This window comes from Hyla sarda, chromosome 10 (assembly GCF_029499605.1).
Source record: "Hyla sarda isolate aHylSar1 chromosome 10, aHylSar1.hap1, whole genome shotgun sequence".
Taxonomy (NCBI): Eukaryota; Metazoa; Chordata; class Amphibia; order Anura; family Hylidae; genus Hyla; species Hyla sarda.
The window spans coordinates 93,240,199-93,384,377 of record NC_079198.1 but is presented as its reverse complement, the minus strand read 5'-3'; the positions used below and the strand labels follow the sequence as shown (position 1 = coordinate 93,384,377).

General features: G+C 44.6%; 1 long non-coding RNA gene across 2 annotated transcripts; it reads left to right on the top strand.

The window, feature by feature from the left end:
• Positions 1-42,878: 42,878 nt before the first annotated feature.
• LOC130293754 (uncharacterized) lies at positions 42,879-129,902 on the top strand. Of its 2 annotated transcripts, none has more exons than XR_008848284.1 (3): positions 42,879-42,989; positions 128,268-128,391; positions 129,780-129,902. It is a non-coding gene; the product is annotated as an uncharacterized LOC130293754 (long non-coding RNA). The 2 variants fall into 2 exon arrangements; XR_008848283.1 differs by lacking the exon at positions 42,879-42,989 and adding an exon at positions 126,778-126,862.
• Positions 129,903-144,179: the final 14,277 nt, after the last annotated feature.

Here is a 144,179-nt window from a genome sequence, read left to right as displayed (position 1 = left end):
CTGCGTAGGCAACCCGTGAAGACGAAAAATGTGTACAAAAAATTGTTTAGCCAACTGAGGCGCTGAAGGAAGACCAGGAAGAGGGATGAAATGTGCCATTTTGGAGAATCGATCAACGACCACCCAAATAACAGTGTTGCCACGGGAAGGGGGTAAATCAGTAATAAAATCCATACCAATCAGAGACCAAGGCTGTTCGGGGACAGGCAGGGGATGAAGAAAACCAGCGGGCTTCTGGCGAGGAGTCTTATCCCGGGCACAGATAGTGCAGGCTCGCACAAAGTCCACAACATCCGTCTCCAGAGTCGGCCACCAATAGAAGCGGGAGATGAGTTGCACAGATTTCTTGATGCCCCCATGACCAGCGAGATGGGAGGAGTGACCCCATTTGAGGATTCCGAGGCGTTGGCGTGGAGAAACAAAGGTCTTTCCTGGAGGAGTTTGCCTGATGGAGGCTGGAGAAGTGGAGATCAGGCAGTCAGGTGGAATGATGTGTTGCGGAGAGAGTTCAACTTCTGAGGCATCCGAGGAACGAGAGAGAGCATCGGCCCTAATGTTCTTATCGGCAGGACGAAAGTGAATCTCAAAATTAAATCGGGCAAAGAACAGAGACCACCGGGCCTGGCGAGGATTCAGCCGTTGGGCAGACTGGAGGTAGGAGAGGTTCTTGTGGTCGGTGTAAATAATAACTGGAAATCTTGATCCCTCCAGCAGATGCCTCCATTCCTCAAGTGCTAATTTAATGGCTAGAAGCTCTCGATCCCCGATGGAGTAGTTCCTCTCCGCCGGAGAGAAGGTCCTAGAAAAAAAACCACAAGTGACAGCATGCCCGGAAGAATTTTTTTGTAAAAGAACAGCTCCAGCTCCCACTGAGGAGGCATCAACCTCCAATAGGAAGGGTTTGGAAGGGTCAGGTCTGGAGAGCACGGGAGCCGAAGAAAAGGCAGACTTGAGTCGTTTAAAGGCGTCTTCCGCTTGAGGAGGCCACGACTTGGGATCGGCATTTTTTTTGGTTAAAGCCACGATAGGAGCCACAACGGTAGAAAAATGTGGAATAAATTGCCTGTAATAATTGGCGAACCCCAAAAAGCGTTGGATAGCACGGAGTCCGGAGGGGCGTGGCCAATCTAAGACGGCAGAGAGTTTGTCTGGATCCATTTGTAGTCCCTGGCCAGAGACCAAATATCCTAGAAAAGGAAGAGATTGGCATTCAAACAGACATTTCTCAATTTTGGCATAGAGTTGATTGTCACGAAGTCTCTGAAGAACCATACGGACATGCTGGCGGTGTTCTTCTAGATTGGCAGAAAAAATTAGGATATCGTCCAGATATACAACAACACAGGAGTATAACAGATCACGAAAAATGTCATTGACAAAGTCTTGGAAGACAGCAGGGGCGTTGCACAGGCCAAAGGGCATGACCAGATACTCAAAGTGTCCATCTCTGGTGTTAAACGCCGTTTTCCACTCATCCCCCTCTCTGATGCGGATGAGGTTATAGGCGCCTCTTAAGTCCAATTTAGTAAAGATGTGGGCACCTTGGAGGCGATCAAAGAGTTCAGAGATGAGGGGTAGGGGGTAGCGGTTCTTAACCGTGATTTTATTAAGACCGCGGTAGTCAATGCAAGGACGTAGGGAGCCATCTTTTTTGGACACAAAGAAAAATCCAGCTCCGGCAGGAGAGGAGGATTTACGGATAAAGCCCTTTTTTAAATTTTCCTGGACATACTCAGACATGGCAAGAGTCTCTGGGGCAGAGAGAGGATAAATTCTGCCCCGGGGTGGAGTAGTACCCGGGAGGAGGTCGATAGGGCAATCATAAGGCCTGTGAGGAGGTAGAGTCTCAGCTTGTTTTTTGCAGAAAACATCCGCGAAGTCCATATAGGCCTTAGGGAGACCGGTTACTGAGGGAACCACAGAGTCACGGCAAGGGTTACTGGGAACCGGTCTTAGACAGTCCTTGGAACAAGAGGGCCCCCAACTCTTGATCTCCCCAGTGGACCAATCCAGGGTTGGGGAATGAAGTTGAAGCCAGGGAAGTCCAAGGAGAATTTCCGAGGTGCAATTGGGGAGGACCAAAAGTTCAATCCTCTCGTGATGAGATCCGATGCTCATTAGAAGGGGCTCCGTGCGGAAGCGTATGGTACAGTCCAATCTTTCATTGTTTACACAATTGATGTAAAGGGGTCTGGCGAGACTGGTCACTGGGATGTTGAACCTGTTGACGAGAGAGGCCAAAATAAAATTTCCTGCAGATCCAGAGTCCAAGAAGGCCACGGTAGAGAAGGAGAAGGCAGAGGCAGACATCCGCACAGGCACAGTAAGATGTGGAGAAGCAGAGTAGACATCAAGGACTGTCTCTCCTTTGTGCGGAGTCAGCGGACGTCTTTCCAGGCGGGGAGGACGGATAGGACAATCCCTCAGGAAGTGTTCGGTACTAGCACAGTACAGGCAGAGGTTCTCCATGCGGCGTCGTGTCCTCTCTTGAGGTGTCAGGCGAGACCGGTCGACCTGCATAGCCTCCACGGCGGGAGGCACAGGAACAGATTGCAGGGGACCAGAGGAGAGAGGAGCCGAGGAGAAGAAACGCCTCGTGCGAACAGAGTCCATATCTTGGCGGAGCTCCTGACGCCTTTCGGAAAAACGCATGTCAATGCGAGTGGCTAGGTGAATAAGTTCATGTAGATTAGCAGGAATTTCTCGTGCGGCCAGAACATCTTTAATGTTGCTGGATAGGCCTTTTTTAAAGGTCGCGCAGAGGGCCTCATTATTCCAGGACAATTCTGAAGCAAGAGTACGGAATTGTACGGCATACTCGCCAACGGAAGAATTACCCTGGACCAGGTTCAACAGGGCAGTCTCAGCAGAAGAGGCTCGGGCAGGTTCCTCAAAGACACTTCGGACTTCCGAGAAGAAGGAGTGTACAGAGGCAGTGACAGGATCATTGCGGTCCCAGAGCGGTGTGGCCCATGACAGGGCTTTTCCGGACAGAAGGCTGACTACGAAAGCCACCTTAGACCTTTCAGTGGGAAACAGGTCCGACATCATCTCCAGATGCAGGGAACATTGGGAAAGAAAGCCACGGCAAAACTTAGAGTCCCCATCAAATTTATCCGGCAAGGATAGGCGTAGCCCAGGAGCGGCCACTCGCTGCGGAGGAGGTGCAGGAGCTGGCGGAGGAGATGACTGCTGAAGCTGTGGTAGTAACTGTTGTAGCATAACGGTCAGTTGAGACAGCTGTTGGCCTTGTTGCGCTATCTGTTGTGACTGCTGGGCGACCACCGTGGTGAGGTCAGCGACAACTGGCAGAGGAACTTCAGCGGGATCCATGGCCGGATCTACTGTCACGATGCCGGCTGGCAGGTAGTGGATCCTCTGTGCCAGAGAGGGATTGGCGTGGACCGTGCTAGTGGATCGGTTCTAAGTCACTACTGGTTTTCACCAGAGCCCGCCGCAAAGCGGGATGGTCTTGCTGCGGCGGTAGTGACCAGGTCGCATCCACCAGCAACGGCTCAACCTCTCTGGCTGCTGAAGATAGGCGCGGTACAAGGGAGTAGACAGAAGCAAGGTCGGACGTAGCAGAAGGTCGGGGCAGGCAGCAAGGATCGTAGTCAGGGGCAACGGCAGGAGGTCTGGAACACAGGCTAGGAACATACAAGGAACGCTTTCACTGGCACAATGGCAACAAGATCCGGCAGGGAAGTGCAGGGGAAGTGAGGTGATATAGGGAAGTGCACAGGTGAAGACACTAATTGGAATCACTGCGCCAATCAGCGGCGCAGTGGCCCTTTAAATCGCAAAGACCCGGCGCGCGCGCGCCCTAGGGAGCGGGGCCGCGCGCGCCGGGACAGGACCGAGGGAGAGCGAGTCAGGTACGGGAGCCGGGGTGCGCATCGCGAGCGGGCGCTACCCGCATCGCGAATCGCATCCCGGCTGGCAGCAGAATCGCAGCGCCCCGGGTCAGTGGATCTGACCGGAGCGCTGCAGCGGAGAGAGTGTAGCGAGCGCTCCGGGGAGGAGCGGGGACCCGGAGCGCTCGGCGTAACAATAAGTACTGGAAGGATTAAGATTTTTAAATAGAAGTAATTTACAAATCTGTTTAACATTCTGGCACGAGTTGATTAAAAAAAAAAGTATTCCAATGGAGTACCCCCTTAACCCCTTAAGGACTCAGCCCATTTTGGCCTTAAGGACTCAGACAATTTAATTTTTACGTTTTCATTTTTTCCTCCTCGCCTTCTAAAAATCATAACTCTTTTATATTTTCATCCACAGACTAGTATGAGGGCTTGTTTTTTGCGCGACCAGTTGTCCTTTGTAATGACATCACTCATTATATCATAAAATGTATGGCGCAACCAAAAAACACTATTTTTGTGGGGAAATTAAAACGAAAAACGCAATTTTGCTAATTTTGGAAGGTTTTGTTTTCACGCCGTACAATTTCTGGTAAAAATGACATGTGTTCTTTATTCTGAGGGTCAATACGATTAAAATGATACCCATTATTATATACTTTTATATTATTGTTGTGCTTAAAAAAAATCACAAACTTTTTAACCAAATTAGTACGTTTATAATCCCTTTATTTTGATGACCTATAACTTTTTTATTTTTCCGTATAAGCGGCGGTATGGGGGCTCATTTTTTGCGCCATGATCTGTACTTTTTTTTGATATCACATTTGTATATAAAAAACTTTTAATACATTTTTTATAATTTTTTTTTTAATAAAATGTATTAAAAAAGTAGGAATTTTGGACTTTTTTAATTTTTTTTCGTTCACGCCGTTCACCGTACGGGATCATTAACATTTTATTTTAATAGTTCGGACATTTACGCACGCGGCGATACCAAATATGTCTATAAAAATGTTTTTTACGCTTTTTGGGGGTAAAATAGGAAAAAACGGACGTTTTACTTTTTTATTGGGGGAGGGGATTTTTCACTTTTTTTTTACTTTTACTTTTACATTTTTTTAAATTTTTTTTTACACTTGAATAGTCCCCATAGGGGACTATTCATAGCAATACCATGATTGCTAATACTGATCTGTTCTATGTATAGGACATAGAACAGATCAGTATTATCGGTCATCTCCTGCTCTGGTCTGCTCGATCACAGACCAGAGCAGGAGACGCCGGGAGCCGCACGGAGGAAGGTGAGGGGACCTCCGTGCGGCATTATGAATGATCGGATCCCTGCAGCAGCGCTGCGGGCGATCCGATCGTTCATTTTAATCGCGAACTGCCGCAGATGCCGGGATCTGTATTGATCCCGGCACCTGAGGGGTTAATGGCGGACGCCCGCGAGATCGCGGGCGTCGGCCATTGCCGGCGGGTCCCTGGCTGCGATCAGCAGCCGGGATCAGCCGCGCATGACACGGGCATCGCTCCGATGCCCGCGGTTATGCTTAGGACGTAAATGTACGTCCTGGTGCGTTAAGTACCACCTCACCAGGACGTACATTTACGTCCTGCGTCCTTAAGGGGTTAAGGACCAAGCCCATTTTGACCTTAAGGACCAGGCCAATTTATTTTTGCAATTCCGTTTTTTCCTCCTTGTCTTCTAAAAGGTAACTCTTTCATATTTTCATCCACAGACCAGTATGAGGGCTTGCTTTTTGTGTGACCAGTTGTCCTGCCTAATGACATCATTCATTTTACCATAAAATGTATGGCACAACCAAAAAAATGACTATTTGTGTGGGGAAATGAAAAATAAATTTTTTTTTTGGAAGGTTTTGTTTTTACATCATACAATTTACGGTAAAAAAGACATGTGTTCTTTATTCTGTGGGTCAATATGATTAAAATGTTACCCATGATTATATACTTTTCTATTATTGTTGCGCTTAAAAAATATTGCAAACTTTTTAACCAAATTAGTATGTTTAAAATCCTTCTATTTTGACGACCCATACATTTTTCATTTTCCTGTATAAGCAGCAGTATGAGGGCTAATTTTTTGCACCATGATCTGTACTTTTTATTGATACCACATTTGTGTATTTAAAACTTTTATAATTTTTTTTATAATTTTTTAAAATAAAATGTGACAAAAAAGCAGCAATGTTGTGCTTTTTTTTTTTCCTTTACGCTCACTGTACAGGATCAATAACATTATATTTTAATAGTTTGGACATTTACACAAGTGGCAATACCAAATATGTGTATTCATTTTTTTTTTTACACTTTATGGGGGTAAAATGGGAAAAAAGGACATTTTTCATTTTTATTGGGGGAGGGGATTTTTCACATTTTTTTAAACTTAAAAAAAAAACTTTTTTTAATTTTAACTTTACTCTTTAATAGTCCCCATAGGGGACTATTTATAGCAATCCTTTGATTGCTAATACTGTTCAGTGCAATGCATATGGCATGGCACTGATCAGTGTTATCGGTCATCTTCTGCTCTGGTCTGCTCGATCTCAGACCAGAGCAGAAGACCCATGGAAGGCGCCGGTGGCAGGTGTGGGGATCTCCGTGCGCCTTTCTGGATGATCGGATCATCACGGCAGCGCTGCGGGCAATCCGATCATCCATATTTCTGACTGCACTGCCACAGATGCCGTGATCTGTATTGCTCACAGTATCTGAGGGGTTAATTGAAGACATCCTTGCTATTACGGATGTCAGCCACTACCGGCGCGTCCCTGGCTGCGATCAGCAGCCGGGACCAGCCGCGCATGATCCGAGCATCGCTCTGATGCTCGCGGCCATGTACAGGACGTAAATATACGTCCTTGTGGGCTAAGTACCGCAGCACCAGGACGTAAATTTATGTCCTTGGTCGTTAAGGGGTTAAAGTTTGAAATCCTATAGCCCCTTGGGATCTTACCATGATTATTCAATATCCCTGCCAGAAGCCTTTACACCCCTGAAAAAAATGTTCCTTAGAAAACTTTACAAAAAAAAACAAAACAAAAACTTTCCTTCTGTTGCTACTTTGGCAAAGAGAGTTAGTGAAATGCAGTTCTTTGGCTCTGTTGAGTATTATATCGGTTTTCTGTTTCTATACAGAAAGTCATTATTTCTTCCTTACTTAAGATTGAAAGTTATTTCTACTTAGAACATCAGTCAAGTGATATGTCTTTCAATTTTGCAGGACGATATCATGACACTTAGTGAAGCTGTATAGATCTTGTGTATTCTACATCAATATAAAGTTAGAATGTCCACATTCAGGAAATGTGATTATCTCCTCCTCACTATATCTGGACCTAATAGAGGAAAGAATGAATCAAAGATTTCCATTGCATGTTCGGTCACAGAGACTATATTCTGCTTGTAGTCAGCCACTACCTAAGGGTATTAGAGTTCATTCTACTAGTTTCTACTGCTGTAACAGAAAGATCATCTCTTTCCATAGAACAGATCTATAGAGCGATCTCATGGGCCTCTCCTAATATTTAAATATTTTATTGCAGACTTTTCAAAAGATCTTTAAAGGAGGTGGCCCTTGGGTAGTTTATTTTAAGACTGGAGGTAAATGTCCCTTGTGCTGTTGAATAGACTAAGGGAACAAGGTTGGCTACAAAACTAACACAAATAGCCACAAGTTATTTTCTTTTTTTTTAACACTTTATTTAAAGTTTGTAATATATAACAAGCAGTCTCCAGTCAGGAGGACATAGTAAAATAACAAAAACACTGGTAAAAGAAAACAAAAGGTAGAAACTGTCAATAACAGTATTCCGTATGGTATAATAATATCACACATGAGAGCCAATATATGCAATCAGTAGAAGGTCAAAGTAGAAAAATCCTAAAGAGCCTTTGCCCACTCAAACCATTGATCAATACGGTGTTTAGGCAGTCCTTTCCTCTTGGCAATAAGTCCTTCCATAGTAAAGTTATGCCGAAGTGCTGCCTTAAGGGCAGCAATACTTGGAAGCTCAGGTGACTTCCAATGTTGAGCAATAGCCGTTCTAGTGACAGTAAGTACATGAAAAATAACAGTAACACAGGTGGTAGGTAGTAGTTCCGTATGTAAGGTGAGCAGAGCCATCTCAGGTCCCCATATAAACGGTACATTGACATAATTCTGCAGGACGCGGTGAATATCTGACCACAGAGGCCGGATGTGTGGACACGTCCACCATATATGCATTAAAGTACCGATCTCCCTCCTACACCTCCAGCACAGTGGTGACACAGATGCATACAATTTGGCCAAACGGGCGGGAGTGTAATACCACCTATAAAGTAGCTTACGGGAGGCTTCAAGATGATTAACACAACGGGAGAACTTTTTGAGTAAAATGAACACATGTTCCCACTGGTCAGAGGTAAAGGTACAGGATAAATCCCCTTCCCATCTCTCTTGAAATGAAAAACGTACATTATTTACGGATTTCAGGATTTCTGTGTACCCAACTGTTATACCCCTCCTAAAACAGCTACTATTATAAAAGTGTTTTTCAAATCTTGGAGGGCACATCAGTCCAGTGTAGTGAGTCTAGAAAGTGTCGTAGTCTTAAATACTTATAAAAGTCTTTATAGGGGATATCATATGTAGCGACTAATGTAGAGAAGGGAACAAAACCACCCTCGCCTAATACACTCTGCACATGTGTAAGCCCCTTCACGGTCCAAGTACGAAAGTCAATGTCAGCTAAGTAGGTCCCTATAGCGTCTAGAGGGATATCATTACGCCTAGGCGGGATCAGGGACAAGCAAAGATCAGTTTTGCTCCACAATATAACCGCTGCTGCCACATTAGAGTAAGTAGAGGAGGGAGCGAAGGTAGGGTTAAATCGTAAAGACCATAGAAAGTGACACAAGGAAGGGGAGGTTAGGAGCTCTGCTTCAATGTCAACCCAGTGAGGTGGGTCCAATTGCCACCACCACTTCTTAAGCTGGTCTAAAATCACGGCCTGGTAATAGGCTCGCAAGTTGGGGACCCCCATGCCACCCTGGTCAATGGGCTGGTACATCAGAGCAGCCCCAACCCTAGAACGCTTGTTTGCCCAAATGAAACCTAATAGTAACTTTTGGAGTTGGGTTATATATGTTGCAGGAATGATTACTGGGAGATTCCTAAAAAAATAGAGTATCTTGGGCAACAGCATAATTTTAGTCGCAGCTATTCGCCCTGCCCACGAGATAGGCAACTTAGAGTAATTTTCCACTTCCTTGCAAAGCTGAGTTCTGAGCATGGTAAAATTTACCCCTACCAAACGGTCAGGTTGTGAGGTCAGGACAACGCCAAGGTACGGGATCTGTCCCTCTGCTCACGTAAAGGGAAATCTATGCTTGAGGGCGCATTCCATCGCCTTCGGGACATTCAGGGTCAAAACGCTAGATTTAGAGGTATTAATCTTGTAGTAGCTCACTGCACTGAATTCTTTTATTATAGCCATTACTTCTGAAAGGGATGTCTGAGGGATGGGAGAGACATATAATGACGTAGTCGGCAAACAACCCAATACTGTGGTCAACACCACCTATTCGTATACCTTCTACCACCGACGACATCCTTATACGCTGAGCAAAGGGTTCCATCACCAAGGTAAATATGACAGGGGAAAGGGGGCAGCCCTGTCTGGTCCCATTACTCAAAAGGAAGGCCTCTGAAAGGGCTCCAGAGATAAATACTCTGGCTGAGAGATCAGATTAAAGGGCCATAATAGCATCCCTAAAGTGAGAGGGAATTTGAAATTTGCAGAGTACCGCTCTAAGATACTCCCAATGAACCCGATCGAATGCCTTCTCCGCATCCAACGATAGGAGCAGAGAAGGCGTCCGGTCGGAGTGGGCTCTGGCAATCAGGTCCAGGAGGCGTCTAGTGCCGTCCAGGGCCTGGCGACCCCGTACAAAGCCCAATTGGTCCTTCGCAACTAGTGTTGGTAAAAAGAGATTAAGCCGTGAGGCCAACAGCATAGCATACAATTTAATGTCACTATTTAACAAAGAAATAGGCCGATAGCTGGTAGTATCATCGATAGGTTTGCCAGTCTTGGGTATAGTAACCACCAGCGCCTCCAACATCTCTCTAGGGGGCCGGCCAAGGTCCGCTATAGAGTTAAAAGTCTGCACTAGGAATGGAGCAACTAAGGGTCCCCATTTTTTATAAAAATCGTTGGAAATACCGTCGGGCCCCGAAGATTTGTGTAATTTAAGGGCACGGATACAGGTAAGCACCTCCTCCCCAGTAAAAGCCCTATCTAACTCCTTCGCCTGTTCTAGAGTTAAAGAAGGGAGAGACAGAAGAAAGAAAGGAAGAGATAGCGGCAGCAGATGGCTGATGCGTAGCAGTATCCTTATTCAGATTATAAAGGTGCTCGTAATATCTAGCAAAACAGTTGGCTATACCCTGGGGGTCTGACACCTTCGCACCAGAGCTATCAGTCATGTATGGTATCCTAGCCTTCGCAGTCCGTCTCTTAAGTTGTTTAGCAAGGAGTGCACTAGACTTATTGCCCTGCCAATAGTTGGACATTTTTAATCTGCGAAGGGCAAGTTCATAGGTATGGAGTGAAAGGGAGTGAAGCTGAGCATTCAACTGCGAAAGCTCATCTGCACTATCCCTAGAGTATGAAGCTTTGTTTAGACGATGAAGCTCAGCTATCCTCTGTTGTAAATCTAGCGTCTGTGACAACCGCTGTTTTCTCTCGTGAGCTGTCTGGCTGATGAAATGTCCCCTAATCGTGGCCTTAAAGGCACACCACAGCATTGGATCACTAACGTCCCCAGTATCATTCACCTGGAAGTACGCCGAGACCATGGAAGATGTGGCATCCGCATACTCCGGGTGGTTCAGGATCATGGCATTGAGCCTCCACACAGATATTGGGTGTTGAAGATATCTCTCCCTGATAGTAATGCTTAAGGGTGAATGGTCAGACCATTCAATTGGTAGAATTTTGGCGTGATCTATCAGGGGCAAAAGAGACCTGGAGGTGAGGGCATAATCGATGCGGGAGTATGTGTGATGGGCTTTAGAATAAAAGGTAAAATCTCTTTCAGTGGGGTGAAGCACCCTCCACGCATCATGTAGATCATACTGAAATGCAAGAGAGAAGAAGCCTGTGGGCTCCCGTCTCAGGATGGGGGAGGTAGAGTCAACATGAGGCCACATAGCTAGATTAAAATCCCCCATGAAAATTATGTGTCCCAAAGCTAGACCCTCTACTTTCCTAAACAGTGATTTAAGAAACACACATTGTCGACTATTGGGAGCGTACAGAGCCACTAACGTGTACTGGACGTTATTAAGCAGACACATCAGAATAAGGTACCGTCCACCCCCTGTCTACCTCCACCCTTTGTACAGAGAACGCAACCGTATCCCTGATGGCTCCAGAAACCCCCTTTTTCTTATGTAAAGCATGGGAGTGAAATATGTGAGGATAATTCTTGTTCTTCAGTCTCCCCGCATCACTCTCATTTAAATGTGTCTCCTGCACACACATCACATCTGCATGCAGACGCCTAGCCTCTTTCCAGAGAAGTGATCGCTTGAAGGGGGAATTAAGACCATTAGCATTTAGGGACACTATATTAATAACCGTAATAAGATAACAGTATATGCATTAGACCACCTCTCGCAAAGGCACGTTACACAAAGGAAGGCTGCAATAGCGCACATATTAACAGGTGTAAACACGCAATGTATACCAGACAAGACAGGACAACAAAAACAATAACACACATTAAACAAGACAAACCAGAAACAAGAAATAGTTAAGAGCATAAAGGCCATGTGGCAAGCCTAAGATGGGGACAAATAGGTGGAGAAAGTCCGCAGCCAGGCCTATACAGTTAGTTACTAAACATAGTACCCTAGTAGTGAAAGAAAAACATAATGGGCACAAGTAAGACTACCGTCTCAGTCCAGCAAAACCAGTTGAATCTCTAATGACTTTTTCGCTTCCTGTTGGTGACCAAGTGCCATTCCTCTGTAACTCCCTGGAGAGGAGACGGAGCGTGGAACGGGGTGAGGAGGTCAGAGTAAGTAAGTTCCATTCCGCGCATAAGCGGTTAAGTTCCTCCGGCAAAGAGACCACCATCTTACCCCCGTTGCGTGTGACGATCATTTTAACAGGATATCCCCATTTGTAGGGGATGCCATTATCACGTAGAACTTTAGCTCCTGCACCAAACTCGCGTCTTCTGGCTAAGGTAGCCGCTGACAAATCAGTATACAGTTGCAACTCCGCAAATCGGTCAGGCAGGGAGGAGGCCACTCGAGCCTGATGCAGCAGTTTCTCTTTAATGTGAAAGAAATGCATCCTGAGGATCACATCTCTAGGGACCGCAGCCGGGAGCGCCTTAGGCTTGGGCAGTCTATGAACCCTATCCATCAGCAAATCCATAGAGGAAGCTTGGGGCAGAAGAAGGGCAAAGAAGTCTGTAAGGTAAGCATTAAGATCCTCAGTTTTGACTGATTCGGGTACGCCGCGCACCCGCAAATTATTGCGGCGAGACCGGTCCTCCATATCCGCAATCTTGAGTTTCAACGCCGCGACCTCATCTTCGAGAGAGTTAGCCACATCTACCACCGCGTTGTGGGACAAGGTGAGCTCAGTCATCTTGTTCTCTATATGTGAAGTGAGAGTTCCCAGCGAGGACATCACAGACTGAATACTAGAGACCACACTTTGGATATCTGCGTGCAGAGAACTTCGCAGCTCAGCTAGCAGTCCCCTCATTATTGACTCAGTGAGTGGTGATTGGGAGGAGAGTCCAGTCTCCGTCTCATGGCGGGCTCCAGAGCACTGAGGTGCAGGGGTAGCTGGAGGATAGCGTACCTGAGAGGACCCAGATGTAACCGAGGGTCTGCCAGAGCCGGTCAGTAGCTTCTGAGTCGGCGAGCCGCTCTTCTCGCTGTCTGCTCTGGGTGAGGAGGATGCCGGAGAAGCGCTGCCTGTAGCCGGGGATGCAGAGCCGTTGGAGGAAGGCCCCGGACAGCTGCACAGGAGATGCAGCCGTGCCATCTTGAGCGGCCTCCGCCGCCGGGAAGAACGCAGTTTCATAGGGCTCTTCTTCTTTCCCCTGTTGTGGGTCATCACCATGTAGGCAGTATGCTCCCCGATCGGAACCAGCGGTTTCTAAGGCAAGAACCAGGGAACTAGTGTTGAGCGGCATAGGCCATATTCGAATTCGCGAATATTCGCGAATATATGGATGAATATTCGTCATATTCGCGAATATTCGCATATTCGTAATGTTCTCGTTTTATTTTCGCGAATGTGAATTTTCGCATGTGCGAAAATTAACATATGCGAATATTTATATACACAAAATTAACATGAACTAAAATTCGCATATGCGAAAATTATCATACCTGAATTTTCGCATATGCGAAAATTCGCACGCCAGTCTCACACAGTAGTATTACAGCCTTCTTACACCACATAAGCTGGAGGCAGAGAGGGATGATCACTGTGATGTGTACTGTGAAAAAATAAAAATAAAAAAAATAAATAAAATACGAATATTCGTCATTACGAATATATAGCGCTATATTCGCGAATATTCGCGAATTCGCGAATATGCGATATTCCCGAATAAAATTCGAATTGCGAATATTCGCGAGCAACACTACAGGGTACCAATGCTATCAGGCCCAGTGGTTAGCGGAGCACACAAACGATGCGACCGCCGCCATGCGCTGCTAGACACGCCCCCGTCACAAGTTATTTTCATTGTTCTATGGTGTGTAGACAATTCTCCTTGTCTGGCCTTTCCAATTTCTAACACAGTTCATTGCAGTCTGTAGGTAAACTACCTCCGGTACATAGGTACCAGCATACAGCATATTGCTATAAATATACTGTACAATAAACAAACTACCCCCTAAACACAGGATTATTGTTTCTAATGGTCATTGGTTTTCAGAGTCGTACTCTGGCTTTAATCCATCCTGCTTCCTAACATATGCAGCCTCATCTCCTCAGACTGGAGCAATCTCTATTCAGTTTAATTAGCAGTGTCGCATTATACACAAATTATGCGGTAAGACAGCAGTGTTTCGGCACAATAATTGTCATGAAGAGTTTATGCAATTCTAGAACTAAAGCAAGCAGTTCACATCCCGGTACATAATTCTCCATAGATAATGATCCCTCTGTGCTTCTCATATTGTCAATATTATAATGAAGACAAATTGACACAGAAAGGAGGACATTCATACCCTGCTATAATGGTGTAATCATGATAATTGCTAACACTAAGGTGGAAGGTTCATGCAAGTTATGCCAGTGCAGGCCCATAAATAACCACCAGCTCAATGATCGTCTGTGCCCATCTCAACATGATCATTATTAATCAGGGCAGACAGATGTTCTGTGTAACACATTCTTCGATGTAGCAATGTCAACAAGTAACCTCTGACTCCATAAATATGCTAAAAACCTTCTGTTCTGAAATAAAAGTAGTCATAAGAATACAAAGAGATGAAGAAGACCAAAGTTTACCATTGGCACCTCATGATAATATGTAGAATTAAACCTCTTACAACCTTCTGTCATGAAAGACTGAATAGATTTTTATTGCTTTGGTGCTTCCACGTGTATAAGATGTTATTCTGTGTTGTGTGTAAATGTGTATGTAATGTATGTAATCCAATGTATGTGTGCTTAAAGGGGTACTCGGTGGAAACCCTTTTTTAACCCCTTAAGGACCCAGGGTTTTTCCGTTTTTGCATTTTCGTTTTTTCCTCCTTACCTTTAAAAAATCATAACTCTTTCAATTTTGCACCTAAAAATCCATATGATGGCTTATTTTTTGCGTCACCAATTCTACTTTGTAATGACATCAGTCATTTTACCCAAAAATCAACGGCAAAACGGAAAAAAAAATCATTGTGAGAAAAAATTGAAAAAAAAACGCTATTTTGTAAATTTTGGGGGCTTCCGTTTCTACACAGTATATTTTTCGTAAAAAATTACACCTTCTCTTTATTTTGTAGGTCCATACGATTAAAAAGATACCCTACTTATGTAGGTTTGATTTTGTCGTACTTCTGGAAAAAATCATAACTACATGTAGGAAAATGTATATGTTTAAAATTGTCCTCTTCTGACCCCTATAACTTTTTTATTTTTACGCGTATGGGGCGGTATGAGAGCTAATTTTTGTGCTGTGATCTGAATTTTATAGCGGTACCATTTTTGCATAAGGACTTATTGATCGCTTTTTATGAATTTTTTCATGATATAAAATGTGACCAAAAATGCACTATTTTGGACTTTCTTGCGCGTACGCCATTGACCGTGCGGTTTAATTAACAATATATTTTTATAATTCGGACGATACCACATATGTTTATTTTTATTTTTATTTAAACAGTTTTTTTTTTTTTATGGGAAAAGGGGGGTGATTCAAACTTTTATTAGGGGATGGGTTAAATGATCTTTATTCACTTTTTTTTTTCACTTTTTTTGCAGTGTTATAGCTCCCATAGGGACCTATAACACTGCACACACTGATCTTTTACATTGATCAGCGGTTTCTCATAGGAAATCAGTGATCAATGATTCTGCCGCTTGACTGCTCATGCCTGGATCTCAGGCACTGAGCAGTCATTCGGCGATCAGACAGCATGGAGGCAGTTAGGGATCCTCCGGCTGTCTTGTAAGATCCCGAACAGCTCCCTGAGCTAACCAGCATAGTTTTACTTTCACTTTAGATGCGGCGTTCAACTTTGAACGTCGTGTCTAAATGGTTAATAGCGCGCGGCATCGCGAACAGTGCTGCGCGCTTTTAGCCACGGGTCCCGGCCCTTGTTAGAGGCCGGGCCCGACTCGCTATAGAAAGGGAAAGGACTCAGGACGTACCGGTACATCCTTGGTCCTTAAGAGGTTAAATGGACTGGTGCCAGAAAGTTAAACAGATTTGTAAATTACTTCTATTAAAAAATATTAATCCTTTTAGTACTTTTTAGCAGTTGTATACTACAGAAGAAATTCTTTACTTTTTTAATTTCTTTTTTGTGTTGTCCACAGTGCTCTCTGCTGACACCTCTGTCCGTGTCAGGAACTGTCAAGAGTAACATAGGTTTGCTATGGGGATTTTCTCCCGCTCTGGACAGTTCCTGATACGGGCATCAGGTGTCAGCAGAGAGCACTGTGGACAACACAAAAAAGAAATTAAAAAAATAAAGATTTTCCTCTGTAGCAAACAGCTGCTAAAAAGTACTGAAAGGATTAGGATTTTTAATAGAAGTAATTTACAAATCTATGTAATTTTCTGGCACCGGTTCATTTGAAAAAAAAAAAAAAAAAAAAAAGGTTTCCACCTGAGAACCCCTTTAACCCCTTAAGGACGCAGGACGTAAATGTACGTCCTGGTGAGGTGGTACTTAACGCACCAGGACGTACATTTACGTCCTAAGCATAACCGCGGGCATCATGCGCGGCTGATCCCGGCTGCTGATCGCAGCCAGGGACCCGCCGGCAATGGCCGACGCCCGCGATCTCGCGGGCGTCTGCCATTAACCCCTCAGGTGCCGGGATCAATACAGATCCCGGCATCTGCGGCGGTTCGCGATTTAAATGAACGATCGGATCGCCCGCAGCGCTGCTGCGGGGATCCGATCATTCATAACGCCGCACGGAGGTCCCCTCTCCTTCCTCCGTGCGGCTCCCGGCATCTCCTGCTCTGGTCTGTGATCGAGCAGACCAGAGCAGAAGATGACCGAAAACACTGATCTGTTCTATGTCCTATTCATAGAACAGATCAGTATTAGCAATCATGGTATTGCTATGAATAGTCCCCTATGGGGACTATTCAAGTGTAAAAAAAAAATGTAAAAAAATGTAAAAGTAAAAGTAAAAAAAAAGTGAAAAATCCCCTCCCCCAATAAAAAAGTAAAACGTTCGTTTTTTCCTATTTTACCCCCAAAAAGCGTATTTGATATCGCCGCGTGCGTAAATGTCCGAAATATTAAAATAAAATGTTAATGATCCCGTACGTTGAACGGTGTGAACGAAAAAAAATAAAAAAAAGTCCAAAAGTTTTTTATATGCAAATGTGGTTTTAAAAAAAAGTACAGATCATGGCGCAAAAAATGAGCCCCCATACCGCCACTTATACGGAAAAATAAAAAAGTTAGAGGTCATCAAAATAAAGGGATTATAAACGTACTAATTTGGTTAAAAAGTTTGTGATTTTTTTTAAGCGCAACAATAATATAAAAGTATATAATAATGGGTATCATTTTAATCGTATTGACCCTCAGAATAAAGAACACATGTCACTTTTACCATAAATTGTACGGCGTGAAAACAAAACCTTCCAAAATTAGCAAAATTGCGTTTTTTGTTTTAATTTCCCCACAAAAATAGTGTTTTTTGGTTGCGCCATACATTTTATGATATAATGAGTGATGTCATTACAAAGGACAACTGGTCGCGCAAAAAACAAGCCCTCATACTAGTCTGTGGATGAAAATATAAAAGAGTTATGATTTTTAGAAGGCGAGGAGGAAAAAATGAAAACGTAAAAATTTAATTGTCTGAGTCCTTAAGGCCAAAATGGGCTGAGTCCTTAAGGGGTTAAAGGGGTATTCCAGCCATAGACACCTTATCCCCTATCCAAAGGATAGGGGATAAGATGTCTGATCATGGGGAGCCTGCCGCTGAGACAAGATGTCTGATCGAAGGGGGTCCACCGCTGGGATAGCCGTGATGTAGTCACCACTAACACAACAAACAGTATGCTACTCTTTCTATGGCATGCTATACTGTTGGCATAGTGCTCCACAGAATGTGTGTGTCAGACTTCTGACTCCTGTACAGTAGTAAACTGTGATGCATGCAGGATATGTATTGCTTTTCAATTTACATTTGTCTGAATTGCACATTTAACATGCTGGCATACTGCAGTGCCATGAGGTAGAGCTCATGATGGTGGTCACTACATTTGTGCTGCATTGTTTTTAGGGGGCAAATAGGAGTGCAGTCAAATACCTTGAGAACCTGTTGTTTTTCTTTTTTTTTTTCTTTTTTTTGATAAATATTAGACTTGAATCTTGCCCATAAGAAGAGGACTTTTGTACTAAAAACAGGGAAGGCCTATTTATTGGAGAAAGGCACATTAGACTGAAGGTTGGAGCAGTTTACACATTACAAAATGAGTAAACTAGAGGCTAAGAAGTATTGGTGAGGTTCACACGTCCCATCCTTCTGCCTTCTGCATGATGACTGACTCGTGCTTCCAGCATGTCCGTCTCACGAGGTCCCACCTGTATTCCCTGCCCGCTGAGGTACGTACATTCTTCTCTTCTACTCCTCTGTTCTCCCTGTCCTCCCTGCCTTCTTTTCCTTCTCGTCCCTTTGTTGTCTTTTCTATTTTCTCTCTGTCTTCTGCCTCCCTTCTGACTTTGCTCTCCTACCATCGGTTATATATTTGCACCTCTACTTCTCTTTTGTAGCCCTCATTATGTATTAGTTATTACTACTTGATGCTCTTGATGTTGGGTGATAAGTGCCCGCTTCCTATTTGGGTGTCTTGCCTCATATTTATGAGTGGTCTCATGTCCCTGGTTGATTATTTGATGTCTTCTTGCCTTTGACTACTGTTTTTTTTCCCCCCTGTTATGTTGTTATAAAAACTTTTAATAAACTTATACTGCTAAAATAAAAAAAAAGTGTATTAGGTACGCTAGTGTGCTTTAGAAGACCAATAGGTGTTCCCGTGAGGTATCATCTTCCAAAGTCCTGGAGAAGAAAATGGTTAGGTGACCGTGAAATCATTGCCATCCTAAAGTATAGGGTGAGATAGTCTAAGATGGCCCGAGATGTGCTGTATAGGAGCGCCAAGCTCAATGATTGGCACTCATTTACAGAAATTATTACAAGACTAAACCAACAAACACAGGGTGGACTGGATTGTTGGTGTGGCTCTTTGTTGCCACCACTCATCACATGTTCACAATTACACAGGCTGGCAAGTGATGAATTTTTGACTAGAAATTGCTTCTTTTTCGGCTGATCGCTAGTCCCGTTCTGCAATAATTGCCTTGTGTAATAGGGTTTTAGACAAGGGAAGGGGCAACTTGTCAAACTTACCCTTAGGATATGTAGATTTTATATTACATGTTCATTATATAAAAAACAGACTTATTGTTACCATTTATGATGCTATTTTTTCTGTTAGTGTACACTGCTAATAGAGATGAGTGAATTGAAGATGACAAACCCGATTTTGGTACGAATTTCAGGAAATATTTGATTCGCGACAAATGCGAATATCACCACAATTCTAATCGCTTCATTAAACTCCATTTTGCAGCGTTCCAGGCTCCAGGGCATCTAAAATGGCAGATTTACATATCAGTACATGGGGCAAGGGACACTGGGAAGGGAAGGCGGGAAGGGAAGTAGGCGGTATGACCCTGAATCACATGCAGGATGCAGCCTATCAGCAGCCAGCCACCCCTGTGATGTCACAGCCCTATATAATCGGCAGCCATATTGCAGCCAGCCACTTCATTCATTACACTGCAGAGGGATAGGGTGGACACCCTGTGTGTGTGTTATAGCAGAGTAAAGCCCATTCCAGCAGCGTTTAACGTCCTCCTAGTCACATCAACGTTCTCGTGGACGGAGAGTATTTTTTTTTCACTGAATAGGATTTTTACCGCAGCTGAGACCATAAACCTCCCAGTCACTTTCTTCAGCATAGTATTACAGAGAGGGGCAGATAGCTGTGTGTTGCCTCATACATTTCAACAAGCTGCATCAACTTCATAAACCTTAGCAGATGAGGCAGGAATAATCTTTCAGTGCAAATCTGTGTCTTTGTTCCACAAAAAATCATCTACTGGTTATACTAGTCTGTAGATGGTATAATACCCAGCAGTCCATTCCTAATAGTGTGTGACAGAGTGCAATTTTGTGCTTAGTACACAGCTTTTTTTGGCTGCAGCACTGTTGTGTACTGCTGGTGTTTTACAAAAGGGTACTGTTGTGCACTTTTCTGCCCTCATCAGTGTGTGGTGTACCGGTGCCGTATTGCATACCGTACCTTGTATGGTGGTCCCCAAAGTTAGAGTTACTACGTTCAGGTAGGGTCCCCCAGGTTGGACAGCCCCTAGTTGCCTCCTCCTTCTCTAATTTTATAATGTTTATGTGTACATATTTAATAATGTATATATTTAATATAATGCATATTAGTCTACTTACTGTCACGATGCCGGCTGGCAGGAGGTGGATCCTCTGTGCCAGAGAGGGATAGCGAGGACCGTGCTAGTGGACCGGTTCTATGACACTACTGGTTTTCACCAGAGCCCGCCGCAAAGCGGGATGGTCTTGCTGCGGCGGTAGTGACCAGGTCGTATCCACTAGCAACGGCTCACCTCTCTGGCTGCTGAAGATAGGCGAGGTACAAGGGAGTAGGCAGAAGCAAAGTCGGACGTAGCAGAAGGTCGGGGGCAGGCGGCAAGGTTCGTAGTCAGGGGAGATAGCAGAAGTTCTGGTACACAGGCTTTAAACACACAAAACGCTTTCACTAGGCACAAGGGCAACAAGATCCGGCAAGGAAGTGCATGGGAGGAGGATAGATATAGTCAGGGACCAGGTGGAAGCCAATTAAGCTAATTGGGCCAGGCACCAATCATTGGTGCACTGGCCCTTTAAGTCTCAGGGAGCTGGCGCGCGCGCGCCCTAGAGAGCGGAGCCGCGCGCGCCAGCACATGACAGCAGGGGACGGGAACGGGTAAGTGACCTGGGATGCGATTCGCGAGCGGGCGCGTCCCGCTGTGCGAATCGCATCCCCAACGGCCATGACAGAGCAGCGCTCCCGGTCAGCGGGACTGACCGGGGAGCTGCAGGGAGAAAGACGCCGTGAGCGCTCCGGGGAGGAGCGGGGACCCGGAGCGCTAGGCGTAACAGTACCCCCCCCCCCCTTAGGTCTCCCCTTCTCTTTATCCGGTAACTGCCTCCCCTGGGATGAGGACACCGGGAAAGGATGGGGGGATTCCTCAACGGCAGGCAGAACAGCAGAAGTAGGAATGGGGAGAGAGGGCAGAGGGCGAGACCTGGCACGGGGCAGTGTGACACCAGGACGAGGGCCATGCGGGGACACAGGGGCTTGCCTGATGGGACTGGGAGGGGGGGAGAGGCATTTCCTGTGGCAGGCAGAGTCCTTAATGACCTTAGGGGGACCGGATACAGGAGGAACCACAGGGTCACGGCAGGGAGTACTGGGAACCGGTTGAAGGCAGTCCTTGGAACAAGAGGGGCCCCAACTCTTGATCTCCCCAGTGGACCAATCCAGGGTTGGGGAATGGTGTTGAAGCCAGGGTAGTCCAAGGAGAACTTCAGAAGTGCAATTAGGAAGGACCAAAAATACAATTTCCTCGTGATGAGGTCCGATGCACATTAGGAGGGGCTCCGTGCGGAAACGCACGGTGCAATCCAACCTGGCTCCGTTGACCGCGGAAACGTGGAGTGGCTTGACAAGACGGGTCACCGGAATGCGGAATTTATTCACTAAGGACTCCCGAATAAAATTCCCAGAAGCTCCAGAGTCCAGGCAGGCCACGGCTGAGAGGGAAGAGCTGGCTGAAGTAGAAATCCGAACAGGCACCGTGAGACGTGGAGAAGCCGACTTAGCATCAAGAGACGCCACACCCACGAGAGCTGGGTGCGAGCGTGCGTTTCCCAGACGTGGAGGACGGATTGGGCAATCCACCAAAAAATGTTCAGTACTGGCACAGTACAGACAAAGATTCTCTTCCTTACGGCGATTCCTCTCTTCCAGGGTCAGGCGAGACCGATCCACTTGCATGGTCTCCTCGGCGGGAGGCCTAGGCGCAGATTGCAGTGGAGACTGTGGGAGAGGTGTCCAGAGATCTAAGTCTTTTTCCTGGCGGAGCTCTTGATGCCTCTCAGAAAAACGCATGTCAATGCGAGTGGCTAGATGAATGAGTTCATGCAGGTTAGCAGGAGTCTCTCGTGCGGCCAGAACATCTTTAATGTTGCTGGATAGGCCTTTTTTAAAGGTCGCGCAGAGAGCCTCATTATTCCAGGATAGTTCAGAGGCAAGAGTACGGAATTGTATGGCGTACTCGCCAACGGAGGAATTACCCTGGACCAGGTTCAGCAGGGCAGTCTCAGCAGAAGAGGCTCGGGCAGGTTCCTCAAAGACACTTCGAATTTCCGAGAAGAAGGAGTGTACAGAGGCAGTGACGGGGTCATTGCGGTCCCAGAGCGGTGTGGCCCATGACAGAGCTTTTCCAGACAGAAGGCTGACTACGAAAGCCACCTTAGACCTTTCAGTAGGAAACTGGTCCGACATCATCTCCATGTGCAGGGAACATTGCGAAAGAAAGCCACGGCAAAACTTAGAGTCCCCATTAAATTTGTCCGGCAAGGACAGGCGGAGGCTAGGAGTGGCCACTCGCTGCGGAAGGGGTGCAGGAGCTGGCGGAGGAGATGGTTGTTGCTGCTGTAGCTGTGACTGTACTTGCTGTAGTTGTGACTGGAGTTGCTGTGTCATGGTGGTCAAGTACGACAGCTGGTGATCTTGTTGGGCGATCTGACGAGCTTGCTGGGCGACCAGCGTAGGGAGGTCAGCGACAACTGGCAGAGGAACTTCAGCGGGATCCATGGCCGGATCTACTGTCACGATGCCGGCTGGCAGGAGGTGGATCCTCTGTGCCAGAGAGGGATAGCGAGGACCGTGCTAGTGGACCGGTTCTAAGACACTACTGGTTTTCACCAGAGCCCGCCGCAAAGCGGGATGGTCTTGCTGCGGCGGTAGTGACCAGGTCGTATCCACTAGCAACGACTCACCTCTCTGGCTGCTGAAGATAGGCGAGGTACAAGGGAGTAGGCAGAAGCAAAGTCGGACGTAGCAGAAGGTCGGGGGCAGGCGGCAAGGTTCGTAGTCAGGGGAGATAGCAGAAGTTCTGGTACACAGGCTTTAAACACACAAAACGCTTTCACTAGGCACAAGGGCAACAAGATCCGGCAAGGAAGTGCATGGGAGGAGGATAGATATAGTCAGGGACCAGGTGGAAGCCAATTAAGCTAATTGGGCCAGGCACCAATCATTGGTGCACTGGCCCTTTAAGTCTCAGGGAGCTGGCGCGCGCGCGCCCTAGAGAGCGGAGCCGCGCGCGCCAGCACATGACAGCAGGGGACGGGAACGGGTAAGTGACCTGGGATGCGATTCGCGAGCGGGCGCGTCCCGCTGTGCGAATCGCATCCCCAACGGCCATGACAGAGCAGTTCTCCCGGTCAGCGGGACTGACCGGGGAGCTGCAGGGAGAAAGACGCCGTGAGCGCTCCGGGGAGGAGCGGGGACCCGGAGCGCTAGGCGTAACACTTACCTTAGTAGCGTCACAGGACCTTCGATCATGTGACTATGTTGATTCCTCTATGGTATGTTGGAGGACCTTTGGAGGTCCTTGGGTACCATGTTTACCCATAACCCTTTGTAAATATGATTGACAGAAGTATGGACCAGTGAGCTTTAGTCCAACCCCTGCCCATATAAGGGAGCTGTAGCCAATGATCGCTCTCTTGGGTTGCTGCTCTCATGGATGCCGGACTAGCAGGACAGAACTGCGCAACTTTCAAAGACAAGCTAGGCCAGAAACCTGCCGGCCTCAGACTAAACTAAACCGTGAGTTAAAATCTCAATCCCCGCTAAAGCTAGCGTGACTACTGGACTGAATCTAAACCCCTAAATCCAGTGGATCACCGCAACAATTATCTTCCTAAGCTCTATAGACTCACGAGGTCCCAACCACTGTCAATCTCTGAGGGATTTTGCCTGTATAGAGACTGTTCCGGTCAGGGGCGGATCCAGAGTCGAGTCTCTGTATTTTGTATATTTATTAGAAAATAAGATTACGGAACTTACAATATTATTAAATGTATCATACAGTCCTAACCTACCAATTGCCACAGGATGGGAAAATGCTAAAGAAGTTTTTACCATTTAAAACTACAGCTCCCAGTATGACCTAAGCAGTGGTGAGGAGATGCTGGGAGTTGTTGTTTCACCCATCATAACTGCAGAACTTCTTCAGTGACTACAGCTCTGATGGGAAATAGTGAGGAGGATACAGAATGATATCAGCGTCTACAGGTGACGTCTTCTCTATAGTGAGGAGAATACACAATAATATCAGTGATTACAGGTGGTCTTTTCTATAGTCTTTTCTTATCTAATTCAGATGGTACATACCACCGGGACTTGTTCCAGCTAAATCTTCTCTCTGCAGAACTTGATACCCAGATGGCTCCTCACTATGTCAGCAGATTCTGATCCTCTATATGAAAACTATAATTATTATAATACTGCCAAACACTGTATTCTTCGAATATAATACTGGCACACACCCTTCGAATATCACTCTGACACACTGTACCCCCTGAATATACAACACATTATACCTTATGAATATAATACCCCCACACACCGTACCCTCTGAATATAATACTACCACACATTGCGCCCTCTAAATATAATACTATCACACACTGTGCACTCTGAATATAATACGACCACACACTGTGCCCTCTAAATATAATACTATCACACATTGAACTCTCTGAATATTATACTACCACACACTGCACTCTCTAAATATAATACTATCACACACTGCACTCTCTGAATATAATACTACCACACACTGTGCCCTCTAAATATAATACTATCACACACTGCACCCTCTGAATATTATACTACCACACACTGCACTCTCTAAATATAATACTATCACACACTGCACTCTCTGAATATAATACTACCACACTGTGCCCTCTAAATTTTATATTATCACACACTGCACTCTCTGAATATAATACTACCACACTGTGCCCTCTAAATTTAATACTATCACACACTGCACTCTCTGAATAATAATACGACCACACACTGCGCTCTCTGAATATAATACTATCACACACTGCACTCTTTGAATATAATACGACCACACACTTCGCCCTCTAAATTGAATGCTACCAAACACTGCACTCTCTGAATATAATACTATCACACACTGCACTCTCTGAATATAATACGACCACACACTGCGCCCTCTAAATTGAATTCTACCAAACACTGCACTCTCTGAATATAACTTGCTGTGCAGTGCACCTTCTGAATAAAATACCCAAATGTATTGAGGCCCATAAAAAAACGCACCACCCCAGAAATTCCTCACAATATACACTATACTTCTGAAATGCAGAACACTCTGTGCCTTCACATATAGTAATAATGCCCCATCTTGTGCCTACATATAATAATTATGACTCGTCCTGTCCCCCCAACATAATAATAATGCCCTCTGTCCTGTGCCGCTAACATATATTGCCCCCTGTGCTTTGCCCTTCACGTATAGTGCCCCTGTTCTTTGCCCCTCACATATAATGCCCCCATCATGCGTCCCTCACATATAATGCCCCCTGTGCTGTGCCCCTCGCATATAATTCCCCCTGTGCTGTGCCCCTCACATGTAATGCAACCTGTCCTGTGCCCCTCACATATAATGCCCCCTGTCCTGTGCCCTTCACATATAATGCCCCTGTTCTTTGCCCCTCATATATAATGCCCCCATCATGCGCCCCTCACATATAATGCCCTGTCCTGTGCCCTTCACATATAATGCCCCCGTTCTTTGCCACTCACATATAATGCCCCCATCATGTGTCCCTCACATATAATGCCCCCTGTGCTGTGCCCCACACATATAATGCCCCCCGTGCTGTGCCCCACACGTATAATGCCCCCTGTGCTGTGCCCTTCACATATAATGCCCCTGTTCTTTGCCACTCACATATAATTCCCCCATCATACACCCCTCACATATAATGCCCCCTGTGCTGTGCCCCTCACATATAATGCCCCCTGTCCTGTCTCCTGTATGTTTGGGGCACATGACAGGAGCATTATATCTGAGGGGAACAGCACAGGGGGCATTATATGTGAGGGGTGCATGATGGGGGCATTATACATGAGGGGTGCATGATGGGGGCATTATATATGAGGGGCGCATGATGGGGGCATTATATATGAGGGGTGCATGATGGGGGCATTATATGTGAGGGGCACAGCACAGGGGGCATTGCATGTGAGGGCACAGTACAGGGGGGGTTATATGTGTGGGGCACAGCACAGGGGGCATTATATCATATAATTCCCCCTGTGCTGTGCCCACAGATATAATACCCCCTCTGCTGTGCCCCTGACATATAATGCCCCCTGTGCTGTGCCCCACACATATAATTTATATGTGTGGGGCACAGCATGGGGGGCATTATATGTCAGGGGCACAGCACAGGGGGCATTATATGTCAGGGGCACAGCACAGGGGGCCCCCCTGTCATGTGCTCTTCACATATAATGCCCCCTGTGCTTTGCCCTGCAGACCCTCACAGCCCTGTGTCCCTTGCCCCCCCCCCCTGGATCCGCCACTGGTTCCGGTTATGAAGCTTGCATAAAATCTTCAATAAAAGTTTTGACTGTTTTAAGCAAACTCTCCGGTTGTGGACATTCAATTATTCCATACTTCCCTATTGCTCTTGGGAAGGGTGGCGGTAGGACAAGCATTGCAGAGGAGCCCTCACCCTGGCATCACAAATAGAAAGGGTTAATCAGACACCCTTTAATTACCGCACAGCTACACCCCATATACCCTACACCCCCAGGCTATCACAAGTGCATACTGCATACGTACATCTAAGTAGTGTACTATTTTGTACCTGTTAATACTGTGAAAGGACAGCCAATAACACACACTTGCTGCTTTTCTAGACAAATACATTTTTAAGCTTAGTGAAGCGCATTGTACTCCAATCATATACGCAAAAAGGATGTCAGGCAGAGTAGTGCCAGGACGTGCACAGAGGAGTGGCAGAGGCCTAAATTCATCAGACGCAGGCAGAGGTCGCAGCAGAGTAGGGGTGTGTGGCAGCCGGAGTCGCAGCTAGAGGTCTGAGCACCCGGTGTCAGCTAGCAATCGTGTCGCGACCAGCAACCATGATTGATCGGTTCTTTTGGTCATCCACTTCATCCCAAGTGAGGTTCACTCGGTCATCCACTTCATCCCAAGTGACATCCGACACCCCCAGTCAACAGTCGGTGGGTTCCACAGACTCAACCCTCAGTTGGCAAGGTCCTCATGCTGCTGCTGCCACCTCCAAGCTCTGTCATTGTGCTGCTCTATGGTCTCCTCATGCTAATGCTACCACCTCCATGATCTGTCATTGTGCCACCATATGGTCTCCTCATGCTAATGCTACCACCTCCAGGCTCTGTCATTGTGCGGCCATATGGTCTCCTCATGCTGATGCTGCCACTTCCAGGCTCTCTAATTGTGCTGCTCTATGGTATCCTCATGTTGATGCTACCACCTCCAGGCTCTCTCATTGTGCTGTTATGGATACTGCAAAATATAATTAAGGTCCTGATTTCAGAAATTTCTTGTGTGGTGACTGGATTGTGTGGCAAGCCTTGTGGGGGTGTAGGGTAGTTAGGGTGTTGCTGTTCGGGATAATAAAGGGTGCAGTTAACCCTTGTCACTCGTGAGGTGGGTGAGGGTTAAATGCTATAATCTTGATAGGCTTATTGCCACCCTTCCCAAGAGCAATAGGTGATGCAGAAATAAAGGATTGTCCACAACCACTGTTAAATGAAAACTTGCAGGAACTTTTACTGAAGAATTTCTGTACATGCAGCAATAGTAACAGTCCAGATAACAGAGTCTCTATAGATATAGCTGAGCAGAGATTGACAGTTGGTTGGGATTAGATAAGCTCAATTTAGCTTCTTAGGGATTTTGTAGCATAGATCCGCTGGATTTAAGGGTACGTTTAGGTCCAGTGATCTTGCGTTGAGTAGCGGGGAATTGCTTAGTATATCTGCTATGTTAGAGGCCGAGGTCGCAAGACTTTGGCCTAGCAAATCGTCTTATAAGCTGCGGAGGTCCTACTTCTTCCAGAATCAGCAAGCCAAGAGAGAGGTCAAGATGGCGCAGGTCCCTTATATGGGCAGGGGCTGGCCATTTTGGATTGGTCCATAACAACTGTCACTCACCGTTACATTGCATTGTGGGTGAACGCGTCATGGGAACCTCCAAAGGTCCTATAGCAAAACCATAGAGTTCTAACCTAATCACGTGACCCGAAGGTCCTGCTACGCTTGAACAGGTAGGCAATTAAACATGTACATATATTTATACTTATATTTATAAAACTTCTATACTGATATAGACTAACGGAGGGGTGACAAGGGGATAACTATAGGAGAGGGACCCCGACGTTCCTAGGGACTCTGACTATGGGGACCTCTACAAAGGTATCGTATGAAATACGGTACCGGGACACCACACTTGCATTAGGGTCACTGTCAGGACTCCTGATGCCCCCTTGAGGCTGTGCCATTCAGCCACTATATGGTATCCTCATGCTTCAGCCACCTCCAGGCTGTGCCATTCAGCCACTATATGGTCTCTCTATGCTGCCACAAACTCCAGGCAGTCATTCAGCCACTATATGGTCTACTCATACTGATGCCACCTCCATGCTCTGTCATTGTGCTGCCATGTGACATGTGACTCCTTGTTAGATTTGGTCCTTTGTACCCACATGCCGGAGTCCCAGACACTAAAGCTTGGGAGTTAAAAGTTCAATAAAAAAATCCTCAATTTAAATTTAAAAATATTAGATTTCTATTTAAAATTCTTAAATTTCAATGGTCTCCTCATGCTTTTGCCAACTCCAGGCTGTGCCATTCACATACTATACGGTCTCCTCATGCTTCAGCCATGTCCAGGCTGTGTCATTCAGCCACTATATGGTCGGTCTCCATATATTGACTGTGTATTGTAGGAAACATGTGGCTATCCTTGAGTTACTCTCCCAGCATTATTGCCATGTGGATACCAGACCAGTAATAAAAGGAATATTGCCAAGGACTACCAGAAACAGGGAACTGTGTATACTGAATACCAGCTGTTGGAACTGACTATCCCAGCTGGTAGATTTACCATTTTGAAGTTCATCAGTTCCAGAAGGCTTTAAGTTGTTCATTCTTTGGTGTGATTCTTCAGTTGTAGAATTAAGTTGCATCATGTTTTCCTGTTCCTCTGATGAGCTAATGTCATTGGAACACACAATACTCATATTGTCATCTAATGAAGGATCCTTTTCTTCAGAGAATGTGTATAACGTATGTAAGCATTTATGTAAACATAAGTATTTTTAAGCTTACTGTAGCACATTTTTCTGCCCTCATAAAAAGTGCATACCACATACCTACATCTAAGTAGTGTACTATTTTGTACTTGTTAATCTGCCAAGGGTCTATATACTGTGAAAGGACATCCAATAGTGCACACCTGCTGCTGTTCTAGACAAATAATGTTTTAAGCGAAGTGAAGCATATTGTACTCCCCTCCTAAATGTAATAAGTATTAAAGGCAGAGTAGTGAAATTCCAATTACAAAATCTTAAATTTAAATTGAAAAATCATAAATTTCAATCATCACATCATGCTGCTGCCAACTCCAGGCTGTGCCATCCAGCCACTATATGGTCTCCTCATGCTTCAGTCACCTCCAGGCTGTACCATTCAGACACTTTATGGGCTCCTTATGCTTTCTCCGCTTCCAGTCTATGTCATTCAGCCAATATATTGTTTTCTGATGCTCCTTTGATGTTAGCACTAGCTAACATACATCTTCTATACAGAGTTCAACATTAACATTTTAATGTTAGGGGTTCTAAAGCCCTTTTTTAAACTCATGCTGATGCCTGCTCCAGGCTGTGTGTTTCAGGAACTACTGTGCTTAGTGATGCTGCTTGGCTTGGGCCTTAAATTCTTTGATCATAGCACAAGGTAACATACCTCTTCAAAAGAGATTTCAAAGTTGATCTTTCAATCTTAGGGGTTATGAAACCCTCTTGAACACTGCTGCTGCCTGCTCCTGACTGTGTCTTTCAGGAACTACTTGGCTTACGTATACTGCTGGGCTCGGTCCTTACATTTTTGGATGTTTGCACTAGCTTACATACATGCCTAATTGAGATTTCAACATTGATATTTCAATTTAAGGGGTTATGAAACCCTCTTGTGTACTGCTGATGCCTGCTCCTGACTGTGTGTTTCAGGAACTACTTGGCTTACTGATGTTACTGGGCTTGGGCCTTACATTTTTGGATGTTAGCACTAGCTTACATACAAGCTTAATTGAGATTTCAACAATGATCTTTCAATGTAAGGGGTTATGAAACGCTCTTGTGTTCTACTGCTACTGACTGCTCCTGTCTGTGTCATTCAGCCACTACATGGTTTAGTGAGGCTGCTGGGCCTAGGACATTACCTATATATGTTTATGGTAGCACTAGGTACCACACATCTTCAATGGAAATTTCAAAATTACTCTTTTATTCTTAGAGATTGTGAGGCTATATTGTCTCCTCATCTGCCGCCAACTCCAGGCTGTGCCATTGAGACACTATATGGTCTCCTCATGCTTCAGCCATCTCCAGGCTGTGCCATTCAGCCACTATATGGTCTCCTCCTACTGATGCCACCTCCAGGCTCTGTCATTGTACTGCCATGTGACTCCTTGTTAGATTTGGTCCTTTGTACCCACACGCCGGGGCCCAGGACACTAAAACTTGGGAGTTAAAAGTTCCATTTCAAAATCCTCAATTTCAATATCAAAATCTTAGATTTCTGTTTAAAATGTGTATATTTCAATGGTCTCCTCATGCTTTTGCCAACTCCAGGCTGTGTCATTCAGGCAATATATGGTTTACTGATGCTGCTGGTCCTGGGTCCGGGAATAACAATGTTTTTATGGTAGCACTAGCTACCCAAAATCTTTGGTTTAAATTTCAGAATTCATTTTATAATCTTAGACCAACTCCTCCACACTGTGTCATTCAGCCACTTTATGGTCTCCTCATGCTGCCAACACCTCCACACTGTGTCATTCAGCCACTATATGGTCTCCTTATGCTTCAGCCTCATCCAAGCTGTATCATTCAGCCATTACATGGTCTCCTCATGCTGCCAACACCTCCACGCTGTGTCATTCAGCCACTAAATGGTCTCCTGATGCTGCCAACACCTCCACACTGTCATTCAGCCACTATATGGTCTCCTCATGCTGCCAACACCTCCACGCTATGTCATTCAGCCACTATATGGTCTCCTCATGCTGCCAAAACCTCCACGCTGTGTCATTCAGCCACTATATTGTCTCCTCATACTGATGCCACCTCTAGGCTCTGTCATTGTGCCACTCTGCGGCAGTGATTCTTAAAGTGATTCTTCATGTCATTCTGAATAACAGTATTATTTCACTACCCCAGCACACTACATATGCGTGTTAGAACACAGCAAAGTATTTTACTCCCCTATTGAGGGTCTCTGTAGGCCAGAAATAGCCATTTTAAATATAGATTCCCCGCGAATAAATTCGGATCAAATCAAATTTTTTAGAAAAATTTGGCGAATCGGCCGAATCAAATTTTTCTAAAGTTCGCTCATCTCTAACTGCTAATATCAATCATAATAGCAATGTATATTTGTACTGAAGAATCCAAAACATCACAAGAAAGAGTCGCTTTTAGGATGTATTGATTACTTTGAAGGCTCCCATTAGGTTTATCTTGAAATGTCCATCTGTAAATTTTACAGTGGATCGATCTACAGACAAGCTAGTGATTAAAGCTTCTGCTTACAGGTTTCTAACCTAAAGGAAATGCTAATGGAAAATTCAGTGCAATAAAAGGCTTTTCTGAACAGCATCACTCGTACCACCTTTTAGCAATATGATGTGTTACATAATTGCTTGTCCACCATTACCATAACAATGAGTGGGGTTAGGTTTGTAGCCTATAATTTTATAATGATCTAAACAAGGGGGTACAAAGTGAAGTTGTGGCGGGGGAGGGGGGTAGGACATCAGAACAACATATGAAAAAAATATTTTACTGAAAGAGCAGAGATTACCATACTGCTGAGACTATCTTCTCAGCTATCTGGCTATTTCCTGTTGGATAGCCTTAAAGGATAACTCCGGGATGTACAACTTATAAGAGTTAGATTGCAGGGGGGCTCCGGCCACTGACCACCACCCACCCCCCCCCCCCCCCCCCGCAATCTAACACTTATCCCCTATCCTTAGGATATGGAATAAGTTGTACATCCCAGAGGTATGCTTTAAACTAAAAGTCCCATGATTCTTTGCTTGTAAGTGTAAAGTCACTTTTCTCCCTCCCACACATCAGCCACCTCACCCATTGAAACAGACCTGTGATTGCAGAATGATCTTCCTCCCACCCAGCGGTTTCTCCACCCATAGAACAAAGACAGTCTCCCTCTAAACACCTGGAAAAACGGAAATGTCACTAAGTTGATCAATAAACATTGGGGCTAAAATAACAGAAGAATTGTGAAACCACCATGAAACACAAGTACAGACACTATAATATGAACTGCACTAACTTTACATGCCCTGTAGCATAATCAAATAATAAAAAATAAAAAAAATCCTGCACTTCAGAAACAATGTAAATTGAAATTTTCCCTGATTCCAAGGTGAAAATAAAATAAACTAATTCAGTTTTAAACTGAAAAGCAATTTAGAGACTGACAGAATGTTGTGTTTTACAGCCTTGAAAAAAAAAAGGAAAATATATTAGGGATTGGAGAGAATTTATAAAAATAAACAAATTAATGATCATAGACTGAATTACATGCTTTATATTCTGCAAATTGATAATATAAATCCCCACAGAGTGAACAGAAAATATCTAAATAGTTTAAAAATATTCTATTCTGCTATGGGTAAAGGGGAGCCGGTCTGAATGCAGAATATAGATTCCAATATTTCAACCAGGAGAATTTAGAATATAGATGTTAATGTGTCCTGTGGCCCCTGAATCTTGAGTCCCATAACAGATAAGAATTCCTGGCACTTTCATGGAATTCCCTACTACTTATGCCCTGATAAGACATCAGTCATGGACCACATATGCACAAATTATTTCTTATTAGGTAGAAGGACCATAGAGGCCATAATAGTGATTCATTTACATTTAAGTTTTGAGAGGTCAGAGACAAATCTCTCTCTCTCTCTCTCTCTCTCTCTCTCTCTCTCTCTCTCCCTCTCTCTCCCTCTCTCTCCCTCTCTCTCCCTCTCTCTCTCTCTCTCTCTCTCTCTCTCTCTCTCTTTCCCATTCACAAAATGAATTCCTACTGGACCTAGAAACTTCCAAACAGTATTCTTCCAGGTGTATTTACCATTAAACACATCATGCACCATGGTTAAAACACATGACAACATGTTTAAAATCCCACAGGACTCTTATTCATGCATCAATGGATGGATGTTACATTGATGACTGTTACAGCTCGCGCTGTGGCCAGTCTTGCCGGCCGTCACCTACCTTCTCTGCTCTTTGTCCCCTCCGCTGTTCCTCTCTCTCGGCGCGTGCGCATCTGCCCCTGAGAGCACGTGGGCTGACTCTTTCAGATTTAAAGGGCCAGCGCACCAATGATTGGTGCTTGTCTGCTCCTGAACCTTTTTAGCCCCGGAATTCCTCTTGACCCCTGCCAGATCTTTGTGCCTTGGAGAAAGCGTTACCTGAATTGTCTTGTCTTACTGTGTACAAGTTTTGCCTGCCTCGTTCCCTGACCACGCTTCCTTTCCACCTTCCTCTGATCTCCTTGCTACATATTCTGACCTGGTTGCTGTGCCACCTGCCCTGACCTTCTGCCTGCCCCAGACTATGAGTTAAGTGTCATCCACTCTGTGCTATGCATCCCCTTGGCTGCCTTAGTGGACAAGTCATATCAGGGGTAGCGACCTGGGAGCCGCCTGCCACGGCAAGTCCATCCTGCTTTGTGGCGGGCTCTGGTGAACACCAGTGGCTAGTTAGACTCCGCTCCCTGGTATGGCTCAAGCCAACATCCACACAAGGTACAGCGGATCCACATCTCCAGTCGTTACAGTATGATCCGGCCATGGATCCCACTGAGGTGCCTCTGCCTGATGTTAAGGATCTTTCCACTATTGTGGCTCATCAGGCACAGCAGCTGAATCAGTTATTTGCTATGATTAAACAGCTCCTTTCTGTCCAGCAGCGGCAACAACAACAAACAGCAGCAGCTGCCCCAACCAGCTCCAGTGGCTCCTCCAGTGCCAGCACTTTCTTCTGGACCCAAGCTTCGTTTATCCTTGCCTACGAAGTATGAAGGAGATCCAAAATTATCAGGGGATTCGTTACTCAATGCTCTATGCAAGTGGAACTGATGGCCGATCAGCTCTCATTTGAGGGTGCCAAAGCTGCTTTTGTGGTCAGTCTTCTCTCGGGACAGAAGCGATCCGGTGACTACTAGTTTGCAAGCCTTCCTTACAGAATTCCGGAGTGTCTTTGAAGAGCCTGCACTAGCTTCCTCTGCTGAAATTGCGCTTCTGTATCTTCGGTAAGGGGATATTTCTGTTGGCGAGTACGCAATCCAATTTCGTACCCTGGCCTCTGAGCTAGACTGGAATGATGCAGCCCTGTGTGCCACCTTCAAAGAAGGTCTCTCCAGCCACGTCAAGGATGCTTTAGCAGCCCAGGATCTGCCTTCTTCCCTAAGTGAGCTTATTCTTCTGGCTACCCACATAGATGTTCGTTTAGCCGAGAGACAGGAGGAACTCCGCCAAGAACACGAACCAGTCCATTCACGTCGTCTTCCCTGCCTGGCTCTGGTGTTTCAGCGGCCACCACTTCCTCCTCCTTTATCTTCAACCGAAGAACATATGCAGGTGGTTTGTGCTCATCTGACCCCATAGGAGAGGTCACGTCATCGTGAAGAGAATTTGTGCCTATATTGTGCCAGTACGGAGCACTTCCGTAGCAATTGCCCTCTTCGTCCCCAGCGTCCGGGAAACGCACACACCTAGGGCACATGGGAAAGGCTTCTCTAGGTGTGAATACATCCTCTCCTCGGCTATCCTTGCTGGTTCAACTGACCACCTCTTCAGGAGTCTCGTTTCTTGCTTCTTCCTTTGTGGACTCGGGCTCTGCAGGGAATTTTATTAATGCCTCTGGCTCACAAGTACCATCTTTCAGTTACCCAGATCGTCAAGCCTTTGTATATCTCTACAATCAATTGGGAGTGTCTGAATTACGCAGTGCAATTCCTCACTGATCCTCTGTTGTTACAAGTGGGTGCCTTGCACAAGGAGAGAATCAGGTTTTATGTACTACCCCATTGTTCTTCTGTGGTTCTTCTCGGACTGCCTTGGCTGCAACTTCACACCCTGATTCTTGATTGGCATCTCCCGCTGGGGACATGACTGTCTGACTCACTGTCTGAGGTCTCTACAACTGAGGCATTCCTTTCCTCCTCCTTCTCTGTCTGGCCTGTCTCCTCCATACCAATACTTTGCTGACGTCTTTTGTGAAAAGCAAGCTGATAGTCTACCTCCTCATTGGCAATATCATTGTCCAATTGACCTTCTGCCTGTAACTTCGCCCCCCGCGGGGAAGAATTTACCGTCTGTTGACACCGGAAATGCAAGCTATGAAGGAGTATATAAAGGAGAATCTCCAGAAGTCCTTCTCTCCTGCTGGAGCCAGATTTTTCTTTGTGGAAAAGAAGGATGGGTCTCTTGGTCCATGCATAGATTATTGAGGACTTAACAAAATCACCATCAAGAATCAATACACCTTACCCTTGATCTCAGAACTCGATGACCATCTGCAGGGTGCCAAGGTCTTGACTAAATTGGATCTGTGAGGAGCATATCATTTAATTATAATCCGGCAAGGAGACTAATGGAAGACAGCTTTCAATACTCGTGATGTACATTTTGAGTATTTAGTGATGCTGACTGGACTCTGTAATGCCTCGGCTGTTCAGAAATTTGTTAATGACATTTCCAGGGACCTCCTTTACACCTGTGTTGTGGTCTATCTGATTGACATCTTGATCTTCTCACCCAACCTGGACCTACATCACTCTCATATGCTCCAGGTTTTCATCGCCTACGGAAGAACCATCTTGATGCCAAACCTGAGAAATGCCTCTTTGAGAAGATGAATCTTTGTCTCCAGTCAAGGTCTCCAGATGGATCCTGACAATTTGTCTTCTGTTCTAAACTGGCCACGCCCTTCTGGCCTGTGGGCTAAACAATGTTTTCTTGGATTTGCCAATTATTATAGACAGTTCATACCACACTTTTCTTCGTTGGTAGTGACTTGTTACCTTGGGCAGAGTTTTCTTACAACCATCTGGACTCTGAAGCCACAAGAACCTCTACCTTTGCTTTCCTCTTCTGAGGTTCCTGCTGTGGATGACCAGTTACGAGATCTTATGACTATCTGGCAAGAAACCAGGTGCATCTTACTACTCACTTCCTCTCGTGTGAAGTCTCAAGCCGACAAGAAGAGAATGCCTCCTCCAACCTACCTTCCTGTTGACAAGGTCTGGCTTTCAGCCAAATATATACATTTTAAGGTTTCCAGTTATAAATTGGGTCCTTTCAAGGTTATGCACCGCATAAACCCTGTGTATTATAATCTCCATCTGCCATCTACTCTTCGCATTCCAAATTCCTTCCATGTTTCTCTCCTCAAGCCTTACATTTTCAATAATTTCTCTCAAAAATATGTCTCTCATTCTCCTTTGTACAGTCCCTCAGATATCTTCGAGGTTAAAGGGGGTATTCCAGGCAAAACCTTTATATATATATATATATATATATATATATATATATATATATATATATATCAACTGGCTCCGGAAAGTTAGACAGATTTGTAAATTACTTCTATTAAAAAATCTTAATACTTCCAATAGTTATTAGCTTCTGAAGTTTTCTGTCTAACTGCTCAATGATGATGTCACGTCCCGGGAGCTGTGCTGTGATGTGAGCCCATAACCTGTTGCAGATTTCAGCTTTGCGATATCAGCACAGAGAAGATACAGAAATAATAAAAATAAATTAACGACAACATAAAGACTAGAGGTCCTACACATCAACAAGCACTAATAGTCAACACAGCGCAATCTGTTGTCCATTTAACATTCTCCAGCATACACTGCAGCTGTTGCCATACTTCAACAAAAATCTCAAGTCAATAATCATCATATACACAATGGAAAAACATGTACAGCACTAATGGTTATATACACTATGATATTATCTGCAGTCACTAATCTTTATATACACTAGAAGGAAACTTATAGTCAATAATTGACACGATGCCGGCTGGCGGGTAGTGGATCCTCTGTGCCAGAGAGGGATGGCGAGGACCGCGCTAGTGGACCGGTTCTAAGCCACTACAGGTTTTCACCAGAGCCCGCCGCAAAGCGGGATGGTCTTGCTGCGGCGGTAGTGACCAGGTCGTATCCACTAGCAACGGCTCACCTCTCTGACTGCTGATGATAGGCGAGGTACAAGGGAGTAGGCAGTAGCAAGGTCGGACGTAGCAGAAGGTCGGGGGCAGGCGGCAAGGTTCGTAGTCAAGGGAGATAGCAAAGGTACTGGTACACAGGGTATAAACACACAAAGAACGCTTTCACTGGCACTAAGGCAACAAGATCCGGCAAGGGAGTGCAAGGGAGGAGACTAGATATAAGCAGGGAACAGGTGGGAACCAATTAAGCTAATTGGGCCAGGCACCAATCATTGGTGCACTGGCCCTTTAAGTCTCAGGGAGCTGGCGCGCGCGCGCCCTAGAGAGCGGAGCCGCGCGCGCCAGCACATGACCGCAGGAGACGGGAACGGGTAAGTGACCTGGGATGCGATTCGCGAGCGGGCGCGTCCCGCTGTGCGAATCGCATCCCCAACGGCCATGAGAGAGCAGCGCTCCCGGTCAGCGGGACTGACCGGGGAGCTGCAGGGAAAGAGACGCCGTGAGCGCTCCGGGGAGGAGCGGGGACCCGGAGCGCTAGGCGTAACAGTACCCCCCCCCCTTAGGTCTCCCCTTCTCTTTATCGGGTAACTGCCTCCCCTGGGATGAGGACACCGGGAAAGGATGGAGGGATTCCTCAACGGCAGGCAGAACCGCAGGAGTAGGAATGGGGAGAGAGGGCAGAGGGCGGGACCTGGCACGGGGCAGTGTGACACCAGGACGAGGGCCATGAGGGGACACAGAAGCTTGCCTGATGGAACTGGGAGGGGGGGAGGGGCATTTCCTGTGGCAGGCAGAGTCCTTAATGACCTTAGGGGGACCAGATACAGGAGGAACCACAGAGTTACGGCAAGGGTTACTGGGAACCGGTTTTAGACAGTTCTTGGAACAAGAGGACCCCCAACTCTTGATCTCCCCAGTGGACCAATCCAGGGTTGGGGAATGAAGTTGAAGCCAGGGAAGTCCAAGGAGAATTTCCGAGGTGCAATTGGGGAGGACCAAAAGTTCAATCCTCTCGTGGTGAGATCCGATGCTCATAAGAAGGGGCTCCGTGCGGAAACGTATGGTACAGTCCAACCTGGCTCCGTTGACCGCGGAAATGTGGAGTGGCTTGACAAGACGGGTCACCGGAATACGGAATTTATTCACAAAGGAGTCCCGAATAAAATTCCCAGAAGCTCCAGAGTCCAGGCAGGCCACGGCTGAGAGGGGAGAGCTGGCTGAAGTGGAAATCCGAACAGGTACCGTGAGACGTGGAGAAGCCGACTTGGCATCAAGAGACGCCACACCCACGAGAGCTGAGTGCGAGCGTGCGTTTCCCAGACGTGGAGGACGGATTGGGCAATCCACCAGAAAATGTTCAGTACTGGCACAGTACAAACAAAGATTCTCTTCCTTACGGCGATTCCTCTCTTCCAGGGTCAGGCGAGACCGATCCACTTGCATGGCCTCCTCGGCGGGAGGCCTAGGCGCAGATTGCAGTGGAGACTGTGGGAGAGGTGGCCAGAGATCTAAGTCTTTTTCCTGGCGGAGCTCTTGATGCCTCTCAGAAAAACGCATGTCAATGCGAGTGGCTAGATGAATGAGTTCATGCAGGCTAGCAGGAGTCTCTCGTGCGGCCAGAACATCTTTAATGTTGCTGGATAGGCCTTTTTTAAAGGTCGCGCAGAGAGCCTCATTATTCCAGGAAAGTTCAGAAGCAAGAGTACGGAATTGTATGGCGTACTCGCCAACGGAGGAATTACCCTGGACCAGGTTCAGCAGGGCAGTCTCAGCAGAAGAGGCTCGGGCAGGTTCCTCAAAGACACTTCGAATTTCCGAGAAGAAGGAGTGAACAGAGGCAGTGACGGGGTCATTGCGGTCCCAGAGCGGTGTGGCCCATGACAGGGCTTTTCCAGACAGAAGGCTGACTACGAAAGCCACCTTAGACCTTTCAGTAGGAAACAGGTCCGACATCATCTCCAAGTGCAGAGAACATTGCGAAAGGAAGCCACGACAAAACTTAGAGTCCCCATTAAATTTGTCCGGCAAAGACAGGCGGAGGCTAGGAGTGGCCACTCGCTGCGGAAGGGGTGCAGGAGCTGGCGGAGGAGATGATTGCTGGTGAAGTTGCGACTGAAGTTGGTGCACAATGGTGGACATTTCTGACATCTGGTGGGTTAGATGGGCGATCTGTCGGGCTTGCTGGGCGACCACCGTGGTGATATCAGAGGCAACTGGCAGGGGAACCTCAGCGGGATCCATGGCCGGATCTACTGACACGATGCCGGCTGGCGGGTAGTGGATCCTCTGTGCCAGAGAGGGATGGCGAGGACCGCGCTAGTGGACCGGTTCTAAGCCACTACAGGTTTTCACCAGAGCCCGCCGCAAAGCGGGATGGTCTTGCTGCGGCGGTAGTGACCAGGTCGTATCCACTAGCAACGGCTCACCTCTCTGACTGCTGATGATAGGCGAGGTACAAGGGAGTAGGCAGTAGCAAGGTCGGACGTAGCAGAAGGTCGGGGGCAGGCGGCAAGGTTCGTAGTCAAGGGAGATAGCAAAGGTACTGGTACACAGGGTATAAACACACAAAGAACGCTTTCACTGGCACTAAGGCAACAAGATCCGGCAAGGGAGTGCAAGGGAGGAGACTAGATATAAGCAGGGAACAGGTGGGAACCAATTAAGCTAATTGGGCCAGGCACCAATCATTGGTGCACTGGCCCTTTAAGTCTCAGGGAGCTGGCGCGCGCGCGCCCTAGAGAGCGGAGCCGCGCGCGCCAGCACATGACCGCAGGAGACGGGAACGGGTAAGTGACCTGGGATGCGATTCGCGAGCGGGCGCGTCCCGCTGTGCGAATCGCATCCCCAACGGCCATGAGAGAGCAGCGCTCCCGGTCAGCGGGACTGACCGGGGAGCTGCAGGGAAAGAGACGCCGTGAGCGCTCCGGGGAGGAGCGGGGACCCGGAGCGCTAGGCGTAACAATAATCATTAAAGTAAACAATATTGGGTAACACAGAAAGGCATTAACACAGAACACAGAAATCCATTGCTGATTCATTATTTGTCCTGCTAATGCTCTTTCTATGCCAAACTCCAGCTAAGACTACTATCCGCCGAGGATTAAATGATGCTTCGGTAACCACGGCAACCCTTATATCTATGTGATTGTCAGCAGGCCGCTGCTTCTCACCGCTATTTGTTATGTGAATTTAATCAGACTGATTCTTTCCAGTACACTGAGCAACTATATGCAAATAGTCTATGCTGAAGTATGATAACTCACTAGACCCACTGGCCCTTGGTGATAGGAGCAGGGAAAAAATATTATAAACTCTTAACCAGTTGTAAACCAGATAGAAAATAATATCAGATTTTACTGTGTATTCTTCACAATTCTGTATTCAGAAGAGATTTTGTCATCACCTTGTGGAAGGTATTTGTACCCTTCGGCAGGTTAATACAGAAGCAAACTGACTCCCAGTCATTGTGCAATGTAATTTCTCCTGATACAATTTGTTACAACTACTATTGTTAAGAACAACATGTTTTCAAAATATTTTTCTAGGTATAAAAACCTGAATATCCCAAGTTTGGCATTTCCTTGTTTGTCTTTTGCATAAATGTGCTCTTTCTTTTTTTTTTTTTTTTTTTATCTCAGAGCATTTCTGGTTTCATGTCTGGGAATTTTGACAGAAACTTGGAAGCTCAAATATATAACTGTAGGTCTGTTTTACATGGATCAAAACTATAATAATAAGTCTGCTAGAGAGGTGCCTGAGTCCTCTACACAGGGGTGGGATGACAGATGGGGGCTGCACAGCCTGATAAGGGGGGGGGGGGGGGATTGGTGGTGGCTGAAAGTGTCAGGGAATCTTGGGCACTTTCCCCTGTACCCAGATTCTCATATGAGCAAGGGCCACTTTCAACTATATGGATATCTTCGGAACCCACATGCAGTTGCAAAGTACTTTGGTAGAACAGATGGCCATTGGCTCCCTGTCCATCAACTACTCCTATAAGCCACAGGCTGCTTTAGGAATGTGATCTATAAGTGGGTCTCTTAGCTACATTGTCTTAGAGATATGCTAGTGCCCCATCTGTTTTGAGTACAGCTCTCAATTAAATTATATGTTATACTGATAAGATATCTTGGGTGCATCTCTTATTGTAACCCCTCCTCTGCTATAAAGGAAAGATCTCTCTAGCTAGTGCAGGCTACTGTCATACCCGTATAGGTGTAACTGTGTGACAGGCACTTGCATTTATTAAAGGGGTATTCCAGGATCATTTTTATTTGACTATGCTGCAGGGGCTGTAAAGTTAGTGTAGTTCACAATATAGCATCTGTACCTGTGTGTGATGGTTTTCTCACAATTCTTCTGAGATTATCACCCCAATATTTATTTTTCACAGCATAAAAAATTATTCATGTCACTGAATTTCCCAGGTTGCAGTGTGTCGAGACCTGATATCACTAGTCAGGTGATTAGAGGGAGTCTGTCCTGCTTCAATAAATGGAGCGACCGCTGGGTGGGAGAGAGATCATTTTGCAACAGCTGTAGAATCACAGATAAAATGTAGAATGGCTGCGAGGCAGCTGAAGGTGATACTCAATTAGACTAGGCTTCACAGAAAGGGTATACACAATTTTAAACATAGCATTTAATGAGTACCAGTTAAAATACATAAAGATGCCCCACTGACAATACAGTAATAATAACGTGAAACCAAAATACAAGAGACAATATCAAGGACCAGAGTGCATGGTGCCTGGTGTGACTCAGGGATATAGGGATGTCTGGGTAATTAGGCCGTGTATAGGGAGAGCCCTAATATACCCAGGGGAGATGTTGTGAGGATTACCCCTGCTCCCACAGGGACTGTTGGAGTACTCGTCCTAATAAGGACGACCCCTGCCCCGATCTATCCCTTTGTCAATCCCTCTACTAAGTGCATATAATGCAACCTGAAAACAGCCCTACGCGTTTCCCCCACGTATGGTGGGTTCCTCAGGGGCAAAGGTATAATGCAAAGATATGGTAAATGCAAATAATGGTAAATAATGCAAAGATATAGTAGATGCAAACAATGGCAAAACAACAGCACAACAGGTTGCAGTGATGCGATAAAAATGACCACTAGCCTGCAAACCTGTGGTGCACCAATCAGAAAAGTCACAGTAATGAATGCCCTTATAACCCCCAAAAACCGCAAATACTTGAATGCATGTAATGAGCAGTAGGAGGAAGGCAAAGTAATGGTGGGCATTTCAAAATTAGCCTGGGCAGAGCCCTGCCTCAGGCTGCTGAGACACACGTGACCTCTCCCGCAGTGGCGGATAGCGTGAGTGTACGCTCTGCAGTGGCAGAGTGTCCGGTCCCGATTTCAGTATCACGCTGCCGTGTCAGCGGCTGGCGTGCTATTTGTACTTACGTGCAGGTACTCAGTCATGAGCGCGCGTCCCTCCATGTGCGCGCGCTACTCCCGGAAGTCGGCGTCACAACCGGGCGCGATCATATTCGGGGGCGCGATCTGTCAAAGGAGCCGAGGCAGCGCTTCAGTGCAAGATACAGCGCTGTCACAACGCACGATAAGACGAACATAAGCTGGGTTATGATCAGCGGATATCATCCAGGGTTCCTCAATCAAGATAACAGAGAGCTGGTAAGATGCAGAAGATGACGGAATAAACAAACTTAAAAGTGAGATGAAAAATAAGACCAGGATGAAGGAAAAGATTGAAGGTGCAGAGAAATAAAGTGATACAACATAGAGAGGGCTTGCAAAACTCAGAGGAGTGGAAGGGAGGGGAGTCAGCTTATAAGAAGCAGGCATAATTCAGCTGCTCTTTAAGGCCCAAGGGGGACTGGGTTTGTAGTCTAAAAATCCATTGAGCCTCTTTTTGCAAGATAAGTTTGTCCCAGTCACCTCCCCTCACAGGAGGTCTAACAATTTCCATCCCCAAAAAACTCAAGACTTTGGGGTCCCCCCCATGTTGATCTTGAACATGACGGGCAAGGGGTTTTATTCATGCAATGTCTCTGAGATGTTCGCCAACCCTGCGTCTGAACTCCCGAATAGTTTTGCCAATGTATTCGAGGCCACAGACGCAGGTGGCTTTATAGATCACACCTCTAGACCTACAATTTACAAAGTCTCTGATGACGCCCACTTCCGGGAGTAGCGCGCGCACACGAAGGGACGCGCGCTCATGACTGAGTACCTGCCCGTAAGTACAAATAGCACGCCAGACGCTGTCACGGCAGCGTGATACTGAAATCGGGACCGGACACTCTGCCACTGCAGAGCGTACACTCACGCCATCCGCCACTGTGGGAGAGGTCACGTGAGTCTCAGCAGCCTGAGGCAGGGCTCTGCCCAGGCTAATTTTGAACTGCCCACCATTACTTTGCCTTCCTCCTACTGCTCATTATATGCATTCAAGTATTTGCGTTTTTTGGGGGTTATAAGGGCATTCAGTACTGTGACTTTTCTGATTGGTGCACCACAGGTTTGCATGCTAGTGGTCATTTTTATCGCATCACTGCAACCTGTTGTGCTGTTGTTTTGCCATTGTTTGCATCTACTATATCTGTGCATTATTTACCATTATTTGCATTTACCATATCTTTGCATTATACCTTTGCCCCTGAGAAACCCACCATACGTGGGGGAAATATGTAGGGCTGTTTTCAGGTTGCATTATATGCACTTAGTAGAGGGTTTGACAAAGGGATAGATCGGGGCAGGGGTCGTCCTTATTAGGACGAGTACTCCAACAGTCCCTGGGGTAGTCCTCACAACATCTCCCTTGAGTATATTAGGGCTCTCCCTATACACGGCCTATTTACCCAGACATCCCTCTATCCCTGAGTCACACCAAGCACCATGCACTCTGGTCCTTGATATTGTCTCTTGTATTTTGGTTTCTCGTTATTATTACTGTATTGTCAGTGGGGCATCTTTTTGTATTTTAACTGGCACTCATTAAATGCCCTGCAACAGCTGTAGGCATCCTGGTTAGAAAACACTGGTTTATTGCTTTGAAGGGAGCACAGGTGTATTGCAGTGAGTGGGGTGGCTGATGTGTGGGAGGGAAGAAAATGACCTCATTCTTGGAAATTGTTGAACTATGGGATGTGTAGTTTAGAGAATGAATTTCAAGAGGAAATACCCTGTTCTGGCAGGTATGTACTACTAAAATCACATTATGGTGGATAACCCCTTTAAAGAGAGCTTTTTCCACTAATAATGCAAAATGCATCATGCTTTACTGAATGGCATATGTAACATCCAATGAGCTAGCATCCTATTCATGCATGGTAGGGTGACTGGTCAGGAGTGAATAAGAATAAAGAGGATGTTAAATTGTGTAAACAGGGTTTCCTCTATAGGACCAGCACAGTGTCCATTTAGAAGTGACAGCAAAGTGTCCTCCCTTAATAGAACCAGAAGAGTACCCTCAATTAATAATGCCAGGCGATTACACAATTATTAGTAGCCAATACAGTGCCTGCACATTAATAGTAGCAAATTGTGACCTTAATAATATTGAGATACATAGTATGTTCTAATAACAATGCTATCCACAGTGTAACTACTAAAAAGCCAACCACAAAAAAAAAATATTATTATTGTTTTGTATCCATTAACCAGTAGTATAAACCTGTAGGGTAGGGAAGGGCACAAACAAAAAAGGGCTCTTGTGCAAAAACATTTTATGAAACCCTTCCATTATCTTTTCATAGATAACGGCTAATGTTTTTTTTTTTTTTTTTAACAAAAATTAGTTATAAAATTCTAATATGCCCTTATATGCTAACAGACAATAGGAAGCTTCTTATTGTTCTTAATTTGGTATAGATTTGGTAAACATGGTCTGTCTTTAAAAGGATTTTTCCATACTGACAACTTAGCATCTTTCCACAAGATAAGGTAATAAGTGTTTGATCAATGGAGGTTAATTTAAACCATGCGGGCACAAAGTCCCAAGATTAAAGATCCAGAAAGACTCCCGATTAATTAAACTCTGATATCTATTCAAACAATTCAATGGTATTGTTTCTCTAATGATTAACTGTAAGAAGTCAGGATTTTTATTATGTTGCTATGAAGCGTGTAGCCATTCCTTATATTGGATCAATATTTGTTCATACTGGACCACAAGTTATGCAAATTAGTTTTTGGGGCAGTTAGAGTCCCACCACATCGCACAGTCTCCGTAATTTAGTCAGTGTGTCGCCTATTATAGGCGATACATTGACAATTTATTTTTTATTTTGAACTGGCATCCCCCAACAGGCCATAAAATTTGTCCAGGAACTGAATGATAATTCATGGGGTTTGAAATTTACACTCCCATGGAAATCAAATTTCTTGATCTATTGATTAAAATCTGTTGATTTTAATAGTTTCCTTAATTTTAACAGTTCCCATTATCTTAATTGGCTGTGCAATGTTCCAGATGGGCAGTACCTACAGGTTCGTAAAAATTGTACACATGATTTTAAGGAACAGTCTAGGATTTTACAATAATGTTTTAGGAACAAAGGGTATCCCAGTTCTCTTTTGTCTGAAGCATATAACAATGTGAAAGACAAAAAACAAATAGAGTTGGTGTTTTTTAGTAAAAATAAAAAAAGGAATAAAAAAGGAAAAAAATCTAGTATAATTTTATTACTGATTTTAATTGTGGGGCTGAGGAAAAAAGAAATATTTATCTCGGCATTGGCCTTTTATTAAGGATGATCCAATCTTAAAGGATACCTCCGGGATGTACAACTTATCCCCTATCCTAAGGATAGGGGATAAGTGTTAGATTGCCGAGGGGGGTCCGACCGCTGGGGCCCATCGCGATCGACCGAATGGAGCCTCGGCTCCCAGCATGGAGCGGGTAATTTCGACCACCGCCGGCCTACACGCCCCCTCCATAGAGTTCTATGGCAGAGCCGAAGGCCTGCCTTCGGCAATCTCCAGCTCTGCCATAGAACTGTATGGAGGGGGTGTGTCCGCCGTAGCTTTGTGCTGTGGTCGAAAACGCTTGTTTCATGCAGAGAGCAGAGGCTCCGTTCGGGAGATCGCGGGGGGTTTGACCGCTGGATAGGAGATAAGTTGTACATCCTTTAAAGAGTACCTGCCATCATCCAAATCAGCTCATTTTCTGAGTCTGCTATCTTCCCCTCTGCATTACTATTCCTTTGCTGTATTTTTATTTTGTAATTTCATTGAGTATTCCCCCTGTTACAGCCATTGTATTCTTGCTCACAGACTGTGAGCTTTAGCCGGCAGGAGGGGGCATTACCTGGCAGGCGTGACATAATCTGAAGCCTGCTGGAGAAGACTTACGCCCTTCCCTGTTCTATGTTGCGCTCGGGCTCGGAAGCGTGCATAGAACAGGAAGCCAATCATGCCAGGCGTGCTGTAATTTCCCTCCTCTCTGTGATGCACAGCACGAGGCATACAAAGAGAAGGGAGATCGGAGACATTCTGCCTGCAGTGCACAGCCCTGAATAAACAGACTATCAGTAAGATGGTAAGTCTAAGAAACCTAAAAGTAATTATATAATATTATAAAAAATAAAAATCAGTAAGAGGGCAGGAAGCGAGAGCGGTGCAAGGCCGCACTCATGTCCCACCCCAGCTGCACTTTGGACTTGTGCCTGTCCGGCACAAGTCCGAAACCTTTGCGCACAGTGCAGGGATAGATAGAAAAGGCGCCCCTATTGGTCGAAATTCCAAAGCTAAAAGAAAATAGGGAAAGAGGGATTTTTTTAACAGGAGATAAATTACATATAGTAACAACTTTACATCAAGAACAATATATCAAAAGTTTTATTTCATGACAGGGACTCTTTAAAAGATGTTTTGCCCCATCAGCCAAGGATTACTTTTATCAAAATATCTTCTTAACTTGGTTGCACCAAGCAGGTTAAAGCCTGCAGTCCCCTCAGTGACTATGCGAGGGAATGGTAACTACATTGGGGGTACTAAGTGCAATAAGTGCAATAAGTCCAGATGTTTTTGCTGTTTTATGATTTACTCTACATCTGACAAATTTTGTTCAAATACAACACAAGTGAACTATCACATGAAAGAAAGAAATCATTGCGATAGTAGCTTTGCTGTTTATCTTCTTACGTGTGACTGTGGATTGCATTATGTAGTCCGCACTGCTCAAAGAGTGCGGTCCTGCATGGACAAGCATAGATCCAATATAAGTAATAGCTACACGCTTCATAGCATGTCGAGGGATGTCATATAATACCCACAAGGGACCAACGTGGTCACTGAAACAATGCAGGGCCCCGGATGCCACCACTCCTATGCGCATTTCGGCCAGCTCCCAGACGAAGGTCAGCGTGCCAAAACGAGCATTGGAGTGGCGGCATCCTGGACCCTTCATTGTTTCAGTGACCACGTTGGTCCCTTGTGGGTATTATTATTTTATACTATTGTTTTACTATGCACTTTATTTCTGATATGTGATATATAAGCTAGCACACAGCACCTAATATCTACTCTGCACTTTATTTATTTATTAATAACTGTGGACTACCTCTACTTAATATATGTATTACTTGTTTGTGTGGATCGGTGTCTGTGTGCATATTCTTGCTAAACTACTATTTCATATATTATACCCCATTGATTACCATCCTGGATGCAGGATGTCCGGTGTTGCCACATATTTTTGATGTATTGTTTTCCTCTATGTGTGTTTTGATTTTAATATATATATATATATATATATATATATATATATATATATAATGTATGCTTTTATACCTTTTTCAAAGACTCCTATGGCTTTTGCTTGTTGGTTTATGTCTATTTCTATAGTGTTCGTCTGATGTAAGCTATTTACTATTCTGTCCTTTATTTCTTTATTTTAATAACATTACTCTGTATAACACAGTTATTTGGTCTCACCCTTCTTTAACAGAATACAAACAACTATAAAGTGCGCAAACCAGGGTAGAACACAATGCAGGGGTATGATATGATTAGTCTATTAGTGTGTATAAATAGCAGCTTACCTCTTTTTTGGGCTATCCTATGCACAGTGACAATTTTTTTTTTCTTTCCTTGTTCACTTTTGCCTCATGGACATTTTATCAGTCCAAGTATCTATTTCCATAATTATTGACACCCTAACTTTGTGAGATCCTGTACTAGATAACAATAATGTGTATGTACTGTATCTGTGGACATTAATGTAGATGGTGATTTGAATCTTTTGATAGTCTCTGTTAGAGGGATGTACAAGACATAGGCACTGACCAGGTTGCTATGAGAGTATGCAAGAATAGGTAAACGCTTCAGACCTGTACTATAATTACTGATAATGCAAATACAAATATTCAAATATACATGTAGTCTTTGCAGTAGTGGAATTTAACCCCTTAAGGACAGAGCATTTTTCTGTTTTTGCACTTTCTTTTTTTCCTCCTTACTTTTTAAAAATCATAACCCTTAATTTTCTACCTAAAAATCCATATTATGGCTTATTCTTTGCACCACTAAATCTACTTTGCAGTGACATTAGTCATTTTACCCAAAAATACACTGTGAAACTGAAAAAAATATATATATTTTGTAAATGTTGGGGGCTTCCATTTCTACGCAGTGCATTTTTCAGTAAAAATGGCACCTAATCTTTATTCTTTATGTCCATACAGTTAAAATGATACCCTACTTATATAGGTTTGATTTTGTCATAACTACATGCAGGTAAATGTATACGTTTAAAAATGTCCTCTTCTGACCCCTATATCTTTTTTATTTTTCAGTATATGGTAATGTATGAGGGTTCATTTTTGGGACCGTGATCTGAAGTTTTTATCGGTACCATTTTTGTTTTGATTGGACTTTTTGATGGCTTTTTATAAATTTTTTTGTGGTATAAAAAGTGACCAAAAATACCCTATTTTGGACTTTGGATTTTTTTTTACGTGTACGCTATGACCGTGTGGTTTAATTAACAATATATTTTTATAGTTCGGACATTTACTCACGGCATGATACCACATATGTTTATATTTATTTTTATTTGCATAGTTTTTTTTTATGGGAAAAGGGGGGGATTTTGACTTTTATTAGGGAAGGGGTTAAAACACATTTATTAACACTTTATCGTCAACTCTATTATTTTTTTGCAATGTTATAGCCCCCATAGGGTACTATAACATTGCACACACTGATTTCCTACACTGATCACTGCCAGGCAATAGCCTGGCATTGATCAGTGTCATCACCGCTCCACTGGTAACTACATTGGGGGTACTAAGTGTAATAAGTGCAATAAGTCCAGATGTTTTTGCTGTTTTATGATTTACTCTACATCTGACAAATTTTGTTCAAATACAACACAAGTGAACTATCACATGAAAGAAATGATTGCGATAGTAGCTTTGCTGTTTATCTTCTTACGTGTGACTGTGGATTGCATTATGTAGTCCGCACTGCTTAAAGAGTGCGGTCCTGCATGGACAAGCATAGATCCAATATAAGTAATAGCTACACGCTTCATAGCATGTCGAGGGATGTCATATAATACCCACAAGGGACCAACGTGGTCACTGAAACAATGCAGGGCCCGGGATGCCACCACTCCTATACGCATTTCAGCCAGCTCCCAGACAAAGGTCAGCGTGCCAAAACGCGCATTGGAGTGGCGGCATCATGGACCCTTCATTGTTTCAGTGACCACGTTGGTCCCTTGTGGGTATTATTATTTTGTACTATTGTTTTACTATGCACTTTATTTCTGATATGTGATATATAAGCTAGCACACAGCACCTTATATCTACTCTGCACTTTATTTATTTATTAATAACTGTGGACTACCTCTACTTAATATATGTATTACTTGTTTGTGTGGATCGGTGTCTGTGTGCATATTCTTGCTAAACTACTATTTCATATATTATACCCCATTGATTACCATCCTGGATGCAGGATGTCCGGTGTTGCCACATATTTTGGATGTATTGTTTTCCTCTATGTGTGTTTTGATTTTAATATATATATATATATATATATATATATATATATATATATATTTAAAATGTATGCTTTTATACCTTTTTCAAAGACTCCTTGTCACGATGCCGGCTGGCAGGTGGTGGATCCTCTGTGCCAGAGAGGGATTGGCGTGGACCGTGCTAGAGGATCGGTTCTAAGTCACTACTGGTTTTCACCAGAGCCCGCCGCAAAGCGGGATGGTCTTGCTGCGGCGGTAGTGACCAGGTCGTATCCCCTAGCAACGGCTCAACCTCTCTGGCTGCTGAAGATAGGCGCGGTACAAGGGAGTAGACAGAAGCAAGGTCGGACGTAGCAGAAGGTCGGGGCAGGCAGCAAGGATCGTAGTCAGGGGCAACGGCAGAAGGTCTGGAATCACAGGCAAGGAACACACAAGGAACGCTTTCACTGGCACTAGGGCAACAAGATCCGGCGAGGGAGTGAAGGGGAAGTGAGGTGATATAGGGAAGTGCACAGGTGTAAACACTAATTGGAACCACTGCACCAATCAGCGGTGCAGTGGCCCTTTAAATCGCAAAGACCCGGCGCGCGCGCGCCCTAGGGAGCGGGGCCGCGCGCGCCGGGACAGAACTGACGGGGAGCGAGTCAGGTACGGGAGCCGGGGTGCGCATCGCGAGCGGGCGCTACCCGCATCGCGAATCGCATCCCGGCCGGAGGTGGTAACGCAGCGCCCCGGGTCCGTGGAACCGACCGGGGCGCTGCAGTGAGGGAAGTGTAGCGAGCGCTCCGGGGAGGAGCGGGGACCCGGAGCGCTCGGCGTAACAGTACCCCCCCCCTTGGGTCTCCCCCTCTTCTTGGGGCCTGAGAACCTGAGGATCAGACTTTTGTCCAGGATATTGTCCTCAGGTTCCCAGGACCTCTCTTCTGGACCACAACCCTCCCAATCCACTAAAAAAAAAGTTTTTCCTCTGACCTTTTTAGAGGCCAAGATCTCTTTGACAGAGAAGATGTCCGAGGAGCCGGAAACAGGAGTGGGAGGAACAGATTTAGGAGAAAAACGGTTGAGGATGAGAGGTTTAAGAAGAGAGACGTGAAAGGCATTAGGGATACGAAGAGAAGGAGGAAGAAGAAGTTTGTAAGAGACAGGATTAATTTGACACAAAACTTTAAAAGGACCAAGATAGCGTGGTCCCAACTTATAGCTCGGGACACGGAAACGGACATATTTAGCGGAGAGCCATACCTTGTCTCCAGGGGAAAAAATGGGAGGAGCTCTTCTTTTCTTATCTGCGAATCTCTTCATGCGAGAAGAAGCCTGTAAGAGAGAATTTTGGGTCTCTTTCCATATGGTGGAAAGATCACGAGAAATTTCATCCACAGCGGGCAGACCAGAGGGCAAGGGGGTAGGGAGGGGGGGAAGAGGGTGACGGCCGTACACCACGAAAAACGGAGATTTGGAGGAAGATTCAGAGATTCTGAAATTATACGAGAATTCGGCCCAAGGTAGAAGATCTGCCCAGTCATCCTGGCGGGAGGAAACAAAATGTCGTAAATAGTCACCCAAGATCTGGTTAATTCTCTCTACTTGTCCATTGGATTGAGGATGGTATGCAGAAGAAAAATTTAATTTAATCTTGAGTTGTTTACAGAGAGCCCTCCAGAATTTAGACACAAATTGGACGCCTCTATCCGAGACGATCTGTGTAGGCAACCCGTGAAGACGAAAAATGTGTACAAAAAATTGTTTAGCCAACTGAGGCGCAGAAGGAAGACCAGGAAGAGGGATGAAATGTGCCATTTTGGAGAATCGATCAACGACCACCCAAATAACAGTGTTGCCATGGGATGGGGGTAAGTCAGTAATAAAATCCATACCAATCAGAGACCAAGGTTGTTCGGGGACAGGTAGAGGATGAAGAAAACCAGCGGGCTTCTGGCGAGGAGTCTTATCCCGGGCACAGATAGTGCAGGCTCGCACAAAGTCCACCACATCAGTCTCTAGAGTCGGCCACCAATAGAAGCGAGAGATGAGTTGCACAGATTTCTTAATACCCGCATGACCTGCGAGATGGGAGGAGTGACCCCATTTGAGGATCCCAAGGCGTTGGCGTGGAGAAACAAAGGTCTTTCCTGGAGGAGTTTGCCTGATGGAGGCTGGAGAAGTGGAAATCAGGCAGTCAGGAGGAATGATGTGTTGAGGAGAGAGTTCAATTTCAGAGGCATCTGAGGAACGAGAGAGAGCATCGGCCCTAATGTTCTTATCAGCAGGCCGAAAGTGAATTTCAAAATTAAATCGGGCAAAGAACAGAGACCACCTGGCCTGACGAGGATTCAGCCGTTGGGCAGACTGGAGGTAGGAGAGGTTCTTGTGATCGGTGTAAATAATAACTGGAAATCTTGATCCCTCCAGCAGATGCCTCCATTCCTCAAGTGCTAATTTAATGGCTAGAAGCTCTCGATCCCCGATGGAGTAGTTCCTCTCCGCCGGAGAGAAGGTCCTGGAAAAAAAACCACAAGTAACAGCATGCCCGGAAGAGTTTTTTTGTAGAAGGACAGCTCCAGCTCCCACTGAGGAGGCATCAACCTCCAATAGGAAGGGTTTAGATGGGTCAGGTCTGGAGAGCACGGGAGCCGAAGAAAAGGCAGACTTGAGTCGTTTAAAGGCGTCTTCCGCTTGAGGAGGCCAAGACTTGGGATCGGCATTTTTTTTTGTTAAAGCCACAATAGGAGCCACAATGGTAGAAAAATGTGGAATAAATTGCCTGTAATAATTGGCGAACCCCAAAAAACGTTGGATGGCACGGAGTCCGGAGGGGCGTGGCCAATCTAAGACGGCAGAGAGTTTATCTGGGTCCATTTGTAGTCCCTGGCCAGAGACCAAGTATCCTAGAAAAGGAAGAGATTGGCATTCAAACAGACATTTCTCTATTTTGGCATAGAGTTGATTATCACGAAGTCTCTGAAGAACCATACGGACATGCTGGCGGTGTTCTTCAAGATTGGCAGAAAAAATCAGGATATCGTCCAGATATACAACAACACAGGAGTATAGGAGATCACGAAAAATTTCATTAACAAAGTCTTGGAAGACGGCAGGGGCGTTGCATAGACCAAAGGGCATGACCAGATACTCAAAGTGTCCATCTCTGGTGTTAAATGCCGTTTTCCATTCATCCCCCTCTCTGATGCGGATGAGATTATAGGCACCTCTTAAGTCCAGTTTGGTAAAAATATGGGCACCTTGGAGACGATCAAAGAGTTCAGAGATGAGGGGTAGGGGGTAGCGGTTCTTAACCGTGATTTTATTAAGACCGCGGTAGTCAATGCAAGGACGTAGAGAGCCATCTTTTTTGGACACAAAGAAAAATCCGGCTCCGGCAGGAGAGGAGGATTTACGGATAAAGCCCTTTTTTAAATTTTCTTGGACGTATTCAGACATGGCAAGAGTCTCTGGGACGGACAGAGGATAGATTCTGCCCCGGGGTGGAGTAGTGCCCGGGAGGAGGTCAATGGGACAATCATAAGGCCTGTGAGGAGGTAGAGTCTCAGCTTGTTTTTTGCAAAAAACGTCCGCAAAGTCCATATAGGCCTTAGGGAGACCGGTTACATGAGGAAGCACAGGGACACGGCAAGGTTTACTGGGAACCGGTTTTAAGCAGTCCTTGGAACAAGAGGGCCCCCAACTCTTGATCTCCCCAGTGGACCAATCCAGGATTGGGGAATGGAGTTGAAGCCAGGGAAGTCCAAGAAGGATTTCAGAAGTGCAATTGGGAAGGACCAACAGTTCAATCCTCTCGTGATGAGATCCGATGCGCATTAGAAGGGGCTCCGTGCGGAAACGTATAGTACAGTCCAATCTTTCATTGTTTACACAATTGATGTAGAGGGGTCTGGCGAGACTGGTCACCGGGATGTTGAACCTGTTGACGAGAGAGGCCAAGATAAAATTTCCTGCAGATCCAGAGTCCAAGAAGGCCACAGCAGAGAAGGAGAAGGCAGAGGCAGACATCCGCACAGGCACAGTAAGACGTGGAGAAGCAGAGTAGACATCAAGGACTGTCTCACCTTTGTGCGGAGTCAGCGGACGTCTTTCCAGGCGGGGAGGACGGATAGGACAATCCTTCAGGAAGTGTTCGGTACTAGCACAGTACAGGCAGAGATTCTCCATGCGGCGTCGTGTCCTCTCTTGGGGTGTCAGGCGAGACCGGTCGACCTGCATAGCCTCCACGGCGGGAGGCACAGGAACAGGTTGCAGGGGACCAGAGGAGAGAGGAGCCGGGGAGAAGAAACGCCTCGTGCGAACAGAGTCCATATCCTGGCGGAGCTCCTGACGCCGTTCGGAAAAACGCATGTCAATGCGAGTGGCAAGATGGATGAGTTCATGTAGGTTAGCAGGGATTTCTCGTGCGGCCAGAACATCTTTAATGTTGCTGGATAGGCCTTTTTTAAAGGTCGCGCAGAGTGCCTCATTATTCCAGGATAATTCTGAAGCAAGGGTACGGAACTGTACGGCATACTCGCCAACGGAAGAATTACCCTGGACCAGGTTCAACAGGGCAGTCTCAGCAGAAGAGGCTCGGGCAGGTTCCTCAAAGACACTTCGAATTTCCGAGAAGAAGGAGTGTACAGAGGCAGTGACGGGGTCATTGCGGTCCCAGAGCGGTGTGGCCCAAGCCAGGGCTTTTCCAGACAGCAGGCTGACTACGAAAGCCACCTTAGACCTTTCAGTGGGGAACTGGTCCGACATCATCTCCAAGTGTAATGAACATTGGGAAAGAAAGCCACGGCAAAACTTAGAGTCCCCATCAAATTTATCCGGCAAGGATAGTCGTATTCCAGAAGCGGCCACTCGCTGCGGAGGAGGTACAGGAGCTGGCGGAGGAGATGATTGCTGGAGCTGTGGTAGTAACTGTTGTAGCATAACAGTCAGTTGAGACAGCTGTTGGCCTTGTTGCGCAATCTGTTGTGACTGTTGGGCGACCACCGTGGTGAGGTCAGCGACAACTGGCAGAGGAACTTCAGCGGGATCCATGGCCGGATCTACTGTCACGATGCCGGCTGGCAGGTGGTGGATCCTCTGTGCCAGAGAGGGATTGGCGTGGACCGTGCTAGAGGATCGGTTCTAAGTCACTACTGGTTTTCACCAGAGCCCGCCGCAAAGCGGGATGGTCTTGCTGCGGCGGTAGTGACCAGGTCGTATCCCCTAGCAACGGCTCAACCTCTCTGGCTGCTGAAGATAGGCGCGGTACAAGGGAGTAGACAGAAGCAAGGTCGGACGTAGCAGAAGGTCGGGGCAGGCAGCAAGGATCGTAGTCAGGGGCAACGGCAGAAGGTCTGGAATCACAGGCAAGGAACACACAAGGAACGCTTTCACTGGCACTAGGGCAACAAGATCCGGCGAGGGAGTGAAGGGGAAGTGAGGTGATATAGGGAAGTGCACAGGTGTAAACACTAATTGGAACCACTGCACCAATCAGCGGTGCAGTGGCCCTTTAAATCGCAAAGACCCGGCGCGCGCGCGCCCTAGGGAGCGGGGCCGCGCGCGCCGGGACAGAACTGACGGGGAGCGAGTCAGGTACGGGAGCCGGGGTGCGCATCGCGAGCGGGCGCTACCCGCATCGCGAATCGCATCCCGGCCGGAGGTGGTAACGCAGCGCCCCGGGTCCGTGGAACCGACCGGGGCGCTGCAGTGAGGGAAGTGTAGCGAGCGCTCCGGGGAGGAGCGGGGACCCGGAGCGCTCGGCGTAACACTCCTATGGCTTTTGCTTGTTGGTTTATGTCTATTTCTATAGTGGTCGTCTGATGTAAGCTATTTACTATTCTGTCCTTTATTTCTTTATTTTAATAACATTACTCTGTATAACACAGTTATTTGGTCTCACCCTTCTTTAACAGAATACAAACAACTATAAAGTGCGCAAACCAGGGTAGAACACAATGCAGGGAAATGATATGATTAGTCTATTAGTGTGTATAAATAGCAGCTTACCTCTTTTTTGGGCTATCCTATGCACAGTGACAATTTTTTTTTTCTTTCCTTGTTCACTTTTGCCTCATGGACATTTTATCAGTCCAAGTATCTATTTCCATAATTATTAACACCCTAACTTTGTGAGATCCTGTACTAGATAACAATAATGTGTATGTACTGTATCTGTGGACTGTAGATGGTGATTTGAATCTTTTGATAGTCTCTGTTAGAGGGATGTACAAGACATAGGCACTGACCAGGTTGCTATGAGAGTATGCAAGAATAGGTAAACGCTTCAGACCTGTACTATAATTACTGATAATGCAAATAAAAATATTCAAATATACATGTAGTCTTTGCAGTAGTGGAATTTAACCCCTTAAGGACAGAGCATTTTTCCGTTTTTGCACTTTCTTTTTTTCCTCCTTACTTTTTAAAAATCATAACCCTTAATTTTCTACCTAAAAATCCATATTATGGCTTATTCTTTGCACCACCAATTCTACTTTGCAGTGACATTAGTAATTTTACCCAAAAATACTCTGTGAAACTGAAAAAAAAATATTTTGTAAATGTTGGGGGCTTCCATTTCTACGCAGTGCATTTTTCAGTAAAAATGGCACCTAATCTTTATTCTTTATGTCCATACAGTTAAAATGATACCCTACTTATATAGGTTTGATTTTGTCATAACTACATGCAGGTAAATGTATACGTTTAAAAATGTTCTCTTCTGACCCCTATATCTTTTTTATTTTTCAGTATATGGTAATGTATGAGGGTTCATTTTTGGGACCGTGATCTGAAGTTTTTATCGGTACCATTTTTGTTTTGATTGGACTTTTTGATGGCTTTTTATTAATTTTTTTGTGGTATAAAAAGTGACCAAAAATACCCTATTTTGGACTTTGGACTTTTTTACGTGTACGCTATGACCATGTGGTTTAATTAACAATATATTTTTATAGTTCGGACATTTATTCATGGCATGATACCACATATGTTTATATTTATTTTTATTTGCATAGTTTTTTTTATGGGAAAAGGGGGGGGGGGTTTGACTTTTATTAGGGAAGGGGTTAAAACACATTTATTAACACTTTATCTTCAACTCTATTATTTTTTTGCAATGTTATAGCCCCCATAGGGTACTATAACATTGCACACACTGATTTCCTACACTGATCACTGCCAGGCAATAGCCTGGCATTGATCAGTGTTCTCACCGCTCCACTGCTCCTGCCTGGATCTCAGGCACAGAGCAGTCATTCGGTGATTGGACAGCGAGGAGGCAGGTAGGGATCCTCCTGCTGTCCTGCAAGCTGATGCAGCGGCGGTGCGAACAGCACCACTGAGCTAACTGAGCTAAACTTTTACTTTAGACGCGGCAATCAACTTTGATAGCCGCGTCTGAAGTGTTAATATCGGGCATCACAGTGGTCGGTGATGTTCGGTATTAGCCGCGGATCGGCCGTTAATGGCCGCTGGGACTGACTCGATATGACGCGGGGTCAGCATACGTCCTGTAGCGGTTAGGGGTTAAAGTAATAAACTTGAATAAAAAAAATATCCAAAAAGTAGTTTAAAATGTATAAAGATATAAAATTATAAAAGTGCAACACAAAAAGAGAGAAAAGAGAAACACAGCCGCACATCCACCATTTGTAATATGATCTACTTGCTTCTCAGCATAATTTCAATAACTAACAGGTTGTTAGTATACATTTTGATCAAAAAGTACAAGCCCACTTGCCACTTCAAGGCCACCTCGTTAGAGTGGGCCCCTAACCTGACACTGGTGTAGCGCCCGGCGGCAACCACTGCTTCCAAGACCCCATGCCTAACGGGGGGAGCGACCCAGTGGCCAGGCAGCCCCACTACTGCCCGACCAAGCCCCTGGTTCTGGGCCATCCCACTCCACAGACAAAGCATCACAGAAACAATGGCCGCCACACAGAACCACACCAGCAATAAACCTACCATGGGCGTTACGCCAGTGTCAGGTTAGGGACCCACTCTAAGGAGGTGGCCTTGACGTGGAGAGTGGGCTTGTGCTTTTGATCAAAATGTATACTAACAACCTGTTAGTTTTTGAAATTATGCTGAGAAGCAAGTAGATCAAACTACAAATGGTGGATGTGCGGCTGTGTTTCTCTTTTTGTGTTGCAGATATTAAATTATAGATCAAATAAATCATCTCTATTTTCAGTATTTTCCCTTATTTACCATAAAAGTTGTTTTTTTCAGTGTCTACACATATTGCCAACTTTAATCAAATGATCCACAGTAAACCCTTGTCAAACATAGAAGAATGTCAGTTTCTATGAGGCCATATCTTTGATTTTCAATCATGATCTGCAGCCTGCGTTTGACATGGAAGAACCTTCCCCATCAGCTTGACAAATAAGAAAATAATTGAATAATGAAAAGTGTGTGCAGAATACTCATGCACACATTTACCAATGCTTGTTTTGTACAGTGTGTTATCTAAGAATTCTAATCGACTTGTCAACAAGTCCAACAAGTAGATAGGACAAAATAAGCTAATATGCAATAAATGAACATACACATAAGATAGATTATGTGACCTGGTGCCTGTGATTACCCAATAGCCATTTAACAGGACACCAGAACAATAAATGGAGCATGGAAGTTGGGCAATAGGAGGAGGACAGTTTTGCTTTGGGCCTCAAAGCTTCAAGTTATGCTTAGGACTATACTAAAGAACCCATATAAACATTTTTGAGAGGGATTGGGTTGAGGGTATTTGTACGGTTAAAGGGGAACTCCCATGGAAAACTACTTTTTTTTTTTTTTAATTAACTGGTGCCAGAAAGTTAAACAGATTTGTAAATTACTTCTATTAAAAAATCTTAATCTTTCTAGTACTTTTTAGGGTCTTTACACAACAGAGGAAATGGTTTTCTTTTTGGAACACAGAGCTCGCTGCTGAAATCATGACCACAGTGCTCTCTACTGACATCTCTGTCCATTTTAGGAACTGTCCAAAGCCGCATGTTTGCTATGGGGACTTAAAATGGACCGAGATTTTAGCAGAGAGTACTGTGGTCATGATGTCAGCAGAGAGGTCTGTGTTCCAAAAAGAAAACCATTTCCTCTGTAGTATTCAGCAGCTAACAAGTACTGGGAGGATTAAGATTTTTTAATAGAAGTAATTTACGAATCTGTTTAACTTTCTGGCACCAGTTGATTTAAAAAAAAATATATAATTTCCACGGGAGTACCCCTTTAACCTCTTCAGGACGCAGGGCGTATGGATACGCCCTGCATTCCGAGTCCTTAAGGACGCAGGGCGTATCCATATACCCGTGGGAATTCCGGTCCCCACCGCTAGCCGGTTGGGGACCGGAGCCGGATGCCTGTTGAAATCGTTCAGCAGGCATCGCGGCATATCGCCCAGGGGGGTCATTATGCCCCCCCATGTCGGCGATGGCCGCAGATCGCTGGACAATTCAGTCCAGCGATCTGCGGCGATTCCGGGTAAATCGGGTCTCCAGTGACCCGGTGACCCTGAATTACTGGCTGATCAGCCAGAGCAAGCAGGGGTGAGCTGGCACTGGTGCCACCTCACAATCGCCCTGATCCGTCAGCCGGTTTACCGGCCGACCAATCAGGGCACCTGCTGCGGGTGACACTCTTCCGGTGGACGTGAGCGGTTGCGGGATGTGGACCCAGGCAGCTGGGGACCCCGATCCCCAGCGTCCCTGTTGGGATCGGGGCCCCAGGAGCGACGGCGGCGAGGGACTGACCTGTGTCCCAGAGAACCAGTAGGAGGTGAGTGACAGCTTTCTGCTGTTGCTTAGCAACAGTTCCAGCATGCAAAAAGGGCATGCTGGGAGCTGTAGTTATGCAACAGCAGGAGGCAGACCACCACAACTCCCGGCATTCCCTTATGAGCATGCTGGGACTTATAGTTTTGCAACAGCTGGAGGCACATTTTTTCTATTGAAAAGTGTACCTTCAGCTGTTGTATAACTACAACTCCCAGCTTGCACAAACAGCTAAAGTGCATGCTGGGAGTTGTAGTGGTGCATCTTCTGGTTGCATAACTACAAGTCCCAGCATTCCCATTGGCTGTCGGTGACTGCTGAGAGTTGTAGTTTTGCAACAGCTGAAGGCACACTGGTTGTGAAACTCTGAGTTTTTTTTACCTAACTCAGTGTTTCACGACTGGTGTGCCTCCAGCTGTTGCAAACTACAACTCCCAGCATGCACCGTATATGCTGGGAGTTGTAGTTTTGCAACAGCTGGAGGCACACTGGTTGTGAAACACTGAGTTAGGTCACAAACTCAGTGATACATAACCAGTGTGCCTACAGCTGTTGCAAAACTAAAACTCTCAGCATGTACAGTCTGTCAGCACATGCTGGGAGTTGTAGTTTTGCAACAGCTGGAAGTCCCCCCCCTCCCCAATGTGAACGTACAGGGTACACTCACATGGGCGGAGGATTACAGTAAGTATCCGGCTGCAAGTTTGAGCTGCGGCAAATTTTCTGCCGCAGCTCAAACTGCCAGCGAGAAACTACTGTGAACCCACGCCCGTGCGACTGTACCCTAAAAACACTACACTACACTACCACAAAATAAAATAAAAAGTAAAAAACACTACATATACACATACCCCTACACAGCCCCCCTCACCTCCCCAATAAAAATGAAAAACGTCTGGTACGCCACTGTTTCCAAAACGGAGCCTCTAGCCTTTGCAAAACAACTGCTCCCGGTATTACCAGACAGCCACTGACTGTCCAGGCATGCTGGGAGTTTTACAACAGCTGGAGGCACCCTGTTTGGGAATCACTGGCGTAGAATACCCCTATGTCCACCTCTATGCAAGTCCCTAATTTAGGCCTCAAATGCGCATGGCGCTCTCCCTTTGGAGCCCTGTCGTATTTCAAGGCAACAGTTTAGGGTCACATATGGGATAACGCCGTACTCGGGAAAAATTGTGTTACAAATTTTGGGGGGTATTTTCTGCTTTTACCCTTTTTAAAAATGTAAATTTTTTTGGAAAACAAGCATTTTAATTTTTTATTTTTTTTTACATATGCAAAAGTCGTGATACACCTGTGGGGTATAACGGTTCACTTAACCCCTTGTTATGCTCACCAAGGGGTCTAGTTTCCAAAATAGTATGCCATGTGTTTTTTTTTTTTTTATGCAGTCCTGGCACCATAGGGGCTTCCTAAATGTGGCATGCCCCCAGAGCAAAATTTGCTTCCAAAAAGCCAAATGTGACTACTCCTCTTCTGAGACCTGTAGTGCGCCAGCATAGCACTTTTCACCCCCCATATGGGGTATTTTCTGAATCGGAAGAAATTGGGCTTCAAATTTTGGGGGGTATTTTCTGCTATTACCCTTTTTAAAAATGTAATTTTTTGGGGAAAGCAAGCATTTTAGGTAAAAACATTTTTTTTTTTTACAAAAGTCATGAAACACAAAAGTCATGAAACACCTGTGGGGTATAAAGGCTCACTTTATCCCTTGTTACATTTCCCGAGGGGTCTAGTTTCCAAAATGGTATGCCATTTGTTTTGTTTTTTGCTGTTTTGACACCCTAGGGGCTTCCTAAAGGTGACATGCCCTCCAAGAACCATTTCAGAAAAATGTTCTCTCCAAAATCCCCTTGTCGCTCCTTCCCTTCTGAGCCCTCTGCTGCACCCGCCGAACACTTTACATGGACATATGAGGTATGTCCTTACTCGAGAGAAATTGGGATACAAAAACAAGTAAAAATGTTCTCCTTTTACCACTTGCAAAAATTCAAAAATTGGGTCTACAAGAACATGTGAGTGTAAAAAATGAAGATTGTGAATTTTCTCCTTCACTTTGCTGCTATTCCTGTGAAACACCTAAAGGGTTAAAACACTGACTGAATGTCATTTCGAATACTTTGAGGGGTGCAGTTTTTATAATGTGGTCATTTATGGGGTATTTCTAATATGAAGACCCTTCAAATGCACTTCAAAACTGAACTGGTCCCTGAAAAATAGTGAGTTTGAAAATTTTGTGAAAAATTGGAAAATTGCTGCTGAACTTTGAAGCCCTCTGGTGTCTTCCAAAAGTAAAAACTCATAAATTTTATGATGCAAACATAAAGTAGACATATTGTATACGTGAACCAAAAAAATTTTTATTTTGAATATCCATTTTCCTTACAAGCAGAGAACTTCAAAGTTAGAAAAATGCTAAATTTACATTTTTTTCATCAAATATTGGGATTTTTCACCAAGAAAGGATGCAAGTTACCATAAAATTTTACCACTATGTTAAAGTAGAATATGTCACAAAAAAAATATCTCGGAATCAGAATGATAACTAAAAGCATTCCAGAGTTATTAATGTTTAAAGTGACAGTGGTCAGAATTGCAAAAAAACGGCCGAGTCTTTAAGGTGAAAAAGGGCTAAGTCCTTACGGGGTTAAGCACATCATACTCAAGTACTAATTTTGGAATCTATAAATGACTCTTCGATTGAGATGTGGCTTATCCACTCAAACTTATTATTTTACTGTTAATATGATTACATTTTTCAAGAAAGGAAACACAGTGGAACCCACCCATATGCTGTTTTTTGTTCTTTTATTAAGAAAGACATCATGAAAAATTTTCAGTGCAGGATATGTGCATCTTGCTGCATCCAGCTAAGATGCCAGTGTGTTCTGGGAGTGGTTACAGCTGGCAATCAGCACTTCAACGGACTGATGGTGTGTTGTGCTGCATCCAGCTAAGACACCAGAGTTCTCTAGGAGAGGTTACAGCGGTTTTGTGCAAAAAGCACTTTAACGGACTGATGGTGTGTTAAGTTGCTGATTGCAAAAAACTGTTGTAACCACTTCCAGAACACACCGACATCCTAGTTGGATACAGCAAGACACACATATCCTGCACGGTCAGTATAAAAGAGGCACAAGGATAGAGAGGGGGATAGCAGCATCGGCTGCTTACTTTCTGAAATAATGCAATAATTATATTTTTTATTTCCACTTTCATAATGGATGAGGTTCTTTGAATTTGCCTTTTACCAGTATTGTTTCAGATTGTTTAAAATGTTAACAAAACTTTGGGAAATATAAATATTTATAAAATATTCATAAAACGTAGAAAAATATTTATAACAGTCTTTATTTATAACAGTCTTTATATATACAGTCTTATATATATGGCAAGCATTCTCCTTAGGGAGGAGCACCGCTTCCGGTGTAGAAAGGAGATTCAAAAAGTCCATTAGCATTCCACGGGCTTTCTGGGCAAGGTATATGCAAAGCAGCTCATCAGACCACCTTCTCAGGTAGCATGCCCTAAGATCAGCTCTGGCTCCAGTTACGAAGTCTCAGAAACTGTTGGGATTTATGCAAAGCCAGAATTCTGGCCCTTTTTATCTAGTCACTGGTCTCTTACCACAGCCAAGCCAGAACACCCTGCTCTGTACTGACGAGGGGCAAGAACCCCGAAACAGCTGTCTGCAGATGGGTCTTCTTCCCTTCTGGGGAGAATTCTGGTTTGACATGAATCCCAATCATTAACTGGAGCCAGAGCTGATCTTAGGGCATGCTACCTGAGAATGTAGTGTGATGAGCTTCATGGCCGTAAATGTTGGCACCCCTGAAATTTTTCAAGAAAATTAAGTATTTCTCACAAAAAATGATTGCAGTAGCACATGTTTTGCTATACACATGTTATTCCCTTTGTGTGTATTAGAATTAAACCAATAAAGGGAGACAAAAAAGCAAATTGGACATAATGTCACACCAAACTCCAAAAATGGGCTGGACAAAATTATTGGCACTCTTAACTTTTTGAAAAAATAACTGAAATCAGTCGCTTTCTATAACCATCAATAAGCTTCTTACACCTCTCAGAATGTTGGACCACTCTTCCTTTGCAAACTGCTCCAGGTCTCTCTTATTGGAAGGGGGCCTTTTCCCAACAGCAATTTTAAGATCTCTCCACAGGTGTTCAATGGGATTTAGATCTGGATTCATTGCTGGCCACTTATGAACTCTCCGGCGCTTTTTTGCCATCCTTTTTTGGGTGCTTTTTGACATATGTTTGGGGTCATTGCAGCAAAGCAACCCCAAAACATCATTGAACCACCATATTTCACTTTTATTACTGTGTTCTTTTCTTTTTAGGCCTCATCCCGTTTTCAGTAAACAGTAGAATGATCTGCTTTACCAAAAAGCTTTTGTTACGCCGAGCGCTCCGGGTCCCCGCTCCTCCCCGGAGCGCTCGCTTCTCTCTCGCTACCGCAGCGCTCCGGGCAGCTCCACTGACCCGGTGCGCTGCGATACCGTCTCCAGCCGGGATGCGATTCGCGATGCGGGTAGCGCCCGCTCGCGATGCGCATCCCGGCTCCCGTACCTGACTCGCTCTCCGTCTGTCCTGTCCCGGCGCGCGCGGCCCCGCTCCCTAGGGTGCGCGCGCGCCGGGTCTCTGAGATTTAAAGGGCCACTGCGCCGCTGATTGGCGCAGTGGTTCCAATTAGTGTGTTCACCTGTGCACTCCCTATTTATACCTCACTTCCCCTTCACTCCCTCGCCGGATCTTGTTGCCATTGTGCCAGTGAAAGCGTTTCCTTGTGTGTTCCTAGCCTGTGTTCCAGACCTCCTGCCGTTGCCCCCGACTACGATCCTTGCTGCCTGCCCCGACCTTCTGCTACGTCCGACCTTGCTTCTGTCTACTCCCTTGTACCGCGCCTATCTTCAGCAGTCAGAGAGGTTGAGCCGTTGCTAGTGGATACGACCTGGTCACTACCGCCGCAGCAAGACCATCCCGCTTTGCGGCGGGCTCTGGTGAAAACCAGTAGTGACTTAGAACCGATCCACTAGCACGGTCCACGCCAATCCCTCTCTGGCACAGAGGATCCACTACCTGCCAGCCGGCATCGTGACAGTAGATCCGGCCATGGATCCCGCTGAAGTTCCTCTGCCAGTTGTCGCCGACCTCACCACGGTGGTCGCCCAGCAGTCACAACAGATAGCGCAACAAGGCCAACAGCTGTCTCAACTGACCGTGATGCTACAGCAGCTACTACCACAGCTTCAGCAATCATCTCCTCCGCCAGCTCCTGCACCTCCTCCGCAGCGAGTGGCCGCTTCTGGTCTACGACTATCCTTGCCGGATAAATTTGATGGGGACTCTAAATTCTGCCGTGGCTTTCTTTCCCAATGTTCCCTGCACTTGGAGATGATGTCGGACCAGTTCCCTACTGAAAGGTCTAAGGTGGCTTTCGTAGTCAGCCTTTTGTCTGGAAAAGCTCTGTCATGGGCCACACCGCTCTGGGACCGCAATGACCCCGTCACTGCCTCTATACACTCCTTCTTCTCGGAAATTCGAAGTGTCTTTGAGGAACCTGCCCGAGCCTCTTCTGCTGAGACTGCCCTGTTGAACCTGGTCCAGGGTAATTCTTCCGTTGGCGAGTACGCCGTACAATTCCGTACTCTTGCTTCAGAATTATCCTGGAATAATGAGGCCCTCTGCGCGACCTTTAAAAAAGGCCTATCCAGCAACATTAAAGATGTTCTGGCCGCACGAGAAATCCCTGCTAACCTACATGAACTCATTCATCTTGCCACTCGCATTGACATGCGTTTTTCCGAAAGGCGTCAGGAGCTCCGCCAGGATATGGACTTTGTTCGCACAAGGCGTTTTTTCTCCCCGGCTCCTCTCTCCTCTGGTCCCCTGCAATCCGTTCCTGTGCCTCCCGCCGTGGAGGCTATGCAGGTCGACCGGTCTCGCCTGACACCTCAAGAGAGGACACGACGCCGCATGGAGAATCTCTGCCTGTACTGTGCCAGTACCGAACACTTCCTGAAGGATTGTCCTATCCGTCCTCCCCGCCTGGAAAGACGTACGCTGACTCCGCACAAGGGTGAGACAGTCCTTGATGTCTACTCTGCTTCTCCACGTCTTACTGTGCCTGTGCGGATATCTGCCTCTGCCTTCTCCTTCTCTACTATGGCCTTCTTGGATTCCGGATCTGCAGGAAATTTTATTTTGGCCTCTCTCGTCAACAGGTTCAACATCCCAGTGACCAGTCTCGCCAGACCTCTCTACATCAATTGTGTAAACAATGAAAGATTGGACTGTACCATACGTTTCCGCACGGAGCCCCTTCTAATGTGCATCGGACCTCATCACGAGAAGATTGAATTTTTGGTCCTCCCCAATTGCACTTCCGAAATCCTCCTTGGACTACCCTGGCTTCAACTCCATTCCCCAACCCTGGATTGGTCCACTGGGGAGATCAAGAGTTGGGGGCCCTCTTGTTTCAAGGACTGCCTAAAACCGGTTCCCAGTACCCCTTGCCGTGACTCTGTGGTTTCCCCTGTAACCGGTCTCCCTAAGGCCTATATGGACTTTGCGGATGTTTTTTGCAAAAAACAAGCTGAGACTCTACCTCCTCACAGGCCTTATGATTGTCCTATTGACCTCCTCCCGGGCACTACTCCACCCCCGGGCAGAATCTATCCTCTGTCCGCCCCAGAGACTCTTGCTATGTCGGAGTACATCCAGGAAAATTTAAAAAAAGGCTTTATCCGTAAATCCTCCTCTCCTGCCGGAGCCGGATTTTTCTTTGTGTCCAAAAAAGATGGCTCTCTATGTCCTTGCATTGACTACCGCGGTCTTAATAAAATCACGATAAAGAACCGCTACCCCCTACCCCTCATCTCTGAACTCTTTGATTGCCTCCAAGGTGCCCACATCTTTACCAAACTGGACTTAAGAGGTGCTTATAATCTCATCCGCATCAGAGAGGGGGATGAATGGAAAACGGCATTTAACACTAGAGATGGACACTTTGAGTATCTGGTCATGCCCTTTGGCCTGTGCAACGCCCCTGCCGTCTTCCAAGACTTTGTTAATGAAATTTTTCGTGATCTCTTATACTCCTGTGTTGTTGTATATCTGGACGATATCCTGATTTTTTCTGCCAATCTAGAAAAACACCGCCAGCATGTCCGTATGGTTCTTCAGAGACTTCGTGACAATCAACTTTATGCCAAGATAGAGAAATGTCTGTTTGAATGCCAATCTCTTCCTTTCCTAGGATACTTGGTCTCTGGCCAGGGACTACAAATGGATCCAGACAAACTCTCTGCCGTCTTAGATTGGCCACGCCCCTCCGGACTCCGTGCTAACCAAAGTTTTTTGGGGTTCGCCAATTATTACAGGCAATTTATTCCACATTTTTCTACCGTTGTGGCCCCTATCGTGGCTTTAACCAAAAAAAATGCCAATCCCAAGTCTTGGCCTCCTCAAGCGGAAGACGCCTTTAAACGGCTCAAGTCTGCCTTTTCTTCGGCTCCCGTGCTCTCCAGACCTGACCCATCTAAACCCTTCCTATTGGAGGTTGATGCCTCCTCTGTAGGAGTTGGTGCGGTCCTTCTACAAAAAAATTCTTCCGGGCATGCTGTTACTTGTGGGTTTTTTTCTAGGACCTTCTCTCCGGCGGAGAGGAACTACTCCATCGGGGATCGAGAGCTTCTTGCCATTAAATTAGCACTTGAGGAATGGAGGCATCTGCTGGAGGGATCAAGATTTCCTGTTATTATTTACACCGATCACAAGAACCTCTCCTATCACCAGTCTGCCCAACGGCTGAATCCTCGCCAGGCCAGGTGGTCTCTGTTCTTTGCCCGATTTAATTTTGAAATTCACTTTCGGCCTGCCGATAAGAACATTAGGGCCGATGCTCTCTCTCGTTCCTCGGATGCCTCGGAAGTTGAACTCTCTCCGCAACACATCATTCCTCCTGACTGCCTGATTTCCACTTCTCCAGCCTCCATCAGGCAAACTCCTCCAGGAAAGACCTTCGTCTCTCCACGCCAACGCCTCGGAATCCTCAAATGGGGTCACTCCTCCCATCTCGCAGGTCATACAGGCATCAAGAAATCTGTGCAACTCATCTCTCGCTTCTATTGGTGGCCGACTCTGGAGACGGATGTCGTGGACTTTGTGCGAGCCTGCACTGTCTGTGCCCGGGATAAGACTCCTCGCCAGAAGCCCGCTGGTTTTCTTCATCCTCTGCCTGTCCCCGAACAGCCTTGGTCTCTGATTGGTATGGATTTTATTACAGACCTACCCCCATCCCGTGGCAACACTGTTGTTTGGGTGGTCGTTGATCGATTCTCCAAGATGGCACATTTCATCCCTCTTCCTGGTCTTCCTTCAGCGCCTCAGTTGGCTAAACAATTTTTTGTACACATTTTTCGTCTTTACGGGTTGCCCACACAGATAGTCTCGGATAGAGGCGTCCAATTCGTGCCAATTCTCTGTAAACAACTCAAGATTAAATTAAACTTTTCTTCTGCATATCATCCTCAATCCAATGGACAAGTAGAAAGAATTAACCAGGTCTTGGGTGATTATTTACGACATTTTGTTTCCTCCCGCCAGGATGATTGGGCAGATCTTCTACCATGGGCCGAATTCTCGTATAACTTTAGAGTCTCTGAATCTTCCTCCAAATCCCCATTTTTCGTGGTGTACGGCCGTCACCCTCTTCCCCCCCTCCCTACTCCCTTGCCCTCTGGTTTGCCCGCTGTAGATGAAGTGACTCGTGATCTTTCCACCATATGGAAAGAGACCCAAGATTCTCTTTTACAGGCTTCATCTCGCATGAAAAAGTTTGCCGATAAGAAAAGAAGAGCTCCCCCCATTTTTGCTCCCGGAGACAAGGTATGTCTCTCCGCTAAATATGTCCGCTTTCGTGTCCCCAGTTACAAACTGGGTCCACGCTATCTTGGTCCCTTCAAAGTCTTGTGCCAAATTAATCCTGTCTCTTACAAACTTCTTCTTCCTCCTTCTCTCCGTATTCCTAATGCCTTTCATGTCTCTCTTCTTAAACCACTCATCATCAACCGTTTCTCTCCCAAATTAGTTTCTCCCACTCCTGTCTCCGGTTCTTCTGACGTCTTCTCAGTGAAAGAGATACTGGCCTCCAAGACGGTCAGAGGAAAAAAGTTCTTTTTGGTGGATTGGGAGGGCTGTGGACCTGAAGAGAGATCCTGGGAACCTGAGGACAACATCCTAGACAAAAGTCTGCTCCTCAGGTTCTCAGGCTCTAAGAAGAGGGGGAGACCCAAGGGGGGGGGTACTGTTACGCCGAGCGCTCCGGGTCCCCGCTCCTCCCCGGAGCGCTCGCTTCTCTCTCGCTACCGCAGCGCTCCGGGCAGCTCCACTGACCCGGTGCGCTGCGATACCGTCTCCAGCCGGGATGCGATTCGCGATGCGGGTAGCGCCCGCTCGCGATGCGCATCCCGGCTCCCGTACCTGACTCGCTCTCCGTCTGTCCTGTCCCGGCGCGCGCGGCCCCGCTCCCTAGGGCGCGCGCGCGCCGGGTCTCTGCGATTTAAAGGGCCACTGCGCCGCTGATTGGCGCAGTGGTTCCAATTAGTGTGTTCACCTGTGCACTCCCTATTTATACCTCACTTCCCCTTCACTCCCTCGCCGGATCTTGTTGCCATTGTGCCAGTGAAAGCGTTTCCTTGTGTGTTCCTAGCCTGTGTTCCAGACCTCCTGCCGTTGCCCCCGACTACGATCCTTGCTGCCTGCCCCGACCTTCTGCTACGTCCGACCTTGCTTCTGTCTACTCCCTTGTACCGCGCCTATCTTCAGCAGTCAGAGAGGTTGAGCCGTTGCTAGTGGATACGACCTGGTCACTACCGCCGCAGCAAGACCATCCCGCTTTGCGGCGGGCTCTGGTGAAAACCAGTAGTGACTTAGAACCGATCCACTAGCACGGTCCACGCCAATCCCTCTCTGGCACAGAGGATCCACTACCTGCCAGCCGGCATCGTGACAGCTTTATCTTGATCTCATCTGTCCACAAGATGTTTTCCCAGAAGGATTTTGTCTTCTTTAAGTTCACTTTGGCAAAATGTAGTCTTCCTTTTTTATGTCTCTGTGTCAGCAGTGGGGTCCTCCTGGGTCTCCTGTCATAATTTAATTTAATTTAAATGTTGACGGATAGTTTGCACTGACATTGATGCTTGCTGAACCTGCAGGACAGCTTGAATATCTTTGGAACTTGTTTGGGGCTGCTTATCCATCATCCGGACTATCCTGCGTTGACACCATTCATCAATTTTCTCTTCCGTCCATGCCCATGGAGATTAGCTACAGTGCCATGGGTTGCAAACTTCTTGATGATGTTGCACACTGTGGACAAAGGCAAATTTAGATATCTGGAGATGGACTTGTAACCTTGAGATTGTTGATATTTTTACACAATTTTGGTTCTCAAGTCCTCAGACAGCTCTCTTCTCCTCTTTCTGTTGTCCATGCTTAGTGTGGCACACACAGACACACAATGCAAAGAACTTCTCTTGCAAACAATGCAAGTGAACTTCTCTCCTTTTTATCTGCTTTCAGGTGTGATTTTTATATTGCCCCAGGTGAGTTTAAAGGAGCATCACATGCTTGAAACAATCTTATCTTTCCACAATTTTGAAAGGGTGCCAATCATTTGTCCAGCCCATTTTTGGAGTTTGGTGTGACATTATGTCCAATTTGTTATTTTTCATCCTTTTTTGGTTAAGTTCCAATTCACACAAAGGGAATAAGCATGTGTATAACAAAACATGTGTTATTGCAATCCTTTTCTGTGAGAAATACTTCATTTTCTTAAAAAATTTCAGATGTGCCAACATTTATGGCCATTAGTGTACATGTGTGTGTATATATATATATATATATATATATATATATATATATATATATATATATAAAAGCTTTTTAAACATTTTTGATCCAATCTCTACTGTTCTGCTATAACCTATGAGAATCAGGACATAACATTCACGATTACATTCAGCGTTAGTTTTGTTCTTCAATTCATTGCCTTCTTTGATGAAGTCCTGTGAGCTCCCTGTAAACAAAGACCTCTGGCACCTCAATATGAGCCCATTAAGGTCCATGTAATTTACTTCTTGTTCCCCTTTCCATTAATTATGCTCATTGGTTTGACCTCATGTTCCTATTTCCACCACTAACTGGATTCCCCAGACAATGTCAAAGCGATCTGTTACCAAACAGACAAAATCAAGTAATTTCACAGTTCGCCAACCCAGTCTTTTATATGCTTGTGTCTCCTCCATTTAAATTTACTCAAATAATCCTTTCTCCATTTCAGAAAGCAGATTCTAGCCATAACCTAAAAAGCCTGTCTCTCCCTTAACCATTTTAAATTATTTTCCTTTCTTCCCTAATAATAGATCCTAAATTGAACTGCTATCAATTTATTCCTTGTGCCTTTTTTTTTTTTTTGCCTCCACTTTCATTTAGAGAGATCATTTAAACTTCTCGTACACAGCTGCAGTAATGTACTTGGAGAGTTTATGATAGTCTTTGTTCTATCTAATTGCCTTAAGGCCCCTTCTCCTCTGTTCCTATATTTCTCCACAGCCAGTCCTATTCTGTACGTGCCAACAAGTGCAAGATTTTTCAAACCATGCTTTATATTTTCCTTGTGTAACTTTTTGAAGCCCATCTTTTTTTTTTCTTCTTCGTACAACATATTTGATGAAATGCTAATCTTCTCTACAAATAATGAGGAAAATGGATGTAAGTCATCTGATCTGCTTGTGGCATAATCCAATGTAATAAAGAAAAATATGATTCACAAGAAAATTCAGATTTAATCAGTTTGTCATCAATCCTTAAAAAGCAAATAAATAAATAAAATAAATAAAGGGTAAAATGGCCTTATACAAACATTTGGTGCTGTGCATGTTTCGCAAAAATTGCTTATACTACTTATAATGCTGCAGATAGTTCCTAGTAGCTCATTTATATCCTAATTATTACTTTTTACAGTTATAAATAATATAATTTCTAGACAAAGCAATATCTTGGATAAAGAGAATAGATATTTAAAAAAAGGACATTGGCTTGTTGGGATGGCCAAATAAATATGGCTGAGAGATAAAAAAAAGAGACATAAACACTTTAAATGGGAACTGTCAGATTCAAAAACATTTTATATGTTGTACATCTTTGCAAAACATTAACCTTTCTAATATATTCCGTAAGAGAATAATATTTCCTTTTTACAGAAATTATGGCTTCTAAAAAAAAATAATCACTAGAGAATCCCATGCCAACCAGAACACAATCCGGTCCAGCTGCAGCATCATCTTTGCCCAAGCTGAAGCAAGGGCTGGGACAAAGTCTGGGAACTAATAAGTAATCCAGCACTCCTCTGTGCTCACTCCTGTTCTATCAAACTGCAGCATGAAAACCAAGAGGAGGGGAGGGGGGGGTTACAGAGCAGACTCCAGTGACTGGATGAGGAGACCCAGCACAGCACAGCAGAATCATGGAAGAAGATTAGCCAAGCAGAGTGAGGCCCTGCCCCCTCCAAGGCCTATACTAATAACCTGCATGAGCAACCAAAAAAGGTATTTGTGAAAGAAATATAGGTGCTAGACACATAAAAAATGTTATATGTGCATGATCACTTTTAGGTACTGGGCTACATATAACATTTAGTTTTTTGTGGAATATGACAGGTGCGCTTTAAGTTATGTATACACATAGTACTTAGGTCAATATTTTTAACCAAATCCAGGAGCTGAACTGACAATACTGCTAATACTGTTGTAGAAATTCGCTAGATTCAGAGTATAACACCTTTTTTCTTTTGAAACCAAACTGATCCCTTTATTGGGATTGTACACCATAACTAAAGATATGATCCAACACATTTAAATATGTTTTAACATAATGGAAAACAAAAAAAAAAAAACATCAAAGGAGTTCATTAAATGCAATTCAGAGAGTGGTTAATCCTACCATAGATGACAAGGGGCCATAAATTAAGAATTGTATGTGTTGAATGAATACAGGTTTGGAATAAATAGGATGTATGTCTTACAATATTATAAAATAAGGGACCAGAAGAGTAAGAGACATTCTGAAACAACTGCCTTGGGCACCAAGAAAGCTTGTCCTGGTTCCATTTTACTAAATGAGATAATCAAGCCAGCAACAATGACAAATTGCTACATGTATATTTTGCTAAACACATTGCCAACCAATATTAAGCAGCATTACATCCTGCCAAATATTAGTTAGGTCTCTATAACACCACTAAAACATTTCTGATGTGTCAAGTTAAAAGGTGCTCTGTGGTTTCTGGGACCAAAATCCTTGCAGCAGATCCAGCAGATAGTTTTAGTCCTGTTGCTAGTTGCGTCTTCAATAATTTTCTTGTGCTTCCCGGAAATGTTTCCACTGCATGCCAGTAACATCCACAGGACCTGCCATTTTAGAGATCCTATGACCCTATCATCTAGCTAGTATAACCTGTCCCTCTGTTGCGGTTGCTCAAATCTCTACAGTTGTTCAATGTATAAAGGAAAAGAGACAACAAAGTTTGTTTGCAACGCTTTGCCGCCATAAAGTCCTCTGGATGGTAAGTGCCATCATCTGTTGTCTCTTTCTCTGCATTACTTGTTTGGACTTTGGACTGAGCACCACCACAATCTGAGTAGTTGCTGAACGTATGGGTGATCATCTTACCTAGTGTGTACTACCTCTTAGTGATACATGTGCCAAAGTACTTGTCTCATTCTTCTATTGTTCAATTTAGAAACCTTTTACCCATAGAAACATTTATTAAACAATTTGTAATGTTTTAAAGGATGATTACTAACCTCCAAAAAATTACCATATTTAGGATCCCTACTTTTGATCATAAAATGTCTTTGTAAATGAATGAATACTTGTAACTCACAGGCCAGATATGGCTGCTCTATAAACCTTTGCTACTTGTGAGAAAGTTCCTAATAATAGCATTTGCTCTTGATTCTGTTCACATCCCCGATGATTATATTGCAGATTTAATAATGTGCCTCTGTCAGAAATTATTGTCCAATGTAATAAAGCTTCCTGCTAATCCGCTTCTTCATTGGGAAAGGTACTTTAAAAGTGCATTAACAAAATCAAATGAAAGTACTATATACTGGCTGTTCATATCCAAATGTGCAAGCACCCAGAGAATTGTACTTGTTCTAAAAGTACTAGACATTCCGCTTTCACAATCACAACATGAGAGGAGCATCAGATTACTGAGAATTCTTCTCCCTGCCTATATTTTATTTTCCTGGCTTGAAAATCAAGACTCTTACAAAGAAAACCAGACTCAAGAGGGTTTTGACTACTAATATTCACCTTAGGTTATTAACATATTGATAGATACTTTTAAGACATTTTAAAGAAAATCCATTTAAAGTGTGTTGGTCATTTATTTTAATTTTTATTTTTAACCTGCATAGTTTTGTTAGAAGAAACCTGTCAGATGTGTGACTAGGTGACTTTATTGGTCTCAATACTGTTAATATATAGAGTTTAGAGTTATCCTCCATCGTGCACAGCTATTTCACATTCTCCAATTTAGGGGGTCAAACCAAAGCTGGGCTATGTACACGTGCACAGACTTCCTCCCTTATTCCTCTGGCCAATCAAAGCACATACTCTCCTCTACTATGCCATGACAGGACAATGCTAGGGGAAGTGTGCTGTACTATGCTTGGAAATAATTTACACAATACAGTGCCATACATAGCATGTGGAGGGAGAAGGTGCTATTTGAGCAGACATGAAAAACAAACAAAAAAAGGGGGCTAGTGAATACAGCTGGTATTTACACTAGGTACAGATGCTATTTAATGTTATGGGTGGTCAGAGAACATTTTTATTCAAATTTGAAAAATTCTGCATTTTGAGAGAACTGTGAGAGAAGAAAAAGCGAAAACTCCAGAAAAATTGATAAAGCACAAAGTAAAGATATTTTAAGAACTCAAAGAGGATTTAAATACTGTCAATCAAGCAAAAATAGGGATTGCAGGGAAGTTAGGAGGTCTTTCAGCCCTTAGCACTTCAGGAGACATGTAAGCATTTTTCTATATTGAGGAATCATAGACAGACATGAAATGTACCATGTATAATAAAATGTACCATGTGCAATTTTGCCTTAGCAACTATCTAAATGTATCAGCAGTTTAGAATGTGAATTGTAGCTGATAGATTAGTTCTAGGTCTCTGAGTGTCCACGTTATAGTGCACAGCTATTTTTCATCCTCTGGAGTGGGGATGAGGAAAGAGCTGAGCTGTTCTGCAGCAGTACTCACACCTGGAATTCCTTTCCTTTACTTCCCTGGCCAATCACAGTACATAACTTGCTCCTCTCTGCTGTGTCATTACATAGTGCTGGAGAAAGTTCACTGGACTGTACAGACTGGCGCTGTACTTGGGAATGATTCCTGTACAATACTATAGATGGTGTGTGTGATGTTGATGCACTGGCTATTGTATATTCGGATCACAGCAAAACAGCTCTGGTCTAGGCAGCAAACTGCTGATGATGATAATGACAAGCTAACTGAAGGGGAAATTATAGCCAGAAAAGGGTTACTTCATAAAATCAGACCTGGTTGATGAACTGTGGCTGCTGATGATGATACAAACTACACAAGAGGCATAGTCACATAATTTAAAGGTGGTCAGAGAGAGGATGATATTTTTAGTTAAACCTTTCATACAAGGTATAAACCATCTGGAGGAGGCAGACAGGATCAGCTTGCATTTCCAAAACCCAGCTCTCCTCTCTCTAACACTAAGCTTTCCTCCAGTGTATACCACTATAACACTTCTGGTGTTCCATCTTGGGCTGGGCTTCTTAAGACAAAAGTGGGCAGCAGTTTCCAAGAAAATTAGACACCTAGTGGTCAAGATATTATGACTTATTTTGGGGTTAGGAGTCACTCTCTGAGACTTAAAGGGCCAGTGCACCAATGATTGGTGCCTGGCCCAATTAGCCTGATTAGCTTCCACCTGCTCCCTGGCTATATTACCTCACTTCCCCTGCACTTCCTTGCCGGATCTTGTTACCTTGTGCCAGTGAAAGCGTTTAGTGTTGTCCAAAGCCTGTGTTACCAGATCTCCTGCTATCCATATTGACTACGAACCTTGCCGCCTGCCCAGACCTTCTGCTACACCATAGCCGAAACGTTGCATTGCTGATGACCTAAATAAAGACCACAGCCTTTTTGAAACTGGGAGTCTGCATACTTTTTGCTGTGACCTATACCAATTGGATGTATATATATATATATATATATATATATATTGTTTTTTTTTCCATTATTCTTTCTTTGTTCTATTTGGACACTTGTCTTCTGCCTCTTGGAAAAGATGATGTTAATATTCTTAAGTGCTGGTTTCCACCTATTATTAAAATGCTAATGTGTCTTAAGCTGTTTTCGTTTTCTATGGCAGATACTCTCATTGAGTTTTGTACTGTTTTGTTCTATACTGATGGTGTACGAATGTTATTTTTGCTAGCATACATTTGTATAACTGTTCACAAATCGTATTACTTTTTATATCTGTAGTCATTGCTTTATTCTTTTATTTGCTGTGCAGACTAAACCATATCTTAATAATCTTGGTTGTGAACCGTAAAAGAATGATGGATAAAGAAAACCTATTGCCAGTTTGGGAAAAATCTCAGGCCTACTTTTGTTTTAATTTTTGCTTACACTACCAGATAGTTGACAAGGTATTATCATGGGATACTAAGGAAATAACATTGCTGTTCTAGTATAAGAAAATAATAGCTTATTTATTTCCTGTTATTGATACAGTGCCAACATATTCTGCAACACCTTACAGACACTGTCATCATTTATAGAATTCCCTGTCCTAATGGGGCTAAAGTGTACCTGTGGTTTTAAAACATATTTTAAAAACATGCAAGATTTTGTTATATTAACACTCCAGAGTGGTAACAAAGTGACTTTAGTGCTCTCACTACTGTTAATTAGCCCCTAAGAGTTGCTTCCATGGTGCACAACTATTTATCTTTCTCCTCATTAAAGGGGTACTCTGGCCCTAGACATCTTATCCCCTATGAAAAGGATAAGCAATAAGATGTCTGATGTAGGAGTCCCACCGCTGGGAGGTGGTGGCCACCATACCCCCTCCCATAGGAAAGACAGAAGGGATTTGGCGTCATGACTAGAGATGAGCACATTTTTGAAAAATTTGATTTGGCCAATTCACTGAATTTTCCAGAAAAATTGGTTCAGTCCGAATTTATTCGTGGTGAATCACTATTAAAAATGGCTATTACTGGGCTACCGAGAGCCTAAATAGGGGTGTAGAACACTGTGCCTTGCCGTAACACTCATAGGGAGTGTGCTGTGTTAGTGAAATAGTACTGTTATTCAGTATGACATGCAGATTACAGGCATTGCTACAGATTACAGGAGACCATATAGTGGCTGAATAAAACAGCCTTGAGGTGACAGAAGCATGAGGAGACCATATAGCGGCTGGAATACACAGCCTGGAGTTGGCAGTAGCCAGAGGAGACCATATGGTGGCAATATGAGACAGCCTGAAGCTGGCATCAGTGTGACGAGAACATATGGTGGCAGAATGAAACAGCATGGAGCTGGCATCAGCATGAGGAGAACATATGGTGGCAAAACAAGACAGCCTGGAGCTGGCATCAGCATGAGGAGATTATATGGTGGCAGAACGAGAAAGTCTGGAGCTGGCATCAGCTTGAGGAGAACATATAGTGGCAGAATGAGACAGCCTGGAACTGGCATCAGCAGCATCAGGAGTCCAGAAAGTGACAATGTGCAGAGTGGGGCTGTGGGTGGCAAAACCAGTACCCGGTGACGAAGGTGGATGAAAGAAGGGGAACTTGGCATCAGATATGTGGAATCAGGCGGCTGGCAGGATCATAATAGTACCTGAGGCAGGTAGGCCGAAGAAAACAGTCTCTTTTGTTAAAGTGTTAGTGTGCACAAGTAAGTATTGAGGAAATGCATTATGTAAAATTTAACTTTTGATAATATTCTTAGGATAAAATATATGTACCTACATATTTTTTTTTTATATTTAACAAAAGGAAAGTTGTGCAAAAAACACCCACACCACCAAGTATTGATGTGATGCAAAGACCAATTATTGATGTGATGCAAAGACCTCTGAACAACGTATGGTCCATTGTAACCAATGGGGTTAAAAACTTTCCCTTATTAGGCCATACTCTCACCTTTTAATTCAATTCTTGGCAAGTGTTACTTGCCCTAAAAAGGGCAGCCCCACACAGGAACCTCTCCCTATTTCCAACTGAAAACCCTGGGAAATGGCAGTGTTTTAAGGTGGAAATAGGGAGAGGTTCCTGTATGGGGCTGCCCTTTTTAGGGTAACACTTGCTATAAAGGGAATTAATAGTGCAAGAGTAGGGCCTTACAGGGGAAGTTTTTATCCCCACCTGTTACAATGGACCATACATTGTTCCCTTCCACCTTTTAGAGGTCTTTGCATCGCATCAATACTTGGTGGTGTAGGTGGCACATGGTGTCAATATATTTTATCCTAAGGAAAGTTAAAGGGGTTCTCCGGTGCTTAAACATCTTATCCCCTATCCAAAGGATAGGGGATAAGATGCCTGATCGCAGGAGTCCCGCCGCTGGTGGACTGATTACTGGGGGACTGATTGCAAACGGGGTGCCGCGTGCATGATCCCGGGGGTCCCCAGCGGCGGGACTCCCGCGATCAGGCATCTTATCCCCTATCCTTTGGATAGGGGAGAAGATATTTAAGCACCGGAGAACCCCTTTAAGTTTTAGCTAATGCATACCCTCAATACTTACTTGTGGTCTGATGTGGAGAAATTTCTGTAAATGGAGAGCAGCACCTTAAACATGTTTTGCACTGTCCATATTTGTGAAATGTTGGTGTGGCACCATGGTCAATCAACTCTTATGCATCAGGCATTGATGGGTGGAAATCTTGGCTGATCCATGCCTGATTCGTTTTCACAAAGGTCAGTCAATCCACATTTTTCGTGGACAGATGAGTTCTCCTTGGGGTTACTATGGCCCTCGCCACACTAAACACCTGCTCTGATGGCACACTACTGGCCGAGCAGGACAGCTTTTCCAGGGAAACTCTGCTAGTTGCGGTCACAAATCAAGTTTGGCTGCCCAGAAATCCAACAGATCTTCAAAGTGTGTTGGCATGGTCATGCCACCGCCTGCTGGTTCAGGTCCTGCTCCAAGTCTACTTGTTGCTGATGAGATATTTCACTATGCGGGTGAAGAAAGCTACTCATCAGTGAATGTGGACTCAGGCTGCTGCTGATGGTGCTGGTGCTGCTCCTGCCACCCTACCCCTCCCCAGCAGCCATGGCAGTGGAAGGTGAGTGGAGGGGCCCCCCGAGTCAGACCTGCGAGAGGATGGACGATGGTGCAGATAGGTATCGGCAAATTGACTACCTAGGATGTCTCTGTAGTAGGTCAGTTTGTCATCCCTCTCAGTGGGTGTAAAAACGGCCCCCATTTTGTGCCATGGCGAGAGTCCAATAAGGTGAAGAGCCAGAAGTTATCCCGCTACCGAATGGTGACAAGTGAGCATGCATCGTGCCATTTGTGCAAGTGACTCGGAAGGATTCCCTTCCTCCATCTCCACTGCATACTGCCATGGTGTGTCTGGTCCTCTGTTTAGTCTTCCTCATCACCCTCTTACTCCTCTGGCTGCTCCTGCTCCTCCTCTCCTGTCAGATCGCTATAAAAACCACCCTTCAGTTCAGCCCCAACAGAGCTCATGTGGCCGTGAGATGTAGATGCAACGTCTCCAGTGCCATGACCAGCTATCGTTTCCAACCCGTGTTGTAGGAAATTAAGCAGTGGAATGATGTTGGTCATCCCATAATCCTGGTGACTGACTAATAATGTGGCTTCCTCAAAGGGCTTGAGCAAACGGCAGGTGTGTCGTATGAGCTGCCACTGGTTGATGTTGAAGTTACATAGGGGAGTGCCTCTATCCGCTTCGATTATCAAGAAATCGGTGATGGCTTTTCTCTGTTTGTATATTCAGTCCAACATATGGAGGGTCAAATTCCAACATGTGGAAATGTTGCAAATCGGACTATGTTGGGGGATGCCGTTCTGACGCTGCAGCTCAAGGAAGGTGTGATTTGCTGTGTACGAGTGGCAGAAGTGCATGCAAAGTTTCGTTCCCATCTTTAGGATGTCTTGCAAATGGGGGGAACACTTCAGATACCGCTTGACAACAAGATTGAACAAGTGTGCCATGCAGGGCTCATGGCTCAGGCTTCTTCCCGTTATCGGTTACCATGGTTCCCTTTTCCAGGTTTTGTGGAGTAAGCCAAGATTCTATTTCTTGATGAATGACTTTTAGCAGTTCCTCCCCTGTGCGACTCCGTTTGCCAAGGCAAACCATGTGAAGAACAGCATGACACCGCCATGCCCTGCACACATGGTATGCGTGAGAGGCACTGGGACTTGTCTGTGCAGTGGAGGCTGAGAACACGGTAAATGATGAGGAGGTGGAGTTGCACACTATCACAGGACCAACGGCCTGAGAACATGGAGTAGTAAGCGGCGTGACCTTTCCAAGTTGCTGTTGTGGCTGTGCAGGAACCACATTTACCCAGTTGGCCATAAAGGACATGTATTGTCCCTGACCGTAGTTACAGCTCTACACGTCAGCAATGTTGTGCACTGTGGTACACACCTACTGGCTCAAGGACTGGCCCACCTTCTCTTCCACAAAATTGTGCAGGGCTCGTACTCCCTTTTTCGCAAAGAAATGACAGCTTGAGACTCTCCACCTCGGCTTGGCACAAGCCATCAGTTCTCTGGAAGGTGCAGAGTCCACCACTTAAAAAAAGGAGGAACTGCAGCACCAGCATCTTGGACAGGAGCACATTCAGTTTCTGCGCGAAACAACGTGCCAGTGAGGCGCTTGATTTGCGACAGCCCAACACGTTGGAATTCAACACTCCTAATGTTCAACCGCTTGCTCCAACAAGAAAAAGCTGTCAATGAATATTTGTATGACTGGGGTGCTAGGACATCATCTGCGGAGTTGGAAATTTTTTGCCACGTTACTGGAGGCTCATGCGCAATGCCTGAAGGCTCATGCGTCCTTTTGAGTAGGTGACAAAGCTGGTCAGTCGCACCGAAGGCACCATCAGTGACATCATACCGTTTGTTTTCTTCCTGGAGCGTGCCCTGCGAAGAGTGCTGGATCAGGCAGTAGATGAGCGTGAAGAGGAAGAGTTGTGGACACCATCACCACCAGAAACCTGGTTGCATAATCCACCACACTAAGAATAAATTGTTTCCCTGTGCTGCTGGGTATAGCTAGAGGCCCCTCAATATCCACTGCCACTTGTTCAAAAGGTACAGATATGGCAGGTTGGGGCACTAGGGGAACACAAGTAACATCCCCAGACTTACCTACCCTCTGGCAAACACGACAGGATCTACAGTAATTTGCAACAGCAGTACCCAGACCTGTCCAGTAGAAATTGTGTTCAAATCTGGACTTTGTCTTGGCCAACCCCAAATGTCCTGCCAGGGGAGTCTCATTGGCTATCCTCAGCAGCTCTTTCCTGTACTGCCTAGGAGCTACTATCTGCCTGTCTCTCTCCTGGGGCCTTAGCATGCCTTTGGAAAGGGACTCCCAGTACAAGATATTGTTTTCCCTATATACCCGATGCCCATCTGTGTCAGCACATGGCTGTTCAGCACGTTGTCTGAGCCCTTCAAGGGAAGGGTCACTGCGCAGAGCTTCCCGGAAATGCTCATTGCCCTCCCCCCATGTCATGGCATCAGGGAGCACATTTCCCTCAGGTGAACTAGCATCTCCACCTTCCTCTGCTTTAGCTTGCAAGTCACACAGCTTGCTTCTTTCAGCTTGACCCTTTCCCCTCACCATCCTACCTTCTTTTTACAGCTGCCGCCCTGGCAAGCTGCTGACATGTTACCACTGCCACCATTGGTATGCTTCCCTGGGGTTTACCTTCCTCCCCTTCAGTCCCAGACAAAAAAATGTTACAGGCGTCATACACAGGCCCAACACTCCTTCCCTCCTTCTCCTCCTCCTCAGCCCTCCTAGGCTCACAGGATTAGGACATATCACTCACTGCTGGTCCCTCATCCTTACATGTCACCAGGAGAACACCAAACCCTCCCCCTAACCCATCTCCACTAGGTTTTGGCATTGGTAGTTTATTGTCATCACATTTTACAATACACCCGATTTCAGTTTTGGAAAACAACACTGGTTCAGTCACAGGTAAACATATCACAGTGTCTCCCAAATTCTTGCACAGTACCTCAGAACGAACCGTGCTCTCTCCTAGCCCATCTGGTGTGCAGGTAGTGTTCTCCTGACATAATGACAGAGCATTCAACCCAAATCATTCCCCAGCAGAACATTAACAGGGATGTCCTCAGGGACCCCACCTCCCGCAAACCTTTGCCTATACCCCAATCCAGGTACACAAGGGCCATGAGCACAACAGGTCGCACACCTCCAATTCCTTTTAAAGCCATGGTTCTTACAGGGATGATGTCCTCTGTATCCCCCACTTCAGGCCGCACCAAGGTAAATGAGGCTCCAGAATCTCGTAAAACCCACTGTCACCCGGTCACCCACAGTTACACTCTGTAGGTTATCCCCTCTTTTCTCCACTGCTCCAGACACCAGAAGAATTGCTGTGTGTCCTCTAGCTGTCAGTGGAGAATTCTTCTTGTTGGGGAAAGTGGCACACAGATGCCCAACCTTATTGCATCTGTAACATCGGGCGGGTGTCACCCTGACCCAATGTGACTCCTGTTGCTTTTGGTGATGATGGCAAGAATTTCCCGGCTGGCCTGATGGTGCTTTGTGGTGATGTGGCTCCCCTCCAGGTACTTGCTCTAGCTTGTGCAGATCCACGCTTTGCTGCTGGTGCCCTGTTATTGGCAAAGTCATCTCCTAGACACTGTGAGGAGACACAGCTATGTGAGGGGAGAAATGGCAGGAACACCGAAGCTGAATCACAGCTGAATTACAGCTACGCAATGAACAGCGGGAGGAGTGTGTCATGTGACCAACAGCCAGGAATGTACGGGCTGGTGGCTGTAAGGCAAGTGCGTGGCAAGGATAAAAAGAGCAGGGAGACAACCAAGTATAAGATACAGGTGCAAGAGACAGAAAATCCAGCAATAAGGTAATCAATAAAAAATATAAGACTTTTAAGGGATAGAAGAGACACATAAAGGAAAATATAGAATATACATAAAGACCAATGAATATGAGGAAAAACAAATTAGAGAAATACAAATGAATGTAAATAAATATAAATACAAGTAACTAAAATAAAATAAATAAATAAACAAATTAAATGGAAATGGTAGGTAAAAGCTTTAATAACCGGGAGAACTACTTATCTTTCTCAGGGGCAGCAAAGAAAAAGGAGGAGTTTAACAGATAATCACATAGGCTCCATTCCGATTGGCTGTTCATGGATTATAGCATGTCTAATTGCACTTCTTAAAGTTTTCTCTGTGTCGCTGCTGGAGTCAGTAAACAATATTTATGCATAACAGCCCTCATTTACTAATGTCAACCCGCCCATGCGACACAAATTTGGTCACACAACCCGACAAAATATATCATCACCTGTTCCCGGGGTCCACGATCCCTCTGACAGCGCCGGAGCCAGAAGAAGCGTGGACCTCGGGAACAGGTAATTATAACACCGGGGATGGGGGGGGGGGCGATGGGGCAGCTGTGGTGTTTGTACTCAGGAGGACCGTGTATAGAAGTGAAGTGGGGACCAGATAACGCTATATGTCTGGTCCCCACTTCGCTTCTATACACATATGCCTCTGAAGCGCTATCACTCACAAGCGGAGCATTAGCAGAGCATCGGGCAGCGGCTTCCCAGAGAGATTCTCTGCTAATAAAATGCTTGTCAATGATAGCGCTATCGGGAGCTTATGATTACGCTGTGCGGGGGACATACGCAGTATAACATGTGCTGTGCAGGGGACATATACAGTATAACATGCGCTGTGTGGGGGACATATACAGTATAACATGCGCTGTGTGGGGGACATATACAGTATAACATGCGCTGTACGGGAGACATATACAGTATAACATGCGCTGTGCAGGGGACATATACAGTATAACATGCGCTGTGCGGGGGACATACAAAAGTCCAAAGTGGATACAGCACCAAATAGCTGAGGACTCAAGCTAGTAGATGGAATGAGACTTTATTTGCTATCCATGTGCAACGTTTCGGCAACAAACTGCCTTTTTCAAGCCTTTTTTGTTGCAGAAACATGGAAAGCAAATAAAGTCTCATTCCATCTACTAGCTTGAGTCCTCAGCTATTTGGTGCTGTATCCACTTTGGACTTTTGCATGCCTTTCCGGGTTGGCATTCCCGGATGATCACTTGCACACGCTGATTGGATCGGTGCTGTCTCTCCTCTTTACCTAGTGCGGGAGACATATATACAATTTACCGTGCGAAACAATTTCCAACCCGTGGGACACAATTTTTTTTTCCCCACAGAGTAAATGAAGAAACACTCAGAGATAAACCCGACATTCTTAGTAAATGAGGGCTAATGTTCGTCTCCTGTCTGATCTAAATTTGTGGGTTATTTTATTTTTATTTGTGTGATGAGCAAATCGAATCTGATTAATCCGAATTTTTTACTAATTTCAGGAAAAATTTGCTTTGCAACGAATCTGAATATCACCGCGATTAGATCGCACAAATCGCTTCATTAACCACTTAAGGACCCAGGGTTTTTCCATTTTTGCACTTTCGTTTTTTTCCTCCTTACCTTCAAAAAATCATTTGGGAAACGGAAAAAAAATCTGTTATTCTGTAGGTCCATACGATTAAAATGATACCCTACTTACATAGGTTTGATTTTGTTGTACTTGTAAAAAAAAATTTTAATTGTCATCTTCTGACCCCTATAACTTTTTTTTTTTCGCATACAGGGCGGTATGATGGCTTATTTGTGCCGTGATCTAACGTTTTTAGCAATACTATTTTTGTATTGATCTGAGTTTTCGATTGCTTTTTATTCATTTTTTCATTATATAATAAGTGACCAAAAATACTTTATTTTGGACTTTTGAATTTTTTTTATGTGTACGCCATTGACCGTGCGGTTTAATTAATGAAATATTTTTATAAATCGTACATTTTTGCACGTGGCAATACCACATATGTTTATTTTTTTATTTTATCTACACAGTTTTTTTTATGGGAAAAGGGGGGTGAACTTTCCACAGATTGTAGTTGTTTTAAAGGAGTACTCCACTGACCAGCGTTCGGAAGTAAATGTTGCGAACGGTGTTTTCCCCTTGCGGCACGCCCCTTCCCATAGACTTGCACTGAGTAGGGTGGTTGTGATGTCACGAGGGGTGTGTACGACCCCTGCAACGCAAAGACAGTGTTCAGAACTTTTACTTCCAAATACTGGCCAGTGGATTACCCCTTTAAGGAAGTGGACTAATAGTGACAGAACTATAGCATAACTATAACTTCTATACCAACAATACTGTAGGTTGTTAAAGTTATTTACAACTAAGTATGTGCCTTATTTTGGAGAACCATATATGTAAACACCTCAAATTGTCATTTGACTGTCTGTGTCCCCTTATAGTGTCTTTTTATGGGGTCAATTTTGCCTAGAATTCACCCCCATCCCCAGTTCAGTGCTTAAGCATTTTAGTTTTTGTGGAAAGATGCATTTGACAACACAATTAGATATTACCCTTCTTAGTTTTTTTCTTTTTTATTTCCACTCAAGTCAAATTCACGCTATCCAATGAAATATGAACAACATTTTAGAATGTGTTGAATTCACTCTTTGCTAAATCTGAGTTTATTGATTCCAGTTTTTGTCATGAATCATAATCTATTCATGCTACTTGTTTTCTAGTTTGTTTGTTTTCCTAAGGATGTAGGCAGCTTTATCTTGATCCTTGACATGTTAAGATATTGAACTGCACTCCTGAAATTAAAATAAATTGTTCTAACTTATCACACAAGCCTAAGTTTACCATTACTTCACAATTACTATCCTCATCTTGATACCTGGTGAATTAGAATATCTCAACACAACACAATGCTGTTTTCACAGAAAAGACCAACATCCAGCATTCAAGTTGCAGGGAAACACTTTCTTGCTTTATTAATAAATAAATTCTATACAGGACAGATGGCGTGAACACTCTGATGCGTTTCACATGTTAAAGCTCAGTCATAGAGTACAGTGAACATACAAACATGCTAGTTAAATAGTATAGATCTAGGTCACATGGACATGAAGTAATCTAGTTAAAATACAGGCAGACAGAATACCTAGAGTGGGTTCGGAACATCCAGAAAACACGGCACAGGTTAAAATGTTTATGCATCAATACACACAGTGCAAAATATGAACAAAATCTTCTTTAACTAACATAAGAAGAACACATAATACACAAAAGGCAAGGCTGTACAAAATACATATAAAATCCATTAATACAAATATAATATTACTAGGGCCTGACTCATTATCCATACACTTGGTAGTATATCTACTGTGTGATGCTTAACCTGTTTGGGACAGAGGGCGTACCTGAATGCCCTCGTCCCGCTCCCCTTCTATGACGTGCGCTCAGGAGCTGAGCGCGGGTCATATCGGGTTGGTCCCAGCGACAATCTGCCACTAGAACCCTTGTGTAATGCCGGACATCACCGATCGCGGTGATGCCCAGCATTAACCTATTAGACACAAAGTTGATTGTAGTGTCTAAAACAAAACTAAAATGATCTTGGCAGCTCAGCAGAGCTTACCGGGACCATTGCGGTAAAACCGCAATGTACTGATCAGCTGATAGGACGGCAGGAGAGTCCTTACTTGCCTCCTTGCCGTCTGATCTGTGGCTCAATGCTCCCAGCCAGCCATGCAGGCTAGAGTAATCAAGCACAGATAACACTGATCGGTGTATGCAATCCAAGGATCGCATATTTCCAAAGTCCATAATTGCGTATTTTTGGTCACTTTGTATACCTTTAACCCCTTAAGGACTCAGGGTTTTTTAGTTTTTGCACTTTCATTTTTTCCTCCTTACCTACCTATTTTTTGCGTCACCAATTTTACTTTGCACTGACATTAGTCATTTTACCCAAAAATTCACAGTGAAACGGAAAAAAAATCATTGTGAGACAAAATCGAAGAAAAAACGCCATTTTGTAACTTTTGGGGGCTTCAGTTTCTACGCAGTGCATATTTCAGTAAAAATTTCACCTCATCATTATTCATTATATGTAGGTCCATACGGTTAAAATGATACCCTACTTATATAGGCTTCACTTTGTCGTACTTCTGGAAAAATTCATAACTACATGCAGGAAAATGTATACGTTTAAAAATGTCATCTTCTGACCCCTATAACTTTTTTATTTTTCCACGTACAGGGAGGTTTGGGGACTAATTTTTTGCACCATGATCTAAAGTTTTTATCGTTATGATTTTTGTTTTGATCTGACTTTTTGATCACTTTTTATTCATTTTTTAATGGTATAAAAAGTGACCAAAATACGCTTTTTTGGACTTTGGAATTTTTTTGCGCGTACGCCATTGACCGTGCGGTTTAATTAATGATACATTTTTATAGTTTGGACATTAACGCACGCAGCAATACCACATATGTTTATTTATTTTTTTATTTACACTGTTTTATTTTTTTATGGGAAAAGGGGGGTGATTCAAACTTTTAATTGGGAAGGGGTTAAATGACCTTTATTAACACTTTTTTTTTTGCAGTGTTATAGGTCCCATAGGGACCTATAACACTGCACACACTGATCTCTAATGCTGATCACTGGCGTCACGGAGCAGTCATTCGTCGATCGGACACCGAGGAGGCAGGTAAGAACCCTCCCGGTGCCCTGTAAGCTGCGGTCCCGAACAGCCCGACTGACTAGCCGGGATACTTTCACTTTCACTTTAGAAGCAGCGGTCAGCTTTGACTGCCGCTTCTAAAGGGTTAATACCGCACATTGCCACGATCGGCGATGTGTGGTATTAGCCGCGGATCCTGGCCGTTGATGAGCGCCGGGCCCGACGCGATGTGATGCGGGGTCGCAGCGTGACCCCGCTTCATATCGCGGGAGCCAGCGCAGGACGTAAATATACGTCCTGAGTCGTTAAGGGGTTAAAAAAATTTATAAAAAGTGATCAAAATGTCCCATTAAAAAAAAAATTGTACCAATAAAAACTTCAGATCATGGCGCACAAAATGAGCAAAACAAGTAAAACAAAATCAAACCTATATAAATTGGGTATCATTTTTATCATATGGAACTACAGACTAAATATAAGGTGTCATTTTTGGAAAAAGTGCACTCTGTAGGATAGGAAGCCCCCAAAAGTATATATTTTTTTTTTTTCAATTTTGCCTCACAAGTATATTTTTCTGACTTTGCCATAAATTTGGCGGTGAAATTAAAGTAAAGTTGGTGATGCAAAAAACAAGCCCTCATATGGGTCTGTAGGTGGAAAATTGAAAGCATTATGATTTTTAGAAGGAGAAAAGGAAAAAACAAAGGTTACATATATATATATATATATATATATATATATATATATATATATATATATATATATTTTTTTTTTTTTTTAACAACACATTCTTTTGTATTATTTGCTCCCAAGAAACCTAATTTTTGTCTATCACACTTAATGTCTTAATGTGAATAGTGCCATGGAACCAATCCACCGCATTAAGTGGGAATAGCATAACAACATTTAGTTTCTCTGGATGGTAAAAGGAGTGAACTGATACCTACATACTAATAGGTACTAATCAGATCCAGCCTTAAATTTAACCCATACAGTAAACTATAAATAATAACTATAGGCAATATAAAAACAATTCTTTTTTAGCATCATAGTTATTTTTATATCCTAGGTATAATGATATAGTCAAATTAAGCACCACACAATAGAAATATTACCAAGTGTATGGATAATTCGGTCCTTAGTAACGTTACATTTGTATTAATGGATTTTTTATGTATTTTCTACAACCTTGCCTTCTGTGTAATATATGTTCTTCTTATGTTGGTTAAGGAAGATTTTGTTCATATTTTGCACTATGTGTATTGATGCATAAGAATTTGAACCTGTTTCGGGTTTTCTGGATGTTCCGAACCACCCCAGGTATTCTGTCTGCCTATATTTTAACTGGATTATGTCATGTCCATGTGACCTAGATCTATACTATTTTAATCAGCATGTGTATGGTGACTGTACTCTATGACTAATCTCTAACGAGTGAAACACATCAGAGTCTTCACGCTATCTGTCCTGTCCTATATGGATTTTATTCATCAATAAAGCAAAAAAGTGTTTCCCTGCACCTTGCGTGCAGGACATAGTTCTTTTCTGTATGCATACCTTTGGAACAGGTTTCTGCTGGTGGGTTTGTTTGCTATAGTAACCAAAGATGAGACCAATTTAAAGATCTCATTCTATGGGTGGCCGTCAAACGATCCAATTGTTCCCGGTGGATGGACAAAGAGTTTAAAGGAAAACTGTCAGCTTTCTCCCCCTGCACTAACCAGCAGTACTGGCTGGTAGTGCGGGGGATGCTGATCAATTTGGTCCTTACTGTGCCCAGATCCACCACGCCGTTCGGCCGTAAATCTTCTATTTTCAGGATATGCTAATGAGGTGCTAACTGGCACCGGCCGGGCTACCTGGCACTCTGATGCCAGTGCTGCTTGCCGCAGTGCCACCCAGCTCATTAATATTCCTCCCCTCTCTCTTCATTACAGAGTGGGGAGAAGAGGGAGAGGCGGAGGGAGGGGAGGAATATTGATGAGCTGGGCGGCGCTGTGGCCAGCGGCACTAACGTCAAAGTGGCAGTTAGCCCGGCCAATGCCAGTTAGCACCTCATTTGCATATTACGAAAATAGAAAATTACGGCCGAACGGCGCCGCGGATCCCGGCACGGTAAGGATCAAAGTGATCAGCATCCCCCGCACTACCAGCCAGTACCACTGGTTAGTGTGGGGGGAGAAAGCTGACAATTTACCTTTAAGATCCTGTTTAACTCTTAGGGAACCCCATGTCATTTATATGATTACATGGAGTGTCTATATTCTTGTGAGTAGGGAGTATAAAGGTTTTGTTTTAAATCTATGGCCCTGAACAACACATGATTTACAGTTTTCAGCCACAAAACACTGAAGATACAAGATAATACCAAAGAGAACAAAATATAGAACAACATTGTTAAATAGAAACCAATATAAGGCATTGCTGAATCGGAAGTCACAATAGTCATTATAATAATAATAATAATAATTAAAGTGGTATAATGTCTTATGACTGTGATATTACAGCCTGATATAGATTTAAGGTCCATTTATCTGTAACTACAAAGTAACTACATCAATTTAAAAACGTTGCTGGAATAATTTCTCATTCTAATCTGGATCCTTGCACCATTCTCACTGCACGCACTGTCAGCTGCTATGTATCTACAGTATGTCCTCATTGTTTCTGCATAGCTTCCTGCAACTCCATAAGATTCTAGATCTGTAAATGAGATGCCTGTAGATGTGAGAGATTCATTGTACCTGCATTGTTCTTTCTTGTGAATGGCTGCATATACTGGCAATGCAATATTTAAAGAAAATGTGTCCTCACTTATGTAGTTGCTGTAATTTCTTATCCACCACATCCCCACAGTGTTTGCTAGGAAATATTGATGTGGTTGACCTGCAACATCAATGTAGTTTGTTGCAGTCTTTTGTATTAAACCCTTCAGCTGAAATCCCATCAATTATTGATCTCCTGGCTAGCATGAATTTTTCTCTGACTGTTCAATGCTTAAAGGGGTACTCCGCCCCTAGACATCTTATCCCCTATCCAAAGGATAGGGGATAAGATGTCAGATCTCCACGGTCCCGCTGCTGGGGACCCCGGGGATCGCTGCTGCAGCACCCCGCTATCATTACTGTGCAGAGCGGGATCGCTCTGCACTTAATGGCGGGCAATACAGGGGCCGGAGCATCGTTACATCACGGCTCCGCCCCTCGTGACGTCACGGCCTGCCCCCGTCAATACAAGTCTATGGGAGGGGGCGTGGCGGTCATCACGCCCCCTGCTATAGACTTGCATTAAGGGGAGGGGCAATGATGTCATGAGGGGCGGAGCCATGACGTCACGCGGCTCCGGCCCCTGTATCGCCGTCATTACGCACAGAGCGAACTCTTGCGAACACAAAGCGCAGTAATGATGGCGGGGTGCCGCAGCGGTGATCCCCGGGGTCCCCAGCAGCGGGACCGCGGCGATCTAACATCTTATCCCCTATCCTTTGGATAGGCGATAAGATGCCAGGGGCGGAGTACCCCTTTAATTCAAATTAGCATTATATGAATAACTAATATGGCTCTTTGGTAGTGAAAATCTAATACAAAAAATGTATGAAGGTTTAAGGCATTGACATATTACTCTTGTATTAAAGAGAAGTTATCGCAATGTGTGATAACGTATAAGAAGGTTACTTGTCTTGTGAAGCCACTGTACGCATTGCAGGGTAATTACATAGTAAAGCAGTGTTCTCTGTAGGATCTGTAGAAAAAAGAACTATTACCCATTAAAGTTCTGCAGTGGCACAAACTACAGTCAAAAGAAACGTATAACATTATGTTAAAAGGAATCAAGAGTAACAGAAACTCTTATTCCAGTGTTGTGTCAGTTACTTTTTTGGTATTTATTTTACCATGTTTACTGTTTATTTGTCGGCCATCTCAAATACGTGAATTCACCCCTCACATTTTTGTAAATATTTTGTTCTATCTTTTTATGTGACAACACTGAAGAAATTACTCTCTGCTGCGATGTAAAGTAGTGAGTGCCCAGACTGTATATAAGTGCTTAATGTTGCTTTTCCCATCAAAATAACTCGAGACACAGCCTTTAAACCTTGGCAACTGAAGTGAGTACACCCCTAAGGGGAAATGTCCAAATTGGGCCCAAGGTGTCAATATTTTGTATCACCACCATTATATTCCAGCACTCTCTTAAAGGGGTACTCCAGTGAAAACCTTTTTTCTTTTAAATCAACTGGTGCCAGAAAGTTAAACATATTTGTACATTACTTCTATTAAAAAATCTTAATCCTTCCAGTACTTATTAGCTGCTGAATGCTACAGAGGGAATTCCTTTCTTTTTGGAACACTGATGACATCACGAGCACAGTGCTCTCTGCTGACATCTCTGTCAATTTTAGCAACCGTGCATAGCAGATATATGCTAAGAGCAGCATGGTGGCTCAGTGGTTAGCACTTCTGCCTTGCAGTGCTGGGGACTTGGGTTCAAATCCCACTAAGGACAACAATAAATAAAGAGTTATTATTATAATGACGTCAGCAAAGAGCACTGTGCTCGTGATGTCATCAGAGAGAATTCCAAAAAGAAAAGAATTTCCTCTGTAGTATTCAGCAGCTAATAAGTACAGGAAGGATTAAGATTTTTTAATAGAAGTAATTTACAAATCTGTTTAACTTTCTGGCACCAATTGATTTTAAAGAAAAAAGGTTTTCACCGGAGTACCCCTTTAAGCCTCTTGGGCATGGAGTTCACCAGAGCTTCACTCGTTGCCACTGTAGTCATCTTCCTCTCCTCCATGACAATATCATGGAGATGGTGGCTATTAGAGAACTCCATACCTTCTGTTTGAGAATTCCACACAGATGCTCAGAAGGGTTTAGGTCTGGAGACATGCTTGGCCAATCAATCACCTCTTTAACCTCAGTTTCTTTAGCAAGGCAGTGGTAGTCTTGGAGGTGTGTTTAGAATAGTTAATATGTTGGAATACTGCACTGCGGTCCAGTCTCCAAAGGGAGGGGATCATGTTCTGCATCAGTATGTCACAGTTTATGTTGGCATTCATGGTTCCCTCGATGAACTGTGGCACACCAGTGCCTGAAGCACTAATGCAGGGCCAGACCATGACACTCCGACCACCATGCTTGACTGTAGACAAGACACACTTGTCTTTGTGTTCCTCACCTGGTTGCCGCCACATGTGCTTGACACCATCTGAACCAAATACGTTTATCTTGATCTCATTTGACCACAGAATATGGTTCTAGTAACCCAGTCTGCTTGTCTTCAGCAAACTTTTTGCAGGATTCTTTGTGCTTAATCTTTAGAAGAGGCTTCCTTCTGGGAATGACATGTATACCAGTTTGGATGCAAACCACCACAGACTGTGGTTGGAAAAAGATGTGCAGGATGTTCTACTCTGGTTGTGGGGGTTCTCCTTCCTATTGCAAAGGAGTAGACTCAAAGGTTCTGCCTATATATGCTAAAGTCAAATCTTCATTATATGAGTATTAAACTCCCTAAGGATCTGTCACATTTGTCATGGATCCAGCTCCAACGTACGTTTTGTTTGCGTTATGCTTCAACAGGGGGCGTCATGGATCCATGACAGATGTGACAGATCCTTAGGGAGTTCAATACTCATATAATGAAGATTTGACTTTAGCACATATAGGCAGAACCTTTGAGTCTACTCCTTTGCGATTGGAAGGAGAACTCAACCGGAGTAGAGCGCCCTGCACATATTTTCCCAATCACAGTCTGTGGTGGTTTGCATCCAGTTTTCCAGACCGTCCGAGGTATCTCCAGGATGGAGTGGTGCCGGCAGTACTCCCGGGTTTCTGAAAGGGCTGACAGCCGACTGCTTTGGCGAAAAAGCGCTACATGGTGTTGTGCCCAGAGCGCAACACCAAAAGGTGAGCAAAATCTTTGACACTTACTATTGACACTTGGTTGCCAAGGGTAATGGCACATTGCTGCGCCTGTTTTCTCTGCTTTTTTCTTGCATATTAAACTATGTATACCAGTTTGATATAGTGTGTGATGTATGGTCTGAGCACTGTCAGGCTGTCCTCCCCACCCCTTCAACCTCTGCAGCTATGCTGGCAGCACTCATAAGAGCAGTGAGTCCGCAGAGTGAGGGATAGGGAGCAGTCATCACAGAGCAGGCAAAAGAAGGACATTGAGCAGCTGTAATATGCTATTTTATTTGTGAAATATGGCTGATAGAGACACAACAATTATATGTGCATGATCAGGATTAGGTACTGAGTAAACATATGACAGTTTTTTTTGTGGGATCTGACAGGTACGCTTTAAACATATTAGTAAACATACTTAGATTTGTTTTGGGTGGTTATGCTTCAACTCGGCCAAAACATTTATTTTGGATTTAATGTAAATTTAGGTTCAGACTTATACTCCCTGGTCGCTCTGCGGGGAGTCTAAGAAGTTAAATAGAGATCAACACTCCTATAAAAAAAACAAGCAATAAAACTCAGGTAGAGCTTAGCAGGGAAATAAGGCACCCAGCAGCGTCTCCAACACTATCTGTCCCAATGGTAGAGAGTACAAAAAAAAAATTTGAAGAAAATAAACCTCGGCCTACTTGCAAATCAGGACTTTGAACAAGCTGATTTTAAGGATTCTTGTCAAGAATAAAGTACTGTTGCTGTCAAGAATCAGAAGCACTGTTTCAATTAATGTATATGCAAATATAAATTAACAAACACATAAAACAAACTTTATGGTATATCTTATCAGAGAAAAAATATATCTTTCTCCATCTATCAGGCTTGTATCCCCTTCCCAACATCCTTAAATAATTGTTTACTTTGCATAAACTTCTAGAGTCTGACTCCAGATTGAACAACTCACTGAAAGATCAGCTTACAGCTGCTCATAAAAGTCTAAGGAGAAGGGAAATAAATAAATGGGAGAGTGGGAGTTTCTGGATAGATACAGAAACAGACATAGACACCAGGACATATTTAAAGCTCATAATGAGTGTTATAGCTCTCTCATGTACTGGAGACACAGCTTAGACTGCACTTTACTGACACAGAAATGCTGCTGCTGACTCTGATGGTGTTTGGTAGTGATGCAGGAGAACATAATTCCCTTTTCTGTTGTGTGTAAATGTTGACACCCATGAAATTTTTCAGGAAAAAGTATTTCTCACAGAATAGGATTGCAGTAACACATGTTTTGCTATACACCTGTTTATTCCCTTTTGTGCATTGCAACTAAACCAAAAAAAGTGAGGGGAAAAAAAACAAATTGGACAAAATTATTGGCGCCCTTTCAAAATTGTGGAAAAATAAGATTGTTTCAAGCATGTGATGCTCCTTTAAACTCACCTGGGGCAATTAACAGGTGTGGGCAATATAAAAATCACACCTGAAAACAGATAAAAAGGAGAGAAGTTCACTTAGTCTTTGCATTGTGTGTCTGTGTGTGCCACACTAAGCATGGACAACAGGGAGAAGAGAACTGTCTGAGGACTTGAGAACCAAAATTGTGGAAACATATCAACAATCTCAAGGTTACAAGTCCATCTCCAGAGATCTAGATTTGCCTTTGTCCACAGTGCGCAACATTATCAAGAAGTTTGCAAGTGTCACGATTCGGCTGGCTGGAGGTGGATCCTCTGTGCCAGAGAGGGGTCGGTGTGGACCGTGTCGGTAGACCGGTTCTAAGTTGCTACTGGTATTCACCAGAGCCCGCCGCAAAGCGGGATGGTCTTGCAGTGGCGGTAGCAACCAGGTCATATCCACCGGCAACGGCTCAACCTCTCTGACTGCTGAGATAAGCGCGGTACAAGGGAGTAGACAAGAGCAAGGTCGGACGTAGCAGAAGGTCAGGGCAGGCAGCAAGGATTGTAGTAAGGGGCAACGGCAGGAGGTCTGGAACACAGGCTAGGAACACACAAGGAAACGCTTTCACTGGCACAATGGCAACAAGATCCGGCGAGGGAGTGCAGGGGAAGTGAGGTATAAGTAGGGAGTGCACAGGTGAAGGTACTGATTAAAACCTGCTGCGCCAATCAGTGGCGCACCGGCCCTTTAAATCGCAAAGACCCGGCGCGCACGCCCTAAGGAGCGGGGCCGCGCGCGCTGGGACAGCACAGACGGGGAACGGGTCTGGTAAGGGAATCGAGATGCGCATAGCGAGCGGGCGCGTCCCGCATCGCGAATCGCATCCCGGCTGGGAGCATTATCGCAGCGCACCCGGTCGGCAGGTCTGACCGGGGCGCTGTGAATAAGAGAACGCTGTGAGCGCTCCGAGGAGGAGCGGGGACCCGGAGCGTTCGGCGTAACAGCAAGCACTGTAGCTAATTTCCCTGGGCATGGAGGGAAGAGAAAAATTGATGAAAGGTGTCAATGTAGGATAGTCCGGATGGTGGATAAGCAGCCTCAAACAAGTTCCAAAGATATTCAAGCTATCCTGCAGGCTCAGAGAGCATCAGTGTCAGCGCTAACTATCTGTCGACATTTAAATGAAATGAAACGCTATGATAGAGCTTTTTGGTAAAACACATCATTCTACTGTTTACCGAAAATGGAATGATGTCTACAAAGAAAAGAATACAGTACCTACAGGGAAATATGGTTCAATGATGTTTTGGGGTTGTTTTGCTGCCTCTGGCACTGGGTGCCTTGAATGTGTGCAAGGCATCAGGACATCTGAGGACTACCAACGGATTTTGGGTCGCACTTTACATCCCAGTGTCAGAAAGCTGGGTTTGTGTCCGAGATCTTTGGTCTTCCAGCAGGACAATAACCCCAAACATATGTCAAAAAGCACCCAGAAATGGATGGCAACAAAGCGCTGGAGAGTTCTGAAGTGGCCAGCAATGAGTCCAGATCTACATCTCATTGAACACCTGTGGAGAGATCTCAAAATTACTGTTGGGAAAAGGCGGACTTCCAATAAGAGAGACTTGGAGCAGTTTGCAAAGGAAAAGTGGTCCAACATTCCGTCTGAGAGGTGTAAGAAGCTTATTGATGCTTATAGGAAGCGGCTGATTTGTACAGAGGTAGAATTATTTCCTTGTCATTGGGATCTATGCCCCTATTGATGCACTCTATGATTTTATTTGTCTTGGCAGCAGCTGCCCGCCACTGGTCACTACAGCTAAATTTACTGTTAACTAAGACTCCCAAGTCCTTTTCCACGTCACTTGTCCCAAGTGTGCTTCCATTTAATACATAATCCCAGCCTGGATTTCCCCCCCCCCCCCCCCCCCATGTGCATTACCTTACATTAATCAGTGTTGAACCTCCTTTCCCACTTCACAGCCTAAACCTCCAACCTATCCAGATCCATTTGTAACAGTGCACTGCCCTCTATAGTGTTTACTGCTTTACAGAGTTTAGCATCATCTGCAAAGATTGCTACTTCACTATTCAACCCCCTACAAGGTCATTAATGAATATATTAAATAGGACAGGACCCAAGACTGACCCCTGTGGTACCCCACTAGTAACAGTCACCCAATCAGAATAAGTACCATTTATAACCACCCTCTGTTTCCTATCACTTAGCCAGTTACTTACCCACTTACACACATTCTCCCCCAACCCAATCCTTCTCATTTTATGCACCAACCTTTTATGTGGCACCATATCAAATGCTTTGGAAAAATCCAGATATGTGACATTTAGCAATTCCCCCTCGTCCAGTCTGGAGCTCACCTCTTCATTAAAGTTGATCAGGTTAGTTTGACAGGACACATCCCTCATAAAGCCATGCTGATATGGAGTCATATAGCATCTCAAACTATGGAACCACATTTGCCATTTGCCAGTCCTGGGGAACAGTCCCTGTTACTATAGAGTCCCTGAATATAAAAAATAGGGGTCTGTCTATTACATTACTTAATTCCTTTAGAACACGAGGGTAAATGCCATCTGGACCTGGTGATTTGTCTATTTAGATTTTTTGTAGGCGGCACTGTACTTCTTCCGGCGTTAGACAGGTGACCTGTACTGGGAAGTTTACCTTATCTCACTGTATTTGCTTGGCATTTCATTTTCCTTGGTGAATACAGTGGAGAAGAATTTGTTTCATATATATTTGCTTTTTCCGGATCCCCGTCTATAATGTCTTCCTAATCATTTTTTAAAGGGCCAACACTTTCATTTTTGATCTTTTTGCAATTTATATAGTTAAAGAACTTTTTGGGGTTAGTTTTACTCTCTTCAGCAATGAGTGTTTCTGTCTCTATTTTTGTGGCTTTTATCTGTTTTTTACATATTTTAAATTTTTCTCTATAGCTTTTTAATGCTTTTTCAATGCTTTATTTTTGTCATTTATTGTCCCCTTAACGTTTTTATCCATCCATATTGGTTTTCTTTTATTTCTGAACCTTTTATTCCCATAAGGTATATACCTTTTACAGTGAGAGTTTAACATATTTTTATAAGTCTCCCATTTAATGTCAGTATTCTTGTTTTTGAGGACATTATCCCATTTTATATTTGTTAAGGGCTTCTCTGAGTTGGTCAAACTTTGCCTTCCTAGTTCATAGTTTTTGTGGCCCCTCGCAAGGTTCCCTTATTGAAGAACAAGTTACAATGAATTATATTATGATCACTATTTCCTAGGTGTCCTTCTACTTGCACATTAATTACTCTGTCAGGTTTGTTGGTTAATATTAAGTCAAGTAGGGTGCCCCCTCTGGTCGTGACCTGCACCATTTGGGACAGATAATTGTCTTTAGCTATAGTCAGAAATCTGTTTCCTTAAAGACATTCACAGGTCTCAGTCTCCCAGTTTATATCAGGATAGTTAAAGTCCCCCATTATCATCACCTCATTCTGATTTGCTGCCTTGTTTATTTGCTTCAGTAATTGATTGTCTGCCTGTTCCATTATGTTTGGTGGCTTATAGCAAACCCCTATCAGGATTTTTTTTTCATTTTTATCTCCATATATTTCTACCCATAATGACTCCACTTTATCATTTCCCTCCCGTATATAGCCTCCCGCAGTGTGGCCTTCAGACTGGACTTTACATAAAGACAAACTCCTCCCCCTTTCTGTTTTGTCTGATCCTTCCTGAATAGACTATAACCCTGTATGTTGACTGCCTAGTCACAGCTATCGTCCAACCAAGTCTCTGTTATACCCACTATGTCATAATCCTCCTCAGACATTGTCAACTCCAGCTCTTCAGTTTTATTGGACAGACTTCTTGCATTAGTCAACATGCAATTCAATGGTGTATGTTTTTTTTTCTATGATGCCTACCCCCAGGTACATTAATAAGTCCCCCCTCTCTTTCTACACTATCTTCCCCCTCTATGTTGTAGATTCCCTCCCCCAAGTCCCTAGTTTAAGTTTAAAGTCCTCCACCCTTCTAGCCATCTTCTCCCCAAGCACAGCTGCACCCTCCCCATTGAGTTGCAGCCTGTCCCTATGGTAGAGCCGGTAACGGAAAGTGAAGTCTGCCCAGTTCTCCATGAAGCCAAACCCCTCCTTACTATACCAGCTTCTGAGCCACTTGTTTACCTCCAATATGCCAGTATGTGCCAAATATGTACTATGACTGCTGGGTCCTCTCCAGCCCCACCCAGCAACCTGTCAACCGAATCCGCGATGGTGAGACATTATGTCCAATTAGCTTTTTTCCACCTTTTTTTGGTTTAGTTCCAATACACACAATATACATGTGTATAGCAAAACATGTGTTACTGCAATCCTTTTCTGTGAGAAATACTTTATTTTCTTGAAACATTTCAGGGGTGCCAACATTTACGGCCATGACTGTATATGGAGGAAATCATAACAGCTAATCTCAGCTCCACTAGCTCATGGACAACTAAAAATCAGATATTAAAGATTATCTGGCATCAAACCATATTTTCTAAACTACTTCAGATTATATTCCCTAACTAGTCCTAACACCCCTCCAGCCCTTAAAAAAAAATTTCCGAGCTTTAAATAGCTCTGTATCATACCTTTCTCCTTGCTCACATTGTGTGAGCTCCCGGTAGGAGAAAGTGGGTGTTCCCCAGCAGGCGCAACGTCACTTAAGCCTGGGAGAGCTGTGCCCCACCATGACCTGCACTCACTTCCTGAGTTTGGTCTCCTGTCAGGCAGGGAGGAGAACAAACTAACTGTTTGACTTGTGCAGGGAACAGAACAGAGCAACCTAGTGGGCATTTTTTTATTCACATTCAAAAGAAATAGGTTGAGAATTTTAACAGGTAGTAAAAAGCAAAGTGTCTTATAGCTAAATAAGGAACAATATATTAAAAGTTTAGTTTGGTGACAGGTAATTATTAAGCCTTTAGACCAGAAACAGGTGAAAATGCCATATACAAGTTGTTTAATGGCTAGAGAAAAAAAAAATATGAACCAAATTTATTTGTGGTGAATCTATATTAAAAACGGCTATTTCTGGCAAACAGAGAGCCTCAATAGGGGTGTAAAACACTTTGCTGTGTTCTAACATGCATATGGAGTGTGCTGGGGTAGTGAAATAATACTTTTATTTAGAATGACATGCTGATTACAGGCATCCCTTTTAGAATCACTGCTCAGAGTGGCACAATGACAGAGCCTGGAGATGGCATCAGTATGAAGAGACAATATAGTTGCTGAATGACACAGTGTGGAGGTGTTGGCAGCATGAGGAGACCATATAGTGTCTGAATGACACAGCTTGTATATGGCTGAAACATGAGGAGACCATACTGTATAGTGGCTGAATGACACAGCATGGAGGTGTTGGCAGCATGAGGAGACAATACACTGGCTGAATGACACAGCGGAGAGCTGTTGGCAGCATGAGAAGATCATATAGTGGCTGAATTACACAACCTGGAGCTGGCAGCAGCATGAGTGGACACTAAGGCTTCATAATCCCTAAGATTAAAAGATGAATTTTGAAATTTAAATTGAAAATTTATGGTAACTAGTGCTACCATAAAAAAATTTTATGCCCAGATCAGCAACATCAGTAAACCACATATTGGCTGAATGACATAGCCTGGAGGTGGCTGAAGCGTGAGAAGACCATATAGTGGCTGAATGACAAAGCCTGGAGTTGACTGAAGCATGAGGAGACCGCATAGTGTCTGAATGGCACAGCCTGAAGGTGGCTGAAGCATGAGGAGACCATATAGTGGCTGAATGGCACAGCCTAAAGTTTGTGGCAGCATGAAGAGACCATGTAGTAGCTGAACTGCACAGCCTGGAGGTGGCTGAAGCATGAGGAAACCATATAGTGGCTGAATTGCATGGCCTGGAGTTTGTGGCAGCAGGAAGAGACCATATAGTGGCTGAATGGGACAGCCTGGAGGTGGCTGAAGCATGAGGAGACAATATAGTGGCTGAATTGCACAGCCTGGATTTGGTTGAAGCATGAGGAGACCATATAGTATCTGAATAGCACAGCCTGGACGTAGCTGAAGCATGAGGAGACCATATAGTGTCTAAATGGCACAGCCTGGAGGTGGCTGAATTATGAGGAGTCCATATATGTTACGCCTAGCGCTCCGGGTCCCCGCTCCTCCCCGGAGCGCTCACGGCGTCTCTCTCCCTGCAGCGCCCCGGTCAGTCCCGCTGACCGGGAGCGCTGCACTGTCATGGCCGTCGGGGATGCGATTCGCACAGCGGGACGCGCCCGCTCGCGAATCGCATCCCAGGTCACTTACCCGTCCCGGTCCCCTGCTGTCATGTGCTGGCGTGCGCAGCTCCGCTCTCTAGGGCGTGCGCGCGCCAGCTTTCTGAGACTTAAAGGGCCAGTGCACCAATGATTGGTGCCTGGCCCAATTAGCTTAATTGGCTTCCACCTGCTCCCTGGCTATATCTGATCACTTCCCCTGCACTCCCTTGCCAGATCTTGTTGCCTTGTGCCAGTGAAAGCGTTTAGTGTTGTCCAAGCCTGTGTTACCTGAACTTTTGCTATCCATCTTGACTACGAACCTTGCCGCCTGCCCCGACCTTCTGCTACGTCTGACCTTGCCTCTGCCTAGTCCTTCTGTACCACGCCTTCTCAGCAGTCAGCGAGGTTGAGCCGTTGCTAGTGGATACGACCTGGTTGCTACTGCCGCAGCAAGACCATCCCGCTTTGCGGCGGGCTCTGGTGAACACCAGTAGCCTCTTAGAACCGGTCCACCAGCACGGTCCACGCCAATCCCTCGCTGACACAGAGGATCCACTACCAGTAAGCCGAATCGTGACAGTAGATCCGGCCATGGATCCCGCTGAGGTGCCGCTGCCAAGTCTCGCTGACCTTACCACGGTGGTCGCTCAGCAATCGCAGCAAATTGCCCAACAAGGACAGCAGCTGTCGCAGTTGACCGCCATGTTACAGCAACTTCTGCCTCTGCTACAGCAGCAACCATCTCCTCCGCCAGCTCCTGCACCTCCTCCGCAGCGAGTGGCCGCTCCTAGCCTCCGCTTGTCCCTGCCGGACAAATTTGATGGGGACTCTAGACTCTGCCGTGGATTTTTGTCTCAATGTTCCCTGCATATGGAGATGTTGTCGGACTTGTTTCCTACAGAACGGTCTAAGGTGGCGTTCGTAGTGAGCCTTCTTTCAGGAAAGGCCTTGTCTTGGGCCACACCGCTCTGGGACCGCAATGATCCTGCCACAGCCACAGTCCAGTCCTTCTTCGCTGAAGTCCGGAGTGTCTTCGAGGAACCAGCCCGAGCTTCTTCTGCCGAGACTGCCCTGCTGAACCTGGTCCAGGGTAATTCTTCAGTGGGCGAGTACGCCATCCAATTTCGTACTCTTGCTTCTGAATTATCATGGAATAATGAGGCTCTCTGCGCGACCTTTAAAAAAGGCCTATCCAGTAACATCAAGGATGTGCTGGCCGCATGAGAGATTCCTGCCAACCTGCAAGAACTTATCCATTTGGCCACCCGCATTGACATGCGTTTTTCTGAGAGACATCAGGAGCTCCGCCAGGAAAAAGACTTAGATCTCTGGGCACCTCTCCCACAGCATCCTTTGCAGTCTTCGCCTGGGCCTCCCGCCGAGGAGGCCATGTAAGTGGATCGGTCTCGCCTGACCCAGGAAGAGAGGACCCAGGAAGAGAGGCTTGCTCTTTTTGAGTGTTGCTGTGTAAGAGGGGGCGTGAAAGAGGAGTTTCAAAAACTGTGATTATCTGTTGTGCGGAGTGAATCTGTGGAGTGGGTGCGACTGCCTATAGCCCACATTCTTATTTTGGGTAAGTTTTTCTCTTTTGCACATAGTGGGATAACTGTTAGAGTTTAAACACCCTTTTTCATTTTTTTTTTTTTTTTTTTCTCTGTTCCACCTCTAGGGGGAGGAGGAGTAGATTGGGCACAGGTGTATAAATCTTAGCTTGGGACTCTTATTGAGAGCTTGCTCTTTTTGAGTGTTGCTGTGTAAGAGGGGGCGTGAAAGAGGAGTTTCAAAAACTGGAGTTTGAAAGCAGGAGGTTGAGATCGCTGTGAGTTTTAATTTTTGAACCCACAAGGTCTACAAAAAATTTTAAGTGTCATTTTGACTGTCTGTTTTTTCCTATACATTCGTGAAATCCCCATAATTAGATGGCCTCCATGTTGGAAAATGCAGTCCAATGTACATCCTGTTCAATGTATGCAATCCTTGAACAACAGTTTGAGGGTGCATATTGTTGTGCGAGATGTGTGCTAGTTGTCCGTTTGGAAGCCCAGATCCTGCATCTAGAGGGGCGACTGGCAACAATGAGAAGCATTAACAACATGGAGAGGAGTCTCCTGCTCACTGAGCAGGCACTCTCGGGAATAGAGGTGGGGGAGGACAGTGGGACGGAGTTGCAGGACAGTCAGGCAGTTAGCTGGGTTACAGTTAGAAAGAGGGGTAGGGGAAAAAGTGTCAGGGAGGCTAGTCCTGAACTGGCACACCCCAACAAGTTTGCCCGCTTGGCAGATGAGGGGGATGCCATTACAGAGCTAGCAGAACTGCAGCAGGATACCGCCTCTGACCGCCAGGGGGGTGTCTGCTCCAGTAAGGAGGGAGGGAGGAGTACAGGGCAGGCCAGACAGGTACTAGTGGTGGGGGACTCAATTATTAGGGGGACAGACAGGGCAATCTGTCACAAAGACCGGGATCGCCGAACAGTGTGCTGTCTGCCTGGCGCACGAGTTCGGCACATCGCGGATCGGGTTGACAGGTTGTTGGGCGGGGCTGGAGAGGACCCAGCAGTCATGGTACATATTGGCACCAATGACAAAGTAAGAGGTAGGTGGAGTGTCCTTAAAAATGATTTCAGGGACTTAGGCCGCAAGCTTAAGGCAAGGACCTCCAAGGTAGTCTTTTCTGAAATACTACCAGTACCACGAGCCGCACCAGAGAGGCAGCGGGAGATCAGGGAGGTAAACAAGTGGCTCAGAAGCTGGTGTAGGAAGGAAGGGTTTGGGTTCATGGAGAACTGGGCCGACTTCGCTGTCGGTTACCGGCTCTACCGTAGGGACGGGCTGCACCTCAATGGGGAGGGTGCAGCTTTGCTTGGGGAGAAGATGGCTAGAAGGGTGGAGGAGTGTTTAAACTAGGGACTTGGGGGGAGGGAACCTACAGCAAAGAGGGGGAAGATAGTGTAGATAGAGAGGTGGGAATTATAAATGTACCTGGGGGTGGAGCGGAGGGAGGGGTTAGAATAGTTAATAGGAATAGGCTTCATAGGAAAATAAAACTTACACCCTTGAATCCCATTAACCCCAATAACATAAAGGATGGAAATGTAAAGTGTATGTTCACAAATGCCAGAAGCCTAGCAAATAAAATGGGGGAGCTTGAGGCCTTGATACTGGAGGAACATATTGATATAGTTGGGGTCACTGAGACATGGCTGGACTCCTCGCATGACTGGGCTGTCAATCTGCAGGGGTTTACATTGTTTCGCAAGGATAGAATGAACAGAAAAGGTGGTGGAGTCTGTCTGTATGTAAGAAGTGGTATGAAAGTCAGTGTGAACGATGCCATAGTGTGTGATGATTCTGAGGATGTGGAATCATTGTGGGTAGAATTACAAAAGGAGGGAAATACTGAAAAAATAATATTTGGGGTAATCTACAGACCCCCTAATATCACTGAAGAGATAGAAGTTCGGCTTCATAAACAAATAGAGAGGGCCGCCCGGGCAGGTACAGTGGTAATAATGGGAGATTTTAACTATCCAGATATAGATTGGGGTCCGGGGTTGGCTAAAACTACAAAGGGGCGACAATTCCTAAATTTATTGCAGGATAATTTTATGGGCCAGTTTGTGGAGGACCCAACAAGAAGTGATGCCTTGTTGGATCTGATCATTTCCAACAACGCAGAGCTGGTTGGTAATGTAACTGTGCGGGAAAACCTTGGTAATAGCGACCACAATATAGTTACTTTTGACTTAAAATGTAGAAAACAAAGACAGGCGGGGAAGGCAAAAACATATAACTTTAAAAAGGCAAATTTCCCTGGGCTGAGGGCTGCACTACAGGACATAGACTGGGGGGAGGGGTTCTCAAATACTGATACAGAAGGTAAATGGGACATCTTTAAATCAACTCTAAATAACTATACAGCTAAATATATACCAAAGGGGAACAAATATAAACGATTGAAACTAAATCCTACATGGCTGACACATGATGTTAAAAGAGCAATAAACAGCAAAAAAATAGCCTTCAAAAAATACAAATCTGATGGGTCAGCTATAACATTTAAACAGTACAAAGAGCTTAATAAAATCTGTAAAAATGTAATAAAAACAGCAAAAATTCAAAATGAGAGACAGGTGGCCAAAGAAAGCAAAACTAATCCTAAATATTTTTTTAGATATATAAATGCAAAAAAACCAAGGACAGAGCATGTAGGACCCCTTAATAATGATAATGGGGAGGTTGTCACAGGCGATCAAGAGAAGGCGGAGCTACTGAATGGGTTCTTTAGTTCTGTATACACTATGGAAGAAGGAGCTGACATTGGCCAGGTCAGTGCTGGTAACACATCATGTAATGTACTGAACTGGCTTAATGTAGAGTTGGTACAAGGTAAGTTAAGTGATATAAATGTAAGCAAATCCCCAGGACCGGATGGACTACACCCAAGAGTTCTTAGAGAGGTAAGTTCAGTAATATCTGTACCCCTGTTCATGATATTTAGAGATTCTCTGGTGTCTGGTATTGTGCCAAGGGACTGGCGCAAGGCGAATGTGGTGCCAATCTTCAAAAAGGGCTCTAGGTCTTCCCCAGGAAACTATAGACCGGTAAGTTTAACGTGCATTGTGGGTAAATTGTTTGAAGGACTTATAAGGGATTACATACAGGAATACATAGGGGATAATAGTATTATAAGTGATAGCCAGCATGGGTTTACTAAAGATAGAAGTTGTCAAACCAATCTAATTTGCTTTTATGAAGAGGTGAGTAGAAGCCTTGACAGAGGAATGGCTGTGGATATAGTGTTTCTGGATTTTGCTAAAGCATTTGATACTGTCCCTCATAGACGTCTGACAGGTAAGTTAAGGTCTTTGGGTTTGGAAATTTTAGTTTGTAACTGGATTGAACACTGGCTCATGGATCGTACCCAGAGAGTGGTGGTCAATGATTCGTACTCTGATTGGTCCCCGGTTATTAGTGGTGTACCCCAAGGTTCAGTACTGGGACCGCTGTTGTTTAATTTATTTATCAATGATATAGAGGATGGTATTAACAGCTCTGTTTCTATCTTTGCAGATGACACCAAGCTTTGTAGCACGGTACAGTCTATAGAGGATGTGCATAAGTTACAAGATGACTTGGATAGACTAAGTGTCTGGGCATCCACTTGGCAAATGAGGTTAAATGTGGATAAATGTAAAGTTATGCATCTGGGTACTAATAACCTGCATGCGTCGTATGTCTTAGGGGGGATTAAACTGGCAGAGTCACTGGTAGAGAAGGATCTGGGTGTACTTGTAGATCACAGACTACAGAATAGCATGCAATGTCAGGCTGCTGCTTCCAAAGCCGGCAGGATATTGTCATGTATAAAAAGAGGCATGGACTCAAGGGACAGGGACATAATACTCCCCCTTTATAAAGCATTGGTACGGCCTCACCTGGAATATGCTGTTCAGTTTTGGTCACCTGTCCATAAAAGGGACACTGCGGAGTTGGAAAGGGTGCAGAGACGCGCGACTAAACTAATATGGGGCATGGAACATCTTAGCTATGAGGAGCGATTAAAGGAGTTACAATTGTTTAGTCTTGAGAAGAGACGTTTAAGGGGGGATATGATAAACGTATATAAGTATATTAATGGCCCATACAAAAAATATGGAGAAAAACTGTTCCAGGTTAAACCCCCCCAAAGGACGAGGGGGCACTCCCTCCGTCTGGAGAAAAAAAAGTTTAGTCTCAAGGGGCGACACGCCTTCTTTACCGTGAGGACTGTGAATTTATGGAACGGTCTACCTCAGGAACTGGTCACAGCAGGAACAATTAACAGCTTTAAAACAGGATTAGATACATTCCTGGAACAAAATAAGATTAATGCTTATGAAGAAATATAAAATCTCATCCCTTCCCCAATATCGCGCCACACCCCTACCCCTTAATTCCCTGGTTGAACTTGATGGACATATGTCGCAGGGAAGAAAATCTTTGTCTGTACTGTGCCAGTACCGAGCATTTCTTGGTGGATTGCCCTATTCGTCCTCCACGTCTGGGAAACGCACGCACGCACCCAGCTCACGTGGGTGTGGCGTCTCTTGGTTCTAAGTCTGCTTCTCCACGTCTCACGGTGCCCGTGCGGATTTCTCCTTCAGCCAACTCCTCCCTCTCAGCCGTGGCCTGCTTGGACTCTGGTGCCTCTGGGAATTTTATTTTGGAGTCTTTGGTGAATAAATTCTGCATCCCGGTGACCCGTCTCGTCAAGCCGCTCTACATTTCCGCGGTCAACGGAGTCAGATTGGATTGCACCGTGCGTTACCGCACAAAACCCCTCTTAATGTGCATTGGACCCCACCACGAAAGGATTGAGTTATTCGTCCTTCCCAACTGTACCTCTGAGGTCCTCCTCGGTCTGCCATGGCTCCGGCTTCATTCTCCCACCCTTGACTGGACCACCGGGGAGATCAAGAACTGGGACTCTGCTTGCCACAAGAGATGCCTCTCCCCCCCTCCCAGTCCCGTCAGGCAAGCCTCAGTGCCTCCTCATGGCCCCTGTCCTTGTGTCACCCTGCCCCGTGCCAAGCTTCACCCTCTGCCCTCCCTCCCCATTCCCACTCCTGCTGTACTGCCTGCCTTTGAGGAAACCCTCCATTCACTCCCGGTGTCCTCGTCCCAGGTAAAGCAGTTGTCGGACAAAAAAAGGGGGAGACCTAAGGGGGGGGTACTGTTACGCCTAGCGCTCCGGGTCCCCGCTCCTCCCCGGAGCGCTCACGGCGTCTCTCTCCCTGCAGCGCCCCGGTCAGTCCCGCTGACCGGGAGCGCTGCACTGTCATGGCCGTCGGGGATGCGATTCGCACAGCGGGACGCGCCCGCTCGCGAATCGCATCCCAGGTCACTTACCCGTCCCGGTCCCCTGCTGTCATGTGCTGGCGCGCGCGGCTCCGCTCTCTAGGGCGCGCGCGCGCCAGCTCTCTGAGACTTAAAGGGCCAGTGCACCAATGATTGGTGCCTGGCCCAATTAGCTTAATTGGCTTCCACCTGCTCCCTGGCTATATCTGATCACTTCCCCTGCACTCCCTTGCCGGATCTTGTTGCCTTGTGCCAGTGAAAGCGTTTAGTGTTGTCCAAGCCTGTGTTACCTGAACTTTTGCTATCCATCTTGACTACGAACCTTGCCGCCTGCCCCGACCTTCTGCTACGTCTGACCTTGCCTCTGCCTAGTCCTTCTGTACCACGCCTTCTCAGCAGTCAGCGAGGTTGAGCCATTGCTAGTGGATACGACCTGGTTGCTACTGCCGCAGCAAGACCATCCCGCTTTGCGGCGGGCTCTGGTGAACACCAGTAGCCTCTTAGAACCGGTCCACCAGCACGGTCCACGCCAAACCCTCGCTGACACAGAGGATCCACTACCAGTAAGCCGAATCGTGACAATATAGTTTCTGAATGGCACAGCCTGGAGTTTGTGACAGCATGAAGAGACCATATAGTGGCTGAATGGCACAGCCTGGAGGTGGCTGAAGCATGAGGAGACCATAGAGTGGCTGAATGACACATCCTTGATTTGGCTGCAGCATGAAGAGACCATATAGTGTCTGAATGGCACAGCCTGGAGGGGGCTGAAGCATGAGGAGACCATATAGTGGCTGAATGGCACAGCCTGGAGTTTGTGGCAGCATGAAGAGGTAATTTAGTGGCTGAATGACACAGCCTGGTGTTGGCGGCACATGAGAAGACAGTAGGGCCTCACAATCTCTAAGAATAAAAGATGAATTATGAAATTTCCATTGAAGATGTATGGTACCTAGTGCTACTATAAACATGTATAGGTAATGTCCTAGGCCCAGCAGCATCACTAAACCATGTAGTTGCTAAATGACACAGACTGGAGCTGTATGTAGCATCAGTAAACCATATATTTGATGAATGGCACAGACTGGAGGTGGCTGAAACGTCTGTAAACCATATATTGGATGAATGGCACAGCCTAGAGTTGGCTAAAGCATCAGTAAATTATATATTCGATGAATGACACAGCCTGGAGGTGTTGGCAGCATGAGGAGGCCATATAGTTGCTGAATGACACAGCCTGGAGCTGACAGCAGCATGAGCAGACTCTAGGTATTCACAATCTCTAAGATCAAATGATTAATTTTGCAATTTAAATTGAAGATTTATGGTAGTTAGTGCTACCATAAAAATTTTTAGGCCCAGGCCCAGCAGCATCAGTAAACCATATATTGGCTGAATGACACAGCCTGGAGGTGGCTGAAGCATGAAGAAACCATATAGTGGCTGAATGAGACAGCCTCGAGGTGGCAGCAGCATCTGGAGTCCTGAAAGTGACCCGGTGACAGAGTGGTGCTGTGGGTGGCAATACCAGTACCCGGTGATGAAGGTGGGTGAAAAAAGGTCTAATGCATAGGAATGTTTGTAACTAGGGAGCAGCGCCTTAAATCTGTTTGGCACTATCCATATTTGTTAAGTGTTGGTGTGGTACCATGGTCAATCTACTCTGATGCATCAGGCATTGGTGGTTGAAAATCCTGGCTGATCCATGCCTGATTCATGTTCACAAAGGTCAGGCTTTCAACATTTTACGTGGACAGATGAGTTCTCCTTGGGGTGATTATGGCTCCAGCTGCACTAAACACCCGCTCTGATGGCACACTACGGACCGGTCAGGACAGCTTTTCCAGGGCAAACTGCTAGTTGCGGCCACAAATCCCCTTTGGCTGCTCAGAAGTCCAGCGGATCTTCAAGGTGTATTGGCATGGGCATGTCAAGGTATGCCACCACCTGCTGGTTCAGGTCCTGCTCCAGGTGTACCTGCTGCTGATGGGTTGCTTCACTATGCTGCTGATGGAGCTGGTACTGCTCCTGCCACCCTACCCCTCCCCAGCAGCCATGGCAGTGGAAGGAGAGCACTGAGGGCCCCCTGAGTTAGACCTGCGAGAGGATGGACGATGGCACTATAGGCATCGGCCAACTGACTACATAGGATGCCTCTGTAGTAGGTCACTTTGTCCTCCCTCTCAGTGAGTGTAAAAAGGCCCCTATTTTGTGAAGGTAGCGAGGGTCCAATAAGGGGGATATCCAGAAGTCATCCCACTGCCGAATGGTGACAATTCGGCTATCACTAAGCAAGCAAGTGAGCATGCATTGTGCCATTTGTGCAAGTGACTCGGAGGGACTCCCTGCCTCCATGTCCACAACATACTGCCACGGTGAGACTTTGTCCTCTGTCTCGGCTTGCTTATAACCCTCTGGCTGCTCCTGCTGCTCCTCTCCTGTCAGATTACTAGAAAAACCGCCCATTTAGTGAAACTGTGCTCCACTGTGCCCCTCCACCTCCTCCTCCGGTTCAGCCCCCACAGGGCTCATGTGGCTGTGAGATGTAGGCACCATGTTTCCAGTGCCCTAACCAGCCATCATTTCCAACACGTGATGTAGGAAATGAAGCAGTGGAATGACATCGTTCATCCCGTAATCCTGGTGACTTACTAATAATGTGGCTTCCTCAAAGGGCCTGAGAAAACACCAGGTTTCATGAATGAGCTGCCACTGGTTCACATTGAAGTTACACAGGGGAGTATCCCTATCCAATTGGATCATCAAGAAATCGGTGATGGCTTTTCTCTGTTCGTACAGTAAGTCCAACATATGGAAGGGGGAATTCCAACGTGTGAAAACATCACAAATCAGACCATGTTGGGGGATACCGTTCTGAAGCTGCAGCTCAAGGAGGGTGTGCTTTGCAGTGTATGAGTAGCTGAAGTGCATGCAAAGTTTCCTTCCCATTGTTAGGATGTCTTGCAAATGGGGGGAACAATTCAGGAACTGTTTCACAACCAGATTGAACACGTGTGCCATGCAGGGTGCATGGCTCAGCCTTCCCAGTCACAGCGCATGCAAGATGTTCTTCCTGTTGTCGGTCACCATGGTTCCCATTTCAAGTTTTCGTGGAGTAAGCCATGCTCGGATTTCTTTACGAATTACTTTTAGCAGTTCCTCCCCTGTGTGACTCTTTTCGCCAAGGCACACCATGTGAAGAACAGTGTGACACCGCCATGCCCTGCACACATGGTATGCTGGATGGCCACCGAGACTTGTCTGGGCAGACGAGGCTGAGGACACGGAGGAGGATGAGGAGGCAGAGTCACCCACTTTCACAGGATCAATGGCCTGAGAGCGTGGAGGAGGAATCGGCTTGACCTGTCCAAGTTGGTGTTGTGGCTGTGCAGGAACCACATTCACCCAGTGAGCCGTAAAGGACATGTATTGTCCCTGACCATAGTTACAGCTCCAGACTTCAGCACTGCCGTGCACTTTGGTACACACCGACGAGCTCAAGTACTGGACTACTATCTCGTCCACAAAATTGTGCAGGGCTGGTACTGCCTTCTTTGCAAAGAAATGATGGCATGGCACTCTCCACCTCGGCTCGTCACAAGCCATCAGTTCTCTGAAAGGTGCAGAGTCCACCACTTGAAAAGGGAGGGACACCAGCAATTTGGACAGGAGCAATTTCAGCTTCTGCGCCATTGGATGAGCGGGCGCATACTGTTGTCTCTTGGACATGGCTTCCCCGATGGATTGTTGGCAGAATGGCTGACTAAAAGTTGGAGGAGCAGGAGCATCTGGAGCGACAGAAGGAGGGTATGACACACAGCTCCCTTCCACTGAGGTGGTGAAGCCTTGGCTGTCTGAAAGAGGGAGCGGCTGGCCACTGGGTGATGCAGCATGCTGGACCACTACATCAGGGCAACTGTTCTCCCAGGCCGCATTATGGTGGCGAAGAATAGGTTGACGCAGGGCCGTGGTGCCAACTCTCTTCTCCAAATGATGATGAAGCCCCTTCTGCACCTGGCTCCCAATTGGAATTGGCTTCATCATCATCAACAAGTGTCAGCACGTCACTGATGTCCTCCTCAGGTTCCCCAACAGTGTCTGCTTCAGGACCTGAACCCTAGCAACACCGCCTCCCACTTCACTCTCCTCATCACTACTTGCCCGCCTAGCGGGGGAAGCGGCAGATGTCTCCTCCACTTCTTGACTGGGATGCTGACTGTCCTCTATTAGATCGTCCTCACTGAATAGTGGAGCTGAACCCACAGCATAAGATACTTCTTTAGGTGAGGGAACAGCATAGGACAGAGGCAATGGGAGGACAGGGACTGCTCCCGGGCCATGCCAACTGGGGGTTGTGTCTAAAGAACCCACCGACTGTTGACTGGGGTGTCAGATGTCACTTATGATGAAGTGGATGACCGTGTTAACCAATCGATGACGGCAGATGGGTTGCTGGTTGAGACATTACCGCTAGCTGATACCGAGAATTCAGGCCTCTCGCTGTGACTCATGCTGCCACTTGCCCCTAGTCTGCTGCAACCTCTGCCTGATGAATTTAGGCCTCCTCTGTGCACGTCCTGGCACTTCTCTGCCTGAAACACTTAGTGCATATTTGAGAGGAGTACAATACGCTTCACTACACTTAAAACAGTATTTGTCTAGCACAGCAGCCTTTGTGTACTTTTAACTGTCCTTTCACAGTATCTAGGCCCTTGACAGATTAACAGGTACAAAATAGTACACTACTTAGATGTACGTATGTGGTATGCACTTATGAGGGCAGAAAAATGCTGTACAGTATGATTAAAAAAATGTTTTTTAGTTAAACACCAGCCGGTGATTACTTTTGTCTGGACTTTCACAGTATCTAGGCCCTTGACAGATTAACTGGTACAAAATAGTACACTACTTAGATGTACATATGTGGTATGCACTTATGAGGGCAGAAAAATGCGATACATTATGCTTAAAAAATGTATGTTAATAAAACACCAGCCAGTGATTAGTTTGGCCTGGACTTTCACAGTATATAGGCCTTTGAAAGATTGACAGGTACAAAATAGTACACTACTTAGATGTAGGTATGTGGTATGCACTTATAAGGGCAGACAAATGCATTACAGTACACTTAAAAAAGCTGGTGAGTACTTTTGCCTGGACTTTCACAGTATCTAGGCCCTTTACAGATTAACAGGTTTAGAATAGTACAGTACTTAGATGTAGGTATGTGGTATGCACTTTTGAGAGCAGAAAAATGCGCTACAGTATGCTTAATAAATGCATTGGAGTAAAACACCAGCCAGTGATAACTTTTGGCTGTCCTTTCACAGTATGTATGCCCTATACAGATTAACAGGTACAAAATAGTACACTACTTAGGTATAGGTATGTGGTATGCAATTATGAGGCAGAACAATTCGCTACTGTACGCTTCAAAAATTTTTTGAGTACAACACCAGCCGGCGATTACTTTTGGCTTTCCTTTCACAGTATGTAGGCTCTTGACAGATTAACAGGCACAAAATAGTACACCACTTAGATGTAGGTATGTGGTATGCACTTATGAGGGCAAATGAATGCAGTGCAGTAAGCTTAAAAAAATATATTTTAGTAAAACACCAGCCCGTGATTACTTTTGCCTCAACTTTCACAGTATCTAGGCCCTTGACAGATTAACAGGTACAAAATAGTACACTACTTAGATGTACGTATGTGGTATGCAGTTATGAGGGCAGAAAGATGCGGTACAGTATGCTTACAAAAACGTATTTTAGTAAAACACAAGCCGGTGATTACTTTTGCCTTGACTTTCACAGTATCTAGGCCCTTGACAGATTAACAGATAAAAAACAGTACTCTACTTAGATTTACATATGTGGTATGAGTATGTGGTATAAGGGCAGAACACTTACAGTACACTTAATAAACATATTTTTGCACAAAAGGAGCAGTACACAACAGTGCTACAGCACAAAAAAGCTGTGTACTAAAATTGCACTAATAGTCAAAGACTATTAGGAAAGGACTGCTGAGTATTATACTGTGTACAGACTAGTATAACCAGCAGATGAATTGCACTGAAAGATTATTACTGCCTCCTCTGCTAAGGTTTATGAAGTTGAGGCAGCTTGTTGAAATGTATGAGGCAACACACAGCTATCTGCCCCTCTCTGTAATACAATGCTGAAGAAAATGACTGGGAGGTTAATGGCTGCAGTAAAAATCATTTTCAGTGAAAAAAAAAACACTGCTCTCTGTTTACCTGATGTGACTAGGCTATAAAAATGCTGCTGGAATTAGCTTTTTAGTGTAACATACACACACGGAGATGTCTGTCCTATCTCTAGGCAGTGTATTGCATGATATGATAAGCCGCAAAATGGCTGCCGAATATATAGGATTGTGACATCACAGGGGTGACTGGCGGCTGTATCCTGCATGTGATCCAGGGTCATCCCGCCTACTTCCCTTCCCGTCTTGCCTTCCCACCTTCCCAGTATTCCTTGCTTCATGTACTGACATGTGGATCCCCCATTTTAGATGCCCTGGTGCCTCGACCGCAGTAAATGGAGTTTAATGAAGGAATTCACATGATAGAGTCGTGGCGATATTCACATTCGTTGCAAATCTGATATTTCATGAAATTTGTAACAAATTCGGGTTCGTCAGCTTCGATTTGCACGTCTCTAATAATGGCCATGAAATAGTGCTGCTTCTCATGTACGCTCATTGTAAAAAGATACTCAAAAGCCCAGGTACACTTTAAGCACAAACTGAAATACACATACAGTAGCTACAGTCGTGGCCGTAAATGTTGGCACCCCCAAAAATTTTAAAGAAAATTTACCTCTTAAGGGCACAGGGTGTACCTGTACTCCCTGCGCCCGGTCCTGGTGTTTAAAACGGGGTCACGCCATGACCCTGCATCACACCGGGTTGGTCCTGACTGCTAATGATAGCCGGGACCCTGGGCTAATAGCGCACGGCACAGATCGTTGTGCCATGCGCCATTAACCCTTCAGACGCTTAAAGTTGATCACCGCATCGAAAACGAAAGTAAAAGCTTCCCGGCAGCTCAGTCGCGCTGATCGGGACTATCGCGATAAAAACGCGATGTCCCTATCATCTAGGACGCGAGCGGAGGCCCCCTTACCTTGCTCAGTCACTTCTGATCGGCATTTGATTGCTCCAAGCCTGAGCTACAGGCTTGAGCAATCAGCCCCCTATTACGCTGATCCATCCAAAGCTATGGCTTTGCAGGGTTCAGGGTAAAAGATCAGTGTGTGCAGTGTTATAGCCCCCTATGGAAGCTATAACACTGCAAAAAAAAAGTGAAAAAAAAGTCAATAAAGGTCATTTAACCCTTTAAGGACCGAGCCCTTTTTCACCTTAAGGACCGGAGCGTTTTTTGCAATTCTGACCACTGTCACTTTAAACATTAATAACTCTGGAATGCTTTTAGTTATCATTCTGATTCCGAGATTGTTTTTTCGTGACATATTCTACTTTAACTTAGTGGTAAAATTTTATGGTAACTTGCATCCTTTCTTGGTGAAAAATCACCAAATTTGATGAAAAAAATGAAAATTTTGCATTTTTCTAACTTTGAAGCTCTCTGCTTGTAAGGAAAATGGATATTCAAAATATATTTTTTTTGGGTTCACATATACAATATGTCTACTTTATGTTTGCATCATAAAATTTATGAGTTTTTACTTTTGGAAGACACCAGAGGGCTTCAAAGTTCAGCAGCAATTTTGACATTTTTCACAAAATTTTCAAACTCGCTATTTTTCATGGACCAGTTCACGTTTGAAGTGGATTTGAAGGGCCTTCATATTAGAAATGCCCCATAAAAGACCCCATTATAAAAACTACACCCCCCAAAGTATTCAAAATGACATTCAGTAAGTTTATTAACCCTTTAGGTGTTTCACAGGAATAGCAGCAAAGTGAAGGAGAAAATTCAAAATCTTCATTTTTTTACACTCGCATTTTCTTGTAGACCCAATTTTTGAATTTTTGAAAGGGGTTAAAAGGAGAAAAATTTTACTTGTATTTGAAACCCAATTTCTCTCGAGTAAGCACATACCTCATATGTCTATGTTAATTGATCAGCGGGCGCAGTAGAGGGCTCAGAAGGGAAGGAGCGTCAAATGGTTTTTGGGGGGCATGTCACATTTAGGAAGCCCCTATGGTGCCAGAACAGCAAAAAAACACACATGGCATACCATTTTGGAAACTAGACTCCTCAGAGAACGTAACAAGGGGTAAAGTGAACTTTAATACCCCACAGGTGTTTCACGACTTTAGCATATGTAAAAAAAATTATATTTTTTTTACCTAAAATGCTTGGTTTCCCAAAAATTTTACATTTTTAAAAAGTGTAATAGCAGAAAATACCCCCCAAAATTTAAAACCCAATTTCTCCCGATTCAGAAAACACCCCATATGGGGGTGAAAATTGCTCTGCTGGCGCACTAAAGGTCTCAGAAGAGAAGGAGTCACATTTGGCTTTTTGAAAGCAAATTTTGCTCTGGAGGCATGTCGCATTTAGGAAGCCCCTATGGTGCCAGAACAGCAAAAAAAAAAAACACATGGCATACCATTTTGGAAACTAGACCCCTCGGGGAACGTAACAAGGGGTAATGTGAACCTTAGTACCCTACAGGTGTTTCACGACTTTTGCATATGTAAAAAAAATTTTTTATTTTTTACCTAATATGCTTGGTTTCCCAAAATGTTAACATTTTTAAAAAGGGTAATAGCAAAAAATACCCCACAAAATTTGAAGCCCAATTTCTCCCGAGTACGGCGATACCCCATATGTGGCCCTAAACTGTTGCCTTGAAATACGACAGGGCTCCAAAGTGAGAGTGCCATGCGCATTTGAGGCCTAAATTAGGGATTGCATAGGGGTGGACATAGGGGTATTCTACGCCAGTGATTCCCAAACAGGGGGCCTCCAGCTGTTGTAAAACTCCCAGCATGCCTGGACAGTCAGTGGCTATCTGGCAATACTGAGAGTAGTTGTTTTGCAACAGCTGGAGGCTCCGTTCTGGAAACAGTGGCGTACCAGACGTTTTTCATTTTCATTGGGGAGGGGAGGGGGGCTGTGTAGGGGTATGTGTATATGTAGTGTTTTTTACTTTTTATTTTATTTTGTGGTAGTGTAGTGTAGTGTTTTTAGGGTACAGTCACACGAGCGGGGGTTCACAGTAGTTTCTCGCTGGCAGTTTGAGCTGCGGCAGAAAATTTGACGCGGCTCAAACTTGCAGCCGGATACTTACTGTAATCCTCTGCCCATGTGAGTGTACCCTGTACGTTCACATTGGGGGGGGGAACATCCAGCTGTTGCAAAACTACAACTCCCAGCATGTACGGTCTATCAGTGCATGCTGGGAGTTGTAGTTTTGCAACCGCTGGAGGCTCCGTTTTGGAAACAGTGACGTACCAGACGTTTTTCATTTTTATTGGGGAGGGGAGGGGGGCTGTGTAGGGGTATGTGTATATGTAGTGTTTTTTACTTTTTATTTCATTTTGTGTTAGTGTAGTGTAGTATTTTTAGGGTACAGTCGCATGGGCGGGGGGTTCACAGTAGTTTCTCGCTGGCAGTTTGAGCTGCGACAGAAAATTTGCCGCAGCTCAAACTTGCAGCCGGATACTTACTGTAATCCTCCGCCCATGTGAGTGTACCCTGTACATTCACATTGGGGGGGGAAAACATCCAGCTGTTGCAAAACTACAACTCCCAGCATGTACGGTCTATCAGTGCATGCTGGGAGTTGTAGTTTTGCAACAGCTGGAGACACACAGGTTGTGAAACACCGAGTTTGGTAACAAACTCAGTGTTTTGCAACCAGTGTGCCTTCAGCTGTTGCAAAAGCTACAACCCCCAGCATGTACGGACAGCGGAAGGGCATGCTGGGTCTTGTAGTTATGCAACAGCCGGAGGCATACTACATTGGCTGGGGATGCTGGGGATTGTAGTTATGCAACAGCTGGAGACACACTGGTTTACTACTTAACTCAGTGTGCCTTAAGCTGTTGCAAAACTACAACTCTCAGCAGTCACCGACAGCCAACGGGCATGCTGGGAGTTGTAGTTATGCAACCACCAGATGCACCACTACAACTCCCAGCATGCACTTTAGCTGATTGTGCAAGCTGGGAGTTGTAGTTACACAACAGCTGAAGGTACACTTTTACATAGAAAGAATGTGCCTTCAGCTGTTGCAAAACTACAAGTCCCAGCATGCCCATAAGGGCATGCTGGGAGTTGTGGTGGTCTGCCTCCTGCTGTTGCATAACTACAGCTCCCAGCATGCCCTTGTTGCATGCTGGGAGCTGTTGCTAAGCAACAGCAGGAGGCTGTCACTCACCTCCAACGATCCAGCAGCACAGGTCAGTCCCTCGTCGTCTCCGCTGCCGCCGCTGCTCCTGGGGCCCCGATCCCAACAGGGGCGCCGGGGATCGGGGTCCCCAGCACCGGGGGTCTTCTTCCCGCACCCGCTCACGTCCTCCGGAAGAGGGGCGGAGCGGGTTGCGGGAGTGACACCCGCAGCAGGCGCCCTGATTGGTCGGCCGGTAATCCGGCCGACGAATCAGGGCGATCGTGAGGTGGCACCAGTGCCACCTCACCCCTGCTGGCAATGGCTGTTCGGGTCCGTCTCTGACGGCCCCGATCAGCCAGTAATTCCGGGTCATCGGGTCACTGGAGACCCGATTGACCCGGAATCTGCCGCAGATCGCTGGACTGAATTGTCCAGCGATCTGCGGCAATCGCCGACATGGGGGGACATAATGACCCCCCTGGGCGATATGCCGGGATGCCTGCTGAACGATTTCAGCAGGCATCCGGCTCCGGCTCCCCTCCGGCTAGCGGTGGGGGCCGGAAATGCTCAGGGCGTATCCATACGCCCTCGGTCCTTAAGGACTTGGAAACGGGGGCGTATGGATACGCCCTATGTCCTTAAGGGGTTAACCCCTTCCCTAATAAAAGTTTGAATCACCCCCCCCCCTTTTCTCATAAAAAAAATGTGCGTAAATGTCTGAACTATAAAAATATATTGTTAATTAAACCGCACAGTCAATGGCGTACGCGCAAAAAAATTCCAAAGTCGTAGCGTATTTTTGGTCACTTTTTATACAATAAAAAAATGAATAAAAAGATATCAAAAGTCTATCAAAGTCTGATCAATGCAAAAATGCTACCGATAAAAACTTCAGAACACGGTGCAAAAAATGAGCCCTCATACCGGCCCATACTTGTTAAAATAAAAAATGTATAGGGGTCAGAAGATGACAATTTTAAACATATACATTTTCCTGCATGTAGTTATGATTTTTTAAAGAAGTACGGAAAAATCAAACCTATATGTAGGGTATCATTTTAACCATATGGACCTACAGAATAAATATAAGGTGCCATTGTTACCGAAAAATGTACGGCATAGAAACGGAAGCCCCCAAAAGTTACAAAATTTTATTTTTTCTTCTATTTTGTCGGACAATTAATTTTTTTTTTCCTTTTCATCGTGGATGTTTTGGTAAAATGACTAATGTCACTGCAAAGTAGAATTGGTGGCGCAAAAAATAAGCCATCATATGGAATTTTATGTGCAAAATTTAAAGCGTTATGATTTTTAGAATGTAATGAGAAAAAAATGAAAATGCAAAAACGGAAAAACGCTGAGTCCTTAAGGGGTTAAGTATTTCTCACAGAAAAGAATTGCAGTAACACATGTTTTGCTATAGACATGTTTATTCCCTTTGTGTGTATTGGAGCTAGACCAAAAAAGGGACGGAAAAAAATAAATTGGAAATAATGTCACACCAAACTCCAAAAATGGTCTGAACAAAATTATTGGCACCCTTAACTTAATATTTGGTTGCACACCCTTTGGAAAAAATTACTGAAATCAGTAGCTTCCTATAACCATCAATAAGCTCCTTAAACCTCTCAGCCGGAACATTGGGCTACTCTTCCTCTCCAAACTGCTCCAGGTCTCTCTTATTTGAAGGGCGCCTTTTCCCAACAGCAATTTGAAGATCTCTCCACGGGTGTTCAATGGGATTTCATGATCCCTTGTACACATTCCAGGCACCCTGTACCAGAGGCAGCAAAACAACCCCAAAACATCATTGTTCCTACACCATATTTCACTGTAGGTACTGTGTTCTTTTCTTTGTTGGCCTCATTCCATTTTCGGTAAACAGCAGAATAATGTGCTTTACCAAAAAGCTCTATCTTGGTCTCATCTGTCCACAAGACGTTTTCCCAGAAGGATTTTTGGCTTACTCAACTTAATTTTGGCAAAATGTAGTCTTACATTTTTAATGTCTGTGTCAGCAGTGGGGTTCTCCTGGGTCTCCTGCCATAGCATTTCATTTCATTTAAATGTCGACAGATAGTTCACGCTGACACTGATGCTCCCAAAGCCTGCAGGACAGCTTGAATATCTTTGGAACTTGTTTGGAGCTGCTTATCCACCATCCAGGCTATCCTGTGTTGACACCTTCCGTCCTTGCCCAGGGAGATTAGCTACAGTGCCATGGGTTGCAAACTTTTTGATAATGTTGCGCACTGTGGACAAAAGCAAATCTAGATCTCTGGAGATGGACTTGTAACCTTGAGAAATATTTGTCCACACTTTTGGTTCTCAAGTCCTCAGAAAGTTCCCTTCTCTTTCTGTTGCCTGGCTTAGTGTGGCACACACAGACACACAATGCAAAGGCTAAGTGAACTACTCTCTTTTTTTCTGCTTTCTGGTGTGATTTTTATATTGCCCACCCCTTTTACTTGCCCCAGTTGAGTTTAAAGGAGTATCACATGCTTGAAACAATGTTATTTTTCCATTATTTTGAAAGGGTGCCAATCATTTTGTCCAGCCCATTTTTGGAGTTTGGTGTGACATTATGTCCAATTTGCTTTTTTTCGTCCCTTTTTTGGTTTATTTCCAATTCACACAAAGGGAATAAACATGTGTTTAGCAAAGCATGTGTTACTGCAATCCTTTTCTGTGAGAAATAATTCAAATTTCAAGGGTGCCTACATTTATGACCATAAATATATATTCTGGTGTCGTGCTCACAATGGATTATTTGCTTGTTTTTCATATTGTAATACTCGAAAACAAATTACACTGTTTGTTTTTTCCTCTTTTCATGTTTTAATACATCCAATTTAAATGAATTTGAATACATGCATTTTAATGTCTCTCCATAGAGAACTATGACATTAAATATATTCTTAATGTAATACAGGTTGTCATTCTGATTAATGTGACCATAAAATCAGAGGAATTCTAAAGAGTACATAATATTGTGCTTAGGTCAGTGACATGTCACCTTTGTCGCCCTTTATTCCACTCCCGGTGCATATTTATTTAAATAGCTCAAAACTCTCCTCTGATGGAATGTGCAGAATGTTCTATGCACCTCTATTATTCCATTATGTTTTATAATCTAGAGGCCATTCATCACTGTCTTCACACAACTTCCCCAAAGATAAAAACAATTATATCAGCTGCAACAAACATTTGGCGTCAATGAAAGTCCGACAAGAAATGAAAAACGAAAGAAGCAATCTGATTGGTTGCTATGGGCATCTGGTCAGCTTTTCCTCTGCACAGGTTTTAATAAATCTCCCCCAAACCTCTTTGCCAAACTATGACGTTTCTTCTGTATGGCCAGCTTCACACTATGGAATTTTTAAGCAGAATTCCCTTTTGAAATTCCACCTGGAGGTTCCGGTGCTGGCAAGGGGATTCCACTCCACGGTGCACATTGCAGAGTTTTCAAGGCAGAGTTTCCGAGGCAGACTTTCTGCCCGGAAAATCCACTAAAAATATTCTGCCAGAACATTGAACTCTTTATGGGGACAGAAAGGGGACAGCAATGTCTGGGCGGTCATGGCGCCGACTGATTCCGTGCGCTGAATCAGTGTGCTTCCCACATTCAGAATCTCCGGTCGGAGATTCTGTAGTGTGAAGGTGGCTTAAAGGTCAATGTAAGAACTTTGTAGATTACTCTCTTCTTCTTTCAATGGCAATAAATTAAGCATTTCTTTCAAATTAGTAAAACATGACGTAACCTACCTAATGCTAGTACTATTTTTTTTATCAACGCTAAACTCCCATCCTTCTGGCCAGATTGCCGACGGAACTCTGAATAGTGGAGTCAACGGCAATGTGAACGAGGCCTTAACCAACAAGAAAATAACCAGAATGGTTTTCATGTTGAACATTTTTTACCATTGAGTAAACATGTCATAGATATTTTTGGAAACATTACACTTTTACTAAACCATAGTTTTACATTATTTCCTTGTATGTTCAGACAGCACAAAAACATACAAACATTTTGCAGTTTGTTAGATGTTTATGTATTACTGGAGGACCCAACATTCACCCGATGCTGGAAATGTCTAATTTCTTTTAATGCTTTTGATATTTTTTAATACATTTCTGTCTATTCACCAGTTAAAGAACCATAAAGATACTGGTGCGCTTCTTTTATCATTTGGCTTACTCTTAAAGGATCTATTCATTCTGTTGACATTTCGATGAATGAGGTGGCTGATTTAGGTAGAGAACTGAGGAAGACAAAGATTATTCTTTACAATTGAGCCTTACAATAAGATAATATCCTTTATCAGTGAAAAGATACTTAACTATCATGTGACTTATTGACTCAACATAGGAAAAAAAAACTATTGTATTATCAAAGAAACACTCTAGTTGAAGGCTGTGTCTTGCTACATATGCTTGCTACTTACCTGAGGAAGCAATTCATTGTAAAATCAGGTAAGGGAGTGGTTCATGTTAATAAATACAATGACAAAGCTGAATCTCTATGAGAGGGATGTTGGTTGTGCCCATGCAGGTGAAGATCATATGAAGAGGTGTGATGCATAACTAAGATCCTGGGAAGCAATGCAGCTCTGCCCCAAAATTACACTTTATTAATTGCATTGGCAGTATGGGGTAGGGGCATCTGTAAGAAGGCCTCTGAAACCCATATAGTTATGCCCCTTGTAGGGGGTTTGGCTATTTTTCTGGCAGAACATTAAAGTGTACCTGTCGTTAGCAAAAACATTTTATATAATGCAGATAATACCATTACGTGTATATTCGTAATATACATTGGTTAAAAATGTGGATATTTTGGGGTGAAAAAATGTTGTCCATGCAGCCATTGCTTCTGTGTCTCTATGAGGAGTCCAAATACAGGAAGTGGGGAAAGACAAGCAGGGCTCTGTGCAAGCTCCTAGCTTGTCAATCATCCTTATGTGTGAGCCATCCTTATGTGTGGGACATGTCACAGAGCCTCACTGCACAGAGCCCTGCTTGTCCTCAGTGTACAGAGCCCTGCTTGTCCTCGGTGTACAGAGCCCTGCTTGTCCTCAGTGTACAGAGCCCTGCTTGTCCTCAGTGTACAGAGCCCTGCTTGTCGTCAGTGTACAGAGCCCTGCTTGTCCTCAGTGTAAAGAGCCCTGCTTGTCCTCAGTGTACAGAGCGCTGATTGTCCTCAGTATACAGAGCCCTGCTTGTCCTCAGTATACAGAGCGCTGATTGTCCTCAGTGTACAAAGCCCTGCTTGTCCTCAGTATACAGAGCACTGATTGTCCTCAGCGCACAGAGCCCTGCTTGTCCTCAATGTACAGAGCCCTGCTTGTCCTCAGTGTACAGAGCCCTGCTTGTCCTCAGTGTACAGAGCCCTGCTTGTCCTCGGTGTACAGAGCCCTGCTTGTCCTCAGTGTACAGAGCCCTGCTTGTCCTCAGTGTACAGAGCCCTGCTTGTCCTCAGTGTACAGAGCCCTGCTTGTTCTCAGTGTACAGAGCCCTGCTTGTCATCAGTGCACAGAGCCCTGCTTGTCCTCAGTGTACAGAACCCTGCTTGTCCTCAGTGTACAGAGCAATTCTAGACTAACAATAGGAAAGAGTTTATGGGAAGGGACTATCTTGTCAGTGAGTGAAAAATAACTGTAACCCGTAGCCGAATGTGACCTGAGCTTCTGAGCTCAGCGATCTAAACCCTTCTCAGTCTGATCGCTGTTAGGGGTTATCATTAGGTTTAGGGGTTAGGGTTAGGATTAGGGGTAAGGGTTAGGATTAGGGGTTAGGATTAGAGATTTTCCTACCCTTGGTGAAGGAAAATCTAGTTTTTATTAAAGACAGGAGACGAGCATTATGCTAAATCACACGGGGGCAGAGACGTGACATCACACCTCGCCGGCCCGGTGGTCACCCGTAATCAGACCCGGAGCGAACATGCTCCGGGGACTGATTATAAACGGGATGCCGCGTGCATGATCATGGGCGTCCCCAGCGGCGGGACGCCCGCGATCAGGCATCTTATCCCCTATCTGTTGGATAGGGAATAAGATGTGTAAGCACCGGAGAACCCCTTTAAGGATGAGTAATCCTTTATATAAAGAAGGAATAACCGGAAACCCAGAGATGTAACTTGTTTAGGCTGAAAGAAAACAAAAATCGTAAAAAGATAGGGCCGGGTACATGGGAGAGATAATGCTTGTCTCCTGTCTTTAACCCCTTAAGGACTGATGGCGTATCCATACGACCCCATTTTAGAGTCCTTAAGGACTGAGGGCGTATGGATACCCCCATGGGAAATCATTCAGCTGGCATCCCGGCATATTGCCGAGGGGGTCCTGAGACCCACTCCCCATATCGGCGATCTCCGCAAATCGCCGGTCAATTCAGTGGCGAACCATCGGTGGCGATGATTGACGGGCAGCGATGACGTGCGGCGATGACGTGCAGCTGGCTTCCTGCTGCAGACTACAGAAGACGGTGAGTTGCCTAGCGACATCTGGAGGGCTACAGCTTGAGACCACTATACAGTGGTCTCTAAACTGTAGCCCTCTAGATGTTGCAAAACTACAACCCCCAGCATGCTCAGACAGCTTTTTGCTGTTTGGGCATGCTGGGATTTGTAGTTTTTCAACAGCTTGAGGGCTACAGTTTGGAGATCACTGTGCAGTGGTCTCTAAACTGTGGCCCTCTAGATCTTGCAAAACTACAACTCTCAGCATGCCCACACAGCAGTTTGCTGTCTGGGCATGCTGGGATTTGTAGTTTCGCAACATCTGGAGGGCCACAGTTTGGAGATCACTTTGCGGTGGTTTCAAAACCTCTATGCACTCCGGTGGTGCGGCAGCCCGCACTTACAGCAAGCACTAGCTCTCTTTCTGCTAGTCCTTGCTCCCTATAGCCCAATGCGCGGCGTACTGTTGTAGCGGAATGATCTGGAATGATCATTCCGCTACAGCATTACGCCGTGCATTGGGCTATAGGAAGTAAGTACTAGCAGAAAGAGAGCTAGTGCTTGCTGTAAGTGCTGGCTGCCCGCATCACTGGAGTGCATAGAGGAACGGGCGCCGTTTATTCTTGTACTGTACAGTACAGTAATAAGGGCTCTTAGTGCTGGGTCCTGTGGTGGCTGTGGGCATAGCCACGCCTATTCAACTGTTGCTGACTATTGTTAAAAGCATTTTTTAGCATCATTAAAGCTACTAGAAAGCAGCAAAATGTATGATTTACTGTTATTTCTAACAACTTGGTCAAGCAGGGGCTGGTTTATGGGGGTTAAAACTCTATATTTTCCATCACCAAGGGTATGAGAATCTCCAATTTTATAACAAGACAGGAGACTCACATTATGTTTGTTTAAAGCTTATACATTAATGGAAATATATACAATCATAAATCTTTAAAGTTAAAATAAACACATAGAAACATGTGGGTCTAAAATAAGAAGTTTTCAATGTGGATTCTGATAACCAAGAAGCAGCTTTCAATATATCTGCCAAAGAGCCTCCTGCTTGTCTAACTTTAGTGGACTTGGCACTTCTAGTTGAATGGGCCCCAAAAAAGGAAGTATTGATACCTACTAGAGACATGACTTGTCTGATCCACCTGGCTAAAGTTGGAGAAGATACCGGTAAAAGAGGTCTGCAAAAGGAGAGAAGTCATTGAGAAGTCGAGCGACTCCTAAGAGTTTCCATTTTTAGTTTGTAAGACTTCAAGCAAAGAACAACATATACATTTTCTTGATGAGGAAAAGATGGGTTAAAAAAAAACGTGCAAAGGTTAGTCTTAGTTTGTTTAATTATATAAAAATATAACTCCTTGAGGGGAAAAATTGCCTGTGAGAAAAACGGCTATTAGAAAAATCCCTTAGACGATAATGGGATTTTCTAATGGCCATTAGTGATTTTGTACCGGCCATATAACTGCCGATTTCCTAACGGGCGTTCATAACGGAAGTGTTTTTATAGTGTGAAAGCAGCCTAACATCTGAGACTATTTTAAAAGAAATGAGACATGATAGCATTGTGAGTTTGTAAGATAATAATTTTAATCATATGAAATCATTACCTCACCATGAATTGATCAAATTTAAGACTACCGTGACTTTACAAGTAGATTGATATCTAGGAGCAGGGGGTCTTATATATGTAATAACTTTCAACAACTTCCACATTAAAGGGTGTTTTCCTAATGGTGAAGCCTGCACTGGTCCATGGTAAAGAGAGATGGCTGAACGATATACATTAATAGTATGATAGCTTTTATAGAAACCTGATCCCCTGCTTGTGATGCCATTCTCTTTTGTTTGACAGCAGAAGGATAGGTAATGAGGTGACGTTGTATTTGGGTAGCTTTACCCTGTTTAAATCCACCCGCCATATGAGAGGTGGAGTCCTCTGCGGACCAAAACAACTCAGAGGGTGTTGCTGGACCCCATTTAGGGGAACCATGAAATGTGTTACGGTTCATAGCTGAAGCCACAAATTTAGCAATTACATTGTGTATGGAAGACATAGCAGAACAAATTGCTGTCTGTACAGATGTATTGAACGACTGGTCCACCATAGGCTGTAATAGATTTTCATCTATAATATCAAAATTAAAATGAGTGTCAGACATTAAAGTTGTTTCCTCGTTCTCCATGTATGAATAGAAAAATATATCTAAGAGAAAATATAGGAAATAATATAATAAATTAAGGATAAATAGAATTGTATAGTAATTGTAAAATATGTGTATATAATTAATGTCCTTATACTAATAACAAAAAATTATTTTTGCAAAGTACTGGGGTCCGGAATTTATATTGCATGTGTGAGGGCCTGTAGGTGGTAATACCATGGTTTTTCTGCCTTTTTATATTAAAGATTATTTAAAACACATTATGCAGTCCACGGTGGTCCGTGAGGGGAGAGGGCAATGGCCATGGAAGCTGCGGTGGTACCTAGTGGTGCCGATGCACTCCCGATGCCATCCTTACAGGGGCTGGTTCCTGGGATCCTGCCTCCTGTTAGGGGCTGACGTCTCCATCCGGGGGGATCCATACATGAACAATCTCCCTTAAGCAAGATGGCGCTGACTGCGCTATGAACAATATGCGCAGGCACAAGCCGCAGTGCTTGCCTGCACCATGGCAACAACACACCACTGCCTGATTGGTTGATGCTGAATGGGGAAGTACTGGTGTGTTCGCGTGCTCAGTCGTGCTACCATTTGGATGACAGCGTCCCACGCTGTCCAGTTATTAGTTTATATATTACGAATGGGTGAGTGTTCTGCCCCTTATTTCATAGCCCAATCTTTGTTTTTAATTGCACTAGCACTTGGATTCGCTGCTCAAATGGGGTTAAAGTCAGCAAATCCCCTACATTGGCTTAGTTGCACATTTATGTATCATGCATGATGATTGTCCATGATCTTTTTCTTTAGACCAACAGCCCAACACAGTAGAAAATACTGCCGAGGAGGCTGTCGACATTATCAGGGCCGTAAAGTCCAGGCAGAAGAAGTCCAATAACAGGCCAACAACCAAGAGGAACCGAACAAATTAGTGGTAAATATATCATCTCGTGACCTGACTAATGAACAGAAGTTATTATTATCAAAGTGTTTGAGCTTTTGCCCCAGCACACAGATAGATTGGTTCTAAACAGAGGTAGATCTCCACCAGTTTATCAGATGTCTCAAACTTAAAGTGTGGTTCCCCAGCAGAGAAAACCTTACTCCTGCAATAGCTGAAGACAGCAATGTGGGATTTAAACTAAGTGAATTGGGACTCTGTAACAGGAGTGAATTTCAACCTCAGGTGGAATCACACCATATGCAAACTTTTTGGGATAGTGTTAAAAGAGATCTCAACAAGCTTAAACAGAGTGATACACATTTTATACATCCTAATCTGACCCGGCCTGAATTTAATGCATTGCAGGAGCTTGTCCATGACCACGACTTGGTAATAAATCCTGCAGATAAAGGCGGTGTGGTCGTGGTCATGGACAGGCTCCTGTACATGCAGGAGGCCAATAGACAATTTGAAGATCCTGATGTGTACCGCCGTTTGTCCAGGGACCCAAAATTGGACATTTCAAGAAAAATTTAAACCATGGTCCATGATGCACATCAAAATGGCCTAATAGATGATGAAGCAAAAAAAAATTCTGATTGTGGATAATCCTGTTACTCCTAACTTGTAGTGTTGCTCGCGAATATTCGCAATTCGAATATTATTCGCGAATATCGCATATTCGCGAATATCGCATATTCGCGAATTTGCGAATTTCGCGAATATAGTGCTATATATTCGTAATTAAGAATATTCGTTTATTTTTTTTTATTTTTCTTCACAGTACACATCACAGTGATCATCCCTCTCTGCTTCCAGCTTGTGTGGTGTAAAGAAGGCTGTAATACTACTGTGTGAGACTGGCGTGCGAAAATTCGCATATCCGAAAATTAGCATATGTCCATGTAAATTAATCTATGTTGGTGAGACAACAAATGATTTTAAAACTCGTTTAAACAAGCATAGGTATAGTCTCAGAAAGAAGCGTGCCGATCTGCAAGTCTAAAAGCATTTTTTAGATGACAGCCATCATGAGGGCGACTTGACAGCGATGATAGTGGATCATAATCCCCCCTCCAAAACGAGGTTGAGATAGAGTATCCATGCTGAAAAAAGAGAACTATAGTGGATATTCAAATTGGGCTCTCTGAAACCAGGGGGACTCAATGTTGAAATTAAAATTAACAACAATATGTATACCAAGTAATGCATGATTACCCTTCTGGGCTCCCTGTAGTCTGTTTGCCCATGTTTGGTCTGAGAGGCGGAATGTTGAATGAACATACGTTTATTGTATTATTATCATCACCTTGAAGACCAAATATAGGAGGAGATAAAAATGTTATATGATGAGTAATTTTATTTATTTTTCTTTGCAGATTAGAAATTAAATGAAAGTGGAACACTACACCTATCAACAAATCCTCATATATGTCCTTATACTAATAACAAAAAAATTATTTTTGCCATGTACTGGGGTCCGGAATATTGCATGTGTGAGCGCCTGTAAGGTGTAATACCATGGTTTTTTATGCCTTTTTACATTAAAGATTGTTTAAAACACAGTATGCAGTCCGTGGTGGTCCGTGGGGGGAGAGGTCAGTGGCCATGGGAGCTGTGGCAGTACCTAGCGGTGCCGACGCACACCCGATGCCATCCTGACAGGGGCTGGTTCCTTTTAGGGGCTGACGTCTCTATCCGGGGTCCATACATGAACAATCTCCCTTAAGCAAGATGGTGCTGAGTGCGCTATGAACAATATGCGTAGGCACAAGCCGCAGTGCTTGCCTACACCCTGGCAACAATACACCTCTGCCTGATTGGTTCATGCTGAATGCGGAAGTACTTCAGCCCCTGTACTGGTGTGTTTGCGCGCCCAGTCGCGCTACCACATGGATGACAGCGTCCCACGCTGTCCAGTTATTTGTTTACATTTTACGAATGGGTGAGTGTTCTGCCCCTTATTTCATAGCCCAATCTTTGTTTTTAATTGCTCTAGCACTTGGATTCACTGCTCAAATGGGGTTAAAGTCAGCAAATCCCCTACATTGGCTTATTTTCACATTTATGTATCATGCACTTTATTATATGTCACTTTGATTATGCACAAGCACTTTTGTTGTTATTATGGCACCTTATATTTTCTACATGATGTTTACACTAATTGCTTAGTGAGATAATTGATTTTGTGGCTATTTAAGAGCCAGTGTGTGTTCATTTACTGTGCCTGAAGATGGTAGTGTGAGACTACTGAAATGTTGCACTGTGATTTTTTGCTGAAGATGGAATAAAACCACTTTTTTTTTGCACTGAGACACCTTGTGTACTGCAGTTATATCTTTTGTATTGAAGTTGGAGTCCTTAATCAAGTCTCCTATGGCTGCGTGCACCAAAAGTTATTGCTGCTTCTCAGTGCTTCTTTTCTGCATATATATATATATATATATATATATATATATATATATATATGTATAGAGCAAAAAAACTGTACTTATCTTACCCATTAGCAGCAAAGAAAGAGGAGGGGCTTCAACTGAGGGGTCCTTATATTGACCTGGACTGTACCACTACTGATTAAATACTGGACTCAATGTACTGCTTCAACTTTTTACTTGTTAACTGTTAATTAACTCTTTGTTTGCTGCTATCAATTCAGTAAAGAAAGAATTTAGCATTATGTGAGTCTCCTCTCTTGTTATAAAATTAGGATTAGAGGTTAGGATTATGGGTAAGGTATTGATTGGGTGTTAGGAATAGGGATAGGGATTAGGATTAGAGGTTAGGACTAGGGGTTAGGATTAGGGTAAGGGTTATATTGGGGGTTAGGGGTTAGGATTAGGGAATGGGGGTAGGCATATAGTTTAGGGTTAGATGTTAGGATTAGGGAGTGAGAGGGAGCTGGCTGTAAAGCAGAAAAGTGTGTCCCTGTGTGGAAGGTCACATTCTACAGGAACATAGTTTCCTTCATTACATGGAGTACCTTTGATTGCTGGTGCTTATTGAATTTAAGTGTGCAAAAAGCATGTGGGCAAGCACTACCAGAAGCCAGCATAAAGGAAACAACTTGTTTATTATTACTAGTATAGTATAGGGCAAGGGTTGTTTTAGTTATTTATTCTGTGTGGTGGACATTTTAGAGGTATTACATTAAAATTATTCGAAATGATGAAGGGGAAAAGGGGACATTGTGCCAACTCTTTTTATTAGCAGCCATCAGCTTCAAAAAGAAGAAGGAGAAAGAGGAAAGGATGGAGAAGGAAAAATAGACAAAGAGGAAGAAATTAAAAAAGAAGAGAAAAAGAAACAGAAACAGAAAGGGGTTTTAAGTTTGAGTTCTCTGAAATTGGGGAAAAGGTCAATTTTAAGTTTCCTCACTTACTTATCCAAACTTATGTTCCTTGAAGGGTCAGTCAGAACAATGTCCACACAAATACAACATTAATATGCTCTTAGATCATTGGTCTCAATTTGTTGCCCTCCTGATGTTGCAAAACTTCAATTCCCCGCATGCCCAGACAGCCAACAACTATCTGGGCATGCTTGGAGTTGCAGTTTTGCAATATCTGGAGGGCAACAGTTTGCGACCACTGTATTAGATGCATCAAGGAATGAAAAAGCAAACATAATCCCAGTCAACAGTAGATCAGTGCATGACAAGAACATGCCCAATGAGGTGTGTAATCAATACCAGGTTCGTTCATATTGGCACTGATGGCCTTAAATTTAAGTTCTACTACATGATATATTATTTCCCATAAATCATATCTCCATGAGTGAGATGTAAATTTCTAATAAACACAATGCTGGGCAATGCCATTGTTTATTATGTTCATGTGAGGCCTTGGCATATGCAGCAAGAAGCCGTACAACAAGGATATCAATCACCAAGGCTTTAAAATTTATAGGAAACATATCTGGAGCGTTAAATCAATACTCTGCTAGACTTTTCCATTAAGTCTATGGGTTTGTTCACCTTAAGACTTTCTCTTGGGGCAAACGAGTCCTTCAGATGATTTATCCGTCTTAGTCGAACTTAAACTACGTCGTAATAATTATTTACCCAACAGGGATTTTGCTCTGTAATCCTCATATGTTTCTTTGTTTTGGCTCCTAATGCAGAATCTTTCCATTGCTTGATGGTACACCACTTACCACTTTTGTTGACTTATGAAGCCTGCGGTCAGGGTAAAAACAACAAAACTTCTGAAAAGAAAGAGACAGCTAATAAGTCTGTAGCAAGGACATCGATTCTCTGAGGTTATTTATTGAGAATATATATTTTTTTAAGAGATGTGCCCATTATATGACCCATCATAAACAACATGTCTATATTATGGGCTATTTTGAAGCAACTTACAACCTTTGTGAACTATTGGACTCCAGATACTAATATGCAAAAAATCATTGAGTGTCTGAAAATATTTTACACTGTAAATTGATTTAGCCGATGAAAAGTCCCTGGGAGGATTAGAAGCTGTCTGTTAGACTTTGGATCAATGGCACTTAGTCTTCTAAAGATTAATTGACCGATTGGCGGAGAAGTCTGGAAGAATTGGGAAACATTTAATAAGCCAAGCAAATAAGGTAAACAGCATTTTTGTTATAGAAGGCTTAAAAATAAACGTATGATATTACAGGAATTTATTAACATTTCAGAAAATATTTACATCAATATATATGAGCCTACGATTCAGATTCAGTTTTCTATTTTAGATTTGTCAATGTTTATATTAAATTCATAGTTATGACCAGTAGTTATGGTTGAACATTGTATTGCTTTAATCCATTTCAGGTAAAGAGGAAAAACAAATAAGAAAATAGTGTTAGGCTGGAAATCAAGTCCATGTTGGAAAACTGTCAAAATATGATGATAACGTATATGTTCATGTATATACATGGAAAGCCAGCTCACCCTCCATCTGGGAAGAGATTCCGGTGCTCGGATATTCACTGTCCAGTGGAGCAAATTGTAGCATCAACAGAAAAAGTCCAGCATTCCTTGGATGGTTGATAAAATAATGACTTTATTAGAATCCTTTTAAAATCAGCATACAGACATGTACCAATGCAACATGGCTCAGCATTTTGATAAAGTGGGACACCCCAAAACATGTCAAGCTGAGCCATGTTGCACTGGTACATGTCTGTATGCTGATTTTAAAAGGATTCTAATAAAGTTGTTATTTTATCCACCATCAGAGGAACACTGGATTTTTTCTCTTGATGCTATATGTTCATGCATATCCGCACTTTGTTCGAGTCATTTCCTGAATTTGTACCAGTTCCTGTTTTTATTTGGACTAAAAAGTGCAGCATAATGTTAGGAAAACTTTGCCCCTGTGTATACTGCTCCTTGAGGTGCCTCTCATCTGTCTAGCAGCCAGGCCTTGTCCACAGGCAGTGCATTCTCTGTCGTCCTCATCAGTGTTGTGTTCTCCTCCTCTATCCTGTCAGTTATCAATTGGGGAATCTATGTCCTATCTTTTTACTACAGACAACAGTATTCACCCAATTACCTTGTTGATGTGGGGAAAGGGTGGGCCACAGGTGTGCAGTACTGTACATGCCACAGTAGATACTTGTAGTGGAAACTATGGCCAAGGCCAATACATATGTTTTTAAGGCCCATTGGGTCATGATCTTGCAGAACAAGGCTTCATAGCAAAATAGTAGTGATAACTTAACTTACCCTCCTTCTCCTCTCTCCTTTCATTAATGCAAAGTCAAGCACTGATATGCTGTATTACATCTGATAAACCTGAGCGAGAAAAGCCACACAGGAGAGATGCTGCTGCCCTGTCAGCAGTATGATGTTTTACACTGGCTCTCTTGTTGTAACCTGAATTGGTAAAAATGGTTCCCTGAAGAGCAAAAACATCATGGCTGCCCTACATCAAAGTGGCATAACACACTCTTCCTGTATAGCACATTTAATAAATCTTTTTGTCAGATGTTAATTAAAAAGTTGTGGCAGTATCACTCATGTGCTGGCTATGCTCAGGAAAGTTGGCATTCAGTTTACCCGTTCTTAGGCTTTTAAACATGCCCTCCTTGACCTACAGCTCCAAAATGGTCTTTCTCAACACCGCCTAGTTTGCGGCATTTGTGGACGCTCCACACCCTCTGCCAGCATTACCTCTGCAAGGAGCAGCAACAGCTGCATCTTCATGTTGGAGTACATGATGATGCCATGGCATGAATCCTCACCAAAGTGATGTAAAACACCACCTAAGCAAATAGGTTAATGCATACTAAGCTTGGCCCTTTCTGTGACATACTGTACACCATGAACCTAGATCCCATGGATTTCTAGGTCACCAGATTAGATCATTGGCCAGAACTTGTGTAGATTGTCATGTGTGTTCTGTCTTTTACACCTTCCAGTGTAGCATCATAGAGATTGTTTAGAGCAGCAGGTGGTAGTGTCACCCCGAAGCAAATAAGATTGTCTGCCAGCAATGTGGAGCTAACATTTGTTAAAATAAATCAGTGGATCAGTGAGAAATTTAAAACTTCTCACTGATAAGACACTACAACCAACACCCCTGCTGTCCACTGGCTACTACAACTCCCACCAGTCCACCACTGACCATTGTCCTGTTCACTGGCTACTACATTTCCCACCAGTCCGCCACTGCCTGCTGTCCCATCTGCTGGCTACTACAAGTCCAACCAGTCCACCTCTGCCTGCTGTCTTGTCCTCCAGCTACTACAACTACAACCAGTCCACCATCACCCTTGCTGCTGCTACAACCATTCAGGCCTACACATAGACAACCTATGATTCCCAAAATAAGGAAAAATGTTTCTGCTTTTTATACAAAAGCTATTTCTTGTTCTCTATTTTGGGATAGCAATCTTGTTGGAACCCTTGGAAAAAGCCATTGCGTCTTTACATGCCAGACTTAAAATCTGTTGCTACAAAAAGGGAGAATTTTTGTAATGCTTGAAAAAAAGCCACTCCATTTTCAATACATGTAAATTGTAACACAGACAGACATCTGCCAACAAAAAGGGCCTCTTCATATACCTTTAGTTAAGAGTTAAAAAGCATAAAAATCTGCTACACTAGTGGGTTTTTAACCCCTTAAGGACATAGCATTATTCAGTTTTTGCACTTTCCTTTTTTCCTCCTTACCTTTTAAAATATCATAACCCTTTAAATTTTGCACCTAAAAATCCATATGATGGCTTATTGCTTGCACACCCAATTCTACTTTGTAATGACATCAGTCATTTTACCCAAAAATCTACGGTGAAATGAAAAAAAAAATAATTGTGCGACAAAATAGAAGAAAAAAACGCCATTTTGAAAATGTTGTGGGCTTCTGTTTCTACGCAGTACATTTTTCATTAAATATAACACGTTATGTTTATTCTGTAGGTCCATTCGATTAAAATGATACCCTACTTGTATAGGTTTGATTTTTTATTACTTCAGAAAAAAATCATAACTACATGCAGGAAAATGTATAAGTTTAAAATTGTCCTCTTCTAACCCCTATAACTTTTTTATTGTTCTATGTACGGGGCGGTATAGGGGCTCATTTTTTGCAACGTGATCTGAAGTTTTTATCGGTACCATTTTTGTTTTGATCGGACTTTTTGATCACTTTTTATTCATTTTTTATAAAATGTTACAAAAAGTGACCAAAAATACGCAATTTTGGACTTTGGAATTTTTTTGTGCATACGCCATTGACCATGCAGTTTAATTAGCAATATATTTTTATAGTTTGGACATTTACGCTCGCGGAGATACCACATATGTGTATTTTTATTTACACAGGTTTTTATATGGGAAAACTTTTATATGGGAAAACTTTTATTAGGGAAGGGGTTAAATGATATTTATTAACTTTTTTTGTTCACTTTTTTTTTGCAGTGTTATAGCTCCCATAGGGGAGCATATATGTATTTTATATGTATACTTTCACCACAATCCCGCCTTAAAATGACTATTTTACTTTTCCATAATTTCCGTCATCCTAACTCATCTGCCCCAATGTGTTTTCTCAAATGCTTCACTGTATTTTAGACGACCCATGGCTTTTCATTGGACCCCCTCAGCCTCAGACTTTACACAGTAGTCTCAAAGTACAAATTCATCATCACTTACGTGGCATTCTCAACAGTCTTCTCACACATCTTCTTTAAGCAAGGCAAAACACAACACACAACACAAGCAAGGCTTACCAGGATTTTAAGTATGGTTATTCCTATTTGGCCAAAGTCTTTTTCCACCCTCCCATCCAATCAAAGTACTGATCCCAGGGGTATGAGATTCCAGAATTCTTTTTAAGTTCTACTGATAGGTCTTCAAGTTTCTTTATGGCTATGGTTACTTTACCATTGGGTCCTGTATTGGCTGAGATATATGGGCAACAGGTCTCCCCAAACATTTTACATACCCTCCTTTTTCCGCTAACACCATATCTATTGCCATACGATTTTGGAATGTCATAGTAGATGTGGCACTTAGTTGTTCGGCCTGACCTTTAAGAGCATCCACTGAGAAATGTATGAATCTCTGCTGGTTATAATAGATATAATTTACCCAGTCTACATTTATGTGTATGGAAATCTGGGGTATTATAGACTCAAATCCGGCATTCACTTGATATCTAGCTTTAAATTCATCTGGTACCCCCCTTGGGACTCCTATAGCATCAATATACACATGGGGGTCAAGGCTCCCAGCAAGAGCTGCACGTTTACTTCTGGATTGTGGTTTAGGTTCGGTAGTGAAAATGTGTATGGGCATAAGAGCCTTGGCTAATGTGTATTCTCCAGTCCAATTCCCTTCTAATCGGGTTGTGAGCATCATATCCCCAAGTATCCCATACCTTTTGGTGGTTAACATTTGCTAATCCCACTGGCTAGGCCTATCCTTTCTATATTTTTACATCAAGTATTCCTTTTCCTTATAACATTATCACCCACTAAGATGCTTATTCCACCCCGCTATTTGTACAGGACATCAGTGTTCACCCACTGATTCTCCTCATACAATGTAACATCCTAACAATACATTGTGATTATCTTTTCCTCTGGGACAACCATGTTATGTAAAGACATAGATTTAACAGTTATCAGAGAAACTCAAAAAATTGGCTGGACAAAATTATTGGCACCCTTAAATGAATGTTTGGTTGCACACCCTTTGGAAAATATAACTGAACTCAGTCGCTTCCTATAACCATCAATAAGCTTCTTACACATCTCAGCCGGAATGTTGGACCACTTTTTTTTTGCAAACTGCTCCAGGTCGCTCTTATTGGAAGGGCACCTTTTCCCAACAGCAATTTTAAGATCTCTCCACTGGCGTTCAATGGGATTTAGATCTGGACTCATTGCTGGCCACTTCAGAACTCTCCAGCGCTTTGTTGCCATCCATTTCTGTGTGCTTTTTTTTTATGTATGTTTGGGGTCATTGTCCTGCTGGAAGACCCAAGATTTCTGACACTGGTCTCCTGCCATAGCGTTTCATTTCATTTAAATGTTGACTGATAGTTCGCGTTGACACTGATGCTCCCTGAGCCTGCAGGACAGCTTGTATTTCTTTAAAACTTGTTTGGGGCTGCTTATCCACCATCTGGACTATCCTGCCTTGACACCTTTCATAAATTTTTCTCTTCCATCCATGCCCAGGGAGATGAGCTACAGTGCCATGGGTTGCAAACTTCTTGATAATGTTGCGCACTGTGGACAAAGGCAAATCTAGATCTCTGGAGATGGATTTGCAACCTTGAGATTGTTGATATTTTTCCACAACGTTAGTTCTAAAGTCCTCAGATAGTTCTGTTCTACTCTTTATGTTGTCCATGCTTAGTGTGGCACACACAGACACACAATGCAAAGACTAAGTGAACTGCTCTCCTTTTTATCTGCTTTCAGGTATGTTTTTTATATTACCCACACCTGTTACTTGCCCCAGATGAGTTTAACCCCTTAAGGACCCAGACAATTTTCACTGTAGGACCCGGACATTTTTTGCACATCTGACCACTTTCACTTTAAGCATTAATAACGCCGGGATGCTTTTACCTTTCATTCTGATTCCAACATAGTTTTTTCATGACATATTCTACTTTATGTTAGTGGTAAAATTTTGTTGATAATTGCATCATTTCTTGGTGAAAAATTCAAAAATGTGATGATTTTTTTTTTTACTTTTAAGCTATTTGCTTATAAGGACAATTAATATTCCAAATAAATTATATATTGATTCACATATAAAACATGTCTAATTTATGATTGCATCATAAAGTTGACATGTTTTAACTTTTGGAAGACATCAGAGGGCTTCAAAGTATAGCAGCAATTTTCCAATTTTTCACAATATTTTCAAAATTGAAATTTTTCAGGGACCAGTTCTGTTTTGAAGTGGATTTGAAGGGCCTTCATATTAGAAATACCCCACAAATTACTTCATTATAAAGACTGCTCCCCTCACAGTATTCAAAATGACATTCAAAAGGTTTGTTAACCCTTTAAGTGTTTCAAAGGAATAGAAGCAAATTGAAGGAGAAAATTCAAAATCTTCATTTTTTTACACTGGCGTGTTCTTGTAGACCCAGTTTTTGAATTTCTACAAGGGTAAAAGGACAGAAATCTTCCTAAAATGTGTAACCCAATTTCTCTAGAGTAAGGAAATACCTCATATGTGTATGTCAAGTGTTCGACGGGTGCACTAGAGAGCTCAGAAGGGAAGGAGCCACGGTGGGATTTTGGAGAGTGAGTTTTTCTGAAATGGTTTCTGGGGGGCATGTCGCATTTAGGAAGCCCCTATTGTGCCAGAACAGCAAAAAAAATGACATGGCATACTATTTTGGAAACTACACCCCTCAAGGTCTGGGGGTCCAGTGAGCCTTAACACCCCACAGGTGTTTCACGACTTTTTCTTAAAGTTGGATGTGTAAATTATATATTTTTTCACTAAAATGCTAGTTTTCCCCCAAATTTTAAATTTTTACAAGGGGTAATAGGTGAAATGCCCCCTCCCAATGTGTAACCCCATCTCTTCTGAGTATGAAAACACCACATATGTGGAGGTCAAGTACACTGCTGGCAAACTATAATGCTCAGAAGAGAAGGAGTCACATTTGGCTTTTGCAAAGCAAATTTTGCTGAAATGGTTTTTGGGGGGCATGTCCCATTTAGGAAGCCCCTATGGTGCCAGGACAGCAAAAAAAAACACACATGGCATACTATTTTGGAAACTACACCCCTCAAGGAACGTAACAAGGGGTACAGTGAGCCTTAACACCCCACAGGTGTTTCACGACTTTTCGTTAAAGTTGGATTTGTAAATGATTATTTTTTTTCACTGAAATGCTTGTTTTCCCTCAAATTTTACATTTTTACAAGGGGTAATAGGAGAAAACTTGCGTGGACGTCAAGTGCACTGCTGGCGCACTACAATGCTCAGAAGAGAAGGAGTCACATTTGCAAATTTTGCAGAAATGGGGGGGGGGCATATTGCATTTAGGAAGCCCCTATGGTGCCAGGACAGCAAAAAAAAAAAAAAAATACGCATGACATACTATTTTGGAAACTAAACCCCTCAAGGAACGTAACAAGGAGTACAGTGAGCCTTAACCCCCCACAGGTGTTTGATAAATATTCATGAAGTGGGATGTGAAAATGAAAAATTAGATTTATTTTTTTACACTAAAATTCTGCCCCCGCACCAGTACTGCCTGACACTTGGCTTTTTGAACAGGCCCATTGTTACGCCTAGCGCTCCGGGTCCCCGCTCCTCCCCGGAGCGCTCACGGCGTCCTTCTCCCTGCAGCTCCCCGGTCAGCGCTGACCGGGAGCGCTGCTCTGCCATGGCCGTTGGGGATGCGATTCGCACAGCGGGACGCGCCCGCTTGCGAGTCGCATCCCAGGTCACTTACCCGTTCCCGTCTCCTGCGGTCATGTGCTGGCGCGCGCGGCTCCGCTCTCTAGGGCGCGCGCGCGCCAGCTCCCTGAGACTTAAAGGGCCAGTGCACCAATGATTGGTGCCTGGCCCAATTAGCTTAATTGGTTCCCACCTGTTCCCTGCTTATATCTAGTCTCCTCCCTTGCACTCCCCTGCCGGATCTTGTTGCCTTAGTGCCAGTGAAAGCGTTCTTTGTGTGTTTATACCCTGTGTACCAGAACTATTGCTATCTCCCCTGACTACGAACCTTGCCGCCTGCCCCCGACCTTCTGCTACGTCCGACTTTGCTTCTGCCTACTCCCTTGTACCTCGCCTATCTTCAGCAGCCAGAGAGGTGCCGTTGCTAGTGGATACGACCTGGTCACTACCGCCGCAGCAAGACCATCCCGCTTTGCGGCGGGCTCTGGTGAAAACCAGTAGTGTCTTAGAACCGGTCCACTAGCACGGTCCTCGCCATCCCTCTCTGGCACAGAGGATCCACCTCCTGCCAGCCGGCATCGTGACAGTAGATCCGGCCATGGATCCCGCTGAAGTTCCTCTGCCTGTTGTCGCCGACCTCCCCACACTGGTCGCCCAGCAAGCCCGACAGATTGCCCAACAAGATCACCAGCTGTCGTACTTGACCACCATGACTCAGCAACTCCAGTCGCAGCTACAGCAGATTCAGTCTCAGCTACAGCAGCAGCAACCATCTCCTCCGCCAGCTCCTGCACCTCTTCCGCAGCGAGTGGCCACTCCTAGCCTCCGCCTGTCTTTGCCGGACAAATTTAATGGGGACTCTAAGTTTTGCCGTGGCTTCCTTTCCCAATGTTCCCTGCATCTGGAGATGATGTCGGATCAGTTTCCTACTGAAAGGTCTAAGGTGGCTTTCGTAGTCAGCCTTCTGTCTGGAAAAGCCCTGTCATGGGCCACACCGCTCTGGGACCGCGATGACCCTGTCACTGCCTCTGTACACTCCTTCTTCTCGGAAATTCGAAGTGTCTTTGAGGAACCTGCCCGAGCCTCTTCTGCTGAGACTGCCCTGCTGAACCTGGTCCAGGGTAATTCCTCCGTTGGCGAGTACGCCATACAATTCCGTACTCTTGCTTCTGAACTATCCTGGAATAATGAGGCTCTCTGCGCGACCTTTAAAAAAGGCCTATCCAGCAACATTAAGGATGTTCTGGCCGCACGAGAGACTCCTGCTAACCTGCATGAACTCATTCATCTAGCCACTCGCATTGACATGCGTTTTTCTGAGAGGCATCAAGAGCTCCGCCAGGAAAAGGACTTAGATCTCTGGACACCTCTCCCACAGTCTCCACTGCAATCTGCGCCTAGGCCTCCCGCCGAGGAGGCCATGCAAGTGGATCGGTCTCGCCTGACCCTGGAAGAGAGGAATCGCCGTAAGGAAGAGAATCTTTGTTTGTACTGTGCCAGTACTGAACATTTTCTGGTGGATTGCCCAATCCGTCCTCCACGTCTGGGAAACGCACGCTCGCACTCAGCTCTCGTGGGTGTGGCGTCTCTTGATGCCAAGTCGGCTTCTCCACGTCTCACGGTACCTGTTCGGATTTCCACTTCAGCCAGCTCTCCCCTCTCAGCCGTGGCCTGCCTGGACTCTGGAGCTTCTGGGAATTTTATTCGGGACTCCTTTGTGAATAAATTCCGGATTCCGGTGACCCGTCTTGTCAAGCCACTCCACATTTCCGCGGTCAACGGAGCCAGGGTGGACTGTACCATACGTTTCCGCACGGAGCCCCTTCTTATGAGCATCGGATCTCACCACGAGAGGATTGAACTTTTGGTCCTCCCCAATTGCACCTCGGAAATTCTCCTTGGACTTCCCTGGCTTCAACTTCATTCCCCAACCCTGGATTGGTCCACTGGGGAGATCAAGAGTTGGGGGTCCTCTTGTTCCAAGAACTGTCTAAAACCGGTTCCCAGTAACCCTTGCCGTAACTCTGTGGTTCCTCCTGTATCTGGTCCCCCTAAGGTCATTAAGGACTCTGCCTGCCACAGGAAATGCCCCTCCCCCCCTCCCAGTTCCATCAGGCAAGCTTCTGTGTCCCCTCATGGCCCTCGTCCTGGTGTCACACTGCCCCGTGCCAGGTCCCGCCCTCTGCCCTCTCTCCCCATTCCTACTCCTGCGGTTCTGCCTGCCGTTGAGGAATCCCTCCATCCTTTCCCGGTGTCCTCATCCCAGGGGAGGCAGTTACCCGATAAAGAGAAGGGGAGACCTAAGGGGGGGGGTACTGTTACGCCTAGCGCTCCGGGTCCCCGCTCCTCCCCGGAGCGCTCACGGCGTCCTTCTCCCTGCAGCTCCCCGGTCAGCGCTGACCGGGAGCGCTGCTCTGCCATGGCCGTTGGGGATGCGATTCGCACAGCGGGACGCGCCCGCTTGCGAGTCGCATCCCAGGTCACTTACCCGTTCCCGTCTCCTGCGGTCATGTGCTGGCGCGCGCGGCTCCGCTCTCTAGGGCGCGCGCGCGCCAGCTCCCTGAGACTTAAAGGGCCAGTGCACCAATGATTGGTGCCTGGCCCAATTAGCTTAATTGGTTCCCACCTGTTCCCTGCTTATATCTAGTCTCCTCCCTTGCACTCCCCTGCCGGATCTTGTTGCCTTAGTGCCAGTGAAAGCGTTCTTTGTGTGTTTATACCCTGTGTACCAGAACTATTGCTATCTCCCCTGACTACGAACCTTGCCGCCTGCCCCCGACCTTCTGCTACGTCCGACTTTGCTTCTGCCTACTCCCTTGTACCTCGCCTATCTTCAGCAGCCAGAGAGGTGCCGTTGCTAGTGGATACGACCTGGTCACTACCGCCGCAGCAAGACCATCCCGCTTTGCGGCGGGCTCTGGTGAAAACCAGTAGTGTCTTAGAACCGGTCCACTAGCACGGTCCTCGCCATCCCTCTCTGGCACAGAGGATCCACCTCCTGCCAGCCGGCATCGTGACACCCATATGCAGCAAGAGGCCCAAAATGTCCTCATCTCTGCAGCATCAATGGCGTACCATTCATTGGACCTGGCCAAAAAAGAATCAGGGTGGTGGGCGATGGACTGCCTGGCATACAGATTCGTCTGGTCCACCATTATATTGACCAGGCCGTCACGGAAAAAATAACTGAAATAGTCAATTTCAGTGAACCCAGCCGTGTCAATCCGGATTCCGGAGTCGCCAACAAACTCCGGAACCCGTGGCTGATAAGCCTCTTGGGGTCTCCAGACAGGTTCACTGGAAGGGGGCTCCGGTAAACTTGTCTGGGGGGTCGGACTCCTAGTACCAGCGGCATTGTCGCTCGTGCTAGTGCCGGCCACTGGGCCACTATCATGGGGGGTGCGGGGCCTCGCCTGGCGGCGTCTCTGCCGCCATACAGGTGACTCATCATGACTGCTAGATGATGAGGAGGACGATGAAGAACACAGGAATGTAGGATTTTCATCGCCCTCACTGGCAGATTCGGAGTTGGAGGCAAGGAAAGCGTGTGCCTCCGCTGCCGAAAATGCATGGTGAGCCGTTGCCTTTTTTCTACGGTGGCGGGAGGTGGTGGGGGGGTGGCTGTGTCAGGGGGGGGGTGGGGGGAGTATATACTGTGTGTGATTGGTGCAGCTATAACTGTATGGGGGGGGGGGGGGGAATGCAGCGCCCTGAACCCCTAATTTGGTTTAGTTCTAATACACACAAAAGGAATAAACATGTGTATAGCGAGACATTTGTTACTGCAATGCTTTTCTGTGAGGAATACTTCCTTTTCTAGAAAAATTTCAGGGGTGCCAACATTTACGACCATGACTATATATATATATATATATATATATATATATATATATATATATATATACATATATTTACATTAGCTCACCACACC